A 144,179-nucleotide genomic window follows, 5' to 3' on the forward strand; every position below is an offset into this window, starting at 1 on the left:
CGAATTATGGTCGTGAACCGAGGTTCCACTGTATCTCTTAAATAAGCAGGCAGATTGTCTCACAGCTTTGGAGCCCTGTAACTAAGAGATCAACCTCCAGCTCTTTGTTTTATTAATCCTTGTAATCTTTGATAGGCCAGCATCATGAGATCTTATGTCTGCTCTGATTTGTAATTGATAAGATCAGATGAGTACAGTGCCAGTGGAAGGTAATCACCCCTTGAAGCTTCACCTTTTATTGTTATGCAATATTGAATCACAGTGGAATTCCTTTGGCTTATTGGTGCTGATGAACAGTATGATGGTCATTTAAGGCTTTATATGTAAGAAATGTCATTCAGATGCTTGGTAAGTTACTATACTGTACAGACATTGGCCATATAAACACCCAAGTAAGTTCCTGGTCTTTTTCAGTTTTGCCGTTTTTGGGGATTGCGCTTACCTTTTTCCTTATCGTGTGTTTTTAAATCATTTTAGGACAGAGAGTTTCTTTTGTTCTAAAACCGTGCCTCAGTATCACCAGGTATATACTAAGTGAGCTTCTGTATTTGTGAAAATGTAATTAACTTCAGCAGTAGGAAACGAAAAATGCAGGATAACTACCATGGCATTATGTGAATATTATTTCCTCTGGAGTGTGTTGCCAGAAAGTTTTCTTTTCTTTTTTTCCTGCAGGTATTGATTCCATTTTAAGTATCAAAGACATGCTGGATTCTCCTGATGTTGACACTTTAGCAGCTTCTCACAGCCTTGAAGCCTTTGTTGCTTACATACAACTTTATGAAATGTGGTGGAAAGGAAGTGGTACAGAATTACAGTTTGAGATGGACGTTCAAAGAGGCAGCATTGATGCTGGTGAAATTGAGCTCGTTTATGATGAAAGTGGGGATCACATTATAGAAAATTCAACAAATGGCAATGGTACCACCAGTGATGAGTGTTCTCCGAAAAAGGAACTGTGCCACTCAAAGCAGGAAAGCAGTTTGTCATTCTGTAGAAATTTACTTTCTGAAACTCATGCTGCACTTCAAACAACACAGCATTTAATAAAGGAGATACAGGAGAAGTTATCCAGCATGGTCCACTTCCACATGAGGGCAGCAGAAAGTAAGAAAAATGGCGAACTCTGTAGAGAAAACCCTGAAACTGACCTAACGGGACCTACAGAAGCCCCAGTGGCACAAAGGTACACTTTTTGTGATTTAAAAAAAAAAAAAAAAATGTCGACAGTGATAAAGCTAAATGTTTATTGTATGTCTTATATTTTGTATTGTCAGGTAATGACGGGAGCAATAATAGCAGCAATAATAATGTTTGCAGCTCTGATTATGAGCTTAATTGCCTATTCAGTCATCTAGCTCACTCTCCGTCCATCTCTCTGTCCTCTAAATCAATAACATTCGACCTGAATTGAGAAAAGTAATCAATTTCTAATTACCCATAAAAACATAAGGGGATAGTGAGTTTATTGTCGTCATGAAGAAAATCTTTATAAAAATGTCGTCAAGCATTCCTTTGCTTCATTTTCACTTGATGTTTTACAAGCCCCGAAGACAACTATTGCCCCTTTTTCTTTTTCCCGCTTCTGAACCTTTCTGGTTTTTTCAGCTTCGACATTTCTTCAAGTTTATTTTGTCCCCCTCCAGTGAGCCACTTTTACTTACATTTTCAGTAAAAAGGTCATCAGTTGCCCCAAAAGCCTCAAGCTTCCATATGTGACCTCATTGTGACTGGACAGTCCTTATTGGAGGATCAATCATCTATCCCTTTTTAAAGACCCTCATAAAGTTGCTTTTCATTTCCACTGAAGGTCAATTCAATAGGTTTGTAGGACTAATACTGGTACCAAAAATGTATAATCTGTCTAGTAGTGTTGGATTGGTACTAAAATTTTGACTTCAGTATTGACACCAACTTTTGGACCTCAGTACCGGAACCAATAACGGTTCAGAAGCAAATAATGAATACAGTGCATCCGGAAAGTATTCACAGCACTTCACTTTTTCCACATTTTGTTATGTTACAGCCTTATTCCAAAATGGATTAAATTCATTTTTTTCCTCAGAATTCTACACACAACACCCCATAATGACAATGTGAAAAAAGTTTACTTGAGGGTTTTGCAAATTTATTAAAAATAAAAAAACTGAGAAATCACATGTACATAAGTATTCACAGCCTTTGTTCAATACTTTGTCAATGCACCTTTGGCAGCAATTACAGCCTCAAGTCTTTTTGAATATGATGCCACAAGCTTGGCACACCTGTCCTTGGCCAGTTTCACCAGTTCCTCTTTGCAGCACCTCTCAAGCTCCATCAGGTTGGATGGGAAGCGTCGGTGCACAGCCATTTTAAGATCTCTCCAGAGATGTTCAATCGGATTCAAGTCTGGGCTCTGGCTGGGCCACTCAAGGACATTCACAGAGTTGTCCTGAAGCCACTCCTTTGATATCTTGGCTGTGTGTTTAGGGTCGCTGTCCTGCTGAAATATGAACCGTCGCGCCAGTCTGAGGTCAAGAGCGCTCTGGTGCAGGTTTTTATCCAGGATGTCTCTGTACATTGCTGCAGTCATCTTTCCCTTTATCCTGACTAGTCTCCCAGTTCCTGCCACTGAAAAACATCCCCACAGCATGATGCTGCCACCACCATGCTTCACTGTAGGGATGGTATTGGCCTGGTGATGAGCGGTGCCTGGTTTTCTCCAAACGTGACGCCTGGCATTCACACCAAAGAGTTCAATCTTTGTCTCATCAGACCAGAGAATTTTCCTTGTCATGGTCTGAGAGTCCTTCAGGTGCCTTTTGGCAAACTCCAGGTGGGCTGCCATGTGCCTTTTACTAAGGAGTGGCTTCCGTCTGGCCACTCTACAATACAAGCCTGATTGGTGGATTGCTGCAGAGATGGTTGTCCTTCTGAAAGGTTCTCCTCTCTCCACAGAGGACCTCTGGAGCTCTGACAGAGTGACCATCAAGTTCTTGGTCACCTCCCTGACTAAGGCCCTTCTCCCCCGATCACTCAGTTTAGATGGCCGGCCAGCTCTAGGAAGAGTCCTAGTGGTTTTGAACTTCTTCCACTTACGGATGATGGAGGCCACTGTGCTCATTGGGACCTTCAAAGCAGCAGAAATTTTTCTGTAACCTTCCCCAGATTTGTGCCTCGAGACAATCCTGTCTCGGAGGTCTACAGACATTTCCTTTGACTTCATGCTTGGTTTGTGCTCTGACATGAACTGTCAACTGTGGGACCTTATATAGACAGGTGTGTGCCTTTCCAAATCATGTCCACTCAACTGAATTTACCACAGATGGACTCCAATTAAGCTGCAGAAACATCTCAAGGATGATCAGGGGAAACAGGATGTACCTGAGCTCAATTTCGAGCTTCATGGCAAAGAAAGGCTGTGAATACTTATATACATGTGCTTTCTCAATTTTTTTATTTTTAATAAATTTGCAAAAATCTCAAACTCAAACGTTGTCATTATGGGGTGTTGTGTGTAGAATTCTGAGGAAAAAAATGAATTTAATCCATTTTGGAATAAGGCTGTAACATAACAAAATGTGGAAAAAGTGATGTGCTGTGAATACTTTCCGGATGCACTGTATTTGACTTTTCTTGAAATGCACCTTGGGGCTGTCACAAAAAGTAATTTTGTTGTTTTACACAATGACAATAAAGTGCTTGAACTTGAAAAGAAAATGTTGACGGCTAAGATCTACTCGCTTACTTGAAGTTATTTTTTGATGATGACATAATCAAAAGAATTGTTCTTGAGCCGAACCGCTATGCTGAACAGTGTCAGGTAAATGACCGTACGCCTAAGCAGTTTGTCTGTTCAACAATATGTGGTATATTCGGCATTGGCATCATTATTGTTATTGTTCATTTCATATTATTATTATTCATTATTATTGGTATCATAATTATACTTTTTATAATTCTGACTTTCTACTTTTAGCGATTTGTAGCGTTTTTACAGTAGAAAGATGAGATTTAATAGAAGTGTTTGTTTTTTTCAAGCAAAAAAATACTTTTTTACATTTTTTTTGTAATAAAATGTAATACTAAGGAGGTTAAATAAATAAATACATAAATAGGTAGATAAGTAAATAAATAAATATACACGCATACTTTGGTCTGGACACACACAAGAGCTTTTTACAGAAGCTGCGTATTTCTCACTGTTTTTGTTCTTTTCTTTCTGAACGTATTTACTGCTTCATTTACATCCTTGATTTGATAGATTTGTTTAAAACAGTAAGTCAAAGGTGTCTGTTCCTGTTCAAATGAAAAATGTAATTATTCAAATATCGTATTTTTCTATCTAGTATTGAAGAACCTGAATCTCTGCCATCATTGATAGCTTTGCTGTCCGAGTACAATAAGACCCTGACTCACATTCCCGACCATATAAAGGTGAGATCTGCTGCTGAATTCTCCTCGAGGTTTAAAGGCAATAATAATTATTGATGAAATTAACGCTCTCTCTTGTTTATTCCAGCGCAATTCTTTCCCAGATGTCCTTGAGTGCTGCCTTATCCTTCTCTATATGGAGAGGTCTGTACCTTCATCAGTTCCGGAGGACCTCGCCGAACAGGCGCGCTCCTTAATCCGGAAATACGGAACTACGGTCACTTATAAGAAAGCTTGTCGTAGTTTCTTTAATTAAAGACCTATTTCTTTATAAAATTTCAAAGGAGGTTTCTGTTTTGCTTTTCCTTTTGTGAAAAACGCATTCACCTCACCAGTCAACAAGCTGCTTTCCCTTTTTTGTAAATGTTGGTTCGTTTATTAAAATTAAGCTTCCTTCCAAAAACTCTTCACCATTTGTTAAGGATGGATGAAGTCCGACACATACTGTAAGTGACCGAGTGGAATGGGATTAAATCTGACAGTTCCATTCCATGACTGCAGGGAGTCTGAATTCATCCTAGCACAATAAAATGGAATTAACGCTGCCCTAAAAAGGCATCTAAATGACTGCATCTGCTGGCTTCTTTACACCCGTTAAGAAACGTTACTGGTCAGCGCCGGGCCCCCACCATGTTCCTCTTGAGTTTTACATATTTTTAAGGATTTATTCAGTCCTTTTTGTTTTATAAATTAAAGCCTACTGAACTTTTAAATGTAAATAATAATGTAGAAATCCTACAGTCCTAGGCCATGCAGGTGAGGGGAAATGGCGCACTGTGTGTCTGTGGATGGGCATAAACAATAGATAAAATCGCAACTTAGACTGGAAATATTTCATAGAAGTCCAAATCTGAACCGGCAGATGTGGACAAATTTGTCGGTACCCTTTACCGCTCAATTACGAAGTACTGCAAGCCTTCTGAAAAGTGACGAAATGAAAAGCAGTTGTCTGTCCCTTGTGTACCTGCACGCCTTTGATGCGTCATCGAGGAAAGAAAAACAAAGCAAATGAATTGCTTATTCTACAAAACCTAAAGGGCTTTGAGAAGCCACTTGTGTGATTTTGGGCTGTACCAGAAATAAATTGTTATTGTTTGACTGGTTGTGCAGGAAAAATTGACATCTTGATTGAAACGCTTGGAGAGTAGATTTCAGTCCTAGACTTTACTATGAAGTGATGTGTGTACGTCACTTTCGTTTGACGCACACTCTACATAAGGAACTGCAAATGAATACTTGCAATCAGGGGTGGGCAGCGTCAGTCCTGGAGGGCTGCACTGGCCACAGGTTTTTGTTCCAACCCAGTTTCTTACTGAAAGGTCAGTTATTGCTGATGAAGAAGCACCTACTGCTCAAGTGCCATTTTAGTGGTCTCGCTTGTTAAGGTTCTCCACCCTCTAACTTGTTTCCATTTACACCTCTGTGTGTTAATCATGCACTGTTTAGTTTAATAAAACACTTAAGAGAAGAATGAGGCAGACTGAAAATGATCCGTTTTAGGGTTCACATCATTTGGGGTGATCTCTTTGGAAAGGAAAAAAATCTTAACATTGCAGACTAACAAGCCATAAACTTAAGTACAGTCTGAGATTGGCAAGGATTGGTTTCTAATTAAGAAATTGGGTTGGAATGAAAACCTGCAGCCACCGTGGCCCTCCAGGACTGGCGTTGCCCACCCCTGCTTTTAAATGGACACGGGGTACAAGTGCAATTTTTCTTTTTTCTTTCTTGCTGCCCACAATGCTCCTCTCCACAGAAGGCAGCATCTAAGTCTGCCCCCCTGATGATTTAACTCCGCCTTTCAGACAGATCTTCTCACTCAGATGGCCCGGGCACATTTGTTGGTATCACTAGGTAAGATCCTAAAGAACTGGATTTGAGTGATTTTTTTCAGTTTTCTTGAATTTGTATCGCACACGTCTCCCAATTGTGTAATCAGTCATTTGGCCAATTTAAGTGGAGAAAAGTCATCACTCTGCTGTTTGCTGTAATCACTTGTCCCACAGTGAACATGGATGAGAGAAAACATAGGAGTGAGTTGTCTGAAGAGATGAGAAGAAAAATTATAGACCAACATGAAAGATCGATAAGACCACCTCCGAACAGCTTGATGTTCCTGTGAGAACATTTGCAAATGTAATTGTGAGTTATAAGGTCCGGTCAGGAGGTAAGTAAGGTAACCATGACCAGTAAGGAGGTGAGGGTTTGTGCCCAGGGTCCTACCTGCATGGAGTTGGCATGGTCTCCCTGTGTCTGTGTGGGTTTCCTCCAACTGTTCAAAGATACCCAGATTAGGTGAACTAGTGATGCTAAATTGTCCACCGTGTGTGTGTCTTCACCTTGTGACCTTCCTGCTTTGTGCCCTATGCTAGCTGAGATAGGCTCCAGCAGCCCCCTCAACCCCCACAAATCTGGATTAAGCAGGGTGGAAAATGACAAGACTTGACGAAATCTGAACTGTGTGAGCAAACTGCGAAGAAAGAGCCAGCGCTTGAGCTGTGACACTCAACCTTTAGGAACTGTAGCTTCTCGAACGAACTGTAAAACTCAAATCTGCTAGGCAGTTATTTATACTTTATAAATCTCTTTCAGACATTAGTGCACAAGCCTTAATTTGACCTGATGAAATCTTTGGTGTCTGTTAACTGATAGAAGTGCAAACTCCTAGATGATGACTTGAACTTTGAATCTTTTTTTCTTTTATCTGAATCTTTTGGTTCATTTGTTTGGAACGAAGAAAACTAACTTTATTTAAAGGAGTGGGCAACAATTCTGTTGAAATCAGAAGGAGCTCTGCACCCAGACTAGAGAAATCTTCTCTTAAATGATGTTGTTATACAGAAGTATTTTTAATAAATAATAATTTTCAAATAATTTACTTTTGATGCCATCGGTTTTAATGTTTTTTTTTTTTTAATTCATTTTGCTCTGTATTGATTTTATACTGCGTGATTGGGTCAAGGTGTATTGTTTAAGAGCACCTCGTGTTGATGATTGCCGCATGGGTGAAGAGACGCCTTCAACAGAGAGTGGCAAGCAGGCACCTGCTTTAGTGATTGGCACAGGTGTGGGTCTTTGATAGGCTGTAACAAAATATAATATAAAAAAAAAGCTAATAAGGAGGCAGACAAGCAAAAAACAGGTGGAGGTCCATGCGGTCCAGACCTAACCCCTGCAGAAGAGTTGGCTCTCCAGCAAAATGCCCATCGCCCTGTTTCTGAGGACATTCCAGGGGGAAGCTCCTCCTCAGAACCAGTGGCAGGATGCAGTGGTCACTTCATTTCAGGTAAAGGATGGTCATTGCATATATTTGTCCTCCATGTGTGCCATAGGTATGTTCCATATAGCCCTCTTTTTTGTTGGGTCAGTTGCAGGGAATGTCATATCACTTGAACCTGTGTCTGACCAACGAGATATTGACGAAGGTCAAATATTTGATGAAGACACTGTGTCTGATTATTCATCAGGAGGAGAGGTACATTTTCCAAATAATGTTTGATCATACTCCACTCTGATCAGTCCCATGTGCCCCAATCACATTTGGAAATCCCGGTAATGAGAATGTTAGGCTGATTGTGAGATTCTTCATGTAACTGTTGGTGTTTTAGCCTGTGTGTTGCGTACCTGCAATGGCATGAAACACCTCTTTTATTGTCTGCACACGCAGGTGTCCAGGAAACAAAATGAAAACCCGAAGGAAATATTTCAGAGCCAAACAGATTTTACAAATTGCCTGGCAAACTGCACTTTGTTAGATTTTCTGCATCGCCTGCAGTATATAAAAAAGGGCCACTTGTAAAAAACCACAAAGCAATGCCTACTGTCTGTGTGCTTGTGAGAGCTCAACTTCGCCGAGTTTGACTTCGAATATAAGGTCCTAATAAATCTTTGAGGTACAATATTCTCCCTCGGTTAAAGCGGTATTTTTCGAAAAGTATTTCCTCCGGGAGCAATAAAGGATATTGCCAATCATGCAACACACTCTCTATATGAAATTCTCTTCTTATAATTTGCGAACCGATATCAATTGGTCGCTCATTCATGAACGGCGAAGCCATGACTGGATGACTTCCACGCACCGTCACTGATCACGTGTGTAAACTAATCCTTGTTTACGTAGAACACACCTGCTCCGAGCAGGTTTGAGGATTAGGATGTGTTGCTATGACAACACTTCCAGCAAGAGTTTCGAAAAACCGACAGATGCAGGATCAGGCCAAATCGTCAACAATTACATCCGGCTAAACGACTAATCCACGTACGAAAAATACCCCCCTGGTGTGAGTGATGGCCATGTTGTCACGGGTTAGCAGCTGAGGGGGGGGGGATACCTCCAACAGAAAGCAGCACAGTGAGTGGGCACCTGGTTTGCTGATTGGCACAGGTGTAGCTCAGGTCTGGAGACATCGGCTTGTGCCAAGCCTGTAAGTGTCTTAAATGCAGCTGCCCACATGCTGATAAAGCTGTACATGTGAAGCGCTATAAAGCAGATATAGCCAAAACTCATACATACAAAGTTAACAGTAGCTCTAGTCTAGGTGAACCCAACTAACAAACATAGGAACATCCATGATGATGTACTCAAGGTATGGTGAGAAGAAAACCTGCTGTGGGCTGACTGCCACATTCCTACCGGAGTTAGAAGTTGGGGAGAGACGTCTCCAATAGAAAGTAGCACAGAGTGTGGGCACCTGCTATGGTGATTGGCACAGGTGTGGGTCAAGTCTGAAGACAACCATTTGGTCTGCTTGTGCAAACCTGGCAAGTCTCTTCGATGCAGAAGTTCCCGTGCGGTGCCTTAAAGCAAACATAGTGTGGGTGAACCCAAATAATGAGCATTAGGAACCTCCATGATAATACATGCCAGGTATAGCGATCAGAGCTGAGTGATGGTGGCCATATTGTCACAGGTGTTGGCAGTTGGTGGGGGGGGTGCCTCCAAAAGAAAGCAGCACAGTGAATGGGCACCTGCTTTGCTGATTGGCACAGGTGTAGCTCAGGTCTGGAGACATCGGCTTGTGCCAAGCCTGTAAGTGTCTTAAACGCAGCTGCCCACACGCTGATAAAGCTGTACATGTGAGGCGCTATAAAGCAGATATACCCAACACTCATACATACAAACAATAAAGTTAACAGTGGCTCTAGTGTAGGTGAGCCCAAATAACAAACATGGGAATCTCCATGATAATCTACTCCAGGTAAAGTGATAAGGCTACCTGCTGTGGGCGACTGCCATATTACCAGGGGGGGTTAGCAGCCGAGAACAGACGCCTTCAGTAGAAAGTAGCACGGTGTATGGGCACCTGCTTTGAGGATTAGCTCAGGTCTTACGACAACTGTTTGGCCTGCTTGTGCCAAACTACTAACTCTCTGTGCTTGGGGCAGCTGTACACGCCAGGCGCTATAAAGTAGCGATGATAAAGCAAAGCACAGAAACATTTCTACAGCCATAGAGACTGTCTGTGAGTGTGTTCACTCTGCAGTGGACTGGCACCCAAAACCTGCTGGGATAGGCGCCAACCTCCGTGCAACCCTGCTCAGGATAAGCAGGTTCAAAAATGGATGGATGGAGGAGGAGGAGGGTGGGGAGGAGGAGACATGCTCTGATCACAGGGCTTTGCCGTACTCACCACATGGCAAACCACCCGGATTGAGATCCAAGTGCAGCGGGTGACACCTCAGCACCACACTGAACAGTGTGTATATTTAAAAAAAAAAAAAAAAAGAAAAAAAACATACAGTGGCTGGGGTGCCAATCCTGCCACCAACCCTCCCAAGATTTCCCTGCAAGTTGGAGGACCTGCCTGCAGGTTAAGGGCCTTGATCAGGGGCCCAATTAGAGTAGATGGATGGATAATGGAGGACAACCACAGATATGAAGAGTTTAAAAACCTTGGGATCTGACCAGTAAGACCAAGAAAAGGCCAACATGTTAGTCTTCACAACATATTTACTCACATCGTTAGTTATTTACAAATAATGTTAAAAACAGATAAAGGATTGAAAATATGTTCCACTTTCAGAGAAAATTTTAAAAGACATTATTACATTGTATGTTCCAAATTGATAAACGCGAAGCTTTATTTTTTTGTCTCTCTGCTTATGCCCTTCCATTAAATTATGTACGAAGCAGGCACTTGGCACTGGCATGTCTGGTAACCAAGTAGGGCTGAGGTCGAGTAATGGAAATTCAGGTAAATGAAGGACATAAAAATCAGCAAAGTCACAATATCACAAAAAATTTGTCACCAAGAGTATCAACTGTAAAAGGAAAAAAAGAGTCACCAGCATATCGTAGTCAATGAAGTCCAGGTCATGATGTTCCTGCCAATGCTGAACGTTGGTGTCCTGGCCTCCTGAACCCTCTCAGATATCCACCATGGAAGGAAGGGTGCTGGTTGGCGTAGTGGTGCGGCCCCCCCCACCATCTGGGCCTTCAGGTTCCCGGTGTCCTTCTCATGTAGAGTTGTGTCACAGCGGTCACTAAAGTTCACCCTTTCCCCCCCCAGAGTGTCTTGCACCCTTGTAAATTAGAAAAAGGGAGGGGGGTTGAAGGGGCAGTTGGGGAAATGGCTGAATGAATGTTTGGTTACATTTTAAAATGTCCAAGCAATGTTGCAAAACATTTTAAGTGCAATTTATACAAAACACTTTAATAAAGAGTTGTTCATAACAATTGGCAATTTAAAAACAACATAATTCACAAACATTGATGCAAGTACAAGAATTCTGAGAACACATTAAAAGCAAAATATACATTTAAACTTCAGTAGATTTTTTCTTTTTGTACATTACTTTGATTTGCATCTGTCAATTTCTTACCTTTGAATAGAAATGTGCGAGAGTTCATAATGAGGTCTATGCTTATTATCACATTTACAAAACTTTGTGCTGGATGAGAGAGTGCATAGACAGATGACACCATAAAAGTGTATTAAAATGAGAATTAAATGTAACAAGTACTGTACAGTATATGGGGACTGGTCCCAAGGATAAAAACAAATGCAAAACTCACCGAACAATTTATTAAAATTACCTTTTCAAAGTGTATTGCTACTGAAGTCCCCACTAGCTGCTTGCGTGGCTAAGCCGGAGTTAAGACTCGTCAGAAAGGAAACACAAACAAAAAATCAGGACTGCTGAAGTTTAACGGGGATGGAGCTAAGACCCAATAAAATGCAATATGCAGAATAAAAAAACGTCCAATTCACAGCCGATCCAGAATGTCCAGGGCTTTTTTTTTTTTTTCCCCTTATGTATTTTATCAAATATAGTCGATAGTTTTAGATAAAAAAAAAAAAAAATGAAATCCGTGGTTCGATTTTCCTCCGCAGTTCTGGTCAGTGTTTGCTGTGGGCCTCTTCTTGAGAGGAGTTTGCAATTCCATTCTGATTTTGGTTTGAGCCCGATCCCAAGCCATACAGGCGCCCACAGTATTTGGCATCGTCAATGTTATCTTCAAAGAATAACTAAAAAATAGTAAGACAAAACACATAGAATTTTCAAAATACCCACTATATTTCTATACAAAAAAACAAAACAAAATGGGTTTTCCAGAAATATTTGGCTGACTAACAAATAAAGTGAGTCCTCATTGCCAACTTTTGCCCGGTATGAAGACTAACATCAAACCCCAATCAGAATGAAGCTCGCCTGTTGAACACCTGCTGTTACGAGTGAACGCTTTCACAATCAGTTACTGTGCACGAGACTCCAACACCAGGCTTGATCTCAACAGCTTTCTTGATACAGTAGTGTGTGAGAATCGGTGTCCCTTCTCACCCGTGTTTGAGAAATGGGCGGAACAGGATGGTGAGAAAAGCAGGAGTAAATCTCTCACTGTTCGTTATGGAGAAACTGGGCCTTCAAGGAATTCTCCACCCAAGGAGGATTTACTTGTATACAGTCGGGTCCGTAAGGATCTGCACAGTGACACAATTATCACATTTGTGGCTCTCGGCACGTCCAGCATGGATTGGAAACAAAGCAATGAAGATGTGATTGAAGTGTAGACTTTCAGCTTTAATTCAAGGAGTTTAACAAAAATATTGTATGGGCTGTTTAGAAAAAGACAAGACATTTTGATACATGGGCCCCCCTATTTTCAGGGGCTCAAATTATTTGGACAAACTGATATACTCAATACTTGGCTGAGAATCCTTTTATAGTCAATGACAGCCATTAATCCCAGACTTCAGGCAATCTCCAAGTGCTGGTTTTCCACCCTGGTGATGCTTTGCCAGGCCTTTACTGCAGCTGTCTTCAATTGCTGCTTGTTCAATGGACTTTCTGCCATCACTTGTGTCTTCAGTAAGTGAAATGCATGTCCAATTGGGCTGAGGTCAGTTGATTGACTTGGCCATTGAAGAATCTTCCTCTTCTTTGCCTTGAAAAGCACTTTGGTTGCCTTCACAGTATGTTTTGGCTCGTTGTCTGTCCGAACAGTTTTACAGCATTGTGAGCCGATACTATAGCCCTGTACGTTTCAGAATTCATCTTGCCACTTTTGGCAGCAGTCTTCTCATCAATAAACATTAGAGACTCCCATTTGCAGGAATGGTCAACTGCCTCCACCCTGTTTCACATATGATGTGGTTTTCATCAGATCATGAGACTTTTTTTCTCCATATTCTTCTCCTTCCAGCATTCTGGTATATATCGATCTTAGTTTCCTTTGTCCAAAGAAAATTGTTCCAGAACGGGACAGGCTTTTAAAAGCGTTTTCTGGCAAAGTCTAATCTCTCCATCCTATGCTTGAGGATTACCAGTGGTTTGCGCTTTGTGTTAAACCCTCTGCCTTTACTTTTATGAAGTTTTCTCTTGATTGTAGACATTGGCCATCATAGGTCTATCTTCTGAAGAGTGTTCTTGGTTTAGCTAATGTTGTAAGGGAGTTCTTCTTCACCAAGGACATAATTCTGCAATCACCTTGAACAGCTGTCTTCTGTGGTTTCCCAGGCTTTTCTATCAAATGGTTGATTTGACCACTCCTTGGGCCTCATGTATAAACGGTGCATACACACAAAATTGTACACAAGCTCACTTCGAGATGTATAAAAACTAAACTTGCAGCAAAGCCATGCATATTTTTACAGCAGCCTCACACTGCATATGCAAGTTTCTTCTCCGTTTTGCAAAGTGGCGGCACCCAGCGTCAATGCAGTGCTACTGTTTCTGTGCGGTGTCTCTTTCTTTTGTAGATTTGCATCAATGGCATGGGATTTATCAAATACACCGACATTAGTGGCCTATCGTTTAATTCACCTGATTGTAATCATTCTGTAACAATATAACGGTGCACAGAATGGCCAAACTCTTCCAACTACCATAGCAACTTTAGCGTTCTAAGATGACATTGCAAATGGAAGAATAAAAAGAGAGTGCATGTTTATATGTGATGATGACTGGCTTCTAAGTCAATTTTGATTTTTAAGAGCTATCCTCTTGAAGCTGTGTGCTGAACTGACACCAGCTTTACAAAGGCAGACTTTGAGGAATTGTGTTCTACCTGCTCCTTTGCAATTTCTGTCCACTCTTGGGTTTTTAGCCACAGGAGCTTTTCAATGTGAACTTGCTGAACAATTGGGTATTTCACAATTGTCGCTGAGTCACGCCATGCCAGCTGTATAGGATGGTATTATCCACTTGTCATCCAGATATATAAAATTTCCTTACAATGTGGTTGAACTGGAAAACATTAAAAGTGCAATTCGCAGCAACATCCGTTTTTTCCAAATGTTGTTAAGAGGTTGAGCTCTGAATCATGAGCCTGCCTTTTCCTATGAAGCGTCTCACTTGGACACCTGGCATGTTCTTGATCTATTCTAGTAATTTCATTCATTAGCTCGGATACCTTCTTGGTTTCCAATTTATTTTTGTGGGAAAGATATGACATAATCTGTCCTCTTAAGAAGGCCTTCAGGGTTTCCCAGTGTGTTCCTGCAGAAACCTCTGAGAGTGTATTTATCTCTAAAAAAAGAAATTGATTTGCTTGGATATAAATTCTGTACATTAAAAGTGCAATTCGCAGCAACGTCCGGTTTTCCAAAAGTAATCTGAGCAGTCGACTGCACACACATATTGCTACTGCAATGGCACTGGACAAGTCACATCAACCAGGGATGAATCACCAAAAGAATGAGCTGTACATAAGTGTTCACAGCCTTTGCCATGAAGCTCAAAATTGAGCTCAGGTGCATCCTGTTTCCCCTGATCATCCTTGAGATGTTTCTGCAGCTTAATTGGAGTCCACCTGTGGTAAATTCAGTTGATTGGACATGATATGGAAAGGCACACACCTGTCTATATAAGGTCCCACAGTTGACAGTTAATGTCAGAGCAGAAACCAAGCATGAAGTCAAAGGAATTGTCTTTAGACCTCTGAGACAGGATTGTCTCGAGGCACAAATCTGGAGAAGGTTACAGAAACATTTCTGCTGCTTTGAAGGTCCCAATGAGCACAGTGGCCTGCATCATCCGTAAGTGGAAGAAGTTCAAAACCACCAGGACTCTTCCTAGAGCTGGCCGGCCATCTAAACTGAGCGATCGGGGGAGAAGGGCCTTAGTCAGGGAGGTGACCAAGAACCCGATGGTCACTCTGACAGAGCTCCAGAGGTCCGCTGTGGAGAGAGGAGAACCTTCTAGAAGAACAACCATCTCTGCAGCAATCCACCAATCAGGCCTGTATGGTAGAGTGGCCAGACAGAAGCCACTCCTTAGTAAAAGGCACATGGCAGCCCGCCTGGAGTTAGCCAAAAGGCACCTGAAGGACTCTCAGACCATGAGAAAGAAAATTCTCTGGTCTGATGAGACAAAGACTGAACTCTTTGGTGTGAATGCCAGGCGTCACGTTTGGAGGAAACCAGGCACCGCTCATCACCAGGCCAATACCATCCCTACAGTGAAGCATGGTGGTGGGTAGCATCATTCTGTGGGGATGTCAGGATAAAGGGAAATATGACTGCAGCAATGTACAGTGACATCCTAGATGAAAACCTGCTCCAGAGCGCTCTTGACCTCAGACTGGGGCGACGGTTCATCTTTCAGGAGGACAATGACCCTAAGCACACAGCCAAGATATCAAAGGAGTGGCTTCAGGACAACTCTGTGAATGTCCTTGAGTGGGCCAGCCAGAGCCCAGACATGAATCCGATTGAACATCTCTGGAGAGATCTTAAAATGGCTGTGCACCGACGCTTCCCATCCAATCTTATGGAGCTTGAGAGGTGCTGCAAAGAGAAATGGGCGAAACTGGCCAAGGATAGGTGTGCCAAGCTTGTGGCATCATATTCAAAAAGACTTGAGGCTGTAATTGCTGCCAAAGGTGCATCGACAAAGTATTGGCAAAGGCTGTGAATACTTATGTACATGTGATTTCTCAGTTTTTTTTTATTTTTAATAAATTTGCAAAAACCTCAAGTAAACTTTTTTCATGTTGTCATTATGGGGTGTTGTGTGTAGAATTCTGAGGAAAAAAATGAATTTAATCCATTTTGGAATAAGGCTGTAACATAACAAAATGTGGAAAAAGTGATGTGCTGTGAATACTTTCCGGATGCACTGTAATTAGCAGAATGTAAAAACAGGCAATCCGATGCAGCATTTATTTTTAAGCAATTCATGTAATTTGTGGTTAATATCACATAGTACAGCCCTTATATTCCTTAGTTCATTGGCCACATCTCTTACAATATCCACTATTACATTTTGTGACTCCAGGACAGCGCCTGTCAGCACATAGCCAGATGGTCGCCCAGCAGTTTCCAAGGCAGAGGTGTGTGTGCAGCCAGTGCCCAAATATGTGCTTGGTACAGCAGCACCATCACTGCCTGGAGTTGTGTCCTTGGCCCAGGGGTCAGCTTTTGTAATATTGTCCGAAACAGATGGTGGGCTGTGATTTGCCTTTTCATGTCGACTTTGATTACTGGTCACTGTGTGACTTTTTGAAATTGAACTTTTGAGTGTCTCTGCCAATGCTGTATCACTCCAACTTCCTTTTGTTGCTTACACCAATGCTTAAGCCAACAAACAGCACATTTTTCCTTGCCTCCACTTCACATTCACTGAAATTCTTTCTTTTCCTCCCACGTGCTTTTGTCTTTATCTTTTCACAAAACACTGAATAGAAGGGGCTATTTATTTTGATTTGTATATTCAAATATGCAAAAGTCTGGGAGGAGTCGGGGTGGGGCTGTAGGCACATGCATGTGCAATAAAATTCATGTTGATTTTGTTTTATAAAGGGAAAGTGCATAGAACTTTGCTTACACACAGTTTTATGCATCTGGATTTTTATACATATGCACATCTCCAGTTTTGTCCTTATGCCAGGTTTTAGTATGAATTCTACGCATGATGTTACACAGGAGGCCCCTTGTGTTTCTGAGATCTTTCTAAAGGATTTGTTTTGTTTTCTCGGTGTAATGGCCTGTTTTTACTTGCACAGACGGTTCTTTGGAGAGCTCACAGTGACAGTTTCCAGACGCAAAACACTTGGAATCAATTCCAGACTTTTTACCTGCTTAATAGTTAATGAAATAATGAAGGAACTGCTCCGACCTGGCTGTGAAACAGCCTGTCAGTCAAATGTCCAAATACCTTTGAGCCCCTGGAAACAGGAGGGGTGGGGGGTTTAAGATAATGCAGAAAAATGGCTGTCATTTCTAAATGGCCCATACGGTATTTTTGGTAACCCTTTAAATTAAACCTGAAATCACAATGATTGTTGCGTTTCTAATCCATTGTGGTGGTATATAGAGCCAAAAATATGAAAATTGTGTCACTCTGCAAATACCTATGGACCCGACTGTATGGTACTTACTCCATGTAGTATGTAGTGATGGCTGAAAAAAATTATTAATGTCATGTTTTCATGCAGAACAGAGACAAAGTTTCTAAGAAAGTCTATGGTGACCAATGATGGACAACAGCAAACCATATCAAAAGTCCATGATAAAATCTTGTTACTTGTGTCGTCATGTGAAGTCGTCCAGTCAACACCCCAAACTTGATTTTAATAAAATAATGTTAAATAAATCACTTCCACCAAACAATTCACAAACAAAAATGAAACTCACTTAGATATGAAGGAACATTTGAACTGACACAGCTCACCTCTTGTCATTACATTTATATTCACATTCAAAACTGAAGCACCTCTGGTTTATTTAGTGGTGGAACTGCATGGGTGAAGTGACCTATGTGACCTCCCGATTATTAAAGCCTCTCGTATATGCACAGGTTAAGGCAGAATCTCTTCTTAATGATGTTTTCACTCACTTTTCTTTAACTTTAATCAACAGTTGCTTACATCTCGAAGTAAAACTTTGCACTGTTGATATCACTTGAAGTGCAATGAATAAGCGGATACTGGGATGGACTTGTGACCAATTGGTTGGCGGGGAGGGTAGGTCTTTAACTGAAATGCTCATTCATGTCTGGGTGCACTCCATTGCTGTTCAGGAGAACTTTTTTTCTGGAAGGGATTTACTTGACAATATTAAAAAAAAAAAAAAAACGTGTTTGGGAGTGTACAACTGGATGACTTCACATACGGATTTACGCAACACGCACAACGTGATTTTTTTTGATGGACACTCATATTTTTTGCTGTTGTTCAACACTGCTCACTATACAGTGATGATCCATCAGAAAATAATTTATCTGCATGAAAATGTAAGATTTTTTTTTTCTTGCCGATCAATATACACGACTTCAAGAAAATCATGTCAAGTCATCTTCTAACCTGCTTAATCTAGACCAGGGTAACTGGGGAGCAGGAGCCTAACCCAACCTAACCCATAGGGCACAAGGCAGGAACAAACCCTGGACAGGGCACCGGTCCATTGCATGGCGAACACACACACCCACACACTAGGGCCACTTTAGCATCACCAATTCACCTAACCTGTATGTCTTTGCACCGTGGCAGGAAATCAATGCAGACAAGTGATGGAACATGTAAACTTCACATAGAGAGGACCTGGGGCACAAACTCCGGTCTCCTTAGTGAGAGGCAGGATTGCTACCACTGCGCCACCATGCTGCCACTTCAAGTAGGCAACATATCAAAATTATTATTTTTGGGTGGCGTTGTCCTTCAATGTTTTTGTTCCTAATGTTTTTAAACTTAGTCTTATATGATTTTCAGTTAAAACAACTCAACTTAACCTTCTGGGCATTTAAAACTTTCCTTTGAATAATAAGATTAAGTCTGTTTAAATAAAAGCTACATAAAGATTTCTTTTTTTGTAAACAAGAAAGACATCATCCATACTGGACTAGCCTTCCACTAATATTCAGTCATATTTCAAAGGCCTATTTTCTGGTTGAAAATATCACAATCTTGTTTTTTGCAGAGCCAGCAGAACTTGGATGACAGGTTAACAATGTGACATGCTACTGCCCTACATTACCTCTTTCATTCTGAAGAAAGCCATCCCCGTGAGTAACGAGTCAGAGCCTGCCTGGTGCTGTCGTCCAATTCGCTTTAGCTCTAGCTGGTCTGCTACCTCCTGAAGACCACCCTGAAAAATAATAAAAAGCCATATACACAATACTGCTGAAAATTTAATGAAAAATGGTGTTTGGGAGAAAATGTAGCTTGGTGTAAAGTTTATTTACAGCTGGCTCAAAAAATACATTTATCAGATAGAAGAAATACAAGATCATCCTAAAGTAATCAGTATTCATAAACTGTGTAAACAACAAAAGGGTAAGAAAATCAACTATACAATTTACTATTTCAAAATAATCTTGCTTCAAGATTGTACTACATACAACCAGGATTATTTGGATTCACACAGACAAAGCAGGACTGTAGCAACAATTTTCCCTAAATTCTTATGTCTGAACTACAATCAGGGCTGTGGAGTTGGAAGCAAAATTGTAATATATAATGTATTAAAATTGCCAATTCCACATATACTAATTCAATTACTACTTTTTCATCTTGTCCCTTAATAAAAATATAGCCTTGTTAATTTTTCAGGTTCTTATGTTTAATGCTACTCAGTGTTTGTAACTTCTTAAATAAATTATATGATAAAGCCAAAATGGCATCACTACAGCCTTTACACCAAAAGTATAAGAGGCTAAGGCACTAAAAAACATCCAATTATTCACGTTGGCCATAATGAAATGTCTTGTGTGCTTTCAATCAACATAGTAAATGTATCTGTCTAATTACATCGAGTCGATGGTACTGTAAAATGAGGAGTCAGAACAGAAAGTTGTGTGTGCCGACTCTATAGCCCTGGTTACAGCGCCAATCTGTTACTGATGATAATTTTCCAAAATATTAATAAAAAAAATTATGTAATACTGAATAGTTTATGTATATTAAGTTGAAGCAGTACCAAAGACACAATTTTCATTGAACTTGCTATTATAGTATTGTACATGCAGTCTATTTAAGCAACTCTCAGTAACTTCAACATAGCACAAAACAGAACCATAGACACTACAATTTTCAGTTACGTACACTATTACAGCAGGAAAAACATTTGTCCGATCTCCATTTTTTTTTTTTACATATTAATCTAGTAAAATCAAAATTAAATAAACACAATTCCGAGCTGTGGAAATTAATGTTAATATGAACCCTTATAAATACTGTTTTTATTTTTAAACTTGAAATATTTATACCTTTAGATTCTTACAGCTCTTCATTAGATATTTAACATCATATATTGCAGGAAAAAACAGGTTCAGTATCTGGAAAAATTCATGCTCCTCCTCTGGCAGTCGTGAGTCAGTCAAAAGTTTGACTAAGTAACCAAAGTCATAGCCACTGAAATGAAACAAAAATATTATATGTAATGTTAATGAAATTGAATATATAAAAGTTTGTTCTATCTACCTAATCTATTTGACTCAAAAGGAAATTTATCTTTTACAGAAGCTTAATAAACACAAAAATATTACAACGAACAACAATGGTCTTCAGTTATGGATAACTCATGGTGATGATCAATGCTGGACTCATGACCGACCATTTCAGTTGAAGTGATAATAGTTGTTGATGTAGTAGGGATGGTATGGTGGGAGTGATCATTGGAAAAAGGTGACAAAGGGAAGGAAAATCTGTGTAAAAAAAAAAAATTGGTTCAGGGTGTTCGCCGAGTCCACATCCACTTCTAGCACCTGAGCCATGGATTGTTTGAGTCCAGTAATTATACCCAGTCCATTCCAGACATCTTTCATATTCTGAGTAGGTCTGTTTTCTGTTTTAGCTTTAGTACTAGGGTGTTGTACCGTGTTAGCCATTACGGATGTAGTGAGAAGTCAAGCAGAATGACACCTTTTATTGGCTAACTAAAAAGATTACAATATGCAAGCTTTTGAGGCAACTCAGCCCCCTTCTTCAGGCAAGATGTAATCAGTGTTTTAGCTTTGTAAACTTATGCTTCCTTTCCTTCACTCAGCTTTTATTTTTCCAGTGTTCGCCATGCGTCCTTCAAAGCGTCTTTGTCAACAGATTTGATTGCTTTTTAATTTTTTTTTTTTTTTAATTATTATTTAATAGACATTTTAGCTCCTTAGTAATCCAGGGCTACTTGTTTGGAAAGCAACGTCGGCACAAAAAAGTAATATAGTCAGTGATGCAGTGGGCTGTGTCCCTCACTATCATCCTCATGTGATTCACATTTCCCAGTCTGTCATTTGGAATCAGTCATTCATAGCCATTTCAACCTCCAGGTTCCACTTGCTCAGCTACCAGGTGGAAACTGGTTGACGTCTAAGAATATGCTTATAGCCACAAGTAAGATGGATCATCTTGTGGTCATATCTTCCCAAAGGTGCCAGGTGTTCACACTTAAAGGCATTTTTAACATTTGAAAAGAACAAGTCCAGCTTGTTATTTCCTAAAGTGGAACATGACACAAACTGAGAGAAGTTTGTCATTGTTCATTCCAAAGTTACATGATTGAAGTCATCGCATATTATAACTGCAGAGCCAGAATGACTCACCATTAGTGTGTTAGTAACATTACCTATAAATGTAATGAATTATTATTATTATTATTACCTAGTCCCTTTTGCAGAGGGAGGAATATAAACATTAGTAACAATGATATAACTTCTCTCCCAGGACAAATAAAGTAAATGAATTCTGACAGCCAGAAATTCAATGTCCTAATTACAAATTATTGTTTTATCCGAAATATGCTCCCTTTAACACTAAGGAACAGGGTCTCTGACAGCCTGAATAAGATGAAATTTATCCAGCATTAAAACAGTGTCAGGAATATCAGGTTTAAGTCAGCACTCTATAATACATAAAATACCAAGATACTTGTAAACACCGCAACCCTCTAGGAGTGAGGACATCTTATCTAACTGCATTCAAATATTGCCCATAATAATAGATGGCAGGCAAGTTCTAAATCCTTTCTGCCATGTTTTAGTTCTTGAACCAGCTTTCTGATCACTCTGACTTCGGACAAACAACTCTTGCGGTACTGTGAAACTGAGCTACTTAGGCACTCATGAATGCAGTGCTAGTACTGGATTACGGGAGTATTTAGTACACCCCACTTTTATGTTCTTGGTATCTCTTACGATTCAATGTGTTTCAGATGTACAGTAAAAGGACCTTTCCGGTCCTCTTCACAACCTTCCTCAAGTTCACAGCTCATTCAAAAGGCATCTGAGATAAGCCAGCGCTTAGGTTTGCGTTGTCTGCAGCAGATCATCAGTAAATTTAAAATTCATCCAATTTCTAGTGGCTACTGTTAGTGACATGCCAGACACCAAATAATATCCAATTGTAATCAAAACTAGCAGCTAGTAAAACAACTTCACAAACAAAAAGAAAACACACAGCTTTAGTGTTTTTTTTTTTTTTTAAACTTTTGCAGATGCATACACAAAGCCCTTCACAACCTCCAATGTATACAAAAAAATGCACTGAAAGTTTTTCATTTACAACAATTATTTATGTTTAGGTACATACCTGTGAAATGAGAGCCATTTAACATTTTCACACAACACCAAGCCGGAGGTCATTAGGAGCTCTGCAAAGTAAAGTGTATCAATGCCTTCTTCTTCATGCTTTTTAAACTGAAGCCCGGAGTTCTGAAGTAGATCTATGGAATCTTGGGAATACATGTCTTCCCTAAACAAACAAAAATAAATAAATAAAAAATAAACACCAAAATTAAACTGTAACCCTTCAGAAGGCATAGTATTAAAACATACAGTTACAAAGAAAAACCTAGACATAAAATGCTGCAAATTAGCTTTAGTATCATTCTTGCTCAAGTAGTATGCAGCTCTTATTCCATGCACAACTACAGGGTAGTTAAACAAAAATGGACATTGAGGTACACCATAATTTTATGTAGTACATAACTGGCATAAAATGTATTTATATTTTAAGCCTATCCATTAATTATTGAATTCACCTTATCTATACAGGGTTATAGAGACAGGATCATACCCGTAAAGTATTGAGTGCAACGCTGTAACCAATCCTGGGTGGGGTGGAAGTCCATTACAGGACACACTCATAAACAAGCCCACACAGAACTACCGGTCAATGCAAAATCTTTTGGATATACGAGTAAAAGCTGAAGAAAAATTGACACTTTGTATGGTGTTTGCACATTCTCCGACAGCACTGGGGCCAGTCTAAACTTTAACCAGATAATTAAAAGGACACATTTTGTTATGTCACAACTTTTCACTCATTAGTGATATCAAAATAAGAGCCCAGAAGCTATAAAGATAGAAAAGTAGATTGATGACAAACATTTTTAATCAGACAGAAAGTTAACTTTGCAGATGAACCAAACTACGTGGAATGGCAAATAACGTACAATCCACTGAATTATTAGAGAGGGACTTGGACAGAACACAGGTTTGGGCAGATGAAATTTAATGCAAGTAAATATAAAGTGTTAAATGTAGGAAGTAAAAATGTTAAATCTGAATACACAACAAGAGGTCTAAAACTTGAAAACACACCTTATGATTCGGACCTGGGAGTCACAGTGGACTCATCAACGTCCAAATAATGTATAGAAGCCACCAAGAAGGTTAACAGAATGTTAGGTTATTTAGCACAATGTGAAGTCGACAAGCCAAAGGAGTCTATGCTTAAGCTTTTTAATGCACTGGCGAGGCCTCATTTGGAGTCCCGAGTGCAGTTTCGGTCTCTGTCTACAAAAAAGACTTAGCATTGCTAGAAAAAAGTCTTGAGAAGAGCCATTAGCTCTTACTTCTCAGTCCCAGAATCCACCTATGAGAAAAGATAAAAATGGGTTTGCTTTTCAGTTTAAGAAAACAGGAAATTAAAAAGGTGACATGACTGAAGTTTTTGAAAATAATGACAGAAATTAGTACAGTGTATGCCAGCTGTTAATTTAAAGCAAGTTAAAAAAGAATACACACACATGGACACAGATGGAAATCCAAGGGCAGGAATCACACACATACTATAAAATTTCTCTTCACACAGAGAGCTACTGACACATTGAATAAATTACCAAATAGTATGGTAGAGAGTAAGACTTTAGGAACCTGCAAAACTCGAGTTGATGGTATTTTGTAGGAATTACACAGACACAGGCTTTGTTAGGTGGAATGGCCGGTTTTCATCAAACTTTTTCTAACGTTAAGTCTTTCGCAGATTACCCAGTCTTTTTACTTTCTCGTATGCGAAGTATCAGGAAAGTATTGTAATCTTCCAAAAATTCGATGTCAAGATTTTGATTAATCTAAACGTTTTAGGCCTCTCTGACTTTCTCGTATACAAAGTGTAGGGAAAGTACTGGAATCCTCAAAAATTTCATATTGAGACTTTGATGAATTGAGACGTTTTAGACCTCCCCGAGTCCGAAAATACCACTGTTGTTATTATGTCTGTGCGTGTGTGTATGTAAACATGATAACTTGAAAACACTTTCACTTGGGTGAACCAAATTTTGCAAACAAGTATTTGGTACAAACATAGATTTCTATCAACTTTTGGGCTATTTCCAAAAACTGGAAGTGGTACTTCACCTTTTATTCATGCAGCTGCTGAGTCCGATTTATTCAACTTTACTTTTATAACAATTGTTCAGTATATTATTAATATGATATGTTGTCGATGGTTCTTTAATGTATATAATATAAAAATACACACATTGTCTTGTGGTTTACTCCTCAATATCCATCCCCATATCTGAGTATACGAGAAAGTCGAGGGGACAACACTTCCGATTTTTTAACTGCTTTAATAAGATGTCGGCACTTGCTTTTGTCATGTCATTTAATGTCTCACTGTTTGTCAGATACAGTATATCTCCTAGTATACATTTTACTTCTTTAAGAACAATCAACATCATTTTTGTAAAAAAGGCATCCATTGATCTTTTGTCACCCTTCTCTCTAAAAATTGTATTCTGTAAGTTTCATCATTACACAGTTGCAAATGGTATCAAATGACCCTATCCACTATTGGCTACCATGTTATTTACACCTCGCTGTAACCAAGCAGTCAAGCTACAATGAAGTAAAAAGCCCTTCACAAAAAGTCATGACAGCGAAAAGCATACTTTGTGAAGTGTCACTCAGTTTTGTAAAACTTTCACTATTAGTAATTTATGAGACTGCATTCAGAAACTTGAGGCACACACCTAACTAAATGGCAAGTTCCCTACACAAGTCAAAATGACATCTAATTGACCTCCTTGGCATTAGACCCGAGCATCACTTGGGCTGTAAAAACAGTGCTAAGAGCATTAGTCCCAAGTATCACTCTGGCAACTGTACAGACGCGTCTAATGTAAAACCCGAGGTTTACTCGGCCTGTAAAAGTGTCAACAACGTTAAGTGCTGAGCGTTACTCGAGCAACGGTGTAGGCGTGTCTTGTGTAAGTGGCAGACCCGAGCGTTACCTGGGGAACAGCGTAGACATGTCTTCTCCAAACCTCATGATGGCATCTTGTAAGAAACGCCTCTCATCAGCAGTGATGACAAAGTGAATCTGACATCAGGCAGTTAAATTAAAATGGTCAGTCAAACTGAAAGTGATTCTGGGAATCCAAAAGTGACACTCGCATCACTTGCACGTGTTCAGTGTGCTGTTCATGTTATTATTATAATTATTTGTACAATTATTATACTTTCTACACTTTTGACTTTGTATTTTTAGTGTTTTGCTTATTTTACAGTAGAAAGATGGGATTTAATAAAAATGTCAGTAACGCTAAGGTTAGTTAAAACAAACATGTAGCATTATAAGGTCTCAAGCATCAATCTCAGTTAAAATTAACACCACCTACGTTAAATTGAATTTAAAGTTAAATTGCCAAGTTGTTGTTCCAGGGGGATAGTCTCCATCCTCATTCATAAAAGTCAGCCCAAGTTGGATAATTTTCAGTAAGTCTACATTGCACCGCAGTAGCTGATACTGGTAATCCACAGTACTCCTAAATTCCCCAATTGGTCTGACAACTACTCCAGGAAATTCTGTGTCCTGCAGTTAAAAACAAACAAACAGGAGTTTTTGTACAATGAAAATTAACCTTAAACAGACCATTTTTCTAATAGAAAGGAAACCAATATTAGAGGGATACAAATCTCCCACAACATCAGTCAAAATATGCAGTCATGAAAAATAACATCTACTACTCTAATTTAGTAATAGCTCAGAGCCAGCATCACGATACTTGGCATACTTAACTTGGCGTACTTAAGGACATAATGACATAGAAGTGTGTGTTGTCTTACCATAGCAATGTAATTGTAATTCTGAATAATCTGTCGAATTTTCCTCATTTCTTCTTCTACGTTGCTCGCCCAAACTTCGCAGATAATCTGGCTGGTATCTGCAAGTGCGGCTGGCATTTTGCAGTGAGGGCAGAAAAAGTGAACGCTCTTTTGCTTTTACAATATGATGGACTGATTGCTCTTCAGACCTTGTGATAAAACAAGAAAATGACAGTGTATTTATGATCAGCCCGTACAGACGTTTAACTATATTTCATTGAATAGTAATCAACCTAAACTATACCTTTTTTTTTTTAAACAAGTATTACAATAAACAATAATATACTGTAAACCAACAGCTTCAAAAACGAGGTAAAACTTCACATTTAAAAAGTAAAAGAAAACACAATGTAGATTATTAGACAGTTATTTGCTTTTTAAAGTTTTTAAAATTCCATATAGCTGCCACTACCAAAAAACATTAAAACTTAATAAAAGTTGGTGCAAGTGACACAAACTGTTTTCTATTGTACCTTGTGAGCTCAGAGTGACAACATACCACATTTCCAGCACATTCGTGCAGCAGAGAATATTTACATGATGCATACAGGAATAGGAAATCATACTTAATCAATAACTTCTATCTGGGAGTAAATCTATTTTCACACTAGAATGCTATGATAAAGGGATATGCTTTGTGTCTGACCATTTAAATAAGGAATGTGTTTTATACACTTACTAAGAATTTACAAACCAGCATAATATTGTAGTGAAGCTTAAAAACTTCTTTAAGGTTATTTATGCAATTCCCAGGATTTTTAAAATTATTTATAAAAGTGCATTACTTATATTCTCAGAATGATGAAAAGGTTCCAACTCTTTCAATAAACATTGTTGTATTTTCAGACTGCAGATGTAACAGCTTTCACATCAGGAATGCCTTCCTTGTAACACATAACTCCACTTGCAATGGCCACAATAAGATTGGAGTTCCACAATAGGGTGGTCAGTGCCATATAAACTTTAACTGTCAAACAAGGTTAAAGAAGTCCACTTCAAAATCAAAAATAATTTTTACCCAACTGATGGATTAATTCGTAAGTATAACATTAATATGTCCTCAAAGTGTAGTTTCAGTGCAAAAGAAGGTAAAACTCTTTCACTTTTCTTTATTATTGTACCTACTACAAAATAGTTTTGATACTTTCTAGAATGACCAAAAAATCTATACCAGTCTATTTAAATGTTCCTTTTTCAATTAACACATCTTTAAATAAAGTGATATAGAAAATATACTTGGATAATATCATACACATATTATAAGTGTACATTTCAGAATGTTAGCTCATCTACTGCACTTTTCTGCATGGACATTGAAACGTTAGATACAGCATTAAGAAAAACTTACAAAACACAAAGGCACGAAAAATGAGAGCTTCTTCGCACTTTTCTTGACAGAATCCCTCCTTTACTTAATGGTTTATCTGTTGTGACTCTTGTATATAAATTGTTCTTTATTTTTAATGTTTGTGTACTACGTTGATAGATAAATTGAATCACTGCTTAATTTTAATACTACTACAATGAAAACTGTGATTATTAATAATAATAAAATCATACTTGGTACGTTTCTAATGCAGAAATTGAAACACACTGAGGCGCCGCGTTGACGGAATAGACTTGAAAATCCCCCAAGAATCTCTGCATCAAGTGCCGGGAAAATAATTACGTAACTTCGTATCTGACATAAATATGAAACGGGACAGCAGTCTACCTCACATCAACGTATTCCTCGAACATTAAATGTTACGTCGACGTTAACTTCCGTTAAATGTCATAAAACAGCGCATCTTCCAACTCGATAAAAAAACCGTTTTGAAACACATCACTAATTAAAACGGTAACCTTCTTCCTTATCTGAATAAGCAGCAGATATATACATATTTTATCATAATAATGATAATGTGCAAACAGACCAAAACGTACATTTAGACGTGTCTAAAATGTTAGAAAAAAGCAAAATACATTGCTTAGTTTGATTCACTTAAACGGAAAAGCAAAATAAGGTTTCTGAATTCCCATTCCAGGATTTTGTTAAAACAAACCAAATACTGTTTTTAAACAGACTTCGAAAAACGCAAGCAAAAAAAAAATACCTGAATTAGTCCTGCGTCTGTTTAATTAGTTTATATCAAAGCTTCCACTTAAGTGCTATCTGTATTTATGTGGAAGAGTGAATTTTCCAAGACGCATGCGCATTCGTTTAGCCCGTAACCTATGGCCTCACTTCCGTGTCTGTATATCGCCGAGTACACGCGCCTCCTAAATGTTTGACATTTACCGTAATTTCAATACATTTCTCGGTTATTTTACACAAAGTAATAACTTCGAAGAAAAATAGTTAATTGAAAATGTACATGTGCAACTCACAAGAACAATTCCAATAATACAAAATGATTACTTAAGTAGTTTGCTGGAGAGTAGGATTTTTAGGGACCCTCAAATCTTGATTTGATGTCATTTTAGCCCAGTGCTTCTCAAACTATTTTGTTCCAAGGTCTCCTGCCACTCCCCATAAATTAAACTTAGAGAACCAAATTATAATAAAAATTCATTAGTCTTGGGTACTAATCCCGTCTAAATGGGGATTTAAACAACATTGATTCACTTCTCTGCTGAGACTAAGATGTGCTTTTAGCAAACTGAAAGACTAAAGGGCACTTTCCTCCACAAAAAAAGTAACGAAACTACAGTGTAGCACAGAGGCAACACTAATATGAAAAGGAGAGTAAAGGGAAGCTTTGGTATTTTTCTTGTATCGTGACGCAAATCGTATTTTTGTGACGCAAGACGGAAAATTTACGATTAGGCACCTAATAGGAATTTTATGATTAGGCACCCAAAGGGGACTTTAACATTAGGGACCCATAGGTAACTGTGCTCCACCCCCACTAACTTTAAGGTTAGCATTTGTTGCTGGGGAAAGCCAGTCTTTGTGTCACGATAATAGAAAAGCGTCAAGATAATAGAAAAGTACCAAAGCTTTTTCTAACCTTCTGAGAACTTGAGGTCCTCGTATCCCTCCAGACTATAAGGTCCTAGAATTTTCAAATCAAATAACTTATTCCATGGCCCTCCTTGCTGAGGTCACAGTTTGAGATTAACTGTTTAAGACAGTCTAGGCGAACAGGATGGATAAGCTTGAGCTTCTCGTCACCATTGTTCAAATATTCTGAAAAGCAACACAACGCTAGTAGGGGCCAGGTGCCCGTTATTCAAAATATGCACAGATCATAGATGGAGGGCTTTTTCTGCAGCATATAAATCTGGGAATTTGGGATTAGTTTACAAAAGTGAAAGACAGCTCTCCTCTTTTTTACATATTGACTTTTATATTCACAATTATTTTGTAGTTTAGGTCTTTTCCATGCAATACAAAAGTAAGCAAGTACACATTTCTTTCTATGTTCATATAGCTAAAATTGTACAAATCTTACCAAGATATGAAGGTAAAAATGAATTTTTTTTCAAAGGAATCATTCATCCATTTTTTCCAAAATAAATAAATGTTATTTTTCATTTCTGTAGCTGAAGCATAACCCCATCTCTGAATGGGGAACTATCCCGTATTGCAAAAATAATGTTAGGTTTAAATTTCTTCAAAAGGCAGAATGGAAAAAGCAGGAGGGCGTCTGGAGATGCATGCAAATAAGCAATGGTAAAAGGGAGCACATTACTATTTAAACTAAGTGTGTGTGATTCAGACATTGAACTGTGGACTGAATTCATCCACGTTACTGGCAAAGGAGATATGTCAGACTCAGCAACAGAAATGATCCACTCTGTATCAATGTCTTAATGATGAATCGTTCCTTTACGCAAGGAAGCAAACATCTACCACCATGTTCCATTCGTGGACACTACCAGCTGAGCCTGCTCTATTCAGATGTTTATGCCTTTATTCATCGGAATTGTGTCAAGAAACGCTATGGTGGATCCTTTACTAACAGCATGTATAATAGCTCACTGGGACTGTAACTAGTAAAGACAGAAGTTGGTAACACTTTACATTGTGTCCATAATTACACAGTAACTACTATGTAATTACCAGTATAAGTACAGTGTAACTATGAGTTATTACTCCATACTTACTGTGTAATACAAAGTAACGTTATAGTTAATTACTCAGTTGTCATTCTTATTCCACAGTTAATTACAATGTAACAATTTATCACTGATCCAAAACAAGTGTACTTAAATAGTTACATTTTGAAAATACAGAAACATACAATGTAATAAAAACATTAGGGTAACTACAACTATGTAACAGCTGTTCCATGGTCTGGGCAATTGTAATGGAGAATTGCAGTGATAACTGCATAGGTTTTCAATGATATTTCAAGATCTTTTTTAAATGGTGAAAACACCTTTGCAAAATGGTTAACGCTTTTTCCGAAAATCTAGAGGGGCACCTCCTTGACATGTTTTGCTTAAACAAGCATTTCTCACATTCTTGTAGTTGTGCTACACTATTTATTGTTAAATTATTTGGGCTATTATTATACCCATCCCTAACATAATACTGCCAAACTTGCATCATTCAATCAAGGTACACAGGGCCACAGAGCCATTCCAAGCATCACCAGGCACAAGGCAGGAAATAGCCCAGGATAGGGAGCCATCCCATTGCAAGACCCACTGACAAAACATACCAGCAGTCACACTCTAACACATATGGCCACGTAACCCAACCTACATGTCCCTGGGATGTGGCAGTAAAACCCATGAAGAAGAAATTGAGAGACATGGGTAGAATGTACAAATTTTACACACATCTCCAGACAGAATTCCATCTCAGGATAATGTATCTGTGAGGCAAAAGTGTTAACCGTTTTGCAATGGTGTTTTCACCATTTAAAACAGATCTTGAAATATCATCGAAAACCTATGCAGTTATCACTGCAATTCTCCATTACAATTGCCAGACCATGGAACAGCTGTTACAGAGTTGTAGTTACATACCCTGATGTTTTATTACATTTTGAAAATACAGATACAATGTAACTATGTAAGTACACTTGTTTTTGGATCAGTGATAAATTGTTACATTGTAATTATATAAACTGTGGAATAACAATGACAACTAAGTAATTAACTATAGTGTTACTTTGTATTACACAGTAAGTACGGAGTAATAACACGTAGTTACACTGTACTCATACAGGTAATTACATAGTAGTTACAGTGTAATTATGGATACAATGCAAAGTGTTACCGTTTTCTTTCTTTTTAGTTATTCTGGTGTATATCTGAGAAAGGTTTTGTTGTTGGTTATAATATAGTATTTATTTATTTTGCTTCTGTAAAGGTCTAAATTTCCATTGGGGAAAAATAAAGTTTTATTTACCTACCTGTGGTACAATCCGAGCACCTACAATCCTGTTAACAGCAGCAGCTCTCTATTATCAAAGCCAAAATTTGTTTGGTGTGTTGGGTGGGGGGTTATGGGTATATTATATTATATATATATATATATATATATATATATATATATATATATATATATATATATATATGAGCTTCTGTACAGATTTAATTAACCACAGGGGACAAATAAAAGCATCTACCAATCATAAACATACACATTGACCACATTTAAGAATGGCTGACTTGACCTCATTTTTCTTTTTTAAAAATAAACAATTAAAAAATAATTGTAAATACAAAACTGTTTAAGAAATGTTCTCAACCCAAATGGCTTCCTCTTAGTCATGGCCAGTGTCACAACCTACAGGTCCAAGTACAGGTCTGGTCCAATCCATTAATCTTGTTAATAAAATTATAAACAATGCCTTTGGTCTCCTAATGTAATAGAACATCCATGCTGCTAGCACTGCCTAAATAAACTATTCATGTCGGTTACAATGAAATGCATTTTTTCTTCTCATTTGTGTGCTTTTTTTCTCTGAGGGGTCAAGCAGGCCATTAATCATACATTTTTTTGATATATTTAAATTAATTTTTAAAAGGAATACAGCATATAAAAGGGATTTATTTTAGATAATTCATTGGAAAAAATGTTCCTTATATAACAGGTTTACAAAGAAATAGAACTTTCAAAATTAGGTTTACCTGAAGGTTTATGTTGCTAATTTAAAAAAAGAAAACAGAACATTAACAACAACAACAAAAAGCTGCAGATGGCATGAGATTGCAATTCCACGATTTAAATGTATAATCATTCCAAATGATATTTGCAGTTTGGTAAGTAAAATAGCGTGGATTTTTATTAGAAAAAAATTAAAATTTGATTCACCAGTTTGTTTTTTTTAAAGAATTTCCCAGGAAAACTACCTTGCAATAGTTTCTAAATCAACAGAAAAGTTTACATAAAAAATTACAATACTGTACATGTTATGCAAAACTACATTTATTTTCATTTCATGAAAACAGCACAGATGTAATATACTGTACAATGTAACAAAGTATATACATATATATATATATATATACACACACACACACACACACACACACACACACACACACACACACACATCCAGACACACAGACAATGCAACATGAACAATAGACATCAGATCAAGCATATCACTTCATGTGTTGGCTGATACTATTTTGTATTAAACTCAAAATTACTCAAATATATTTCATTTTAATTAAAAAATGTAAAGTAGTGTCGTTTGTCACTTGATATGCAATAAAAAACAAATAATTAACATATATATATATATATTAAAAAAAAAACATATAAAAATCATTTCAAAACACACCATTTCTGCAGCCTTACAAAATAATTGTCTGAACACTAAAGTTAGCATCCAAACCATGTGGATTTCCCTTTAAACAATACAAATCCTCTATATATGAAATAAAAAAATTAAGTGTTCCATTACAAAATGTACAACGAATAGATTGCTAAATACAATACACTTCAAAATTAAAAGTGCTTCAAATAGTTCTTCACTCTACATTATTAAAAAAAAGGAAGTAAATAATTAGACCAAATTAAATTTACCAGCAGAATCCCTACTTTTCATACTGCTGCTACTACTACCACCAGCAGGATGTTTTGACACGACTTTCCCAGTTGTGCAGCCCAACCTTGTATTTTTACTGTTATGCAGTTCTCATATATGACTGGATATAAGAGATTTCTAATACTGGCAACAGAAGTTGGAATGCATCCTGGATATACGACGCACTGTTTGAGGCCTGAAAAGGAAAGAATTTGCAACATTTAGATTTTTGTTTTGCATTGTATTTACTAACATTTTTTAAATTACTTGAAGACTTAATAAAAAGTCTTGCCTTATTTCAAATAGTATAAAGTACAACAAAAATAAATATGGCTTCATATTTTCTTATTTAGTTACTATACCATTTACTGTGAAATACGGTTACACCAAAATATGTAGTATTACTGGGAAGCCACTATTCTTGCATACAAATTTAATAAGAAACACAAGTATGAATGTAGTTATCAGCTGAGATAACAATGAAAACAGTTGTCAGCAAACTGATTGGTGCTTACTGAAATAGATGTCTTAAAAACTAATTTCATCTAGCAAATTCCAATAGATACTTGTCATTTTTATTTAAAGTACATTTATGGTAGTTCCAAAATAATTAAATTTTTTTTAGCTGATCATTACTTTTTAAATCTAAAAATAGACACTAAGAGAAGTAACAATTTAAACACCACAAAAGCACCAACCTCTAAAAAAATGCCAGTAATCAGTGGATTAAGAACATCTCCTTTTTCATGTGTCTGAAAAATTAAGGGAAAAATGGTTAGGTATCAAAAACAAAAAAAGCAGCACATTATTGAAACTATTTTTACGAAAACAAATAACAAATGGAATGAGGTTAAATTATAAAAATTGGAATACAGAAGTAGTGATACCAAGCCTGGATTTGTATTGGGATTTTTGGCACTTCTTTTGTAAAATCGGGTCCTCATAGTGTCTTGCTTTGGGTGTGTTCATTCATAATTTTTCAATATTGTATTGCAGTCCCATAAAGCAACATGTGCTGGTGCATGTGGTTAATAGTTCCTAATGACAAAGGTCATGATTCCAAAAAGCAGCCTTCAAGTTAGCCTAAAAGTTGGATCCAATGTGGGAAAAGTGACATGACACCCAGAAACATTTTGATATTTATTTGCATTATGAGTAATTTGTGTTATTCCTCCAAAAAAACTTCTGCTTGCTTTAACATACAATGCAACATAGTTGTAACTGATCTAACAGTTAACTGGATGTCAAGATTACATATCCCAAAACATATATTATATATAAAGAGAAATGCAAAAACCTTTTGTAGACAATGAAAAATAACTTGGTATGTGCCACAACTCACTTAGTTGATGGTGCCATATGCCAAACATTATACAATTCTGCATCAATTACTGCACACTACTACCTTTCAACAACATAAAAAGAAAATACACAATAGGAAGGCCAACATCTTCAGATGAATGTCTATGGTTTACTAATAATAAATAATCACTTTTCTAAATATTAACAAAATTACAACATGCTAACTAAGCAATTCTTTTAAATAATTTGTTAAACCCTTTTAATTATAATGACTTCAAGGAAGGACACTACATTTACTTCATATAGGACATTTACATTCTAGTCATTTTTGTTAACTTCTGTCCACAATGAACCATAACTTTGGTGCATATGTGCAGTTGAATAATGTTTTGCTTATTAGAAGAATGTCCTCTTATGTGGAATATTGTCTGTCCACCTTAACTGGTGGACAGACTGAGCTTTAACATAAAACATATAGTAAGCAGGATGTTTAATAAACACCACCAAAATAAACAGCAAAATAATTTTAAATCTGACCATCAAAACACACTGAAGAATTTTTGAAGTCTCTTTTACAAAGCAGAACTACATAGTGGTAAGCTGGATTGTACTTTTGCTTTGCAGCTAGCTCCTTGATCAGAGTTTGATCCCCTGTTAGTAACACTGTGTAATATTTGACTGTTCTTATCACACCCCAGTAGAGCACTCCAGTTTTCTCCAACATCCCGAAGTTATCTGTACTAGACTCTAAAGATGCCTTGACCGAGTCTTCCAAACCTTCTCTCATAAAAACTGTACACCTATTGGGTGTTTCAGGCGTGAAATGTTGCAGCTCTAACCTGTGGTTTACAGACATTCTCTTTGTATTTGCTACAAGGTAAGAGTTTCACAAGTACACAATTTTTTTTCTGCTTCAACCATATAAACTCCCTGCTTAGTATTCCTTATTAAATTAGGTGCCAAAAATGTAATGTGTTAGATGTGCAGTTTTTAGTATCACCAAAATATGACACACAGAATTGAGCAGTAAATGGAACTTTATGCCTGAATTAAGGCTGAAAATAAAAGTACTGTTAGAACTTCTAAAAAATGTTCACCTTAAGAAGCAGCAGTGTTACTTTAAGCAAGACTAAAAAAAAATGCTTGTTTCTAACTATTTATAAAGGGAAAATATTATAAATTAAAAGGAGTACATAAGTTAGCATTTTTTTTATTATGTTGTACTACATCTACTTACCCCTACTACAGTTAAAGAGGATGTAAACTTCTTTGACAGCACTGAGACTTCCTTGCATAAAATTATAGTCATTCTGAAAAAAAGAAGCATGAAGTGAAGATTATTACATATATAATGCCATTATTAAAAATTAAAGTTTATTGGCATTAGAAAGTAAACATTTCATTAAGTACAATACAAATGTGAAAATATGCATTTCTTTAATTAAAAAAGTATACCCATAGTACAGGTGCCAACAATAACTGTGTTGCAGCAAAAAAAAAAAAAAATACAAAAATTACCCATAACTGATTAATTAATATGGAACTGCCTGAAGAGTGTAAACAATCATAGATCCAAGTTTAGAAAATATAATAGTGTCAAATTAATTTTATGACAATTGTGTATAAATTGAATTTAATATGAACTCATTCAAATTTTGGTTAAATTTTCTTGCATTTCAAATGAAAGATAGAAATATGTAGCATAAATGCACATATAAAAGTTCAATGTGATACTTAATGATCAAACATAATACTTCATTATGTAGGATGGAAATAAAAATATTACAAATGTCATACATTAAGATATTAATCCACTTTATCAAGTGTTGGATGAACATACTGTGCTGCAGAATTATACTTTTAAATAAATTAATCTATTAATAACTCTTACTTCTAAAAATCTAACACACGAAACGTTTACTATTGTATACAGTATGTTGGCAACATTTCTTACTGTGAGAGAATCTTGGCCTGCTGCAACACTGTGTCCTTCTCCTCTTGACTATGAAGGACGAGTTCTGCTATTTTGTGGAACTGCTCTATTGCTCTGGCTGTTAATTCTGCCAAGCTTCTAATTGCAGACGCATGAATTTCCTGTAATTAATGATTAGCAACAGGTATGAAAAGAAAAATATGGAATTTATTTCTAAATAACATATTAGCAACACACTTCTGACAATGATACAAATTGCACTAGCATTAAAAATGTACAACTTGTTAAATTTGTGACATTTTCAGGAATGTTACTTTCAAATCTTCAAATACAGAAAAATATGTTAATTTCAAACAAAATAAACTATTGAAATATACTGCACAGTCTAACCACAAAGGCAATGTAAAATACTTATAACTGGAACATACATTTAGACTGTCCTAGCTCACCATGCAACAGTTATCATACAAACAAATTGAGCATAACTAAAAATTAAGGATATGTTCAACTAAAAAATAAATATAATTCAAAACTAGTGTAAGAGGGTAGCACAGTGGTGCAGTAGGTTTGCGTTCAAGGTCCTCCCTGCGTGGAGTTTGCATGTTCTCCCCATATCTGTGTGGATTTCCTCCAAGTGCTCTAGTTTCTTCCCACAGTCCAAAGACATGCAGGTTAGGTGAACTGGCGATCTTCAATTGGCCTTAGTGTGTGGTTAGGGTGTGTGTGTTTGCCCTGTGATGGACTGGCGCCCTGCCCAGGCTTTGTTCCTGCCTTGCGCCCTAATGCTAGCTGGTATAGACTCTAGCAGACCCACGTGACCCTGTTCAGGACAAAGCGGGTTACAAAATGTGACTATTGCAAGAAATATTTTCCAACATGATCATTCCACAAGGCAGTATTCAAACCGATTCACCTACACTTGGAATACAGCATAATATTTTCCTACATCAATTTAAACAAAAGGAATAATGTGTTTGTGGCATATTTGTTACTGACTAAGCTAAACACAGTTGTGTTCTTACATGAAACGTTATAAGACAAAATTGTCTTAAAACTGTATAATGATGAGAAAGAGAGAGGTTACCTTATATTACATAACAGGAAAACAATATTAACAGGTATACACAATAATAAAAAAAGTCAAATAATAACTATAAAAATTTCCCAATATATATTTTACTCTCCATTATTCTGTTTTATAATAGTATTTAGATTGTTGCTACTACCAGGGAACAAAAGTTACCCAACACCTTGTTAATTATCATATTGCTAATTTATTACTCTTAAATTTCTGCTCTTATTTTTAAATGTTCATTTCAACTATCTTTAATTTGTTAACTGGTGAGTTTACCTCAGTAATGCATCTTGCTTTCTCTTCCTCTTCTCTTTGTGTATTAATGTCAGACATCCAATCTTCTACTCTTTTTCTTGCCTGCAGAGTGTAAGTCATGAATGTTTTGATTATACTAACAAAATAATTTGCAATATACATAATACCACTACACAAACACAAATTACTAAGATTCTAACATATTTAATTTTCTTAAAATTAACAAAACATTTTTTTCTTCATTCTACAAAACATTACTTTGGTAAGCAGGTAAGAAATATTTACGGTTCACATATTTTATTTAAAGTTATAGCCTTCAGTTTAAAGAACTCTACTTGATGAATTCTTCTTTAATATTAACAATTTTTGTATTTGGATAATGCAAATTTCATTCAAAACATTTCATTTAAATGATAAACTAGGAAGCCTTAAAACAAAGTTTTATAAAAAGGTATGAAGATTTTGTATCAATTAAAGTTATTCAAAAATTAAAACAGGTGGTGCCTTTTAAGCTGAAAATTGAATGACTTTTGGAAATGTGCTGGTTCTCATCTGCCTTCAGTATAAAGTAAATGATAATGAAAAAATTCGGACGCGAGCATCAGTATGCTTTGCACCTTAGGAACCAAGTTACTATTCTATAACATTTCAGTAACTATTCACAGCTCTGATGCTGATCTTTCTGATCATAAAATAGGTCATTACAATAGCAACTGATGAGAAGAATTTATTGCAGAATTATGGTATTATGGTATTTGAGGGTTCCTCTTGAGTGACACTCTCTTCCTGCTGTTTTAGTTCTAGACCATCCTCAAGAAACTGTGGCACAAAGACAACTATCAAGATATCAATGGTTTTTGTTTAAAGGGGATCCTAAAATGTTGAGATCCGTCGAAAACCGGCAATCAAAGTTTTTGACGAATCTAAAGCTTTCGTTGCTCCCCCATAGAGTATAGGATTATTGGGGGGGTGGGGGATGGGGTGAGCCAAAGCAAAAAATGCAAAAAGATATCTGTTTTAATATCAACTTTTTAATGGATTCTGTAATGTTATTTAACAATATTCCATTTTTTAAAGAATAAGTTGCACGTTATGAAAAGAAATTTTCTTTAAAATGTGTATAGTAGGGAATCCATTCCTAGATGGGTTTATCCATTCCCGGGAATTCGGGAATCCGCATTTCATTCCCGGGAATCCCGGGCTCCCGGGGATGACACAGTACACGGGCATCTCACATGTGAACGGTTTTAGAACAACCAACACTTATTTTTAATAAAACTACTGCAATATGTTGACACAAATAAAAGACTAACCTTATCTACAAGCAGTTCATGCTGTCATAGAAGTACATGTATCTTTAGTTGCGGTAATAAGAGCATAGAAAGCACAGCATCCTCACAGGTGGCGCAGTGATAGTGCTGCTGCTTAGCAGTAAGGAGACTGTGGAAGATTGTGGGTTCGCTTCCCGGTTCCTCCTTTTGTGGATAGTGCTTTGAGTACTGAGAAAAGTGCTATATAAATGTAATAAATTATTATTATTAACGTGTCCAGCGTGTGGTCGTCCATGCGAGAGCGCACCTTTGTGCAGAAGTACGCCAGCCACTGAGAAAGCACATTCTGCCTCCACTGAAGTAGGCGGCAAAATCATCAGATACTGATAAACTTGTTCTAAACAATGCCCGCGCTTGCCGTTGCTCTGAAACACCGCCATTTCAGCTTTTACTGATGCATCCAGTTTCTTGTCATCATTCTGTGATGGCAAGTTTCGCGGCACAGATAATGCGGATGCAACAGACTGACGCATTGCAATTTCAAGTTGCTGTTCAAAGCTGTTGTCTGATGAAGTGCAAGATGCAGCAATGGCGCCACCTTAATTATTTTCAACTATAACTCTGTTATTTCTTGATCGATTTTTACACGCTATATATGCGAGCTTGGCCGTTCCAGTTTTCCCTAGTGTATATGTGCTCTTTTGAGCTTTTATTATAATAAAACATAACTGAAGACAAAATAAAAAAATTCATTATCTATACATAACTGAAATTATAGTCATGATTTTTAGTAATTCATGACATAAGAGAAGCCAGCTGTGGTGTGCAAATGCATGGAGCAGACCATGCCCAGGGTCCATCTGAGCAGAAGTGCAATTTAGGACAAATAAAATCAATATTCTAGGTGTTGGATATTTTGAAAGATGCAAAATGATGATACTGTTAGAGCATCCTGAAAAGGTCACTCCACCAACAAGTTGCATCAGGACCTACAGGACATGAACTTTTTATTGCCTTGGTTTAGATGGGTGGTGGAAAAACTGATAAGACATTGTAAAATGTGGTATACAGCTTTTCTATCTGTTTATACAAATTTATAAATTTATCTTTTAACTTGGCCGATTTATCCTGTCAAAAGAGGTTTTGTCATCTTTGTAGATGGTGTGCTGTGAAAGTAAGCCAGTTAACTTTAAAAGTGTCGCCAAACAACTATGTTATCTTCCAGTTTAAATGTGAAATACCCTCCAAATCATTGACACTTTGTCACTTTTTGTTCTGGGACCCTTAAACATACTTCCTTTGCCTTACCACCATATTTCAGATTACTCAAGGAGATACATTTTAATTACATGTTTTTATTTATTTACTAAATTGGCTTAGTCAAGGAACTAAATTTTTTGACAGCTTTAACAGGTCTATTTTGATAAGACCAGGGACCTCATTTATAAAACTTGTTTTAATTAGACTGTGAAAATATGCTCATGGCAAAAAAAAAAAAAAAAAAAAAAATCACATTTATATCACCTTGCATTAACGCATTCCTATGTAATTTCCTCCTTATAAATCATAATCCACTTGTGTATACGTAAACATGCCTGCAATGATGCCCTGAAATGTCCATATATGGAGCATGCCAATCAACCTCATGCGCAGGTAATCACAATGCTGCAGAACTTCATTGGATGGTACAGCGACTTCCCCTCTGATGCACAGAGGCTCTGCCATCCTGCATTCAAAAGAATTTGGCTGTGCTCTGCAACCAAGAGCAGAAGAACAAACACAGCCTAATAGCGGCTCTCCTCTGTATTCTGTGGGGCAGGGAAAGGCACCAGCATTTGAGTGGGTAGCCGCCATTACATGGCACACATAACGAAACGATTCCCATAACAATGAATAATACAGGCCATATGAAAAACTGATGGCTCAGCAGATTTGCTTACCAATAAGCCACCACAATCAGTACCATCACATCTGCCAAATCTACCTTTCCTCAAAATAAACCAATTACGGGTTAACCCAAACCACAGCCTTTGTCGTCAGTCTCTTTCTGCTACTTGTGCATTAATGAAATGTCACTGCTCATGCTCAACAAAAACACCTTCGTTCTTGATTTTGCCTTTTATGTTGGCAAAAAACAAGCTATGTTGTATGAATGTGCACCCACACCATATGAAAACTGGATTTAGAACCTCGCTGGTCAGTTAATTGCTCCCAGAACAGCAGACATGATGGAGTGAAGTTTGGCCGAGATACTCCTGACCTGTAGGCCAGTTACTTGAGAAGTGATAACAGGAAACGATAGAAATTGATGACAAATAACTAAAAATGTTCTTCACTTCAAAAACACAACATTGGCCATCTTAAAAGGGAACTAAAATACAGTCTGTGCATTATATTACACCTCAAAAGTGATGAATATGTCTGTCATGTCAGTGCACATTACAACAGCTTGGTGACACGTATAACTATGCATGTTGAGTTGTCATTTAGTTGGTTTGATCAAGGGTATCTTCATTTCCTAGTTTCTCTGAAGTGTTGTGTACACATGAGTAAGAGTTGCCATTAATATACATGTTTACCCGCTAAGTTTTCTTTTATGAATCCTGACTTTTTGCATGGGAAGTTTCAAGTATTTTGAGCCTCTTTTTGGGCTTACACAAGCTTTATAACTGAGGTTCCAGAAATCAGTAATACATATCTGTCCTGCGAGTCTGTATTCTTGTTTTTAATGTTTCTGCAGCAATATGCATTTAAAATTCTCCATGGGATTAATCAACTTTATCCAATCTAATATATTAAAACAGAAAAAAATAAAAACCCTTAATTTCAAAGATATGTAGATAAATTTGCAATTTGACTATAGCTGTAACTTAATTAAATTAAAAACAAAAATAACACTTTTTTTTGCAAAAAGGGGAATCGTGAAAAATTTATTTACATAAATTTCACTTAAAAGTAAAAAAATAAAAATAAAAACACATACCTGAACAAGTTTGTCTGCAGTTACCATTATTTTCATTTCTGCCATGGCAGCTGTCACTTCTTTTACAAACTCTTCACCGTCATCATCTTTAAACAAAAAAATGCAATTCTTAAAATTTCAAGTTTATTTTTTTCTGCAAAGTTTAAGAAGAATTTTCACTTAATTACAAGGATGTTTCATGTAAAATCTGGTCAAATGTTCACAACATTCTGTTCAAACACCACTTTCACATTCTGAATTTGGGTACACATTTTCTTATTTTCATGTCAATGTTTCTTGGCAGCAAAGAGAATATTAACTACTTTAGCATCATATTTTGAAAACGTTAACCCTTAACATCATTTAAGTAACTTTTTTTTTTCCCAAAGCTTCCATCTTTAAAAGTCATCATTACATCCTGCCCAGTATTGTGTATGTAGTATGCTTATGTGCCAATGATGCTTCAGGGCAGTGTTAGAGAAACTGTGTTACTGTCGTATTTGAAGCTTCCAGCTTTACACTCACCCATGCCCTTACTGGGGTGTGGCAGGGATAGGTTGGGATTAGAGCAACTGGTCATAACCCCACAGCCGATTCAAATTTCCTAACAAACTGATTACCAATTATATGTATTCTAATAATTGTTTTCCCCTCCACTTTAAATTTACAGTGATCTATCATGTTTTAATATATATATATATATATTATATATATATATACACACACACATACGCTGCTCAAAAAAAATTCAAGTCCGTGAAAGTTCTGGGATATTGATCTGGTCAGTTAAGTAGCAGAGGGGGTTGTTAATCAGTTTTAGCTGCTTTGTTGCAATAGAGGGGCTACAATGAGATGACCCCCAAAACAGGAATGGTTTAACAGGTGGAGGCCACTGACATTTTTCCCTCCTCGTCTTTCCTGATTTTTTTTTCAATAGTTTTGCATTTGGCTATAGTTAGTGTCACTACTGGTAGCATGAGGCGACACCTGGACCCTACAGAGGTTGCAAAGATAGTCCAACTTCTCTAGGATGGCACATCAATACATACCATTGCCAGAAGGTTTGCTGTGTCTCCCAGCACAGTGTCAAGGGCATGAAGGAGATTCCAGGAGAGAGGCAGTTACTCTAGGAGAGCTGGACAGGGCCGTAGAAGGTCCTTAACCCATCAGCAGGACCAGTATCTGCTCCTTTGGGCAAAGGTGGAACAGGATGAGCACTGCTACAGCCCTACAAAATGACCTCCAGCAGGCCACTGGTGTGAATGTCTCTGACCAAACAATCAGAAACAGATTTCATGAGGGTGGCCTGAGAGCCTGACGTCCTGTAGTGGGCCCTGTGCTCACTGCCCGCCCAGCACCGTGGATCACGATTGGCATTTGTTTTAGAATACCAGAATTGGCAGGTCCACCACTGGTTAATTATTTATTTGAAAGAATGGCATAATGGCTAAAGCACTGGACTTTAAACTTGAAGTTTGCCAGTTCAGTTTTCGCCAATAAACTGCGAATGGTTGAAACATATGCTAATCTTTTATATCCCCGGGGGAATTGTTACTTTTTTGCATTAAGAACCTTCTTTTTCTAAGTATACAGAAGAGTCTAAGAGTCCTATACATTTACTTACCAATGCACTCCTCCTCTTCCTCATCAAATTCAATCAATGAAAAGGATTTTTTGACCAATTCCAACTCTTCTTTTAACTTGGCCAGTTCATCTCCAGACAATGTTGTAAACACAGATTTCACCTGAAAAAACAAATTCTCTGAATGTATAGTGCAATTCTGTCCTGTTTACTACTAATCGTAAAAGTAAACTTTAAAAATCATACAACCCATTTGTTTTTAACTGTAAAAATGTAAGAACAAAGAAATGCAGTCTTAATATTTGGGCTTAATGACTTTTGGTTGTATTTTCTACTATATAAACAAACTATGAGAATATATAATAGTCCTATGAAAAAGTTTGGGAACCCCTCTCAGCCTGCATAATAATTTACTTTCAACAAAAAAAGATAACAGTGGTAGGTCTTTCATTTCCTAGAAACATCGGAGTACTGGGGTGTTTTCCAAACAAAGATTTTTAGTGAAACAGTATTTAGTTGTATGAAATTAAATCAAATGTGAAAAACTGGCTGTGCAAAAATTTGGGTCCCCTTGTAAATTTTGCTGATTTGAATGCATGTCACTGCTCAATACTGATTACTTGCAACACCAAATTGTTTGGATTAGCGCATTAAGCCTTGAACTTCATAGACAGGTCTGTCCAATCATGAGAAAAGGTATTTAAGGTGGTCAGTTGCAAGTTGTGCTTCCCTTTGACTCTCCTCTGAAGAGTGACAGCATGGGATCCTCAAAGCAACTCTTAAAAGATCTGAAAACAAAGATTGTTCAGTATAATGGTTTAGGGGAAGGCTACAAAAAGCTATCTCAGAGGTTTAAACTGTCAGTTTCAACTGTAAGGAATGTAATCAGGAAATGGAAGGCCACTGGCGCAGTTGCTGTTAAACCCTGCAGGTCTGGCAGGCCAAGAAAAATACAGGAGCGGCATATGTGTAGGATTGTGAGAATGGTTACAGACAACCCACAGATCACTTCCCAAGACCTGCAAGAACATCTTGCTGCAGATGGTATATCTGTACATCGTTCTACAATTCAGCGCAATTTGCACAAAGAACATTTGTATGGCAGGGTGATGAGAAAGATGCCCTTTCTGCACTCACGCCACAAACAGAGTCGCTTGTTGTATGCAAATGCTCCTTTAGACAAGCCAGATTCATTTTGGAACAAAGGGCTTTGGACTGATGAGACAAAAATGGAGTTATTTGGTCATAACAAAAAGCGCTTTGCATGGCGGAAGAAGAACACCGCATTCCAAGAAAAATACCTGCTACCTACTGTCAAATTTGGTGGAGGTTTCATCATGCTGTGGGGCTGTATGGCTAGTTCAGAGACTGGGGCCCTTGTTAAAGTCGAGGATCGCATGAATTCAACCTAATATCAACAAATTCTTCAGGATAATGTTCAAGCATCAGTCACAAAGTTGAAGTTACGCAGGGGTTGGATATTCCAACAAGACAATGACCCAAAACACAGTTGGAAATCTACAAAGGCATTCATGCAGAGGGAGAAGTACAATGATCTGGAATGGCCGTCACAGTCCCCTGACTTGAATATCATCGAAAATCTATGGGATGATTTGAAGCAGGCTGTCCATGTTCGGCAGCCATCAAATTTAACTGAACTGGAGAGATTTTGTATGGAAGAATGGTCAAAAATACCTCCATCCAGAATCCAGACACTCATCGAAGGCTATAGGAGGCGTCTAGAGGCTGTTATATTTGCAAAAGGAGGCTCAACTAAGCATTGATGTAATATCTCTGTTGGGGTGCCCAAATTTATGCACCTGTCTAATTTTGTTATGATGCATTTTGCATATTTTCTGTTAATCCAATAAAAACTTAACGTCACTGCTGAAATACTACTGTTTCTATAAGGTATGTCATATATTAAAAGGAAGTTGCTACTTTGAATGCTCAGCTAATGATAAACAAAAATCCAAAGAATTAAGAGGGGTTCCCAAACTTTTTCATATGACTGTATGTCTAAAAATGAAATGGGTGAGTTTTGGAACTGAGCTTTGAAGTGTTACATTAAAAACGATGAGATGAAATAAGAGGTACTGTATATTTTGCAACTAAAAATATTCTGTGAAACAATAGTATAATGCTATTTGAAAGTTATTAGGAAAGCATCTGTGTAAATTATCACACAGTATTTATAAAGTCTAAAGTTACACAGTATTGAATTTGGCACTTTGTTTATTAAAAAGGCCAACATAGTAGCACAGAGTTAGCACTGCTGCCTTACAGAAGACTAGGTATGCACATTCACGTGTCTTCATTTACCTGGATCCTTCTAGCAAAGCCCCATTCTCACTTTGTCAATGTGTCCAATTATTTGCACATATCTCAAAAGGTGTGAAGATAATGGTACCTACTCTAAATTTACCTAGTGTGAATAACTGAGAATATGTGCATAAGCATGCCCTATAATAGGCCAGTACCCAGGCCGTAAGTGTCCTGTTTTATGAAGAGAGAATGAAACTGAACAATATATATAGTATCAGAATAAACTGTTATTTAACCAGTGTGTCATGCAGGACTCCACAGATTCAAATAATATAGTTCAAAAAAATTAAGTTTATTACACTTAAAAAAAATTTTAAAAAAAAAGATAATTGATTTAGATGCACAAAAATGAGATCGCTTATAGAACATAAATATACAATTAGCAAAGTAAAAATAAATACTAAAAACAGGAGGGCCTGGTAGGTCAATATACAGAACATACCATATCACAATCTGTAATCAAACTACATATATTAATTGTTTTGTACCTAAGTCCAAAGATAGTCCTCAAATGAAAAATCACAAAAACCAGAAGAACACATAAACTGTAGAAATGAATAAATGTAAATGGTTTGTCTTCTATACACAAAATAGAAAAAAAAGTAATTCAATAGTTAGACCCTAAAATATAAAGAAACACAAAGCTACACATATACCAAAAATAATATGCAAAAATTATCAGTAAATGATTACCTTTGCTGCACTTTCACTAGAAAGAATTTCCAGAGCTTCAAGGTGAGAAAGCCCCTGCAACTCATCAAATAGCATCCCATAGTGTGCCTTCCTAGTAGTATCAGTATCAACCAGATGTGATGTTTGTTGCTCTTCTCTCTCTTTAGCTTCTCTTAAAACCTACATAAAATTTTAAAATATTTCAACAAGCATATAAAAATGTTAACTATAAACCAGTAATTCTGGAAATGCTTTAGAATTTATTTCTGTTTCACTCATATAGTCATGTACCTCAGACAAAGTAGATGTTCTAAGCATTAGTCCTTTGGTTTTCTTAAATCCTGGATCGCCTTCTGCAATGACATCCATTGTTTTTTTCCCAATAAACTCCAATGCATCAAGACCACCACTTAGAACTGTTTTTCCCTGGAACAATGTAAAAATTACATGTACGATGAATGTTATTCTAAACTTTTCCAAATATCTATATTCCAAATATATAAATTTGTGATAGATAGATAGATAGATAGATAGATAGATAGATAGATAGATAGATAGATAGATAGATAGATAGATAGATAGATAGATAGATAGATAGATAGATAGATAGATAGATAGATAGATAGATAGATACTTTATTAATCCCAATGGGAAATTCACATTCTTCAGCAGCAGCATACTGATACAATAAATAATATTAAATTAAAGAATGATAATAATACAGGTGAAAAAAACAGACAATAACTATGTATAATGTTAAATATTAACGTTTACCCCCCCCCGGTGGAATTAAAGAGTCGCATAGTTTGGGGGAGGAACGATCTCCTCAATCTGTCTGTGGAGCAGGACAGTGACAGCAGTCTGTCGCTGAAGCTGCTCTTCTGTCTGGAGATGACATTATTTAATGGATGCAGTGGATTCTCCATAATTGATAGGAGCCTGCTGAGCGCCCTTCGCTCTGCCACAGATGTTAAACTGTCCAGCTCCATGCCAACAATAGAGCCTGCCTTCCTCACCAGTTTGTCCAGGCGTGAGGCGTCTTTCCTCTTAATGCTGCCTCCCCAGCACACCACTGCGTAGAAGAGGGCACTCGCCACAACTGTTTGATAGAACATCTGCAGCATCTTATTGCAGATGTTGAAGGAAGCCAGCCTTCTAAGGAAGTATAACCGGCTTTGTCCTTTCTTGCACAGCGCATCAGTATTGGCAGTCCAGTCTAATTTATCATCCAGCTGCACTCCCAGATATTTATAGGTCTGCACCATCTGCACACAGTCACCTTTGATGATCACTGGGTCTATGAGGGGTCTGGTTAATTATGTAACAATATACCACAATTAAATTGGTATACAGGTTCTGTATCCCTAATCCAAAACTGTAAAATCCAAAAATGCTACAAAATCAGAAATGGAAGTCCCTGTGAAGCTTACAGCAAAAATAAGCAGCTACACATGATCAACAATCTGAGGATTTGGAGGGTGGGTGAGTGGGTGGTACCCCCGAAGCATCCACCACCACCAGGAAAGGACACAATTAATGATGCAAGGTGGAGTACCCCCTGAAGCAACAAATGCCACTAAGCAATGAAACACAGTCAATGAGATTTGTCCACAGTGAAGTGACATGATAACACCTGCATTCAAAAGTGCTGCATGACACTATTAAAATTGCAGATGTTTTGTTTGCTAATGGAATGTCACTGCTTACAGTTAACAAAAGCAGCTACATTCTCACTAGGTGCTTTTATTGCAATACAAGTGCAGTAAAGTGCTCTAATTTACATTAGGAAAACAGGACACTGCTGCAAATTGCCCTTTAATGCATGCAAAAACAAGTCACATTTTATGTATGTAAACCCAGGCCATACGAAAACTTAATGTAGTGACTCACTGGTTGATCAATGAATTCCAGCACTGTGGACATGATGAAGTGAAGTTTGGTGTATATATTCTGACCCATTAGCCAGTTCCTTGAGATATTATAGCACGTAGCCAATAAAAATGGGAAAAAAAAAAAAAAAAGTTCTTTGGTGCAAATATGCAGCACTGACCCTCTTAAAAGGGAACTAAAAATACAATCTTTATAATTATATTCATTCCTTTTGAAGTTTAATCTGCTTGGAACATCAACAAATATTATAATAACAGGCTTGGTGACAAACTATTATATGTTTGAGTTGTCATTTGGCTGTTTCAGCTGCATTTCTGTACTTGATCAAGGATGTCCTGAAGATATCTCATTATGTACAGTATATGCCAATATTCCAAAATCTGAAAATATCTGAAATCCAAAACGCTTGTGGTTCCAGGCATTTCAGAAACTAATACTCAAAGCGTATGAAAGATACCACACTGTAACAAGGGGAACAGTCCCATTCTTCCATGTCTTTTAATTGTGAAAAGTATTCTTTAACATTGAAGCTTTTCAAAAAATCATGTGAAATGATACAGCAATTTTTTTTTTTTATATAAATTGCCACATTGAGATTGGTGGAAGAACTCAAAACTACAAGAATGAATATAGCAGTTATAGGACGGGGCTGGCTGTGCATGGCTTATGCTCAGTCCACCATTCTGACAGTTGGGATTTGACTTCTTCTACCAGCTCAATACTAGATTGTATGTCTAAATTGATCTCCATGTTCTATCAGTCTCTCATTTAGCAAACACAGTGGTATAGCACTGAATGCAAAAGTAAAAATTATAAAGAATATAGATGACTAGAGTTCAAAATTACTTTCATTTGTCCTATGACATTGGATTGGATGTAAAAAGTGATGTAATTTTAAAAAGTATTTAAATACAATCTGCCTGAAACATTTTTTGTACTGATGCAAGAGATTAAAAAAAACATTACTTTTTTTGTAATAAATATACAAACTGCCTGTGAATGTAATTACAAGTGATATTCTTTATGCTTGGGGAAAAAAATTAATGTTGTGTCTTTTACTTCAATATCTCCATTGCTAATAAATTTGCACTCTGACTGAAGTGACTGAATTTTACAATATTTAGTTTTATTTACTAAATCAGAAACAAAAGCTAATTTTGAACTTCAGCATCATTATAAAAAGAAAACATCACAAAAATAACAATGCCTTCTAAAGATTCATAAATATGAAAAGGAAAAAAAAAAAACATTTTGAACTGATAACGCATTGCAAAGAAAATTAACATAACGAGGTCTCTGAATTTTCTCTTTCTAGTAAAATGAATTTTGGCAAAAAAGTTGAACGATTTAACTCACTGTGCTTTGAACCACATTTGTCAGTGAGGAAAACATTCCAATGGCACCACCAATATGAGAGGTGTTACTAGATGACTTATCATTGGCTGCATCACCTGCTGTGGAAAGAACTGAAGGAAAAATAAATAAATAAGACTTTAATGAAAGTAACTTTCCTGCTTTAAGAAATGTACATAATTTAGATCAACATTTAGTTATTCTATGCACAAAGTAGGGACATTGGTCATTTTTTAACTTTTAGCAGCATCTCACCATCCACGGTTTCTTCTTTCTTCAATTCGCCTGACATATCTGTTGGAGAAGGTATCCCAAGGGATGATTCTGCCTTCTCTATGACATGAGAGATTCCCTGACCTTTATGGGAATAAAAATATTTAATTAAATCTTAGGTACTTACTACAGATACATTAAAGGCAGCATACGAGCCACAGATACAGCTATACTATAACTGTAAATAGCTTGTGACAAAATGTATCTTTCACTGTACCTTTAAGCCAAGCAAAATGATACCTTTAATTGGCTAACTAGAAAGATTACAATATGCAAGCTTTCGAGGCAACTCAGGCCCCTTCTTCAGGCAAGATGATTACATCTTGCCTGAAGAAGGGGCCTGAGTTGCCTCGAAAGCTTGCATATTGTAATCTTTCTAGTTAGCCAATAAAAGGTGTCATTTTGCTTGGCTTTTCTCTACATTCATAATGGCTAACACGGTACAACACCCTAGTACTACTGTACCTTTAAAAAAAAACAAAAAAAAGCCCCACAAATTTTAGAATACTTGCATTTAAATTGCTGTTGTAAAAAGTTATTATGTAAATAATTTTTGTATATGTCAACAGGAAACTAAAAAAGTTATACATCACTTTGTACCTGTAATTTATTCAACGGTAAAATAAAAACAAAAAATTAAAAGTTGAACAGAACTTACCAACAGTAGCTACAGTTGCTGTAGCAGATGTTATCAGAGACTTGCCCCAGTTACCCCAGTATCCCCAGCCACCTTGATAATTTTCGGAAGGTCTGTCTTTCTAAAAATGAATTGATTAAATAATAAAGTCAAAAAATATTTCTCCAAATATCCTCTCTTTATGAAAACATGAAATTAAAAACTCTCAGCCACTACTAGAAAATACATGGGACAAGTAACATACAAAAAAGAAAAATATGGGGGTATTTCTTTAACTTTCGGCAACCTTTTCGTGGAATACAAGGCTGTTGAGAACAGCAGCCCATCCCGGAAGCAATGAGCACAAAGCAGGAACCATCTTAAACTTGCCCATTTTTAAGAAATGCTTAACATTACAAACCTATAAAATAATATTGAGAATTTTGTGAGTATAGTTCATTTATTTACCTCACAATTGTAAATAAAAATAATATTGTTAAATATACCCTGAATTACTTCTGCTGACTTTAATATCATAATATTTCCTCAAAAACATTAATAGAAAAGGATTTTGTGATGCAGACTTTGAAAAGACATTTTAACTTGTGATTTTGTGATCATGGGATTTCAAAATAAACTATTGGGGGATATAACATTTTCACTTCAATTTGGGGAAAAAAACAGCAAAGGCGGTACCACCCCCTCAGAATTAACAGCACTCTGAGGAAGAGGTTGGGCAGTTTTAGATACCTTGGTGTCCACATCACAGAGGACCTGACCTGGTCCAAGCACACAGACACCTTGATGAAGAAGGCCCAACAATGTTTATCATCACCACATACAGCTCAGGGATTTTAGGCTGCCGTCCCTGATACTAATGAACTTCTACTTATCTACCATCAAAAAAGTATCCTGACAGGAATTATCACTGACTGATTGGATATAACATACAGCAGGACCACAAAACTCTACAGAGGGGAGGAGTCAGCTAAATGCATTCCTTGGTGCACACTCTCTAACTTTAATGACCTCTGTAACAAGCAATGTTGGACCAGGGCAAAGAAAATTATCAAAGACTGCAGCCATTCTGATTGTGGAGCTTCTTTCCACAATCCAGTTACATCTTAAATGAGTAAAGTGTTGAGAACTACATGAAGTTAATTGTCTTATGTTATTATTTATTACATATTATTATTATTTTAATACATTGCACACTACGGCTGACTTTTAACATAATGTTTTTTCTGAAATTTATAATGAATGTTTTATTGTTTATTGTTCTTTTATATTCTACTTAAAGCAAGTCTCTAGAGTTTAGCAACTAAGCATTTCACAGCATACTATACTGTGTGCATAATTATAGGTGGCAAATAACACTTGTTTTGAATTTCCAGTTAGTTTATATCACAAATGCTGGAAATGCCTAAAATCTAATCAGCTCTACATTTAAGCATCATTCGCAACAGCTTTGCCAAAAGAAATTTGTGCTAGACTGGATCAACTGTTATCGAGCATGCAGCCATCCTAAGAGATACATCCTGACAAACAAGACATAAATTTTTCTTTCCGAAACATGATTAGTAAGTCCCAAAAAATAAAAGAAAAAAAATTGGGTGCAATTTTCAACAGTGACTCATGATTTTTTGAAGTAGCTTAGGGCGAAGTGAAGACTCTGAGGCTAAGGATGTCCATCTTTATCAGGAAGGTTGCCAGTTCTAATCCACATTACTGCCAAAGGGGATCCTACTCTGCTGGGCCCTTGAGTAAGGCCCTTAAACCTGCAATTGCTCCAAGGGTGCTGTACAATGGCTGGCCCTGCGCTCAGACCCCAAAAGGTATGTGAAAACTAACAAATTCCTAATACAAGAAATTGTATAAGGTGAAATAAAGAGCAAAAAAAAAACAAGTCCTACAATAAAAAAAAACAAAAAAACTTTAATGGATGGAGTAGGAACGAGTACATTAGAGAGTCAGCTCAGGTTGGGCGGTTTGGAGACAAAGTCAGAGAGGCGAGATTGCTTTGGTTTGGATATGTGCAGAGGAGAGATGCTGGGTATATTAGGAAAAAGGTGCTAAAGATAGAGCTGCCAGGCAAGAGGAACATAAGAAGGTTTATGGATGTGGTGAGAGAGGTGATAGGAGTAAAAGAGCAAGATGCAGAGGACAAGATGATATGGAAAAAGATGATCTGCTGTGGCAACCCCTAACAGGAGCAGCTGAAAGAAGATTAAAAAAAAAACTGTAACGTATTAAGAAACAACTATTACTGTATAGTTATGAGGCAATTTAGATATTGAATGAAAAAAATTTATTTAGTTTCAGATCTGCAAATATATTACAATTTCTTTACATATACCGTCATTCATTTCAGAAATGTTGCTCCTAATAAACCACATATTCGTACATGATACTGAAATAAAACCCATCATTTTAACGTTAGTACCTGTCCAGCATCTGTGTCCTTGTCCTTTCCTTGGGATGATTCTTCCGACTCCGTGGATGACTTACTTTCAGGCCTTTTCCTCGTCATTGTAACTGAAGTCGTTTCACCCTTGTCAGAGGCATCACATTTGAATTCCTCACGGGCATCACTAACTGTATCGGTGAACGGCGACTCCTTAAAGTCATCATCAGTTTCTAGAAAGTCTCGTTGATTCTCAGTGTCGGACATCCTAGCGCATTTTACTGTTAAGTCTTTATGAAAAATGAAACATTAGAAAAATACTACTGTATTATTATTATTATTATTCAGAATCTATACAACTACAGCGCTGGTTTAACTTTAGGAAAAGGTGATGCTAGTTTATTATATTATTAATTATATTGGAAAGCCAAACGTAGTTCTGTCACATGGCAATATACAATTGTACGTACTATTTATAGCCAACACTGAAAGCTGTTAGCTGCATATGATTTAATTTAACAATAATTTTCAGTCCACGTCACAACATGTCAACTAATATCATTAAAAAAAATCAACGTAAAATTTCTAAACATTCCTTACCTGCAGAATTCACTAAATTGCTATTACTCTAGATGCTTTTCCTGTCTTCTGTAAATGTACAGTTTGACAAGAAAACCAAATAGATTAAGACTGACCCTTGCCTTGTATGCCAGGCAGTCCTTGTTTATATTCTCGTTCCCAGCTGCTCGTAAACCTTGACTCCACCAGCCACGTCACTTCTGCCCCTCTCACTTTTGAAATATGTTGACGCTTGCTTTGCCTGCCTGTCCGTCATGCCATCCGGAAGTATACTTTGATTCCGGTTCCGGTCAGAAGAGGAAGTGTGTGTGTGTGTGTAAAGAATTAAGAAAAAAGGTACTTTTGGTTATGTTTATGTGTGTTTATTCAGGAGGCGTGTGAGATAATGTCGGTTTTGTTTGCATGACTGGAGATTAACAGCTGTAAAAATAAATTATTTCAAGTAAGAGCATGTATGTTGTACCCTAGGCAGAACAGAGCGAGTTTGTGTATTTTGTAAATTACTAATACAGTACAGTACTTAAAGCAGAGACACCGTACTTCAGTAGAGAAGAAAAGCTGACTAATTACCATCGTGGTTTGTATGAATAATTTATAATGAGAGAGATTTCCACATCTCTACAAGTTTAATACAGATAGTAATTTTCGACAGAATACGTGTTACCTTCCATGGCACGCGATGTGTTGCAAACTTCGACTGGTAATCATTTGTAGTGGCGCTTTATGAACGAGCTGTTAGTTAAAAACGCTGGTTTGTGCTGACTGAATAACCCTAATCTAAAAGCGATCATTCGTTTTGCAGTACATGTTTTATTCTCGATTAAATCGATACCCTCCTGACAGTTAATAATCTTTGCCACTAACAGCATGATCTAAATACGTTTTACTTTCTCAAATTGATCATTTTTAGATAAAACATGTGAAGTGTCGTTAAGTTAACCAGCTTTCTTGGTTCTCCACGCCATTCTTTTGTTGGCTAAATAAAGGTATGCAGGTCCGTCATAACAGCATTATAGGCCCCTGGGCAAAGCAGTGCACTGGGGCCCCTACATACACAATCACTCACTGGAATAAAAATGTAAATGGTCGATAAAATTAAACTTATATTTATTGTATTGGTGCTTCCAACAAAATTAGTGTTTAAACGTTAAATAAACATGCTGTACATCCATCCATCCATTTTCCAACCCGCTGAATCCGAACACAGGGTCACGGGAGTCTGCTGGAGCCAATCCCAGCCAACACAGGGCACAAGGCAGGAACCAATCCTGGGCAGGGTGCCCACCTACTGCAGGACACACACAAACACACCCACACACTAGGGCCAATTTAGAATCACCAATCCACCTAACCTGCATGTCTTTGGACTGTGGGAGGAAACCCACGCAGACACGGGGAGAACATGCAAACTCCACGCAGGGAGGACCCGGGAAGCGAACCCGGGTCTCCTAACTGCGAGGCTGCAGCGCTACCACTGCACCACCGTGCCACCCATACATGCTGTACAGCAAAGATTAATCAACAAGTCACAACATACATAGATTAGCATGGGGCCCCGATGCTTGGGCAACTGTCCAGCGTGCCCTTGCGTTAAGATGGCCCCGAAGGTATATGTACTGCCATTTTTCTAAAGGCAAATTATAGCAAAGAACATAGATCTGGCAAAGTACACTGCAAAAAAAAAAAAGAGGGGATCTCAGCAAGTTTAAAGTATTTATATCAAACCATATCTTGTTTTTCTTATTGTAAGATTTATTGACTTATCAAGAAATTTGTATTTAACTTTTAATTCCAGGTAACACAATTCATAGGATTATACACTGGTGTTATATAAATGTGCAACAAGGTACAGTACACAGAATTATGTTACACAATTATAAACAGTAAACACTTAAATATAAATCAGTATAGCAAAGTGGAATTGCAACCCCACCCATTATATTAGATAAGTCCTGTGTAAAATAATCATACTTTATACTGAATGATTTAGAGATCGACAAGACAGTGATGAATCAGAGACTTTGTTTAATCAGATTGATTACAGTAGGAAATAAACTGTACCATGTCAAGTAGTTCTTGCCTTTATAGATTGGTAATGTTTTGTTGACAGTAATAACTGAAAGAGATGGTTGTCTGGGTGAATGTCGTCTGTACTCATAATTCTGGCACATTTCCTGACGTTTGAAGTACACAGGACCTTAGTGGAATCCAGTTTCAGGCCTGTAATCTTTTCTGTTGTCCTGATTAACAAACTGCAGTTTGTTTTGAGTGAGCAGATATATTGTCATGCCACACTTGGAGAAAGTGAGAATGCTTGCAATGGCAGAACTATTATTTAGGTTATTTTAAGAAATCTTGTCAAGTAAATTTTGCTTATCGTTTGACTGTTTTTATTTTGCCAAGTAAAAACAAACTGATTCCCGTTTCAGTTTTTTTTGTTAATTATATAACGTTTGTATATGTATTTTGTTTTGAAGTGTAAAACATGTGATCTGCTCTCCACCACTGATTGCAGCTGTGCACATTCTGTTCATTAAAATGAACTGATTTGTAGACATTCTTTTGGAGTTTTTAAGGAAGATTTCAATACCCTAACTTTGGGACCATGGGAAAATAAAATGTGCTCTGATAAGTTATAAGAAATAAGAAACTAGAATTCCGAAACCCTGCGTTTCATTTGAAATCCGCATGGTATATTGACCAGTGGCAAAGCACATGAACTGACTTTATCAGTTTTCCCCTTTAACAGGACAAGCAAGGTGACTAGACTTTTCTGTACTCCTGAATGACTGTTTTGTTTTGTTTTGTTTCACACTGCAGTGCTCTGTTTGTTTTTGTCAGAAGTATTTTTTTTTTTTTTGCATCTAAATAAGTTTTCTGTGTTGTAAGTAGAAGTGAAGTGTATATGTTTTTTGTGAGATTCTTTCCAAACATTTATTGTAATACTTTTATTTTTAGTTTGCTTATTTTAGGATCTTGAGGAGACAGCTATCTGGTAATAACAAACCTAAATCCTGCTCAGTCCTTCTCAGTGTTCACATCTATCTGTCTTATCTATTTACTCATTTAAAGTAATTTTGATGTCATCAATCTTAGAATGTTTGGGAGTGTTGAGTGAAAACATTGTCAACTTACAAATTTAACATAAGCATGAAGACAATATATGAGGCGCCTCTATCCAGCAGGGGGCAGTAGCTCCCTGGTTGGAATAGGTTCTTTTTTAATAGCAGCATGTTGCATAACCCAAAACTGTATAGATATAATATTAAAAGGCGATGCCCCTCCCTTAGTGATAAGGTGGTAAGAAATGACATAGGAGAAATAACTTAGCTTTCTTTAATGACGATTTACGCGGCATAACAGATGAGGAAGCCATGACAAGACTGTCACTGAAGTAGGAGTACGGTGTATAGAGTCTGCCATTTTTGTCGCTGCATTGGAAGGATTTTCTGGATCGGATGACGTTATCTCCCATCCATCTGTCGGCTTCAAAGGTGTGCCGGGCAATGTTCCAAGGCTTTATACTCTTTCTCCATGTGCAGGCCCCCACTTAGGTGAATAATACAATTCCAAACAAGGCAAAGAGAGGATACAAATTCATGCTGACTCTAACACACAGAAATAGTGCACGTTGCCCATTTGCAGTTGTTCTTAACTCTAAAGGCTAGGCCCCTGTTCTAAATCTGGCTTTGTGTTGGCTGTACATGTGAGAAGAAAAGAAAAGCAGATTTAAAATATTTGCACAGTGACATATTAAACTTATATTCTGATTATAGTGCCCCAGAATGAATTGAACCAGTGTGCACATGTTGTCAATACCCTTTTAATGTGTTTTCATGCAACAAGCATGTTGTAAAAGGAAATGCAGTTTGTATTACGTACTATAAATGTGTGATGCAGCATTTTTTTAATGCATTAATAAAACTAATCACAGGTTTTGAGTCTATGGTACTAAATATGTTTTTGTTTGAGTAGTATTCAAATATGATCCACACATTAAACTTAGATGTATTTAAATGTAAAGTTCCATAATTCACAAATAAATGAAAAAAAAAAATAACTTGGTAGTTCTCATTTGTTTAAGTAGACACTGTTGGGGTAATAATTGTCAGATTTGCTAAATATAATTACAGTGCAATTGACAGGCCTTTGTAATACCCCAACTGTTATGTAGAGAAAATGTGTTTATGAGGTCAAATTTTTCACTTTAAGTTTTCAATGGCTTTGTATATTTTAGGCATCTCTGAACACACTCTGTGAGTCTTTGGGAGTGGAGTGACTACTCTTTATAAAATGTAAAATGTGAGGAAATACCACTCCAGAAGATTTTGTTTTCAATTCTAAAACCTCTAATCTTTGTGACAGGGTCAGAATGTTGAGTTTCTGATAAATTTCAATATTTTAGGCATCCCAGACCACAGTCTTTCTGAGTGATACATGCATGCAGACACTCATATCTAATCCCAAAATCCAAACAAAAGTTTGCACAGATACAAGCATTGCAGAATTCTTAAGTCTATTGACTTTGAACAAAATCACATCAGCAGATATGTTAAATGTTTTGCTCACATTAGTTTTTTTAGCAAGATATGATTCTTCCATTTCATTCAAATAAATACTGGATTACAATATTTTATTGTTAAAATATCATCAGTTTTATATAAGTAAGTTTATGTGTTGGATACATCAGAGTTTTACTTGTGAAACACAACATACAAGGAGCATTTCACCAAAGTAGAGGGTTGTGGAGTAATAGAAAGCAATAGGCCATTAATGCCTGCAGAATATGGTTATATAAGTATTTACTTATGTCTTTTTCTTTTTTTTTAGGATTGTTGAATTGACTGCACCATAATTAGGCAATTTTGGTAAACATTTTTGTTTCACCAGCATTTCTGAAAAGATTGCATTATGACACTAAAGCAAAAAAATGGGGCAATGTTTTGGATTTTCTGCGTTTGTACCTTTGTATCTTTTGCCCTGGAATGTGAAGCTTTTAACGACACACATAATTTAGATGGGGAATTTATGCAACATAAATGGAGTATTCCAGTTCATCTGCTTGCCGGTCTGCAAGCACACCGTGACATCATTGCGAAGGAAGGTTCAAGTGCTTTAATAGAATGTAATCTTACTGGAAACCATTATGATGACATTCTGTGGTACAATTCCAAAGGTCATATCCTGGATGAAGAGAGAGGAGGTAAGCCCTTAATGTTTGGAGTCCCAAAGTGCATCTTTTTTTATTTAGAATGTGTTAAGTGTTATACAATATTGTATATTATGGTCAGTTAAAATATTTTAAGCATATGTACTTTTCTGTAAGATTATTTGTATACTGTGAATGTGTTCTGCAGTAGTAGCCCCTATTGAATAGAGACGTGCTGCCGATGCACATCTTGCATCCGATATTTGAGTTGAGAACAGAATGTTTATATTCTGATGCTACTGCTGAATATACAAATGTTAACTTCATTGACAAAATACAATATATCGTACATTTTTTGTGAAGAATTTAGCAGAATAATCAAAGGCTAATCATTAACCACGCCCTAATTAGCTTCAGTTAATTTGCTTCTTTTTTGAAATCTGCCATTATATTTAAGGTCACTATTAATGTTGACTTTAAGTAAACATACTTGGCCTTTAGATGCTTCAGTATTACTGTGATAGTCTTCATATTGGATTATTCAATTTCATTGCACTACAGATGAATTTAGAATGGCATTGAGGTTGAATTTGATATAAATATCATATGATATCTTATATGACTAATTGTTCTTTATCTTATTTGCTATAATGTTGTTTTACAAAGCTAATTTAAATAAAAATCAGGCATATTTTTAATTTGTCCTTGTTCAATTTAAAGCAGCAAAATACATTAGAATCAGCTTTTAGCTTATTATATTCTAGTATAAGCTTAAATATCTCTCTGAATGTGCAAGTATTCTGTATGACTACATTGTGTTATACCTGTTGTCTCCGCCATGCAGCGGACAAGTGAGCTCGTCTGCTTGCATATACTTGATACTAAAGTAAGAAAAAGTACCTACAAGCCGGATTCCGTTTAGTGGGCAGAATTAATAAAAGTTACATTTTCATTCATATTTTTGTCTTTGCCAAACCTGTGTGTTTGGAAAGAGGCATTCAGCATTTTTGGCTGAAAAATTAGCCTTGTTTTTGATTCATGGCCAAATGTGATTAAAGTGTTTTAACAAGGAGATGCTGAAAATAATTTAACATTCACTTCAGTTCTCAATTTAAGTATGAAAATGCCTAAAAATGTTATGTCTTACCGAAATCTTCAGATTACTTTCTTTATTCCATTTTCCTATTTAATTGGCTCATCTCCATCTAATTGTGGTGCTAGTAACTTCAACTGCTGAGCCAAATGTCATTCTGTGTATTGATCTCTCCATTTTTATATTTGTAAAAACCTACTTAGTAGATAGCTGAAGTCATGTAACTTAAAAGTAATTGTTCAAAGTGCAATTAAAGGTATGAGCAGACTCTTCATATTTAAACACTTTGCATTAGCACCAGCAACAAACAGTTTTTGAGATGCTATTTCTCATCTGTCATTGACATTTTGCCACAAGTTTTGACTTGCTCATATATGAAAAATTGAAAGTAAATTAATCTCAGTAAATTTGGCGTTTTTGATTATAATAAATACAAAAAAAATGCTTGCTTGATGTTAATATAATCTTTTCTTTATATTTTTAGGAGGAAAATGGTTGATTTTGGACAATGGTGTTCTGAATATCACTACGGTGACTTTTGAAGATCGAGGCAGATATACTTGCATAGCATCCAGCTCTTCTACCTACTTTAACTACACCATCACCCTACGTGTAGCCTACACACATGGTGGTATGGGTTTGTACTTTGTTATTGTATGCCTTGTAGCTTTCACTATTACGATGATCCTTAACATTACTCGTCTTTGCATGATCAGCAGTCATTTGCGTAAAACTGAAAAAGCTATTAATGAGTTCTTTAGGACAGAAGGGGCAGAGAAGCTTCAGAAGGCCTTTGAGATTGCCAAACGTATCCCAATAATCACTTCGGCCAAAACTCTTGAACTGGCAAAAGTCACACAGTTCAAGACTATGGAATTTGCCAGACACATCGAAGATCTTGCAAGAAGCATTCCACTACCGCCGCTTATCTTAAACTGCAGAGCATTTGTGGAGGAGATCTTTGAGGCAGTCCGTCTGGAGGATCCAGATCAACCCCGAGAATCTGAAGAAGAAAAAGTTGCTATCAAAACTGCCCCCCAGGGAATATACACAATTGAATCTGAAATGCACAGTAACTTCTCTCCAAGAGCTGATTTAGAAAGTGATGTCTTCAACAAAGAGGTTCAGGAAATTGCAGTCGAAGTGTCAGTTCATTCTTCTTCTTCTTCTAGAAACAAGGGCTTAGACACTGTTTCGAATAGCAGTTCAGAAAATGAATGTAGCAGTTCTAATCAGGTAGATAGCATTATTTATGAAAGTCACATATAGAATAGACAGGTCATAGTCGAGTTAAAGCATGAATCACACGTGTGTCCTTTACCTTTTTAAAGTGTATATATTTTTTTTGCACACACTTTTTATTTTGTAAGGGTCCACTCATGGATATAATGCTTTTCTCGGATTATTATTTGTTGTGACTTTCCTTGATGGATGCCTTAAACATCCTGGTTTACAAAGATTTTTGTGTTTTTTTTCAATACATAATACAAACTAGGATAGTCCAGGAATAATTTTATAACTTTTTATAAAATTAAGTTAATTGCCTAAGAATAGAAAGTCAGATTTTGTAAATGTTGAGCAACATAGGTGTCTTTTTGTTTTTGTATTGTTATTTGGTTAGTTTTGTGATGCAAATGTATGAAAGGCTTAAAGTTCATTCTAATTGATTTTGGATATGTCTTACATTCCCGCTATTGTAATGGCACCGAATATATCTTTTGACTTTTTCTTACTTGAAATATGCTGCAGTTGTTACAGCAGTTTGAATTAAATTTTGTGTTGGTTTATCATCTGTATTAAGATTATAATATTATATTATCTGCTGCATACTCAAAGCAGGCACAACCATGTAGTTCACAGATGCATTCTAAACTAGCTCACGAAATTAATATCCATTGCGGACAACAAGTATGGCGAAACAGTATCTTCAAGTCGCTTGTGTGTTATTGTTTCTAATGGCTTACAAGTCTGTATGTTCGTTTTGTATTTGCAGATGCAAAACATTACAATAAACAGAACATTATTTAATAGGAATGGGAATTGCCTGGGAGATTAACACTGTTTTATCTGTTACAGTAGAATGATGTCATGTTGTATCTTAAGTATTGCCATTAGGTTCCGTAATATATTGAAATCTATTATTTAATTTTGATAGAAATTAAAATTGTGATCATATCTCTTATAAAAATATCAAAACTATTACACTTGAGATTTTTCAAGTAAGGAATGTAGAAGTTTTGACGTAAGGTAGTGTACTTACTAATAATGGTGCCAGGGAGAAACGATGAGTTGCATGTTGAATAGCACATGCAAGCAAAGATTTCACTGTACTCTGTTTACATGACTAATAATACCCTATAAATTGTTCTTCATTATGTGTTTAAAATGTACAAGGACCCTGGGCTCCTGACATTTTCTAGAACATTAAAATACAGAGTTAAATTCCTACATTTAAACTGGCAACGTTCTTATGAGTGTATTATGTATGTTATGGGAAACTGGACAGAATAGGAATGCCACAGAAATGTGCCAGCTCCCATTAATGTAAGTAACTTGTAATAAGTTTCACCGCAAAAAAATTTCAACGCAGTGTTAAGCGTTCTATCTCTCATACATACAGTGGTTAGATGTGGCAGCTGTATGTCATTTTTATTTTTTTGGCCTGTGTGTTAGTTGCTGACACGTAACAAAGACATGGCATGAAACTCTGCCGCCTCACGCTCTACAAGTCCTAGTTTCACATATGCACCCAGGCACTACCTGTGTTAAATTTGCATGTTTTCTTCATGTCTGCATGAGTTTTCTCCTGGCATTCTTCCTGTTTTTGGAGGGCATGCATGTTAGGATGATTATAACCTTTAATAGCCCCAATTAGAGCATGCATGGGTTTTCCCTACCAATAGCTGGCTTGAGTCTTGCACTTTATGTTGCAAGAATAAGCTCTGGCCTCCCGTGACCTGGTACTATAGTAAGCATGTTTGAAAGGTGAATAAATAAGTGTGTCGTCATCATACGTACTTGTCACAATTTATTATTGTTAAAGAGTGAAGTTTAAAGCTTATGCAAGTAGCGATGCCTTTAAAGTCCTCTGCAGTTTAGACTTGAAGTAGCAGTAGTTATGTGCAGTATATTTATTAATATGTTTTTAAAAATCACCTACTTAAAATGTACTGTGTTGATGCCACTTCATGATATTTGCGCTACAGACAACTTAAATGTCCCTTCAGTTGGGCAAACAGCAGCAGCACTAAGGAACAACTGACCTCTAGTTCACTAAGCTCGGAGTCAGGAAAGATTTGAAAATAATGTTACTAGAGGGAGTCGCACACATTACAAACGGATCCATACAGCTGATAAGAGTAAGCCATTCAGATCATCCTACTGTATCTCATTCTTTCCTATTTTCTTAAATGATTTCAAAGAGAGTATATTCAAGGTGTCCCTTTTTAAGAGCATTATTTGTTACATAACTTATTCCATCTATCAGTATGAACAGATTTTTCTTACTCTTTTTTTCCAAAATAACCATTAACCAACTTCTATTTGTGCTCCAGTCACCATATTTTAAAACTATTTATAAAAACTGGAGGTAACTTCACCCAATATAGTCTTTGCGTGCTGTATCTGTACACAATTGTATCATAACACCCTGGGTCATACCCTACTAAGTCTTTATTGAAAATTGTATAATGTTGTTATTTATTCAATTTAATATGGAGATCATACTGCACATCATTTTCTGAACATGACATAAGTGAGCGGAGAACTTTAACTTTGTTAGATTTAATTTGTCATAAAGTATATTATCATTTTGTCTAAGTACGACTGTTTTGTAAATTCATTTAATCTCAATATAGGTTATCAGAGATTGACATACTATACATTTCTGAGAGATCAATGGTCTAGGTGAGGGGTCCCACTGTGGCTACAGGTTTTTGTTCCAGCCATCTTCTGTTTTTAATTGAACTGCTGTTTCTCAGATTCTGTCTTTTGGGAGCAAAATAGAAATTAGAAAACTAAGTTTGGTTAAAAAAAATATATTAAAACGTACTAAGCAGTTATATGGGAATAATGTTGTTTTTTTTTCAATATTTCACCTTGATTTTCAATCTACTTTTTCCAGGTGTTTTAATTGTTTCATTCATTATTTGCTAATTTGTGGGTCTGTCGCTAAAGTAGTTGCAGCATTTCACAATTCAGTGTTGTTTCCCTGGGTTTCTGCTCTGCAATTAAGGGAGCAAACTGCACAGAGAAAGGGCAAAATATAATAAAATCAACAAAAAAAGAGTTCTACATTTAAACCTATACCAAAAATAGAAATATTTCTAAATGTCTTTTATATGTAAAAATCAAGCTATAATTAAATTAGATCAGTGTTTTCAGTTGTTGTCAATGATTATGAATCTGGCTGAAACAAAAACCTGTAGCCACAGTGGGCCCCCAGGACCGAATTTGAAAACCTCTGGTCTAGGTCTGCCAGAACTTCTATCTTTGTTACTGCAGAGGGCACTGTTGTACATAGTTTACATCCGATCTCCAGTGTCAAGCGTTTTGGCAGTTTTTATTGGCTACAAATAAAAAAAAAAAAAAAAAAAAAGTCTTACTTTTAATTAAGATTTTCAGGGTAATTGAAATACTTTTCCCAGAACAATAAATCCTTTAGTATGTTTCCAAAGATGATTCCATTTGACTTGGCCCAATTTTGATTTGTCTTTACATGCATAATATAATTTGTAATGATGATCTCCAACATGAATGTTTTTATGGGTTTTTCAGATGCCTTGTTCCACTTTACTCTGTTAAAAACATTCTCTTAATCCTTAAAGTATGCTCTGTGAGCAGGTCTTCTTTGAACTCCTATTTCCAGCACAAAATCTTCTATTATAGCTATTCTTTCACTTGTTCAGCAGTTCTTTTATCCAAATAACTTTCTATCTCTTAAACAGTTTGTCTTCCTTTATTTTTTTGCAGCAACTTAAACATTTGAAGAATGTAAAATAAAACAGATCATTCTGATTGTGTAATGTGTTATAGTAAATCATTGTTGTAATATAGTTTATGTTTATCTTCAGTTTTATGTATTCATATGTAAATGTTGTATATTGTGTCTTGTAAACGCTTTTTCTATTCTTGATTTTTGACATTTCTTTGTTACTTTACATTGAAAATTTAAAATATATTATCAAGATCAGTAATATGAACTCCAGTTGTAATGTATTGTGTGTGTTTATATTATAAGGTTGTTAGAAATGTACAAGAGTGTTAAGACGTTTGGAAGGTATTGTGTGTGTGTGTGTGTGTATATATAATATATATAATCATTCCAATCTTTCTATGTATTTGTTTGTTCTTATGCACATGTCATGTAAATTGACATAGAGATATGTTTCTAATTTTGTATTAAAGAATGTTTGTTTTAAAATGCATTTAATACATTTCCATGACAACTTTATCTCCCCTTAATCTGTAAAGAAACAGATCCTCTCTCAATACTAACAAGTACAAGATAAAAGCTTTCACAAAGCAGGATTTGTATTCTTCTCCATGTCATGTGCACTGTGCTAAGGTGACTTTTACTAGCAAAATGTTTTTTAAAATTAAGCACAGAAAAGGATTATATCTTTGATAAACAATTTGGTTATAGCAAGTGCAAAGAAGAATACTTCTATTTACTGGTACATTCATGAACTAGTATTATATATTTGTTGGTTTCTGTCCATTTGAAGAAGGTGTACATCTTGAAGTGATTCTGTAGGTGTATACTGTGAAAATTGAATATTTATGGTGCCATTATTGTGTTACAAATTGCATCAAAAACCAAGTACTTTAAATTATTCCTTTTACTTCGTATAGACAATTGCAACAATCTGTGTGTTGCTGTGTTTACAGAACTTATTTGCATGATGTGCTGTCCTAAGAAGATAATGTTTAATATAATGAAGTCTCCATGTTTCTAATGATGTTTCATAATTCTGCTTTTTTCCCCCCACAGTCTTTTGCAAGGCATTGTAGCACCATGCAAAATGAAACTGTTAAAGATTTGGATTTCACTGATTTCTGAAAAGGCATGTTATATTTTGCACATTTTGTCCCTTTTCTAAATTTGTAATTTATACTAGAGTATTCCTACTCTTTGTGTGTATATTAAATAACTTTGCTTCATGCCATTATAAAACATATATTTTTTGCCTCCATTAAAAACCTTAACCAGTCAAGTTTGCATGGTATTGCTAGCAAATTGTGCACAATCTGGCAGGACATGCTCAATAAGTGATATGTTAAGATCTGCATGAATCTCAAGTCTTTGTTAAATTATTTAAAATCACATATTAGAGTAGATCCTTGTGACTTAATATTTCAAATATTTGCTTAAAATTTATGCAAACATTAGAATGTTGTCAAGTGCTATGTTGGTTTATAATCGGTTTGTACAAATATTTATAATTAAATGGTTTCTATTGGAGTAATACATAACATCAAATTTGTTAACTTCCAAGGTAATGTGTGAATTCTGTTATTCTGATATGGTAGAGATTCATGATGATTTAATACTTGGATTTTATCTCGTTAAGTCCTATTTTATTTCAAATTGAGGGCTGTCCTATTTGGGGAAAAAAAATTAAAAGTTCTGGGTCTAAGTATACAGTATGTTATTGTAACTGAATTCATTTCTACCATAAATGGCACAAGTAGATGTAACACTTGAAGACTTGCTTTTGTAAATTCATATCAGTATGTTTGTCATGAAATCCAGTATGCAGTTTTTACTCTTGCTAATTTTAATCAGAATGCCAATTTTGTATTAAGTGTTGTTTTTTCTCAAATCAAATAGGTTTAGTTTATTCAATTAATAACCAAAAATATTTGCATAAGATGAACCTAATGCATCAAAATTGATGTTCCATTTGTAAAGATAATGGAAGGTAAAAGTGATTTTAATAAGGAGCAGTTGCAGTGAATGCCAATTGAATAGTAGCTCAGATTATAAAAAATGAGTTTAAGAGCTCAGAAATTAATATAGATTACATAGCTAATAAGTGACATCCTGAGCTTCAGTCTTTTCTGTTTTCTTACCATAGAGATGTATCACTGTTCTGATGCTTTATTTTAACAGCGCTAAGCTGGTCTGTAGTAATTATTCGATAATACAGATATTTAAGATATAATAGCATACAGTATGGTGCCATTTATTCTGTTTAGTACTGAGTCACATTTTTGTATAGACAGAACATTAATTGTCTTTGTACCTCTGTAGCATTGTGCTCATTTTGTCTGGGTATTTTTAGTGGATTAATCACACATTTGTGATAGTTTTTTTTTTCTTTTAAAAATGGGACCATGTACTGATGTTTAACAGTAAATATTTGCTTGTGAAATGGGCGAATTGATTGTGTACTGCTTTTTTTCAAAATTTCACACATTTGACAGAAGCTGAGAATTGCAAGAAAAGATTAATAACTTCCTGTGGTGGGTTGGCACCCTGCCTGGGATTGGTTCCCTGCCTTGTGCCCTGTGTTGGCTGGGATTGGCTCCAGCGGAACCCCGTGACCCTGTTTGGATTCAGCGGGTTGGAGAATGGATGGATGGATGGATTAATAACTTCAAAATTCTTCACCTTTAACAAATAGTAATAATCTAAAAGTAATTGATTACCCCACTGTGAGCTTTTTATCAAAGATACTGATACAGCCCTTCACAACAAAGATGATTCCAGAGTAAATGACTGAATGTCAATATTAAGAAAAAAAGATCATCATAACTTCAAAAATACCATTAAGACAGGAGAGTCTTCTGGGGAGTTAGGTGCCATGCTTAAGATTTTGGAGTCCAATTGAATTTTATTGAAAAAGAGTCTCCAGATTCCATTCATGTTGCATTTGATTTATGCTTCTGCTTTTTAATACATTCAAGTTGTATTTATTTGTTTTTACTGGTGTAGGAGCATACCTTAATTTTACAACACACTATATTTTCTGATCAACTGCCTTTTATTTATTGGAAAGTAAAAAAAAAAAAAAAAAGTGGTTGAGACTGATCCACCATTTTAGTACACAAGAAGAGTGTAATTCACAAAGCTGAAGGCATATTGAGATTGCCAGTCCACTCTGATATTTTTAATACAGTATTCAACTTGTAGAGTGTGGTATGCTTCATGTACTGAGTATCCCTCATTTATTTATGAATATATGAAAATGAAATAAAGGATGAAGCTGATGGAATGGGACAAATTTGCTTTTCATGTGTACTAAAAGAAGTGTGTAGACAGCAAGCTGTAATTGTTGATCAACTCCTATAAGAGAACATGGTAGGATGATTCCATACTTACAGTAAGGAGGGTGCGTACATTAAGCAGGATGTTAATTGATAGGTTTGTGTAATGTTAGTGAACTTGTAATCATATTCCTTTTCACTGGTTTGTTTTATTTTGTTGGATTACCAGTCATTGCTGTGTGCTGTGAGGTTATTCAGTCTGGTTTCTATTCATTTTTAAGAAAATGTAAAGAAATTATGATTTACATCATGAAAATGAATCTGTTTCCTGCATAAACGGATAAAAAGCAAGCTTCTGTCCCTTCCACTTAAGGGAGCCCACGCTGGTTTCAGGTGCATAACCTGGAAAAACCATTCCTAGAGCAGCTGACAGTACATTTAAGGGGACACTTTCTCCCTTATGAGGCCTTTTAACTGTAATGTGACCGTGCAGGTCGGCTCCCTCTTCTATAAGTGGATGAGCATGGCTGATGAGGACAAAACACATCTGAAGCAAGGGGATTGTGTAAACGTGTTCAGTGCTTTTATTAAAAATAAAAAAAAAGTGTTCAAAAAGTGCAGTGCTTGGAAAATAGTTCAATAAATAAATAATCCATAAAAAGGTATATCAGTGGAGGTTAAAATCAGAATAAATAAATCCATTAAAATGAAGTTAAAATCAACTGGCAGGAAACTGTCGTTACTAAAAACCTGGTTCCTTTTTCCTCACTGGCAGGTCCTCTTCTCATCCCATTTGGGCCTTGCACCAGAGGAGACGCCCTACTGACAAACGCAGCTGCCCTGCCACAGGTCCGGGTCCCTACTGTTCCATGGCTATAGCCTGGCTTCCTCTCCAGACTTAGGCTTGGGACTCCAATGGCCATGGCAATCACGTTGGAGCTCTCCTCGACCCCTGCTGCCTTCCTGGTCTTCCATGGCGAGTCGCTCCTTTAGCCCCCTCGGGTGTCAGCCTCTTGTGCTGCTCAAGGGGCTCTCCTTCTCAGCTGCCTGCCTTCTCTCCCTCGAGCCTGCTCACTCGCAACGGCTCCTTCCTCCTCCTGCCCTCTCTCTTTCTTAACTTCCGTCTTTTTCTCAATTCCACATTCTCCCCTCTCACACTTGTACTTGTCTTTTGCTGGAGGAAAAAGGGACCAACCCAGTCCTGTATTGGATGATACAGGAACGATATATTTGCACTAATCGGAGACTGTGGACTGAGGGGAGGAGGAATCATGACGTCAGGAGTAGGGAGCCAAGCAGGGCCCTCCTTACTGTCCTGTTTAACGTCTACTTGGGCGGAGCCACGGGGGACGGTTAGTTAATTAGAAAAGCACATACCAGATATGTTTAAGTCTCTACATGGCTACATGCTGCTTACAAAGTCAGAGCTGCACTTGCTCTTTCAGTGTAGCTGGTAGCTTATAGTCAAAGCAAAACCTGAATCTTACCAAAGCAGCCCCATAAACTGTGCATTTACACGTTTAATTTAGGTTCCTGAAATGCACGGGTGAATTGAAATCTAAGAATTACTTGTACTCATTGACCCATGATTCTCACAGTAAAGGTAATAAACACTGACTTAGCAAATTCTTAGGACCACTGTACTAATACTGGGTAGGGCCTCCTTTTGCTTTTAAAACAGCCTCAGTCCTTCATGGGATGGATTGCACAAAATGTTGGAAATGTTCCTTTGAGATTCTGGTCCATTTTGAAATGCTTGCATGATGCAACTTCTGCTAATCTGCCAGCTCTGAATCTCCTTTTCTGCCACATCCTTAAGGTGTTCTGTCGGATTCAGATCTGGTGCCTGAGAAACCCACGAGAGAACACTGAACTCATTGTCATGTTTATGAATCCAGTTTAAGATGACTTTGCTTTGTGTCATGGTGCATTATCATGCTGGAAGTAACCATTAGAAGATGGGTAAATTCTGGCCAATGAAGGTTAACAACAATACTCAAATAGGCCATTGCATTCAAGTGATGATTAATTGATATTAACACGTCTAAAGTGTGCCAAAAGAACATACCCTACACCAGTGGTCTCAAACTCCAGTCCTGGAAGGCGACAGTGGCTGCAGGTTTTCATTCTAACCCTATTCTTAATTGATGAGCAGTTTTTGCTGCTAATTAACTCCTTTTATTTTAATTGACTTGTTTTTTAAAATGTGTTCCCCTGATCGTTCCTCTAAATTGCATCATTTCTTTCCTTAAATGGCACTCAAACAGAAATGAAATGTGATGCGAGTGAGCCAACAGAAGACCAACTAAGTCAGGGCCTTCAACTCCAACCATTTGCCTAATTAGGTGCTGATTCTTGTTGTTAATTAAACCCGTTCTTTATTACCATGGCTTGTTGCTGCCCTCATTGTGCAATAGCAGATATTTCCCAAATTATTGATTTTCTCGTTTCTAAGAGCACTGTTAAAATGTTTTAGGGACCTGAGCAGGTCAGCATTCCTGAGACCTTCACCTTTTTTATTTTTAGATAGTGTATGATGGGCACAGTTTGCTGGTCATGTTTTGGTTCATTTTTGTTTATTATTGTTTGGCTGCTAATTAAGGAAAAAGAAACAAAGGGACAGAGTCTTCAAGATGAAGTCAATTAAAATTAATTTTATTAAGTTAATTAGCAGCAGAAAAGGTCACTAGTTAAGAAAAGGATTAGAATGAAAACCTGCAACCACTGTGGCCCTCCAGGACTGGAGTTTGAGACCACTGCCCTACACCATCATACCATCACCACCAGCATGGACTATTGGCACAAGGTCAGTTGGGTGCATGGATTCATTCGGTTGTCAAATTCTGACACTACCATTTGTGCCCCTCGAGATTTGTCTGACCAGACTATGTTTTTCCAGTCTTCAGCTGTCCAGTTTTTGGTGAGCCTGTGCTCTCTGCAGCCTCAGCTCTGACAGCAGTGGAATCCGATGAGGTCTTCTTCTGTTGTAGCCCATTTGCCTCCAGGTTCAATGTGTTGTGCATTCTGAGATGCTTTTCTGTTTATTTACTTGTATATTCTTTGTATGTTTCTCTTCAGTTTGATAAAAGCTTTTCATCTCTCCTGCTGAGATGCATCTCCATGCAATGTTGCAGTCATCAGTCTGCTTGACTATAAGACTGCTATTAAATAAAAGATAAGCCTTGTTAGATGTCTGCCAATACTAGAAGTTTATCTCATCTGACCATGAGAGCTTTTTGTCATCTTTTACTGGGGTCATTAATGTACAGTGTTGTAATCTGGAGTTGGATTTTGAGATTGCTTTTTTTAATGAACACTTCCTTTTTTTTTACATCTTGGCATAGAGAACAAATGTTCAGAATGGTTGTCTGAGTTACTGTAGCTTTTCTGTCAACTTGAACCTGTCTGGCTATTCTTCTGTGACGTCCTCCACCATTAAGGCGTTTCCGTCTACAGTACTGCCACTCACTTGATGTTTGTTGTCTGGTATCAAAAATCGTGCCATTTATCAAAATCACTGAGATCACATTTTTCCCCAACCTGGTGTTTGATGTGAACTGTAACTGAAGCTCCTGACCTGCGTCTGCATGATTTAATGCATTTTTCTGCTGCCACGTGATTGGATGAATAGATAATTGCGTAAATAACGAGAGAGAGAGAGGTTAGGAGCAGGCGCTGATACAGCGCATTGCCGCACCCACCACATGACAAACCAACTCGGTATCCCAGATTAGGACCTGGGTGCAGCCATGCAATGGGTGACACCTCAGCACCACACTAGTTCACTTGGAGAGGAACAGTGTGAGGTTTTTAATGGTGGCTGGAGTGCCAATTCTGCCACCAACTCCCAGGTTTTTCCCTGCAGGATGGAGGGCCTACATGCATGGCTGGATGCAGATTAACATCATACCCAGGACAGAGCAATCGCAGGTTAAGGGCCTTGCTCAAGTAGAGTTACTTTTGGTGTTTACGGGATTCGAACCGGCAACCTCTCGATTGCCAGTGCAGATCCCTAGCCTCAGAGCCACCACTCCACCCCATAAATAAAACAAATAAAATAATATATAATTAATACATACATACATACGTACAGAAATAAGTAAGTAAATAACAAGACATTCCAAATCATTTGGTCAGTGAGTGTTTTTCTGACTGACCAGAAGCCTAACGGTACAAATAAATCTCTCTATAGCACTCAGAAATTAACTATTTATATGACAACTGTATTATTATTATCAATGTTATATGTCGGGCGGCATGGTGGAGCAGTGGGTAGCGCTGCTGCCTCACAGTTGGGAGACCTGGGGACCTGGGTTTGCTTCCCGGGTCCTCCCTGCGCGGAGTTTGCATGTTCTCCCCGTGTCTGCATGGGTTTCCTCTGGGCACTCTGATTTCCTCCCACAGTCCAAAGACATGCAGGTTAGGTGGATTGGTGATTCTAAATTGGCCCTAGTGTGTGCTTGGTGTGTTTGTGTGTGTCCTGCGGTGGGTTGGCACCCTGCCTTGTGCACTGTGTTGGCTGGGATTGGCTCCAGCAGACCCCCGTGACCCTGTGTTCGGATTCAGCGGGTTGGAAAATGGATGGATGTTAAATACAAAAGTTATTTCTGTATGTATGTGTTTCGGCCAAAACCCAAAGTTCGGCAATTTCCCAAACTGGCCGGCCATTTCGCATTTTGGCCAAGAGGTGTGGCCAAAATCTGAATTACTAGAAATGACCAGTGCATATGCTACTTTGGCCAGCCATTTTGCGAAGTGGCGAGAACTCCCTAGCCAAAATTCGATGTGCTGATGTAACACTGTTCGCTCAAGGTGCAAGTCAAGTCAAGTCAAGTTGGGGAGCATTTCCTGGTACAGTGTGTTGCCGCACCCACTACACAACGAAACAACTCGGGATCCCGATTTGCAACCCCCCAGGCAGACACGCAGTCCAGTCCCACCCACCGGAAATGACCCTCTATCTGCCGCAGCCAGTTGTTACGTGGGAGGCCCCTTGGTCTGGTCCAGCCACTCGGGTCCCCAACAATGAGGATCTTACGAGCTGGATCACCCTCGGGGAAACGTGCCTCATGGCCGTAGCGCAGTAACTGATGCTCCCTCACAATGCAGGTAATGTGCCTCATTCGGGACTCCATGAGCAACTGCTCATTCGACACTAAGCCAAACCAATGGTACCCAATGATTTTCCGGAGAGACACAGTGCAAAGGAGTCAAGTCTTTGTCTCAGGTCACTGATTAGCATCTATGTCTCACAACCATATAGCAAGACAGGAAGCACCAGGACTCTAAAGACTTGGACCTTTGTCCTTTTGCATAGATATCGGGAGTGCCACACACCCCTTTCCAGCGACCTCATGACCCCCCCATGCTCTCCCAATCCGTCTACTGACATCATAGGAAGAGTCACCAGAGACATGAATGTCACTGCCAAGGTAAGTAAACCTCTCAACGAGGTCAACACTCTCTCCGCAAACAGACACGCTGCTGATGGCTGTGCCCAAGAGGTCATTAAAGGCCTGGATCTTGGTTTTTATCCAGGACACTCGCAATCCCAGACACTCAGACTCTTCGCTCAAGGTGCAACGATGCTTAAAAATTTCAGATGCAGATTCAGAAATGAGTTTTCCGTTTTGCATGAGAAACTGCTCAAGGTGGGTCTTGTTCTGAAAGAGGACGCCACTTGAGATGGCCTTCCCCTCGCCCAAACATTAACCTTAAAGTCAATAAAATAGGTCCCTGATGTTAAGTCACTATTTTAGGGCTAAAATGGTAACAGAAATGTGAAACCTGCTTATATACCTAATCTTAATTATTGTGAAACAACCAAGCGGCGTCCGCTTTCTGAACAAGAGCCACCAAGGCTACACTCGATGCAATTGCACAACAAATTGCTGCTCATGCCTTTTTTCTTCCGACTTTGACCGATCGCCCCATGCTATTTCACAAACTGGCTGGCCAAATCCAGAAATCAAGGAAAAGATCGGACATTGGCTGGTCAATTTACAGCGACATTGGCCGTTTCCCGATTTGGCCGGACACTTCCCGACGATTTCGGATTTTGGCCGTAACATATATATGCAGTGCCCTCCATAATGTTTGGGACAAAGACACATTTTTTCCTTCTTTTACCCCTATGCCCTGCTGTTTCAAATTACAAATCAAAATATTCAGATGTGATTAAAGGGCACATTGCAGACTTATTAATTTAAAAGTATCTACATACATTTCGGTCACACCATGTAGAAATGACAACACTTTTTACTCACAGTCCCCCCGATTTCAGGGCAGCATAATGTTTGGGACACAGCAATGGCAGGTCTGTTAAAGCCGTTGTATTTAGGACTTTTTTGTGTACCCTTTCCCCACAATGACAGCTTGAAGTCTGAGATTTACAGTTATCAGCAGGTGCTGAGGATCTTCTCTGGTGATGCTCTGCCAGCTCTTCAGCTCCAGCTTGTGTCAGTAGTTTGTCCCCTTAGGTTTTCTCTTCAGCATACCAAAGGCCTGCTCAATTGTTTTTAAATGAGTGACTAGCTTAGGCATTCAAGAGTTTTCTATTTTTTAGTTTTGATAAACTCCTGTGTGGCCTCAGCAGTATGTTTTGCTCTAGTTGTAAAATGAAGCGCCGTCCAATGAGTTTGGAGGAATTTACTTGAACTGGAGTGGATAAGATGCTTCTCTACACCACAGAATTCACTGTGCGACTGCTGTCAACAGCTCCATTATCAATGAGGAGAAGTGTGCCAGGACCTGTAGCAGCCCAAGCCATAACACCCCCAGCACTATGTTAAACAGATGAGGTGGTAAGTTTTGGATCTTGGGCAGTTCCTTTTCATCTCCACACTCTACTCTTGCCATTACAGGTTCATCTTTGTCCCATGCATCCTCATGATCTTTTTCCAGAATACTGCAGGCTCTTTGAAGTCCTTTTTCACAAACTGTAATCTTGCCATCCTGTTTTTGTGGCTAAGGAGTGGTTGACATCTTGTAGTGTGGTCTCTGTATTTCTGTTCATGAAGTCTTCTGCTGATAGTCGTCTCTGACACACACACACACATCGACCCCCTGAAGACTGTCACTGATCTGTCAGACAGACGTTTGGGGCTTTTTCTTTACCATAGTGAAGATTCTTCTGTCATCAGCAGTGGAGGTTCTCCTTTGCTTACCAGTCCCTTTGCGATTATTGAGCTCACTAGTGCGTACTTTCTTCTTAATAATATTCCAGACAGTTGATTAGATTAGATTAGAAGCCTTTATTGTCATTATACCATGTGTAATGAAATTACAGAGCAGCTACACCTTCAAGTGTGGTGAAAAAGAATGAAAACAATCAATCATTTTTACAGTAACTATAAGGTACTACATATAAAACTGCTTAATAAAAAGCATACATGGAAAAGAAACTAATTAATAGGTAATTATGTGGTATTTCTAAGCAACAAATGTGGTTTTACTAAACAAGAAATATTACTGATCATGCAGGTATGGCACAATGAATTACCCATCATCTGAATATTACATAAAAAATAATGTAAAATATTGCACATGGAACAAAAACAGTAATATTGCACTAGACTGATTACTGCACATCCAAACCTGGCATCGGTTTGGGAGAGAAGGAGAGAGAAAAGAGAGAAGGATAGAGGCAGACGCACAGAGAGAGATGCTCATTGCATGCTGAGATTCAATGTAGCTATGGCTTCGGGAAAGAAACTGCCCCTGAATCTGTCTGTCCTTGACCTGAGGGCAACAAGTCAAACATGTGAAAACCAGGATGTGAGGGGTCCTTGAAAATGTTTCTTGCCCTACCAAGGCAGTGGGATGTATACAAGTCTTGTAGGAGTGGGCAGAGAGCATCCAGCAGTCTTCTCAGCTGCATTGATGACATTCTGAAGCCCCGTCCTGTCTGCTGCAATGCAGTTTCTGTACCAAACTGTGTTGCAGTATGTCAGCACGCTTTCTAGGAAGGAGCGGTAAAAGTTCACCAGCAGCTTTTGATCCAGATTATTCTTCTTAAGTAGTCACAGGAAGTAAAGTCGCTGCTGTGCCTTTTTAATGACCACTTTGGTGTTTGCAGGCCAATGCAGGTCAACATAAATTAAGGTACCCAAGAGTTTGATGTAAAGAGGGGCCAGGTCTGCAAAGGTGATTTCCTTTGTTTTCATGGTTTTATTTACTGAGGTCCAAGCTGATGATTTCAGGATCTCTCCTCACTGTAGGCAGACTCCTTCCCCTCTGAGATGAGTCTAACTATCGTAGTGTCATCGGCAGATGATTCTTGGTGAGGACAATCCAGCCACCTAGAGGAAAAAGGCACTGAGAAGGATTGCAAGTTGTGGCACTCTAGAGGCTGGTTCGCCCCACTGAACAACAGTGTGGAATGGGGCGAGTATGGTAGATGACCACCACAGGGATCTGAGGTATGACTGCGGGTGCATGAAGCATGATGGGAGGAGTGCTGACCTTGGGTGGTCTGGCTACGCTGTGAGGAGGCAGCCAAGACGGGGGTCGAGGGATGAAGGTCGTGGCTACTGAGTCTCCGCCGGGTGTGTGAGTTATGGGGGAGACGATGAAGGAGGTGGACAGGGTTCTGGAGGAGCCAGTGACTGCATTTTTAACTTCTGCTTTTAATGCATTTACGTATTGTGTTTTAATCCCCCACTATTCACTTGTTTTTATGGATTATTTATTTATGGATTTGTTGAGCACTGCACTGTGGACACTGTTTTTGGTTTTCCTTTGATTCTTTTTAATAAAAGCACAGAACACTTTTTACACCATCCCTTTGCTCCATGTGTGATTTGTCCCCATCTGTCAGCTCATTTGGTCATAACTATCACCAGTGTTGGGTTTGAGAGGCTCCTAAAATGTGAGGAGGGAGACTGGAGTGGACCTGCATAATCACATTAATAACAATCGATAGCGATCCCGGTGGTCCCACTTGCTCAGCGGAAATGTTGTGAGAGCGATGAAAATAGTCTGTAATGGGTTTTAGCCAAAAACCAGTATTCAGTAAATCTTGAAAAGCTATAGCAGCAATTTCCACAACTGTACACAAACATACTAAACCAACATACTGCCCAAAACAAAAAAGAAAAAATCTGAAAGAGAGCTGCAAGCCGCTGCGTCCGTACACGCCGTCATGCTGATTTGGTAAACCTCAACGTTTTACCGATGTCTCGAATGGTTTAATTCTTGTGTTTCAGCCTCATAATGGCTTCTTTGACTCTCATTGGCACAGCTCTTGTCATGTTGAACAATGGCAACTACAGACTCCAAATGGTAGAAGCAAGCCGAAGTATCTCATGAAGCAATGAAACCCACCCGAGGAATCACAAACACCAATCGTCCCAAACATTATGGTACCCTGAACTGGGGGGGAACGGGACCATATTGAAAATGTGTTGTCATTTCTACATGGTGTGACCAAAATATATGCAAATCCCCTTAAATGAAAGTCCGCAATGTGCCTTTTAATCACATCTGAACTGTTTAATTTGTAATTTTAAACTGTGGAGCAGAGGGGTAAATCTAGGAAAAATATTCCTTTGTCCCAAACGCTGTATATGATATGTGCAATTTTAACCTTGCAAGGTGAATATTTTCTTCCACTGTTTCCTTTACACTTGTAGTTAGAATAGAGCACCTTATTATTATTCACCATGCTGGCTCAGATTTAAGCAAGTCAAACATAACCATCCTGCACCCGTCCATGAGCCACCAATACAGTATTTACTTTGGGATTCACAATTTTCGAATAAAATACACTTCATTACTGAGGTCTGTTTAAAGCATTTAGAAAATGCATAAGCCTTTTAATATTTAATCTGTAGAGAATTGCCTAATCAAATAGGCAGTAAAAAAGTGTGCATTCACTTTGTCATAAACTTTAAATGACTTTCCCTGTGTGAGATAAAGACATTCATCCATCTCTAGTTTATTACATAAAAAAATTAACAACTAAATGTGAAAACATAATCTATCCTGGTTGTTAACTTTTGTGTCAGTGAGAGATTTTATAGGAAATTAAAGTTATTGAAACACATCCATGAAAAATTTTTCAGTGTCACCATCTAATATACAGTATATATTATTTTTTAATTTTTATTTTTATAGTGTATTGAGGATTTGTTCTGTTCTGTGTATTGTATTGTATTGCCCCCCTTCTTTTTGACACCCACTGCACGTCCAAACTACCTGGAAAGGGGTCTCTCTTTGAACTGCCTTTCCCAAAGTTTCTTCCATTTTTTCCCTACTAGGTTTTTTTTTGGGAGTTTTTCCTTGTCTTCTTAGAGAGTCAAGGCTGGGGAGCTGTCAAGAGGCAGGGCCTGTTAAAGCCCATTGTGGCACTTCTTGTGTGATTTTTGGGCTATACAAAAATAAATTGTATTGTATTTTATTGTATCTAGTCTGTACATATTCAGGGTTCTCCTAGTAGACTTGAGGCACATTTTCTCTGTTAATGTTCATTTTACATTACTGAGAAGACCTCTTTATTCGAAGTGACTTACAAAAGAGGTCAACATAGTTGAGTTTTGAAGGAGGTGCTACAGGACAAGGTTACAAAATTGACCCTCACAAGTGAAGAAGAGCTCCAAATCAAACAGAACCTCACTCTTTTTTTTGTTACCAAGATCCTAGCATCAAAATCATTACCAGTTAGACAGATATTCACCAAACATGAGGGTCTTCAAGCAGTTCTTAAACACAGTGAGGACATCAGCCATTCAGACAACAGTGGGCAGCTCCTTCTGTCAGGGAGGAGCTTCAGATGAAAAAGTCTGGACTGAGGTTTGATGCCACGTAGAGGTGGGATCTCCAGACGCCATTCATTAGCAGACTTGATTGGGTGAAAAGGAGCTTAGCGCCTCATGAGTACTTCCATATACAGGGTGAGTCAAAATTAGGTTAACATTTGAATGGTGGAAACAATTTATTCACAAAACCTACTTCATATGTATGTGCAAGATGATTTACAGGAATGTCTCATCATGTTCAACACATGTACCATATGTGGCACACATATTGTCCACAAAAATTTTATATAAGTATATACAGTATATAGTAGTACCATTAGTGTTAACATAATTTTGACTTAACCTGTACATAGGTGCTGATCCTTTAACTACTCTGTAGCCAAACATCAAGGATCTGAACTTATATGCAGCGGCCATAGGAAGCCAGTGAAATAAGTAGCTTTGTTGAACAATTGAATTTAATTTATGTTACTGTTGTCTATTGTAAGCAGTAAATGCAATATTAATTTTATATTGGTGTGTGTATGTGAGCGACTCCAGTATTTAACAATTTAAAGAATAGAAGGGTATGACAAAGAAGAATTTTAAGGTGCCAACCAAGACCTTCCCATTTGCTCTTAGTCTTTTTCAACAAAACAGATGGCGTAAAGAACAAAACAAAACAGCTGCCATGTGGGGTGAGTAGCTATCACTAATCCAGCTCTGATGTTGGGTCTGTCAATACGGCGCTCCATCGCTCAGTTTGTCTCCCTATCAAGTGACGCCTCCTTCTGGGCAGTTGTCCTTTTGAAGTCCAGGGACCAGAAATGGCAGAGTCAGTTAACCTCACTCAGTGGTTTCTGTGAAGGATGAAAATGACAAGACATTCAGAAACAGTGCCCCCTCTTGGCCCAGGGTGGTATCACATACCTCAGAAGAGCTTGGATGATGATCTTCAGGTGTACATTTGTGAAAACTGATAAATACAATAGATTTTCTAACTGTTATTTGATAATCAATAAGTTTTTTGTTTTTATTTTTTTTTCCTTTCTCTTATTTTGTTTTTTTCAACAAGAACTTGGGAACTTATATTTGGTTTAGTGTTATCCAAATGACTTATTGTGAAGCAGCAGGCGCTTAAGGTATTTATCTTTTTTTTTTTTTTACCGAATTTTGATAGTGTGTAGTCTCACCGAAGCCAAACGTATAATATATACTTCTGGAGACAACCATTAGTGAATTGTGCTTAAAACTGGATGGGAAGAATTAGACGTCTCGCTGAATGTCACATTTCTAAACCAATCCAATGCTTCAGGAAGGTGGTGGTCAATGTAGGGGCGGGGATTTTGAACTGCAAAGATCAGAGGTGCTCTTGTTAACCCTGGTCCAACAGAGCGCAAGCTCCTGTTTAAGATGAACCATTTAAAATTGAAAAGTCTCCTTAAAAATATATATATATACTAGGGGGCTTACCCCCTGCTCACTTCGCTCGCCAACCCCTCCAGCCGGCCACTTCGCGTCCCTACCACTCATGTTTTTTTTTCCTGTCCGCCCTGGCCATCGGACCTTACTCCTTTTCTATGTTAACTAATGTTGTCTTATTTTACTTTCTTATTTTGTCTTTTATTTTTCTTTTCTTCATTATGTAAAGCGCTTTGAGCTACTTTTTGTATGAAAATGTGCTATATAAATAAATGTTGTTGTTGTTGTTGTGATGAGGGGGTCTGAACGCACCCCAAGGAGACGCCATCACTCCTCCGAAACCCCCTCATAAACGGTGATACAATGGGATACAAATAGTTTTTTTTTACCTCCTCTTTGCCCAATCAGCTGCTGCTGCTTCCGTGCCACATGATCTGCATCTCATGCAGCGCTTTGAACATTTAAAAGCCTGTACAGCAGCTGTCCTACAAATTGCCTTTTATTTCCGGCCCCGGGTGTGGTTAAATCTGTTGGCACAAAGTGTCGTCTCGCTGGACCTGAGTTCTTAATATTTTTTAGTTTATAATTTAAAAACGGAACAAGAATCTGAAAATCTAACAGCATCACATTAAAGTTCGATACATTCTGAAAGAATGATACCAAACATATATGTAGGTTTTAAAATAAGCCTGATTTAAAGCATGACAAAAAAGATGACATAAAAACATCACGTAAAATCAGATTATACATTTGCATTTGATGGCATCAATGGACAAATGGTAAATGTGAACAATATGTTGTCGCAGGCACATACCATGTAAAAAAAATGTGTTGTCATTTCTACATGGTGTGACCAAAATGTATGCAAGTCCTCTTAAACGAAAGTCTGCAACATGCACTTTAATCATGTCTGAATTGTTTGATTTGTCTGTGGTGCAGAGGGGTAAATTAAGGAAAAATGTGTCTTTGATCCAAACATTATGGAGGGCACTGTATGTTTTTGCTGATGTATGCATCTAAATTTCCCCTAGGAATTAATAAAGTGTGACAAATCTAATTAATATTTAAAATTGTAATAAATCATAATCAAAGTACAACCCACAATTCCTACCCAATAGTTTAGAGCAGCATATGAGTAAAAGCCCTGTATGAGATAGTTCCTCATTTATTTAAAAAATCAAAAGAAAAAAGAAACAGGTGAGGCAGAGGCATGGCAAACTATTTGAAAAGAGAATTTGTTAACATTTTGACAGCTTTTGAAAGTTAATTTGTTTTCAGTTAAAAAAAGTTAAGACGTTACTTTTTTATTGATGTTAGAATTTTTCCAGTTAGGCACGGTAAGTTGATACAACAGCAGTGTAGTATAGGGAGATCACAGTAGATTCCTTGTTGCAAAATCTTATCCAATCTGATATGACTCCCGATAATGCTATTAGGGAATTAGGAGTGATAGCAAACCAAAATATCTGACAAATAAGTGAATATTTTCCTAGTGAGGCCGTGGTGGTGACCATTCTTTACAATTAGGGTCCTGTCCCTGATAGACTTCACATAAAAAATAATTTTAAAAGACTGAAGAAGAGTGTATAGATGGTTAAAATACATCCGAAAAATTAATTGTGAGGTTCTTTTCCCAACGTTGTCACTGTGAGATCAATTGATAGAACCCAGAAATGCTACCGATAATTTTGTCATTACCACCTATTGGGATATTGAAGAAGATTCCTCTTGACAAAGTTAATAGTATATAAAAAAATAGCAAGTTACTAGAAGTGTATATTTGAAATACAGATGGTCAAATAATGTATTCTTATTGTCAATGCAGAGGGCTGTAAAAGTTTGAATGCTTAATGACTTCTATTGTTTTAGTACTGTGTAGGTTAAAGCTGAAATATGAGATTCTTTTGTACTGCAGGAGTACAGAACAGCTTCAGTTACTGAAAGTATTTAGTCATGTTGTTTCCATGTTTCAACAAATTAAAATATTTCTACTAAACTGGTGTTATGTTTTGTTCAGGGTTCCTTCCCTGACTTATGTTTTTGTCTTTTTAGATCATTTTTCAGTTTGAATTATTTAATATGATTATTTCTTTTAATATCGACTTGTGTCATTTGTCATTTAGTTGATCCTTTTAATGTATTATTGTTTTGTTATGTTTAAAAATATTTCTTTACTGTTTCTTTAAAATTCTTTTTCATTCCTGTGTTTTGTGGGTGGTGCCCCAGGAGGCAGGGCCACCTGTCAGTTTCCACTGAGGGACTCCTCCCAGCCATGTAAAGGCTGATGGGTAATGCAGTCCTTCTTCGGTACACTGCATGCACTCCTGGTGGTAGTATTGGTGGTGGTGACGAGGCCTCCTCTTTTGTTTAATTGTTGCTCTTTGGAATTTTTGGCTTTTTAAAATTTTTGCTCTGATTTAGGAGTTTCATTTAAAGTTAATGTGGAGTGCCATTTTAGGCAATTCTTTTGAGCTTTTGTCTGAATTTCCCCATTTTTTGTAATAAATCTTTTACCAATAAAGACTTTTTGTTTGTTTGTCATTCCCAGAGTAGGTTTATGGTTATCCTAATTGTGGTGGGGTTAGGAATTTATTTTGTGAGCGTTACTTATATTTTTTAATTTTCAAAGCCAAAACCAATTTGGTTTGGTGTAGGCCGAAGCCAGGCATTGGAGTAGGCAGTAAGGCTGCCTTGGAGAGAGCCTTATCTGGCAGGGTAATGGGGAGTCTGGCCTGCTCTTTGGCTCTGTTTTAGAGGACTCACACATTTTTGTCATTTTTATGTGTTTGAATCACAACAATTGGGGATCGATATTGATGACCTGTGCTGGGTTGGCACCCTGCCCGGGATTGGTTCCTGCCTTGTGCCCTGTGTTGGCTGGGATTGTTCCAGCAGACCCCCGTGACCCTGTGTTCGGATTCAGCGGGTTGGAAAATGGATGGATGGATGGATATTGATGACAGAAGAACAAAGCAGTGCGTATACAGTGGTGTTTGGATAAGATTTCTTTTCCAAAGTTAACCAAACTAGTAAAAGCGCTATATAAATGTAATGAATTATTATTATTAATAGATAATTCCTTCCACAGTCTCAAAGTGCAAATATTCAAAATATGTCAGTAACCCTGGAAATTTGGAATTGAAATTCAATTATCTGCATAAGATCTTTGCAGAGTCTTTTATTAATATGTGGTATGTTTGCTTTCCAGTTGAATAAACTTATAATTTAGGATTTAGTTTTGTTAAGTTTGACTTGTTTATATGTGTAGTACTAGGGTGTTGTACCGTGTTAGCCATTATGAATGTAGAGAAAAGCCAAACAAAATGACCCCTTTTATTGGCTAACTAAAAAGATTACAATATGCAAGCTTTCGAGGCAACTCAGGCCCCTTCTTCAGGCAAGATGTAATCATGCAATCTTTTTAGTTAGCCAATAAAAGGTGTTATTTTGATTGGCTTTTCTCTACATTCATAATGGCTAACACGGTACAACACCCTAGTACTACAGATATACAAGACACCAAAATGTACCGCTACTACATGGAACTGAAGACCCGGTGGAAGAAACTGGCACACATGAACAGCGACATCTTCTTCTTAACGAAATGCAAAAAGGAAAATCTTATCCCGAAAGGCATCATGATAAGGAATCCAATCATTCACACTTATAATACTCGGTTTGCAGAGCAACTTTGTTTTAGGACATCTGCAAGGATAAGAAACCACTTAATCCAAATTTTCTACAACATCAAGAAGAACACGCAAAGAGAGATCCAAGACCTCATCCTGCTCCTTGGAAATGACAGGCAGGAGATTGTAAAGGAGCTCCATCGCTATTACAAAAGACTCCAGAAACTCCTTATTGTCAACAAAAAGAAAAAGCTGCATAGACTACGAGAGAAAGCTGGACACTTAATAGCAAAAAACAAAGAGCAATGATTACATCTTGCCTGAAGAAGGGGCCTGAGTTGCCTCGAAAGCTTGCATATTGTAATCTTTTTAGTTAGCCAATAAAAGGTGTCATTTTTCTTGGCTTTTCTCTACTTGTTTATATGGAAAGTTACTTACTTTTCATAAATTCAATAAATAAAGGATTTGCTACTATTACAGTGACCAGACGTCCCGGTTTGACCAGGACAGTCCCGTTTACAGACTATGTATCCTGATTAAGCAGACCAGACATCTTGTTCAAACAGTCCAGTTTTTATGCATCACATACCCTTTTATGTCTAGCATCCTGGAATTGAACAAAGTGTCTCATTTGGTCCCATTTTTAGGTGACCAAAAAGCAAAGCCTTTGTACATTTTTTACAAGGTGCATGAAGTTCCATGGGGGATTCCCCCACCTCTCCTCCCCAAAGTCTCTAATTCTATTTGTGTCCACTCACTGGAGTAGAGTTGAGTCCTGTTTTTTATAACCATGACCATCTGGTCAGCCTGTACTCTTCCTTCACTCTTCCTTCATTCTGTTTGGTTTAGGACTCTTCACTTGTGATCATCAGTTTCATAACCTTGTCCTGTAACACTTGTTTCTCAAAAAGTTCCCTTAATGGATGTTTAACAGCAAGAATAGCTAGGCTACCCCTTTAAATTGTGGGAGTTGAGTAATGCACAGACAGGAATTGAAGGTTTAGCCTTTTTGCATGCACAGAAATCAATTGTAACTACAGCCAAATAGGCCAACTTAAGGTAGTGCAATAGGCTCCTTTGCTGGGGCTTATAGAATGAGCTGCCATCTGGTGATCGCTCTTTTTCACCACGCTTAGGATGGAAGAGGCAGAGCCATCGTAAGGCTGAAGGTGGGCCCTAGGCATCCTGCTGGAGCTGTCTGTCAGAACTGTGGGTGACAAAGAAGACAGTGTTAGCAACCCTTCTCATTACAGGTTGGCACTGCTTACCTTGACAGAACTAGGAGGATGACCCTCAGGTGCACATGCATGAATATATATATATATATATACTCTATTTATATATAAACTCCTAATCCTAAAAGTGCAACAGTGACGTTGTTAACGTCATGTTTTTTTGTTAAATCTGGCTTATTTTAAAACCTACATAAATATGTTTGGTATCATTCTTTTCAGAATTTATCGAACTTTAATGTGATGTTGTTAGATTTTCAGATTCTTATTCCATTTTTAAATTATAAACTAAAAAATATCAACATCTTGTGAGACGGGACTTTGTGCCAAAAGATTTAACCACGCCCGGGGACGGAAATAAAACACAAAAAGTAGATGACAAAGACAGCAGCTGTACAGGCTTTTAAAAGTTCGAAGTACCGCACGAGATGCAGATCACGAGGCACAGCAGCAGCAGCATCACCATTTAAGAGGGGCTTTCGGAGGAGTGACCAAGTCTCCTTGGGGTGCATTCAGCCCCCCCCCTTCAAAACACGAGACAGCAGAGACGTGAAGTGGTTGACGAGCGAAGCAAGCAGGGGGAACCCCCTAGTATTTATATAATGTACGTACTCTGTAGTTACAGTATGTAAGAAAGCACTGGTTATATAATTAAAGTATTCAAAATTAAGTACATTCTACTGAGTTAACTTTATTTATTCAATCAATTAGCAGTAGCAATATGTTTTGCTATTCAGACAAATTAATTAAAGGAAATGTCTAAATATATTTCATGCAATTTCTCAGATGTAAATCTAGGTCTTACTTGTCACTGGCTCTGCATTCCCCAGGCGTTTTTAAACCTTCAGCTAGCAATTCCGTCTGTTGTTCTTATATCAACTTCTGACACCCATCACTGTGCCAAGATCTCCGTATACGGTGTGTCTTTGCATTTATTATGGCCTTCTCCTGTCTTCATTTTAGCTTCTTGCTTTCCTGGTTTCTTATTCTTTCCTGCTCAGAGCAAACAAACACTGAGGTTTTACCATTAATTAACCCTAACCATTTGCCGAAAGCAAGCTTATGTAATTTTTCAGATTTAGTTAACCTTCTCTATTTCAGAGCCAAAGAGAATCTTCACTTTAGCTTTTATGTTATGTTGTTTGTTCAGCTCATGTTTTTAGAGTATTCTAGATGCACAAACTCAAGAGTTTTAACAAATCTTTGCTGGAGTCTCCTCTTTTTGGCCTTTCATCATTATCATCCTTTCTACAGCTTTTGATCAGAGTTACACGACTAAATTGCAGCTTAGCTGTTACCTTAGGAAAATTGGGTAGTGGTGTTGGTGGGAGTGTTTGAGAAGGCAGACCTTTGTTTTGTAAATATAAGAAAAATTTTAAGTCATAATAATGAGTTTATATCTCAAAGATGACATGCAATGTTAAAAAGTGAATGGAAAAAAATGACCAGATGGCAAAGCCTTAAAAGCCAGTAATACAATATACAGAATAAGAAAAAGGGGCAAAGCAAAGACAACGTAGTCAGCAGTTAGAGTGTCAGTCATTCATGCTCTAGACATCAGTGTCAAAAAGTGTACAAAACTCAGTAGTCTAATCTTATTATTGCTGACAACAAAAATATTGCAAAGTAATTACGAAAATGAATGAGTACGTACACTTTATATGTATGCAATATTTTCCCAAATTTGCATTCTACCCATTTTTATTTCTTATTTACAGATGGTTGGCACAGTTGGTTAGAAAAAGAAAAATATAAAATATATGAAAAAATGAGAAAAACTTTGTACACTCTGAAATCTTTTGAAAACATGGAAGGTTTGTTTACCAGCAGATGGTACCTCAGTAGTGGGCAGCTCAGAGTTGGCATTCAGCACTTAAACTGAAAGACCTGACAGACTGGTTACTGAAGCAGACAAAGTGGTAAAAAAAAGTTCAAAAGAAAAGAAGTAGAATTGAATGGAAAGATTATAAATTATAATGAGGTAAGTGAAAACAGTTATACGTTCAAGGAAGTATTTGGTATACAAACTAAAATATTATTAAGCTAAACAGCTATTCTTGTTGGTAAAGCTCATGCATAAGTACAAACAGTAAAGAGTCACTCAAAGAGGAGTGAAATGCAAATGTGGCATGTGTCAAGGACAAGAATTGTTCTAAAACATAAACATATCTATTTATATATTGTGGCGGACTACCGAGGCCCTTACCCTGCCAGAATGCCTCAATCACTATCTCCCCCAGAACGCTAGGGGGCAGCCCACCTGGCTTACAGTGGGGCCATGGGTTTGGAGTATGGAAGTTCAATGCTGCTGGGGCCTGTGGACACACCCAGAAGTGCTGCCGGAAGAAGCTCATTGGACACTTGGGGACTCATGCATAACGCCATGCGTAGAAGTCACACTAACACATAGCGTATGGACAAAAGTGGAAATGTGCGTACACACACGAAAAAATTCAGATGTACAAAACCGTCCATACGCCAACTTCCACACACTTCTGCTACATAAATCCTGGTCAATGTGAAGAGTAACGCTTGTGCACATGCCTGCCACCCCACCCCGACTCCTCCCAGAATTTTGCATATTTTAATATGCAAATCAATATAAATAGCCCCTTAAGTTTAGCATTCTGTGAAAATACAATGGCAAAAGCACAGGGAAAACAGAAGAATTTTCAGTGAATACCAAGTGGAGGCACGGAAAAAAATACTATTTGTTGGTTTAAGCAGTGGTATAAAAAACAAATGAAAGTTAATCGAGTGACAGAGTGGTAGAGAAACTTGAATGTTCAAGTTCAGAAAGTTGCACACTGCCCGAAATAAAAGAGAAGTGGTCAGATATCAAAGTCGCCATAAAAAGGAGAGTTGTTGCTCACCGTCTGAGTGTGATACAGAAGCATATTAGGGTACAGAGAAAAGAAAAAAATAGGGACACAGTTAAAAAAAAGTCAAAATGTTCACCAGTCTTTACAAAGGCATTCTGGTCTTTATATAGTGTATACTATGAGTTAAAGTACTGTGACTATATGCTGGTATGGCATGTCTGCCTTTTACAATTAGACAGTAATTATAACTTACTTTAATTATTTGTGTGGACTGTGCAGCCCTATGTGTGGTCTGTGGTAATGCTGGAGTGTCATTCAGCGCATTAACTCTTTTTAGTGTATAGTGTACTGAAATCTGCTTGTCATGTGGCTCTTCATTATCAACAGCAGAAAGGCCTCACTTAATATAAACTCTTTTCACCACCTATTTGATGGCACACTGTTTAGTAAGAATAGATACTGTACAGTTATTTTTTTTACAAATGTACTGACCAATTCTTTGCACCTCCCATTGATTCTGACTTTACCTTTGTAACTGAACGACATTGACCACATACAGCCAGCGGAAGTGCATCGTTCACTTTTACTTTAAAGTCCAGTGATGTGCTGGAATACCAAATTTGGTTTCACAGAACAGGTACCTCATAACAGGTTATGTTTATTTTTAACACATGTAAGGTGTTCACTCTGAGGACTTACTACAACGTGTATCATACAGACCAATCTCACTCCTGAATAATGACATTAAGATACTCTCCAAAGTTCTAGTTAGAAGGATTGAGAAAGTTTTAATATCACAAGACCAAACCAGATTTATTAAAGATAGACCCTTAGCTTCTAATCTTTGATGCTTGTTTAATATAGTATACTAGCTGATTACCCAGTGGCTTCGCTCACTGAGTGCAAGGGGAAAAAAATAAAATGTAGTATTTATAAAAAAAGTTTGTTAATTGCCAATTTTTTTTTCAACAAATAAAGAGCACTTACAATAACCTAGAAATCAATATAAACAACATTATTAACATCATTATCATATGAGAATATGAAGTAATATATAAGAAGCACATTGCATATAAATATAAATTATAGGCTGTTCGTTTGTCTGTCCAGGATTTTAAATCACCTGTAGCTCGCAAACCGTTTCACCTATTGACTTGAAATTTGGAATACATATACTACGTGACGTCTACTATCCGCTTTCAGGGTGATGATTATATGACTCTTTTTATCTTTATTTTATTTTATTGTAGAATCAACTCTCGGCAGCGTGCAGCAGCGCGTTCTCATTCCCTACCACCTTTGCTAATCATTCTTGAGGCAGATTGAAGACTTAAGTGCCAGATTAAGTGAAAGGTTAAAGAAAACATACTAAGTAATTGCAACACAAAAACTAACTTAATCATTTTTAACACGAAAAGATGAGCTGCTCAGGAAGCAGCAAGCGCATCAACCTCTGAGAAAACGAATGCTAAACATACAGAGAAAGATGATGAATACTATGAATGCACAAGTCAAGTGTATTCACTGCACGTGCTTTTCCACAGCAGCCTGCAGAGTATCCAGGGTCAGTCCAGTGATGAAGCTGACATTTCTATTTGTTCAGGCGTTTTGCATCATCTGAACTTATGTTGCTTCCCCAGAAGACCACCTGGGTCCATTTAGGACGTCTCACACCATTTTTATTATGTGTGTGACTCCTAATCATAACATATTATATACATACATGAACCCAAATGATGACTTATATTATTTATTTTATCACTGTTTAATGTATGGAAATTTTTTATTATAATTTTGAAGCAAGAATTTGACCATAAATGCAATAATAATTATATTTAAAAGTAAGAGTATCAAGTTAGCAACACTCTAGACATTTAAAACACAAGCTACTTTTACTTTGTAATTTATCTAAAAAAAAAAAAAATTGGGGTTCATTTTCTTGATGTCTCATTGCTTTTTATCTTCTGTCTTTTCTGAGTATTAGGCATTTGGTCTCAGCAGCCTCCTGCACAAATAGTGTTGGGCTACAGATAAAAAGAATCACTGAAGAATGATGATCCCAATTGGGATGGCAATGCATTTAATTAATGAATAAAATGAACATTAGATCATCTTATTCTAGTAGCACTCTGCCGCAGACAGATAGAAAGAAGGCCAGTGGATCACAATTACTAGGTTAGACTGGCAATCCCAAGATTCCCATGGCAACATCATTATATGAAGTAGACAATTTAATTTTGAGGCCGCCTTGCATGAATCACAGTAAACAAAAAAAAAAAAGACAAAAAAGACAAAACCTTACCAGTGTTTAATTTCCTGCAATTAAAAATAGACTATTTATTTTGTAATTGCTGGTTACTTTGAATATTTGTTTTTCCAGGCCACTATTGACAAACCAGATGTGGATTTGTACACATTATTTTTTAAAATAGAAAGTCATCTGGTTTGATTTTAAGTTAAATATGTTTGTTTGTTCATAGGATTCGTATGCATATTCCAGAGCTGTCATTCTCACTCAGAAGACACTCGGGTTCTCAAAAGGAGTAAGCATGCTCAGTGTATTTCATGTAACTTACTAAAATTTAAATAAAATGTAACTGCATGTAGAATCAGATTGTAAAATTAAATATGTACAGGATTTTTTGATTGACCTGGTTGTCAACATGAGTTTCAAATTTTAAAATGTAGTGAAGTCCTGATTTACTAATACCTTATACAGAATATGATGACTGCATATTGGGTAACACTGAACAATAAAGATTTTGTTTCCTGAACACTTTTGGGTGTATCTTAGGACTTTGGCCTGCTGATCGCAAAATTCATCTTTATATTTTCCTATCATGTACGGCACTTGCCTGTTTTTGTGATATCCTTGTACATTCAAAGTGTACATTTTGTAACCAAAAGGTGGCGCAACTGAGCCCCAAAACACAGACAAATTGTCGCCCAACATATCTCTGGGTTCAAATAAAGGACTTTCATTTGGTACCAACACGTTTCCAATCAAGCACCAGTCAACACAAAGAATATAACAACCAATTTCTTTTCTCCTTCCGTCCTCCAAGTGAGTGTCACCCACTGCCTCCTGACATGAGGCTGCAGACTTCTTTTCAAGTGGACCCAGGACTGCTTCCAGTGTCACAGCATCGGCAGTTCGAAGCACTTCTAGGTCATGTGGAAAAGAGGGCAGCCCTCCCTCGGCGACGTACTCTGGTGGCACCCAAGGACGCAGAGAGGGCTGTGTTTCTGGTCCAAAAGTAGTACCACGTACTTTTGGGATAGCCATGATAAAGGGTCTCTTTATATTAAAAAAGAACTGTCCACTCTCCTCCTGTGCTTGAGTAGAATGTGAGGCCACCTGTTTGAAAGCTGACGTTGTACTGTAAATGGACCTTTCAACATGATAATGATCAGAAATACACTAACAAATCCATCAAGGAATAACTCAAAAAGAAGACATGGAGGGTGTTGGACTGGCTTAGTCCAAGCCCTGATTTGAATCCCATTGAAATGTTGTGAGGGTGTTTGAAGCGGGAAGTACATGAATCTGAAGGAAGTTTGCATGCAGTTGTGGTCAAAAATTTCATGGAGTTAATGTTGGTACAGTACCATCTTCTGAGGCCAAGGCTGGGCTTACTTAGACTATTAAATGTGTTGATATTTCTGTTATGGGCGGCACGGTGGCGCAGTGGGTAGCGCTGCTGCCTCGCAGTTGGGAGATCTGGGGACCTGGGTTCGCTTCCCGGGTCCGCCCTGCGTGGAGTTTGCATGTTCTCCCCGTGTCTGCGTGGGTTTCCTCCGGGTGCTCCGGTTTCCTCCCACAGTCCAAAGACATGCAGGTTAGGTGGATTGGCGATTCTAAATTGGCCCTAGTGTGTGCTTGGTGTGTGGGTGTGTTTGTGTGTGTCCTGCGGTGGGTTGGCACCCTGCCCAGGATTGGTTCCCTGCCTTGTGCCCTGTGTTGGCTGGGATTGGCTCCAGCAGACCCCCGTGACCCTGTGTTCGGATTCAGCGGGTTGGAAAATGGATGGATGGATGGATATTTCTGTTGAACACGACGCCTACAACTGCTGCTTGCTTATTGAATTGCTTTCATAAGTATGACCATATTTCACCAATACTGACCATGCTCCATTGGCTTCTGGTCCACTTCAGAATCAATTTTTACAATTCTTTTACGTGTTTTCAAATGTTTGAATGGAACAGCCCCATATTACTTCTCTGAACTTCTTCACCAGTATGTGGACTGTAACACCCGGGGAAATAAGACTATTGATTTACTGTATGCAAACGTTAAAGACGCATACAGCGCCACCCTGCTGCCTGCGCTTGGGAAAGCAGATCATAACCTGGTTCTGCTTCAGCCTCACTATAAACCAAAAGTGAGAGTCCTACCTGTAACCACACGATCATTCAGGAAGTGGACCCCGGAGGCTGAGAATACTCTGAGAGAATGTTTTGGAACTACAGACTGGGATATCCTGCAGGGATCTCATAGTGAGAACATTGAGGAAGTTGTTGACTGCACTACTGACTACATCAACTTCTGTATGGACATTGTAGTTCCAGTAAAAACTGTACGCTGCTATGCTAACAACAAACCATGGATTACAAGTGACATAAGGGCCTTTTGAACCAGAAGAAAAGGTCTTTTAAAGACGGTGATCAGCATGAGCTCAAGCGCGTGCAGAAGGAACTCCGAGTCCAGCTCAGGGCAGCGAAGGAGCAGTACAGGAGAAAGCTGGAGCAGAAGTTGCAGAATAACAGCATGAAGGAAGTGTGGGATGGGATGAAGATCATTACTGGCTGCAGCTCAAAGCGGGGTACCACCATCGAGAGAGACGTGAAGAGAGCAAACCAAATGAACAACTTCTTCAACAGGTTTGACCACCCTAACCCACTCTCACTCTCACCTCGGAGTACTGCACCCTCCACACATCCTCAGCATAGCAGAGACATTCCCACCCATAATTACAACAGCGCAGGTGAGCAGAGAGCTGAGGAGACTTCGTGCCAGCAAAGCAGCGGGTCCAGATGGAGTATCGCCACGATTGCTGAAGGTCTGTGCATCGGAGCTGGGGGGTCCTCTACAGCGCATCTTCAACTTGAGCCTGGAACAGGGGAGAGTCCTAGAGACTTTGGAAAATATCTTGTATCACCCCAGTCCCAAAGGTATCACGTCCTAGTGAGCTGAATGACATTCGGCCTGTTGCTCTGACATCACATGTGATGAAGACCATGGAGAGGCTGCTGCTTCACCACCTTAGGCCACAGGTTCAACACGCCCTTGACCCTCTGCAGTTTGCATATCAGGAGAAGGTGGGAGCAGAGGATGCCATCATCTATATGCTACACCGATCCCTCTCTCACTTGGACAGAGGTAGTGGTGCTGTAAGAATTATGTTTCTAGACTTCTCTAGCGCCTTCAACACAATCCAACCTCTGCTCCTTAGGGACAAGCTGACAGAGATGGGATTAGATTCATACCTAGTGGCATGGATCGTGGACTATCTTAAAGACAGACCTCAGTATGTGCGTCTTGGGAACTGCACGTCTGACATTGTGGTCAGCAACACAGGAGCGCCACAAGGGACTGTACTTTCTCCGGTCCTGTTCAGCCTATATACATTGGACTTCCAATACAACTCGGAGTCCTGCCATGTGCAAAAGTTCGCTGATGACACTGCTATCATGGGCTGCATCAGGAATGGGCTAGAGGAGGAGTATAAGGACCTAATCAATGACTTTGTTAAATGGTGTGACTCAAACCACCTACAAGTGAACACCAGCAAAACCAAGGAGCTGGTGGTGGATTTTAGGAGGCCCAGACCCCTCATAGACCCCGTGATCATCAAAGGTGACTGTGTGCAGATGGTGCAGACCTATGAATATCTGGGAGTGCAGCTGGATGATAAATTAGACTGGACTGCCAATACTGATGCGCTGTGCAAGAAAGGACAGAGCCGACTATACTTCCTTAGAAGGCTCGCGTCCTTCAACATCTGCAATAAGATGCTGCAGATGTTCTATCAAACAGTTGTGGCGAGTGCCCTCTTCTACGCGGTGGTGTGCTGGGGAGGCAGCATTAAGAGGAAAGACGCCTCACACCTGGACAAACTGGTGAGGAAGGCAGGCTCTATTGTTGGCATGGAGCTGGACAGTTTAACATCTGTGGCAGAGCGAAGGGCGCTCAGCAGGCTCCTATCAATTATGGAGAATCCACTGCATCCACTTAATAGTATCATCTCCAGACAGAAGACCAGCTTCAGTGACAGACTGCTGTCACTGTCCTGCTCCACTGACAGATTGAGGAGATCATTCCTCCCCCAAACTATGCGACTCTTCAACTCCGCCCCGGGGGTAAACGTTAACATTATTCAAAGTTATTGTCTGTTTTTCACCTGCATTATTATCATTCTTTAATTTAATATTATTTATTGTATCAGTATGCTGCTGCTGGAGAATGTGAATTTCCCATTGGGATTAATAAAGTATCTATCTATCTATCTATCTATCTATCTATCTATCTATCTATCTATCTATCTATCTATCTATCTATCTATCTATCTATCTATCTATCTATCTATCTATCTATCTATCTGGATGTGCTGAGAACTGTGGTCTAGTAGCCACATGCTCTTAGTTGTGCCGAGGTTGATGTTGAGGCAAAGGGGGGGGATCTGGCTTTTTTGTGTTAGCTGCTCGTCTTGTCTGGAATCACTTTCCTTATTTTACTGTATTAGGTCTGTCCCAATATTAGCCATTTTAAGTGTTATCTCTTCTCACTGGCATTTGACCTGGCAAGAGGTTCACATTATGTTTGTTAATGTTGGCTCGTGTACATTCATGGTTATGAATATTGTGACGCATCAATTGCTGTCTTGCACCCCAAAAATGAGGCGGAGTCTCGATACTTTAGCAAAACCAGCTTTATTCTACTTGAAACAGGAACAGCACAGTCATTTATTGCAGCAGGATCTACCACTCTCCCACACACAGACACAGCAAGCGAGCAGGGTCGGGGCCAGGTCAGTATACTGTTCCCTGCATTTATAATGTTTCTTGCATCACCCATTGGCGAAAGGCGCTTATGGCACACCAGCGATCGGCTCGTATTTGTTTCTGTGGTACTATGCTGCTGCGCTGCGAACCTGTGGTTGCCTCGGCGATGGATAAGCAACCCTCTAAAGACGCAGCAGTCGTGCTTTGGCGTGTCGTCCCGTTGCTGGGGGTCCCAAAAGAGTTTAGAAACCTCTCAATATGTATGCATGGGTGTGGATGTCTTATATTTTACGTGATGGTTGGTTATGTTTGCAGCTTTGTTATGTGTATATACAGTATATTTTTTAATTGCTTCTTTTACCCTTTCAGTTTTGGCTGTTGTAAATGTACTTTATACGTAAAGTTTGACTTGACTTGACTTCAATGAAAAGGCAATTTTTTCCTTGTGTTTTCATTCAAGTATATCACCTTTACCGGTAGGCACTGTTTGCCTGTTCAAATATATTCTAAAAGTCACCAATTTCTATGGGATGTACTTAGTTTTTCACATGACTGTATATTTAAAAATGCTACAACATGTCTGGGGGTACAAAATATTTTCCTCTAGGGTGGGTTTAAACTTCCAAAACAGTAAAATAATGTTATTTTTAGTGTGAGTGATCATTACATTGTTAATGGATTGAGCGCTTGTATTATTTATATGTTCTAACACTCTGTGTCTGACATTCCATAATGTTTCTCCATAATAATAAACATATTGTAACATATGGTCAGAAAAATATTGGAAATAGCAACATTATCACCCACAAGTGTGTTAGAGGAACAGCTGCCATGGTAGCAGGCAAAAGCATGTAATTGCTAATGTTACAATTTGGTTAATGTCATATTATTCTGTAATAGTCTGAAGCCCCCTGGTGATGCCTGTGATGTGCAACAGATTGTAATATCTGTTTATCCATCAATCTGTCCATCCATTGTAGTACAAATCTCGATTCTCTTTCTACGTGAGTAGTGTAATAAGTCATTTATTTTCTCTGGCCGTCTCTCTGCAATGATATCTGGCCCTGCTTTTTTCACATGTCCTCGGACTACACACTGGGATTATGGGGACTTCTTTTATTGATGCTTGTGTGGACAGAGATTGGAGAAATGGCTGCTTCCCACAGTTTCAGGAATTCAGTTATTGCAGAGAGAGCAGGCAGATGTAATACCCATCTGGTTTGGAGCTCTGGCTCATTCTGTTTCATCTTGAAATATTTCCCCATACATTTAGTCCATTATTCACACATTAAACCAGAGGGTTTTAATGTTTTTAATCTGTGGACCGAAATAAGAAAATAGATACAATTATGGGACCCATAAAGAAGATTATTACAGCAGGGACATACATTGACAAATAAGAATGGCCATATCATGAAAAAACAGCAAAGGTTTATTTCAAGCATATTTCTCACATGAACTTATTAGAAATTTGAAAAACTATTTTTCCTTTACTATGTGCTGGGACCTTTACATTTCTGCCCTGTCACTGTGTCTGGAGATGGCACATTCTCCACACAGGTTTTCACTGATTACGGTTGGTCTCTAATCCCAATTAGATTGACTGCTGATTGTAAATTCACCTGGTATGATGGAGTGTGGGTGTGCACACAGGTGTGTTATGTGTTGGACTTGTGTCAAATCCAGCTCCCTTATCACTTATTAATAGAGAACATTCATCCACCTTCATGAAGTGTGTCTGTATATCAGTATGTCTATCCGGTTGCTGTGTCTCTGTCATATGCCATTTGGCATGGGATTCATAAAAGCAGTGCTGATGTTTGTAGTGTGCCATCTGTTGGAATAAAAAAAGCAATGAATTTTGTTACTACATGTATTGTCATTATATGCTTGGAGGACAACTTAAGAACTCATTAAAACAATAATTCCTCCCTGAGTTGTGGGTTGGGGCTGTTGCCTAATGCTTCTCCTCCTTTATCCTCAACAGATCCAGACGACTGGCAATGATGTCACTTCTGCCACTGAGCTCACCTCTTCCTACCTGGCTTCCTCTTAATGGGTTAAACCTCCATCTTGGAGCAGTCTGATTTATGACTTTCATCTGGAAAGATGGTTTTTTTTTTTGCTATCAATTATTTTTTTTCATCAAATATATGGGGTTCGCCTTATGGTGCCGGAACACTTTATGATCTATGTTTTGTTTTCTTTCCACAATTTTTAAATACATTCCAATGGATGGTGTATTGCAAATGTTAATGCTGAATATGTCCAACAGAAAGTAACTGCAGGATGGACATAAATCATTTTATCCACCTTAATAAAAGTCACATTTTCCTAGCAAAACATTTTGACTATCAGAGTGGTCAGTTCAACTAGGAATGCCAAGATGAGGCAGCGAATACAGACGGCTCTATTGGAAGAGGAAATACGCTGCCGTGAGGGAAAGGGATTGGGCACATATTGTTATATCAGACTGAATGGACAACCCATGTATCAAATAAAAAACATGAAGTCTATGTTGATTACTTATATTTCAATTCATCTTAGTTTTTAATAAATCTTCACTGTCATTATGGGTTATTGAATGTAGAATATGAGAAAATATGCCAATTGTATCCATATAAAATAAAATTTATAACATCATAAAATATGAATAAAATGAAGCGGTCTGAATCCTTTCTGAATCCTCTGTATGAGCTTTACAATTAAAAAGGCACAAGTTTGCATACTTTGTGAAAGTAAGGTTATAAAAGTAAGTCATTTGTCTCTTTTTACATTTTAAAGCAGAATTTCACCTTTCACATTCCAGGGTGTCAGCTCCGTATTTTGCTAAACTTCATCCATCCATCCATTATCCAGCCAGCTATATCCTAACTACAGGGTCACGGGGGTCTGCTGGAACCAATCCCAGCCAACACAAGGCAGGAAACAAACTCCGGGCAGGGTGACAGCCCACCACAGGGCACACACACACACACACCAAGCACACACTAGGGACAATTTAGAATCACCAATGCACCTAACCTGCATGTCTTTGGACTGTGGGAGGAAACTGGAGCACCCGGAGGAAACCCACGCAGACACGGGGAGAACATGCAAACTCCACGCAGGGAGGACCCGGGAAGTGAACCCAGGTCTCCTAACTGCAAGGCAGCAGCGCTACCCACTGCGTCACCGTGCCGCCCCTTTTGCTAAACTGTATCCCTTAATGCATAAAGGCTGCTCCAGTAATGAGTCTGTGCTGAACCTCCAAGACACTTTTATGAAGCGTGTCAAGAGTAACCTATCAAGCCAGATAATATACACCCTACCGTGCTTTTACGATATACAACAGATGACTTAGCATTTAAATCAGTCTGGTTTGTTCTGCCCCAGCTGCTAGCAGCTGTACTTGTGGGAAACCCTAAATCAAAATGTACTCCTTTACAGCTTTACTTGAATGATAGGATAGCTGAGTGAAGCACAAATCCACATTCTTGGGTAGCTAAAGTAATTGAACAAGTTAAAGACCTCTTTGCCATTTTCTGTAGATCTGGAATAAAATCAGTCAACCTTTGATCTGCTGGTGTACAAATTCCTGTCTTTCCTGAACTAATGTAACTGAATCCCAAGAAGCGCGGCCCTCTCCTTAAAAATGACATGCCTATCCATGTAAACTCTTTGAAGTGATAAATCACAAAAGAGGACTGCAGTTTTGCTTCCCTGAATGTGATTTAAGATTGCATGTCTTCTCTGTCAAGTGTTGTACTCTATACTGTGGATTTAGTCGTCCCATGACCAGAATGTACATGCTTCAGGAATCATTAAATCTTAGTTATGTCGGGGTGGACAAAGCGTCACTGCTTTTTAGCTTTGTGAATTTACTAAACACATATTTGCAAGGTCTGCATGCTTCTAAGCTGGTCAATGAATAAAACTAAGAAGGCTGTGGTGCCCGGCGGGTGTCCATGCCTGGCCGGGACGCCTAGGAGGAAGGGAGGAGGGCTTGTGCCTCCTCCAGGACACGAGGGGGCGTCCTCCCTGGTGGCTTTGGGGACCACGGGTACGGAGCTTAGAAGCTCAACCCTGTAGGGGCCCGTGGTCACCGCCAGGGGGCTCCCCGATGCCTTGGGAACATTGTCCCTCAGTACTTCCGCCACACCGGGAAGTGCTGGGGGGAAGAGACTTGACGGCACCCGGTGGACTTCCGGCTTCTCCTTGGGAGCTTCCGCCACACAGGGGTGTGGCTACGGAAGTCCTGAGGATGCACCTGGAGCCCATCTGGGGCACATAAAAGGGGCCGCCTCCCTCCAATCAAGAGCAAGAGTCGGGAGGAAGAAGACGAAGCGTGGTGGAGAGGAGTGGAGGCGGACAAAAGACTTGAAAGGCATTGTGTTGTGGCCAGGACATTTGAAGGGGTGATTGGTGCTTTGTGCACTGGGTTGTGCATCTTTATTGAATTATTATGAATAATAAACGTGTGGTGGACTATAATATGGCGTCCGTCTGTGTGTGTCTGGGCTGCGTATCACAAGGCCAAAGTTATGAAAAAAGGATGGAATATTTGTATTAATAAATCACATAAATAGAAGCAATGAACAGGAGTGAAACAGTAAAAATAACACAGAAAACAATTAAATACAGTTTAGTTTGTTTCTCTTTCTGTCTCGATGTTAAACCAAACACCCCCAACTCTCACTCTTTCTCTTTCTCTTTCTCTTCTAGTGACACTTTCCTTTATGCCTTATTCTAATACATTTAGGTCCAAATTGTCCTGTGGAACTCCTGGGACTGTCCACTGCACATAGCAGAGGTGTTGGAGCCATGCATAGCATGACAGATGTGCCTTCTGCCACCAAATAAATTGGGAATCTTCTGTCCCACTGCATGATGAAGCCCACTGCCTTTCCTTTGTATCCTAGATCTGTGCCATTCTCTTTAGTCTTTAGTTTTACTGAACCCTGGTGGTCACCCTTTCACTCTCTCAGAACAGTGTTGTGCACCATTTTGTTTATACTCATCAACTCACTGATTGATTAACACTTGCCAACTGACTTACACAGCTGTCTTCACTACAGATCCTTCCATTCCCGGCACACTTAAAACTCTCTGCCTGTTTCACAGTTCCTTAGACTCCACCGTCTATGCAGCGATGAGGTTGACATCTGTTGTGAAGAACAAACAATGAGGAGTTTCTTCATTGACACAGGACACCCTTTTCATACTGTGTAAAGGGCCCTCAATCAAGCCAGAAATTGACCTTGTAACATCCACTTCACCCCTAATGATGAAACTCACATCCTGCTGGCCCTCCCATTCTACCCTAACACTCCAACAGGTCATCAAACTAAATTTCCTTATTTTGCTGACTAAGTCTTCCACAGAAGTCTTTTTCCTAATCCTTACTTGATTTCCTTTAGTCAACCACCTAACCTACATGTACTTCTCTTCCGCAGCTCACTTCACAGAGGAGAGCTACACTCCCCACCAGACACTCTGAGCTGTAACAGGAGCCGCTGTGTCACTTGCAAATATGTTACCAACAATAACCTTGTGTCTGGTCCCTCTAGTAAATTCAGTATTAAACAACAAGTTGCATGGCAGTCTAAAAGTCTTATTTACTGCATTTCTTATAGGAAATGTCCAGCCATTTACATTGGTGAAATATGGAGATGACTAGCAGACTGTATTCAGAGACCACATTGAAGTCATTCAAATTAAAGACTTTACAAAGCCTGTTGTAGAACACTTCACATCCCCTGATCATAGCCACAGTGATCTCTCGGTTTCTGTTCTTCCACAGGGCTTCAAAGACACTTTTCAAAGAAAAGCAGAAGAAGATGAGCGCAGTCCCAGCCGATTCACATATTTCTCCAAATCTTAATGAATTACTAACTTTTTAATCTTTCTCTGCATCTTTCCTCATGACCGCATCTTCACACCTACTCTCACCTTTCTCTTTTTGATCTGTTCTGGCTTTGTTCCTTGTTTCTCTCCTATATACATCATCTGTTTTTTTCCCTTCAGTTGCACATCTAACGAAGGTGATAAAGCCGAAACTTTGTGTTTCTTATCTTTCTTTCCTTTTCAGCATTTTTTTCTGTTGTAATTATACTTGAGTTTCATTTGAGCATCAGTTATTAAATCTGTGTCTTTGTTATTTGGCACGTCATTTTTCCTGCATGTCTAGTCCATCCCAACTCACCTAAACAAGAAACAGGGTAAAGAGACTATCATGGTGGCCCCCTCAGGCAAGAATGTTGTCAATGAGGACAAAATCTACAAAAATAGTACATTTGTTCACAAATAAAGAGCACAAAGTATCAAAGTAAACATCATAAACTCTGTCTTTCAGTAGGATGGCTTCACTTACTGTTTCAGTAACATCAAACACTCCTGCCTTCCCCTTCATCTTTCTTTCTTTCATACATTTTGACCTGGCCTCTGTTCCTCCTTCCAGTAAGCCCTTACCCAACTCACCTCCCACTATTGACTGGTCATAATGTGGCTTTAAGTCCCCTCTTGGGTCACTTCCAGCTGGACTTGGAATTACATTTGAAATCAGGATGAGTCTCAGGGCCACCAAGCCTCAGCTCCATCTGGAAGCCCACAAGACCACTGCTCTTGTGATTAATTTAATTTTTCTAAGAAACCAGAAAATAATCAAAAATGGTTTAGTAGGGTTTGAGAGTGAAGTTGAGGCAAAGCAAAATTAGTCAAGACATGCAGGTTTGTTAACAAAGCTAAACATTTCTGCTGAATCAAAACATTAAAAAGGGTTTGTAGTAACTTTAAATAGGTAGATAGATAGATAATATATTATTTCAAGGCGCCTTTCTAAACACCCAAGGACACCGTACAGATAATAAAATCCTAAAACCAACAAAAACACAAATGTACTCATATACATGTACATACTATATACCTATATCTATGGAACTGAAAATACAGCAATAAGAATACAAGAATATAAGGTGTAAGCTAATACGAAATTGGTTAAGTCATTAGACGAGATTTGAAAATAGGTAGAGAATCTGTGTTTTGTGGTATTGAGTTCCAGAGACGAGGAGCACTACGACTAAATGCCCTGGAACCCATGGTGATCAGGCATGTGAGGTTGATGAGAAGACCAGAATTATTGGACCTTAGAATGCAGTTCGGTGCATACACATTTATTAGGTCAGAGAGGTATAATGGAGCAAGGTTATGAAGTGCTTTGAAAGTAAGTAGAAGAATTTTAAAATCAATGCAAAACTTTACAGGAAGCAAATGACGCTGTTTAAGAGATGGGATAATGTGATGAGGTCTGAGTTATAATACGGGCAGCTGAATTATGAACAAGCTGGAGTTTATGGAGGAGCTTACGTTGGAGACCAAAGAGAACAGAATTACAATAATTAATGTGCGAAGTGACCTATGCATGAGTAAGGATGGTGGTGCTATTTAGTGTGAGGGAGGGTTGCAGGCATGCAGTGCTACGGAGATGAAAAAAAGATGACTGTGTAACATTATTGATATAAGATTCAAAAGACAGAATACTATCAAAGATAACCCCCAAACTCTTAACCTGAGGGGAGGGATATACTGAGGTAACATTAATATTAAGTGAAAAATTATTAGATTTTGATACAGCAGACTTGGAGCCATTGCGGAGAGCCTCTGTCTTATGGCTATTGAGTTGGAGGAAATTAGAAGAAAACCAAGATTTTACCTGAAATGGATAGAAAGATAGATGTGAAAGGTGCTATACAATAGATACATAGATGTGAAAGGTGCTATATACAGTAATAGATAGATAGATAGATAGATAGATAGATAGATAGATAGATAGATAGATAGATAGATAGATAGATAGATAGATAGATAGATAGAAGTTTATTTGTCCCTAGGAGAAAAGCTGTCTTTTTTACAGAAGTTCTTTAAATAAATAAATGCATAAAAAGATAGATAAATAAATATATATATACACACAATATGGTCTGATCCCACATCAGAATGACTGAAAGGGAAGAAAATTAAAAAGAAAGGAAACTTCAACAAAAATATATTTTGTGACACATTTAATAAATGTAAACACGTTTAATGTGTTTGTGACATTAATTAACATTTAATAAATAAAGTGACAATGTTTGCTTTGATTAACCATTTCAATTCTTCTTATGGGCTATATACCTTCCTATATTTTTTTAGCATCACAGTAGAGAAGAAGTGTGAGATGACAGGTACTGCTTTGAATGGTGGGAGCCACAGCCCCCATGTTTAAATAACATTTAGTAAAGTTTAGCAGGAGTGAGATATTTTCTTTTTGTCATCTACCTACTGCCTTTGTTATTCTTTCTGTTGTGTGTGTTTTTTAAATAATTAATTTGGGGTTATGTTCAACATTTTTGTGCCTGGTTATGTTACTCTACAGTTTCAAAGTCGGAGTGTTTCTTTTCTTGTTTATTCTTTTGGGACGTATTTAAGTAAATGAAACCAGAACGACTGGCTGTTATAATTGTTTCCACAAAGAGTTGGAAAAAGCCTGTAAAAAAACTTTCAAGCTCAAAGAAAAGTCTAATTTATTTAAAGAAATAATTAAACAGAAAAGAAAATCCAAATAATTAATTAATTCAATCAAACAAAAACAATTAACTAAATTACAATACTTAAACAGAAAAACTTCTTTAATTAAATGCACCAGGTAGAAGTAAACAACAAAATGATCAATAATACAATCTTAATTAAATCAAAAACACTTCTGCAAGGCAAAATTAAGGAGAAAACTAAAAAAAAACAACTAAGAATGAAATGAAGAATTGACAATAAGCAAAATGCTGACTTCTGAACAAGATAATCTAAGATACAACAGAAAAATGAGGGAAATCATAATAGAAAATGTCTCCAAAGGGACTGACACAAATTACCTTTACAAAGTATCCCACTACAGAGACAGAAACCGCGAACATAAAGGAACAAATTATGAGCTACAATCGAAAAATGTCTCAAAAGACACAAACACAAAGGACAATACAAAAGGGTCCCAGAGGGACAAGCGCAAAATCCAAACGTAAATGTCACTAAGAAAAGGAGCCAAAAGCACAACAGCTAAACTTGACAATGGGGGTCTTTTATGGTCCTCTCAGGTGACTGCAGCTCCTGAGAGCCCTGATTGTGCTTGACGCCCCAATCCCGAATATATTTAACATATAAAAGGAAAAGGGTCAGAAAAAAAAAAACAAAAGCACAAAGAATTACAAAGCAGTGATGACACAGTACTGACATCAGCCCAGTTCAGTAGGAAGCATTTATTTGTTTAAGGGACAGTTATAAACTACTTTTTGACTCAAAGTGCCAGGTCTTTTGTGAGCCTGCACACTTTGCTCAACCTACTTTATTGCCTGTAAATCTCTGACAAGCATATCAAAGGATTAGAAATGGAATAAAAATGTATGTAGTCACCCATATGAACAAATGGCAGAGTGTTAACTCTGAGGCTAAGGGTATGTGCTTGTATTTGGAAGGTTACCACTTCAAATCCCATTATAGCCAGAAGGGATCCTACTCTGATGGGCCCTTGACCAAGGCCCTTAACCTAAAAATTGCTCCAGGGGTGCAGTAAAATGGCTGACCCTGCACTCTGACCTCCAAAGATCAGGTGAAAAGACAAAGTATATCAAAAACAAATAAATAGAATACAGTTTCCCATCATTGGACAGTATGCAAAAAAACATTCTTCTTCTTCTCTCTCTCTCTTTTTTCTAATATAAAGTTATAATTTATTATACTGTAAAATATTAAGATAATTTAATGTGGCATTATTTTATGCTGTTACTTGGTAGGTAATTCTTAATTGAGCAGTCCTGATTTTGTTTTAATAATTTTTTGGAGTTATTACTATTGTTATTTGGATTGCTAATAATTTTAGTTATCATCGTAACATCGTTTTGTTTCAAGTGTTCTCAGTAGGCATTGCCATTGGGTGGGCTATTTTCAACGGCCCCGCCTTGTTTTTGCTGGTTGCAGTGCATCCTGGTAACCAAGAGCACCAGTGAGATATGACACATGACATCATCACATTGTGCTATGAAAGATGGCCACGTGTACAGATCCAGATCCGAACTCCTGGATCGACAAGAAAATGAACCGTGATCACTAAAACAGCTCAAAGAAAACACTGATTATGTTTTCACGTTGATGACTAGAAAAAAAAATGAAACAATTGAAGGTTACAACTGTAAAGGACTCTGATTTTTGACTAATATTTGATTTTCATAAAAGATTCAGTAAAGTTACTCATATCAGACCTCTTCCTGTTTAACAACTACCTGTAACATTCAACATGTTTTCTCTGTATTTTCTTTTGTATGATTTTGGGATTTATTACTCCTTTTAATGTATTTTGAAGAATTTTTTTTTTGTTTTATTCTCAATTTTTTTTGTAAGACACTGAGCAAAGTCCCATGTCTGCTTAATGTGACCGCTCTGACATCACAGAGTATTATGCTACACACGCTAATCGTTAGTAGATGCAATTGTTGAACCTCAAATCTATTAACAACATGTCAGTTTTTATACCAAGTAGACTGGGAGTCCCCATCTCCAGTCCAGGAGGGCTACAATGGCTGCAGTTTTTCATTCTAACCCTTTTCTTCATTAGTGACCTGTTTTTGCTGCTAATTAAGTTCTTTTCAATTAATTTTAATTTACTTACTCGTAAAGGCCCCTTAAATTGGGTCTTTTTCCTTAATTAACAGCCAAACAATAATGAGATACAAAATGAGTCAAAACATGACCAGAAAACTGTGTCCATCATACAATATCTGAAAATGAAGAGAGGTGAAGGTCTCGGGAAAATTGACCTGCTCAGGTCCTCAAAACATTTTAATAGCGCTCTTAGAAAAGAGAAAAATCAATAATTTTGGAAATGTCTGCTATTGCACAATGAGAGCAGCAACAAGCCGTGGAATTAAAGAGCAGGTTTAATTAACAAGACTCTGCGACTAATAAATGGTTGAAGTTTGAGGGCCTGACTTAGTTGGTCTTCTGTTGGCTCACTCACTTCACATTTCATTTCTGTTTGGGTGCCATTTAAAGAGAGAAATGAAGCAATTCAGAGGAAAAATGAAAAAATTCAGGTGAACCAATCTTTAAAAACAAGTCAATTAAAATTAAAGGAAAAGGAGTTAATTAGCAGCAAAAATGGATCACTAATTAAGAAGAGGATTAGAATGAAAACTTGCAGCCACTGGGGCCCTTCAGAAGTAGAGTTGGGGACCTCTGAAGTAGACCCTAGTGTTAGATTTGGAAGCAATATTCCATTTTATTTCTATTTCAACTGTGCGGATGTGCTGATAACATATGCACTGCAATACATTAACACTTAATGGATGAGCAACAACAACATTTATTTCTACAGCACATTTTCATACCACAATGAAGCTCAAACTGCTTTACAAGATAACAAAGATAAAGTTACACGAAAAGAAAAACAATTAAGATTAGGCAATAATATTAAAGATTAAGTAAAGACAAAACAAGGAAAGGTCAGAAGACTAGGACAGAAAAAAACAAAAAGAAAACTCGTTAGGCTATTAGAAAAAAAAAAAAAAAATCTGCAGGGGTTCCAAGGCCAAAAAGACCACCCAGCCCCCCTACCTAACATCAAAGTCTCGAAATCAGTCCTCTTTGTTTTCCTGCTTCACACGATGAGGTTGGTCTTATGGACAGCTGAGACACCTGCCTTCACGTCATCATCACAGGTGGCTGCATGGTGCTTTGATCAGGTGGTGGTGGCACAGATCACCATCACAGAAGAACCGGAAAGACAGCAGAGAATAGTGCAGATTAGTACAGATGCGGATCCGTGAAGAATATGATACTTCTATACCCATAGAGTCTATAATGAATATAATTGAAATGTAGCTACGGAAATGCTAGATTAAAATAATGGGTTTTTAGTAGTTTTTTAAAAATGGTCCACAGTATTGGCAGGGTGAGGGGAGGAACCCAACATGGAGTTTCGAGCATCATAAGACTCTTAGAGCGAATGTCCTTGTTGTAGGTCTCCAGAGAGTTTTGAGCAGTGTGGGAACTGTTTTCAACATTAAAATGTACAGCTTGACATTGATCACATGGCTGATGTAAGTTTGCTAAGTAGTGGCCTGCAAAGAACCAACGATGTAAGAATGTAATAGCAATTTGATGATCATCTCCATTGTCGCAGTGGACATCTGTCTCTGGGGCAGTCTTGCATTCTGGACTTTGTCTTGCATGCCTAGGAGCCATCATGTTTGTCTGCTGCTCAGTTGTTTCATATTCAGGATTACTTCTTGCTTATCAATGTGGTTTAGTGCCTTGTCTTCTTATTCTTTCGCATTCTTTGTCACTTAATCACCTTTTGACATTCCGCTATTAACAGATGTCGCTGTTCATCTTTTTCTTTCTGCCATTTTGGTGGTTATCACTCGGTTTTGTGATGACTTTGCTGTAAACACATGACCACAGGTCTTTTTTATACCTTTATTTATATTTAATAAAGTTCAGTGGTCAATGATCAGTATCAATAAATACAATACTTACACTTGATTATGAATTCGGAACATGTATGTACCATGTCCTGAAGAATTATCAATAAATGGGATTGTGGGTACTGTGCTTTTACCTCAGTGGCCCTTTCTGGCCACCACTAAAGAGCCCACCAGGTGGCTGTGACCTAAACTTTTTTGCATTTCCAGAACTTATCAGACTATATTTAGGATTATTTCTCACTTGTCTTTGTGTGTCAGTGTCTTGTCTTCTTATTCTTTCTTGGTCTTTGTCTCTTAATTGCCTTTTGCGATGTGCTTGATGCTTAGAACATGTCGCTGCTCTCCTTTTTCTTTCTGCCATTGTGGTGGCTACCACTTGATTTCTCAGTCACTTTGCTGTAAATACACAACCACAGGTCCTGACCACCAGGTCGCCACTACCTACATCTTTTTCCTACTTTCAAGAACATATCAGGTCATAAGCTATTGGTTAAGAACAAGATCAAGGTTCTCACCCCAGAAGTCTGTGAGTAATCGTTTGAAAGATGGACAGACCTTTGCATTTCATATAAACAGATTCACTTTTTCTCAGCAGGTAAGAAATCCTCCTCTTCAGTGTTGTAATTCTAAAGTGCTTAGGCCGACAGTTACATTTGTTTCCATCAAGTACAGAACAAATACAGAACAATTTGATTTAAAACTACTGACTTAAAACAGCAAGTGCCATATGCTATGTATGTTAAAGAAAATCCCACGGGGTAAAGAAAAAGTCTGGTTTGCCACTGGTACAGATGTTCCAAGAGGCTGAGGGATATTAAATGTTTAAATAACGCAGGGAGTAAACGTGGGGGGCGCCTGTGTGGGCTGAGGTTTCCATTTAACTAATTATGATACCCCACACCTGACTGTGCAGCTCCCAGCTAACAAAGCAAAATATTTAAATCAAAGAAGTCCACATGCCATGCATGAACAGCATACCTAGAAAGAGCAAATAATCATTCAGCCCCAAATGGCGAATGTTCAAGGTGAATCCTTTATGTATTTCTGTTAAAAAAAAAGCCACTTGCAGTGGTGCTACTCATAAATGTGGCAACACAAAGTGTCACTGGAGTACAAGGAATGAAATGCATGGTCCGTTGGGCAGGAAGGCTGCAAATTAGTGTGAATGTAATTAGAGGAGGGAAAAAAAGTCACTGCTAGAAAATCTGAATGAAAAGATTGTTATCAGGTATTGTTTGGGGCTGTGCTCTGGCCCCTCCCTTTATCTACTGCATGCTTCGAACTCTGTCCACATCATAGGTTGCTGGGCAACACTAATCATCATGCAGTCACATGGTAGAGGAGTGAGGAAGATAAAAGGAGATGATTTTATTGCTTAACAGTCATTAAAAGTGTTTGGAATTTTGGTTTATGAAAAAGTTTTTTAATTTATTTTGCCCATAGCTACTTCCACACTACTACATTTTCTATTCTATTTTTATGTATTCCTGCACATTTTTCACCCTTGAAAACTGAGACTTTTGAAAACATTCTCCAATACCTTATACTTTTGAAGATGGTAGCTTGGCGTTGGAGTGTGGATGGTTGAACCAACACCATCATTAAGTTCACGGATGACACAACTGTCATTGGACTCATTTCAGGAGGAGACGAGACAGCTAATAGGGATGAGATCCAAAGACTGACTGCATGGTGCACTGAGAACAACCTTGCCCTGAACTCTACTAAAACAAAATAACTTATAATAGACTTCCACAGGCACAACACAAACCACAACCCAATATACATCAATGGCGATTGTGTGAAAAGAGTTCCTGCCTTCAAGTTTCTGGGTATACACATTGCAGAAGATCTCTCCTGGTCCATAAACACCACAGTGGCAGTCAAGAAGGCTCAATGGAGACTCTACTTCCTGAGGATCCTCGGAAAATAAACAACCTAAAGGAGGAGTTGGTGGTGTCCTTTTACCGCGGCTCCATTGAGAGTGTTCTGCCATACTGCATTTCTATGTGGTATTTTAGCAGCTCATTGGCGGACAGGCGAACCCTTCAGAATATTATAACCACTGCCAAGAAGATAATTGGCTGTACACTGTCCTCTTTGGAGGAGCTTTTCAGCTCTCGCTGCCTCAACAGAGCGGCCAGCATCATGAAAGACCATTCCCACCCTGGACATCACCTGTTTCAGTTGCTGCCCTTTGCTGGGTGGTTCAGGTCCATCCTATCACGGACAAACGGATTTAAGAACAGTGTCTATCCTAGAGCCATATGAGAACTGAATACTATTAAACATTTACAATGATTGACATTGGCCAATATAACAACAGTCACTATTGCACTACAAGTACATGTTTACATTCTTTGCAAGTTATGCTATTTAACTATTTCTATTATTGCACTCAATTCATATGTGCATCATACCTAAGTGCAATATTTAGTTTTTCTATTGTATTGTTGAGAGGTTTACTTACCTCAACAGTGACATTCATGTCTCTGGTGACTCTTCCTATGAAGTCAGTAGACGGATTGGGAGAGCGTGCGGGGTCATGAGGTCTCTGGAAAGGGGTGTGTGTTGCTCTCAATATCTCTGAAAAAGAACGAAGGTCCAATTCTTTAGAGTCCTGGTGCTTCCTGTCTTGCTCTATGGTTTTAAGACATGTGACTTGAGATGAAGACTGGACTCCTTCGGTACTGTGTCACTTTGGAGAATCCTGGGCTATCGCTGGTTTGACTTTGTGTTGCTTATGGAGACCCAATTGAGGCACATTACCTGCATTGTGAGGGAGTGTCAGTTACGGCACTATGGCCATGTGGCACAATTCCCCAAGGTTGAACCGGCTCGCAGGATCCTCATTGTTGAGGACCTGAGTGGTTGGACCAGGCCAAGGGGGATACCCACGTAATACCTGGCTGTGGTGAATAGAGGGTCATTTCCGGAGGGTGGGACTGGAATGCGTGTCTGCCCGAGGGGTTGCCAGTCAGGATCCTGAGCTGTTTCGTCGTGTGATGGGTGCGGCAACATGTTGTACCAGTACATGCTCCCCAACCTGACCTGACCTGACCTGTTGTATTGTATTATATTGTACTGCATTATAATTTACTAGTCCATTATATGTAAATGCACCTTTAGGATTACTGAAATTTCAAGTACTAAGTGCAATGACAGTAAAGTAAAAAGAATCTGAATCAGTACCATTGTGGTATAAGAGAGAGTGCTGATTTTAAATACTGCAGTTCTGACGAGTTGTCCTAGTATGGTGGCTAGCCCCACCCACAATGCCTGAAGAAGTCTCCACCCCTTCTGCCCGTGACACCATAAAAAATTATCAGTCCCTGGAAGGTGTTCTTCTGGAACCAGGACCTCATCAGAAACAGAGCTGATGCTGAAGTGCCATAAATAGTCTGGGTAAAGCCTCCCTAATCAAGAGCTAAGGACACAGATCCTTTTTATTTTTTTCTCTGTTTATTGAACAGGTTTGCCCGGTTGGCACACCAGCTTTTCTTCTTGCTTCTCAGTTTGTTTATTCGATCACAGTAGCTCTTCTCTGATTTGATCCTGCTCAGTACAAGGTCTAATTTTATAATTGGTCACCCTTGATGGAAGACAACAATATTTCAACCTAGCATCCATAGAAAAGTTGTCTTGCATGGTGCTTGTGGTGTTGTTTACATATATGAATTTAAATTGCGTTTTGTACAGATGTGCAGAAGGCAAATATTTTACCAGTCACTACGGTTTTGCAATAAATCCTGTGGCCGATGGTATTGCCCACCCTTCAAGGATTTCACTGCAGATGCAAACATGCCTAGTGTAGGCGAAGGTTAATGTTGTATGCTTTTTCTGTCCTTTTAATGCGAGTGGAGATAGTTTCATAAGCAATGTGAAAGCGTTAGTTTGGGTGTAGGTTGTTTTTGTTTAAAAATGCTATGTTTTAAATAAAAATGTAGTAGTGTGGACGTAGCTCATGTATTGGTGTCTGCCAGTGTTTTGACTTTGTGTTTGTTTTTTGGATTACTATTCTGGATAATGGAAAATTGGCAATAGTACTATAGAGCAGGAGTTGGTTGCTGCAGTCTCGTGGATCCAGCATGCTGGGTTTGAGTGGCATGTTGTTGTTCATGTGGCATTTACACGTTTTTCCTATATCTCCATGGATTTTCTATTGAATACTCTGTTTTTTACCCACATTCCCAACAAATGAATTGGTGACTCTAAACTGTTCTTGATTGACTGTCCAGTACAGTTTCTTGCCTTTTGTCTCCTGTCTTCTGAGATCTTCAATTCAGCGGGTATAAGAATGTTATGTTAAAATCAACCATTAACTTAACTCTTTGTCACTTACTTGGTTGTCTTGTTTTCTACTGCTGTCACTGTGGATCCTTGACCCAGATAGCCCATATGAATGCATTCTTTGCACAAAACTTGTCATCATCTATTTGTGACAAGGCATCATCCATGCTTTACCATTGAAGTGCAGGTTTGGTCGACTTCTGTTAGGCCCACCCTGACCACTACAGCCAAAAAGTCTCCTAATTTTAACATGTAAATGTGTTGCTTGTGCAGAGAGCACATTGTACATGTTAGAAATAAACACAACCTGTTGCAAAGGATAAACTTTTCTGTAAAATCAGATTATAGTTTGGCATACAGACACGTTAGTGGACTAGTGTCTAAAATGAACTATAAGTTGTCGCAGGTGCTGTGTGTGCTCCCTGTTGTTCTCAGTTACGATGACAGTGTCAGAGTCAATGTAAGGTTGAAACAAAATTTGAATTGCAAAATATGCTAGGTGTTACACCCTGTCTGAAGGCCTGTCATTAAGAGAGCTGATAATGAAGAGCAACAGGAGATGCAGATTACGGTACTCAAAGTGCCCAAATCAGTAAATTTGATTAACAGCAACAGCCAATGTTTCACTGCACGTCTAAATAGATAACTAAAGTAAGTTAACCTTTACTATCTAATTGGAAATGCCAACATGCCATACCTGAATATGGTCGCAGCATTTTGACACCTTGAATATTCGTAGACCACAATGCTTATCTAAACTCTATGTGTCGTCGTTATTCCATATTGTGATGTAATAGTCTGTGATCACAAGGGAGAGCCACTGAGCCCCAAACCCAAGACACAGTAATACAACGCATGTTTTTAGAATAAAATAAAAGATAGCTATTCTTACAAAGCACCTCTTCACAATCCTCTCCAGCAATCAGCCACATTGACCAGACTCCTTTTAAGTCAGACCCAGGAATGCTTCAAGCCTTGCCTCCTAGGAAGCACTTCTGGGCCATAGAAAAGTAGGGAGGTGCTCCACGGGCAACGCCCTCGATACCCAGGGCTTCTAACAGGGCTACCATACGAGGACCACTGCCACCTAACATATGGAGGATGGAACAACTCCTGATCCTCGGCTTTTATCAGTCTACCCATTAAACCATCTTGGCCAGGTACAAATTTATTTCCTTGCCCCGCCAACCAATTTGCTTGCGTCATTGTAATGGCCTCCTGTCTGGATAATGAATCATCCTCCATTCCATCCGGGATGCCCATTCTGCTCCTACCTAGTCAAAATGACAGAAAGATATCACAGCAGGTAGAAACGCTTGTCAAATATGTGGGGCCAAGTAATTGTAGTAGTCTACTCCAGTGTCTGTGTGTCTGCCTCTTCTGTTAATCCTCTCATTACAATATACAAATTAGTCATTAAGCTTCATTTACCTTGTGCTATTGAGTTCCTGAACTGTTAACAGCAATTTTACATTTCTGTTTTCTTGCAGTGTTTGCTCTGAGGGTGTTAATGGAGAAGTATAGAGAAGGACAGTAGGAGTTGCATTGTGTCTTTGTGGACTTAGAGAAAGCCTATGACAGGGTGCCTTGAGAGGAGTAGTATTGTATGAGGAAGTCGGGAGTGGCAGAGAAGTACGTAAGAGTGGTACAGGATATGTACGAGGGAAGTGAGGCAGTGGTGAGGTCTACGGTAGGAGCGACAGATGCATTTGGGATTACATTGGGGATCCACTCTGAGCACTTTCTTATTTGCAATGGTGATGGACAGGTTGACAGACGAGATTAGACAGGAATCACAGTGGACTATGATATTTGCTGATGACATTATGATCTGAAACAAGAGAAAGGAACAGGTTGAGGAGACCCTGGAGATGTGGAGATATACTCTAGAGTGGAGAGGAATGAAGGTCAGTAGGAACAAGACAGAATACATGTGTGTGAATGAGATGAGGTCAGAGGAATGGTGAAGATGCAGGGAGTAGAGCTGGTGAAGGTGGATGAGTTTAAATATTTGGTATCAACAGTACAGAGTAATGGGGAGTGTGGAAGAGAGGTGAAAAAGAGAGTGCAGGCAGGGTGGAATGGGTGGAGAAGAGTGTCAAGAGTGATTTGTGACAGATATGTACCAGAAAGAGTGAAAGGGAAGGCCTACAAAACAAGGATGGACAGGAATAGAAATGAGTACCTTACAGAGACAGCTCAGGTTGGATGGTTTGGAGACAGAGTCAGAGTGGCGAGATTGCATTGGTTTGGACATGTGCAAAGGAGAAATGCTGAGAATATTGGGAAGAGAATGCTAAGCATAGAATTGCCAGGCAAAAAGAAAAGAGGAAGGCCTATGGATGTGGTGAGAGAGGACATACAGGTGGTGGGTGTAACGGAACAAGGTGCAGAGGACAGGAAGATATGGAATCAGATGATCTGCTGTGGCGACCATCTGCTGGAGCAGCTGAAAAAAGAGGAACTTCTGTTGTTTGCTTAGTTATTTTATGTACTTGTCTAATATATGTGTATAAATGGAACACTGCCATCCTGAACGTCTAAAGCGCATGGACTGGAGGATATTAATGGCGAGTTTTTGGGAAGAAACCCTGTGGGTGGATTCTATTCAATATCAGATTGTGCCACAATTTGCTACAAACGTTTTACTGAGTGTCCCCAGACCTGTGTCTGGTACCACAAGATTAGCATTTGAAGGCAATGTAAGGGTTAAGAAAAAAACATGCAACTCGCCCATATTGATGGCAATTCTGTTTTAAGTGGGATACAACAACAACAACAACATTTATTTATAAAGCACATTTTCATACAAAAAGTAGCTCAAAGTGCTTTACATAGTGAAGAAAAGAAAAATAAAAGATAAAATAAGAAATTAAAATAAGACAACATTAGTTAACATAGAAAAAGAGTAAGGTCCGATGGCCAGGGGGGGACAGAGAAAACAAAAAAAACCTCCAGACGGCTGGAGAAAAAAATAAAATCTGCAGGGGTTCCAGGCGACAAGACCGCCCAGTCCCCTCTGGGCATTCTACCTAACATAAATGAAATAGTCCTCTTTGTAATTAGGGTTCTCACGGAAGGACTTGATGATGATGGTCATGCAGACTTCTGACTTTTAATCCATCACTGTTGGAACATCACAGTGCTTTGAGTAGATGGTGGTGGCACAAATCACCACCAAAATGACACCGGAAAAGGAAACAGAAGAGAGAGTAGGGGTTAGTACAGATTTTAGAGCCACCATGAATAGTTATTATAATGAAGTGGATATACAGAGTATCAGGATTTAAATTACAGTGAAGTTATGAAAAGGCCATGTTAAAATAATGTGTTTTCAGCAGTTTTTTAAAGTGCTCCACTGGGATAGAATGAAGCAATCTTATCCGTTTTCAGACTATTTCTTCCTGATTTAGTTTTGTGGATAATCTGAGCATAGCCTGAGCAGTAGGTACAAGTCTGGGGACAGACATGTTTGAGATGGCAACTCATTACATAACGGGGTGCCATGCATACGCCCATACCAGCCCACACCAATCAGTGTGCCTCTTAAATGTGGAGGAATCCTTGAGGAGAGTCAGCTGATTGTTTCTGTGCAAGTGTCATTACTGTACTTTTTTAGCATCAAGTAAGACACCAAAGGTCTTAACCTGTCTGCCTGCACCGCTTATCTAGTCACCCACACAAACTGAATAATGCATGATTATATTTTTTTAGTAAGGTGTTTGCAGCTGATAAATCAGCAGGGACTGTAACACCTAAAAGTCACACTAATCTACCCTTGACCCAGAACATAATTCTCTATTGTTAAAGTAAATCAAGGGCAGCGCATGATTAATCACCCATTTGCCAAGTGAACCCCGAAGCTGATTACATGTGAATCTAAGCAAGGCGATCTCATGCATATGTTTTAAAATGTAATGCACAGTGCCTAGGCAGACTCACTATAAATCATGGATGAGCTTTTCTCCATTTGCATAAAATCAAGATTATTTTCTTTCATAGACCTTAGACTAAAAAAGATTGCAGAGAAGTAGATAATGGGCGGTGTACCATATAAGAAAAAAAGATGTCTTGTGATTTGGCATAATTGAAGGATTAACCTAATTTTACCTTGGGTTAGTAATTTATATTTTCCAATTATACATTGTGGCAATAAAGGAAAATTGAAAGCAATGATACAAAGTTGTGTATCTGCCTTTCAAACTAGAATAAAGTAGAAGCACAACAAAAATGGATGATATCCAATTACCTGAGACAAAGACTGGACTCCTTCGGCACTGTGTCTCTTTGGAGAATCCTTGGGTACCACTGGCTTGACTTTGTGTTGCTCATGGGGTCCCGAATGAGGCACATTACTTGCATTGGGAGGAAGCGTCAGTTACAGCACAACAGTCATGTGGTGTGATTCCCCGAGAGCTTTGCGGATCGCAGGAGCCGTATTGTTGAGGCCCCAAGTGGCTGGACCAGGCCAAGGGGACGCCCACGTAACACCTGGCTGCGGCAGATAGAGGGTCATTTCTGGAGGAGTGGGACTGGCCCGCGTGTCTGCCTGGGGGATTGCCATCTGGGATCGCGAGCTGTTTCCTTATGTGGTGGGTGCGGTAATACTCTGTACCAGTGCATGCTCCCCAAGCTGACATGACCTGACAACAAAAACTCAGCCATTAAGTTATTCAATGCTATTTTAACCCAACTGCTCATTATGAGAGTGATGACCTCACTATTAAATCAGCAATGGAGTCTTCAGACTAGGATCACTCTACTACTAAATACTTTGCAATTAGTTCAGGTTAGAATTCATATCTAATCAATTTTTAAAACAATTACAAGCCTATGCTTAGTAACTTTTGTGTTTCAGATATTGCTGACATAATAAGTGAGATATGTGTGATTAGCTCTTTGCTAATGGTGCTTTCACTTTTCGGCAATTTTCATTTTTCATAAGCTCCATTTATCTTTTAGGAAAAAGATAGGTGAAAAATGTCTGGATGACATATAGTGATGAATACTTTAACATAGACAATCGTGACATTTTCTGAGACTGCTTTTCCAGTTTGAGGTTTCTATCAGGCCATGTGTGAGGACAGGATCTTAGATCAGGGGTCTGCAAAGTCAGATCTGGAGGGCACTAATGACTGCAGGTTTATGTGCCAACTTAATTTAATGAGAAACCGATCCTTGCCAATAATGGACCTTATTTAATTTGCTTATGGCTTGTTGGTATTTCCATTCTGCCATGTCAGGTCATTCTTATTTTGTAGGTTTTTCTTCATCTCCAAGGATATCCACCAAATGTTTTGTAGCCTGAAGCAAATTAGTAATTCTCACTCCTTCACTTTTTCTTTTCAGTTTCCTTCCATATATTAATTGCAGCAAATCATTCATGAATGAACAACTGTATAATGTGTGAAGGCTGAAGTCCAAATATCAAATAAACACTTTCACAAAAGGTACAAGTATAACATGACAGCTTCCACGGTGCAGCAATAAGCACTGCTGACTTGTAATCAAGAGGCCGCCAGTTCGATACTGTCTACATTTTGTCATTTATTACTAAAACATGAAAAACATTTCTGTTTTAACAATATATTTAGATTGTTGTAGAGATGGAACACACATGAAAGGTATTGTATTCCAAATAACAATATATTATTTACCCTCTACAACTCTGGGTACCTCACTCCCAGATAATCAAGGCTTGAACTGGTAGAACGTTTTGCCCTTTCTGCTGCGGTGGGGGGATGGTATAGCAGGCTGCTTGCTGCTTGTGTTGGTTGACACATTTACAACACAAAAGATGCTGACGGAGAGGTGCGAAGGGATTTAAGGTGGGCAAAGATTACGAGTTTTTTCGTAGGCTTTGGTAATTCTAGTGTTAAAGTATTCGTCCGCCCAGTCATTCATTTTGTGAGCTTTCCTGATGTATGTGCTGGTTTGCTGGTCCATTACAAGCTACGCTTACAAGGCCAGTTTAAAGATACTGAACACTGAAGATCCCTGAGAGATGTTCAGACTGTTTGCAGACGGACTTGTATTTGAACTGAGGTATTTTGACTTGCAGATTTACCTAAATGTTACCAGGCAGACAGTGTAGCCGAGTACCTATGGTGTGAACTGAGAACTGTCTGTTTGTTACTACCACTGAGCATTGACTTAACACACAGCTATACAGTTATAATTTTGAAAATGGTTTAGAGAAAAATGGCAGCTAAATAAATAAATGTCAGTAGACTTCTCTTTTTATTTTCAATTGCCACAAGCTTTTTGAAATGAATGGTGTTTCAAGGAAGAGCGATTACAGTTAATGTTGTAGATGGCACAAACATCATGGTGCGTTCCTTTTCTCTCCAAAATGGACAGTGAAGAGTAATCCCAGTTAACTGCTGAAGCATTATGTTATTCGGTAATGCATCAGAAGATGGAGAGTTGTCAAAGTGCATGGCGGTGCAATTAGATGAGTAAAAGGAGTCATCTTGGACTTGCCAGGGTGAAGCAGTGCTTAGATGGATGGGAGGCACTCTGCTGTCAACAGCCTTTTCCCAGTTTACTGACAGATTTACAGAAGCATTTGCAGTGCTTTTTGGTAAACGGAAATACAACAGGTATGCAGTGTCAGATATTATATTTTTTATCGTCGTAACACAATGCCCTTCATTAGGAATGTGCGAGATAGGCACATTTCGATTTGCATAAAGTTTTGTGGAACTGACACTAAATTCGTTTCGTAGATCATTTTGTAATCGCAAAACACATAACTCATTAAAAAGTTTTTTGGATTTATGGTTTTTTTTGTAGTGGAAAACAAGGAATAGAGCATCCTAAAACCTCATTCACACTTCTGTGTTTACCGGCATTCTTTTGACCAGCTCTATAAAGCTTGTAATCCGTACCACACTGGCATAATCAATTCTGGTTTATGCCTCTCATTCACATCATTGAGGGGGAGTACCCTAAGGTTTTTTTATTAAATATGACCCACTGCATATTTCCAACATAAAGGCACACTAAAACACACCATCTTATACATTACAGTGGAACCTCAGGTCACGAACGTCTCTGAACACGTATAAATCGGGTTACGACCAAAAAGTTTGCCAAACTTTTGGATCTGTTCACGACCACACACTCGGGTGACAAACAAGCCAGTTTCCCTTCCGGTTCATACGCGCCGATGATTTCCGCACGTGTTCAGTCTCTCCCTGTGCATTCGCTGTGAACTCTTTGTGCTCTATTTTGTTTCACTTCTGGTTCGTACGCACTGGTGATTTATGCATGTGTTCAGTCTCTCCCTGTACAGTACATTGTTCTCGGTCAGACGTGCATCGCGCAGAGGGACTTTGTGGTATAGCGGGTCCACAGCTCACGTCAAGAGGCCAGTTTTAAATAAATAATCATCGCGCTTGCAGCTTAGCTTATGGGGCGTGGTGGTTGAGTGGCTGAAGCAGTTCCAGGGGAATTCGTGGTGTGGGCATTTCTCACCTAAGTGCACAGGTGGGAAACCATCCACATCTGTAATTGGTCCCGGGGCTGCTGGTTGCTATAGCTGCCACATCCTCTTCATAAATAGAAGCGCGAGGCGGCTAAAAGGAGGAAAAAGAAAAGACGGAGGTTGTGGAGTGTGGAAGTAAGCAGGAAGCAGTGTGGAAAGAACCGGCAGGCAGGCAGCTGGACAGTGAGCCCAAGCAGGGGTGTTTGGCCGACACTCAGTGGGGCAGAAAGAAGTGGTCACTCCAGCTGAGCGATCAAGGAGCTGGAGTGACCAGAAGAAGGACTGCTGGCCGCGTAAGGCTGGGAAGGCAGTGGGAGTCGTGAGGCTTGGGCGGTGAATTCCCTGACGTGGGCGTCCTGGTCGCCAGGGAAGCCAAGTCTCGGTCTGGAGAGTGCACAACTGAAGCCAGGGATCGGGAGGCCAAAAGACCAGAAGGAAGAAGGAAAGACAGCTGCAGGTACAGTTGCTCCCCGTTGCGAAGCCTGGATAGGGAGAAGCAGGGTGGTCACCAGTTAAAGAATGCACCAGGCTTGTTATTAAAGAGACTGCTTCCAGCATTGTTTTAACCTCGTCGTATTTAATGAAGACTTTTTTTCTATTGGATTTTAACCTCCACTTCACTTCTGTTTTTATGGGATTATTTATTGCAGGATTCTAAAAGCACTGCACTTTATTTAATTTGAATTTGTTTTTGATTGTTGTTTTGTTGATTTTCATAAAAGAACTTGGCACTTTTTGCACAATCCCCTTGCTCCATTGTAGTGCCTCACTGTCGTGCTCATCGGTAACATTACCGACGGTGACGGGTTTAAGGGCTCCCGGAAGCGAGATGGGAGCATGCAGTGAACCCGCATCATCACAGACTTTACCTCAAAACTGCAATCTCCTCTCCACCCAGTTCTTCCTCACTTCCTTCATGCCAGAACTCGACTCATGCAAGGTTAGTTTTCTTGGTTGTTTATGGTTAGTTTTTGTATAAATGGATTTTTCAAATGTCCTTTTTTTGCCTGTGCTTAAAACTCATTAAAAAAAGTGTTTACAGCAAGTGGTTTGTAAGGCTGTAGCGTGAACTCTTAATGTTAGTTTTCTGTTCAAGGTTTTCTCAGTGTTATTCAATGTTTTTACATTTAGTTTACTATTATACTGTGCATTCTATGGTATAATCAACTATTTTTGTGCTTAAAAATCTTTAAAAAAAACATATTTACATACAGTTATTACGGTCTGGAACAGATTAATTGTATTTACATACAATCCTATGGGGGAAATTACTTCGGGTCATGACCAAATCGGGTTGCGATCAGAGTTATGGAACGAATTATGGTCGTGACCCGAGGTTACACTTTAAAGTGTTTTCTACACAGTAAAACTCAGTACATGGAAAGTCACCGCAATTCGTTTCACAACAAAAAATGCAGCATTTTACTGCAAATTCAATTTTGCACGTTTTTCCCTTACCTCCCATTTGCAGTTGCCTGACAACTGAAATTACTTTACAGTCAACTGAGGCCATCATTCTTGGTTACTGGCATATTGAAGGAGACTCTTGACTCTTGACATCCAAATGTTGTTGACTCTTGACATCCAAACGTTGTTCGTTCACTGAGTCATTTCAAGCTCATAATTAATTCTATTTTTTCATTTCAGAATTCTTGTGTTTTTTTGGATTTTTTTTTTCTGTTTTATGACAATGTTTGTTAATATTTTTGCTTTTATTTTTATAAGTTTTTTCATGGTAATGTTAGGAGTGTTTGAAGCTAGTAAATACGAATTTAACGTCTATTTCTGGAAATTCCAATCGCTTGAAGAGCTATCAAATTTTTTTTTGGTCCATTTTATCTGCCATTTTGTATATTTCACGATCACCATTACGTTTGGCTCCCACCATTAGGATCACTTCACACATCGGTAGAGGTATGTCCTAGGAGTTCATGACCTTTGGGTACAATGCAGTGGGATTAAAGGTCATCCAAGACTTCACTTCATTGTCTGAGCTGCAGATCCAAATCATTTTTTTCAAATGGCTCTTTTAAAAGTTTCTCAGTCCTAACATTTCCTGGTTCTGACTTTTGCTTTGAATTTTTGACCATGATTCTTGTCTCTCATTTGGCTTTAATGCTCAAGTTTTTGATTTCCTAGTTTTGACCCTTTTTCTTTTAACTTGTCTGTTCTCTAGTCAGTTTACTTTCTAAGTGATTTCACTTCCCTTTTACTTGTTTTGTTCTTCAGTAATTGTCTTTATATTTTTGTACTGTCTGTCCATCTCTTAGCACATGTCAAATCCGGTTATTATCAGGCAACGTTACTTCTTGCTTGATTGATTGTTTACAAATGGCTGCCACCCAAAATGGCTGACATCTGAAGAGGGGCTGACATTTGTTCTGTCTGGACTGAGCGCGCCATAGTAGACCCTTTCAGCCACGCAACTCATCATAGTTATATGCTAATAAAATGCCAGGTTGACAGCAAGTATGAACCAAGCTGGAGTCAAGTGTCTTTCTAAACTCACTCTAACAAGTTCCCAGGTCACAACCTTGCACAATACCTAACTTTTTGTAAGGTCTTTCTTGTCTGTGAAAAAAGGCACAAAACAGTCCAGCTAGGCAAACAAAACTGAACAAAGGCTTCACTTAAGATGTATGGAACTAATTGTGGCCTGTTAACAGTCTATCACTAGCTCAAACTTTTGTTTGTTTAGCTATATGGAAGTGTGTGGATCCTGAAATATGAGAACTCCTCTCCAGCCAAGCCAAACAGTAAATTGTTGAGCTCTGTTATCACCAAATGCAGCTGCTGTTTTCCACAGCTGAAGGGAGCCATGCACTCAGACGGCAGTGAAGCAGCAATGAAACAGGCAGCGTGAAGTGCTTTTCTAGTGGAAAATGAGTTTTGTGCAACTTTCAGGAGCATTAGAAGAATTCTTAATTCATCTGAAGAACTTCTTTGCTAACAGTCTTACAATTTCTTCTTTTTGGAAATAAGAGCAAACAGCATTTCCTCTCATTCACTTTCTTCATCTTCATCATTTTGTCCATTCTGATCCTTGAGTCCCCTTTCTTCCATTGTTATCTTCTTTCTCTTTAAGTCATCCTTCTCTCATGGGAAGCAAGCATTCTCCTTTGTACTACCAGTGCAAAAAATATACAGAACCAGGGAATGAATCAAAATTAAACTGGAAAAAAAAGCCACAACCAAGAAGCCTAAAAAAGCATCTCTCACCAAAAAAGAACTGGAAAAGTTTTCGTAACCAGAATGGCAAAGATACTGTATATGTGCACAAAGGTTTTCTTTTGTTTATCCAAATCACATATGCTGTGTTAGTAGTTAAGCCATCCTGTGGGTGGTGTCAGATGCCAGGCACATGGCAGCTAGGAGCCAACAAAATAGCAGTGCCCATGAATCAAGAAAATGGTGTTGTGGTAATAATAAATGGATTAAACATAAAAAAACAACATAATTCCACAAACCAAAATAACACAAACAGAGCTAGAAATGTTCCTAGAAACATGAAACAAAGATTCCATGTATAGATTTCACAGAAAGCAGCAATATTTAAATTAATTAATTTTTAAAAATAGCAAATTCACAAAATTCCTGACCTCAAAGGAGTGGTGAACTCAGCTAACATAGTGGATCTTATCCAGGTTTTTCTGCCACATATAAATTAACAACTCCCAATAAATCTGAGGGATGGTGAAACTGGTTATTTTCCAGTCTCAGGATCTTCAGCAGGTTAAAACTAATTCTTAGGACCTCTACACTCATACAAGGTAAGACCTCCTTTGGCCCTCAAAACAGATTTAGTTCTTTGTGACATGGATGCTACAAGATTATGGGAGCGTTCCTTTGAGATTCTGGTCCATGTTGACATGATTGCATAACGCAACTTCTTCAAGTTCATCAGCTGCACATTCATGCTGTGAATCTCCTGTTCTACCACATCTGAAAGGGGTTCTATTGGATTCAGGTTCAGAAAATGGGAAGGCCATTTGGACCTCATTGTGATATTACTTTTATTTTGTGACAGAGTGCATTATCATGCTGAAAGTAGTCATTAAAAGATGGGTAAATTATGGCACATGGTCAACAACAATACTCAAATAGGCTGTGGCATTCAAGCAATGACTGATTGGTATTAACTGGACCAAAGTATACGAAGAAAACATTCCTCAGACCAATACACCACAACCACCATCAGACTGGGCTGTTGACACAAGGCAGTTTGGATGTATGGATTCATGCTGTTGGTGCCAAATCCTCACCCTATCATATGTGTGCCTCAACAGAAATCGAGATTCATCAGACTAGGCTGCATTTTTCCAGTCTTCAGCTGTCCAGTTTTGGTGAGCCAGTGCCCACTGCAGCCTTAGCTCTCTGTTCTTGGCTGACAGGAGTAAAACCCGACATGGTCTTCTGCTGTGGTAGCCCATCATGTTTCGATGTGTTATGCATGCTGAGATGATTTCTGCTCACCACAGTTGAGTAGCTATCTGAGTTACCGTAGCTTTTCTGTTACCGTGAATCAATCGGGCCATGCTCCTCTGATCTCACTCATCCACAGAACTGCTTCTCACTGCATGCTTTTTTGTTTGTCGCACCATTCTCAGTGAGCTATAGAGACTTCTATGCATGAAAATTCCTGCAGTTACAGAAATACTCAAACCAGCCCATCTGGGACCATCCATCAAGCCACAGTCCAAATCACTAAGATCACATTTTTACCTCATTTTGGTGTTTAATGTGGACATTAACTGAAGCTCCTGTCCTGTATCTGCATGATTTTATAAATCGTGCTACTGCCACATGATTGGCTAATTAGATAATTGCATGGATAAGCAGGTGTACAGATGTTCCTAAGAATGTGCTCAGTGAATGTATATTTTGGTGCTATTTTAGGATTTGTTCTATATTTTTTAGTGAATATTATTCATTTTGTTCTTTTGTTGTCGACATCTTGATTGTCATTCTGTATTTTAAAATTTCATTTCATTATCTAAGGATGCTTTCTTATTGTAGGGTGTCACTGCATCAGCCGGTGACAAACTAGACCTGGCCTATTTAAGCAGCAGTACAGATTTTACCAATATTTTGCCTAAAGGTTAAAAGATAGACTTACTTCAAACAGAATAAGATATATTTTGTTTAAGAATTACAACTATTGAAATGTGAGTGTTGTAGATAAAGATTCCAGGTTGGTCCTGTTTAGCAAATGTTTACTTGATCATTTGGCCAGTGGCTATTCAGACTCCAATTTCTGCTTAGCAATTTTTAAATCTTTTCACACTGCTTTATCGTGTTATTATGTTATTGTGTGGGCAGAGTGGTGGCTCTGAGGCTAGGGATTTGAACTGGTAATCAGAAGGTTGCCGGTTCGAATCCCGTAAACGCCAAAAGTGACTCTACTCGTTGGGCCCTTGATCAAGGTCCTTAATCTGCAATTGCTCCATTCTGGGTATGGCGTTAATCTGCATCCAGCCTTGCATGTAGGCCCTCCAACCTGTAGGGAAAAACATGGGCGTTGGTCGCAGAATTGGCACTCCAGCCACCATTAAAAACCTCACACTGCTTTCAATCCATCTGAACCAGTGTGGTCCTGAGGTGCCACCTAATGCATGGCTGCACTCGGGTCCTAATCTGGGATCCTGAGTTGGTTTCTCATGTGGTGGGTACTTCAATACGCTGTATCAGTGCGTGCTCCTAACCTCTCTCACTCTATTGTGTAAGGTCCTATGGTGACCCTGTTTTCCTCTTTTATACTTCTCTATTGTGTAGAACGTAATAAAATATCTTAAATCCCATACATTTGCCAGTATGTGATCTGATACTTTAGGACTTCCTCCCCACCCCTTCCCTTCTGCATCTGTAACTTCAGGTAATTAGACACAGTAAAGATACAGACAGGAGTTAAATGACACAATTAATTATGTATTATTGATAAAATGCCCACAGACATTAAGGAAGCAGAATACCAAGTGAATATTGGCAAACCATACCATTACAGCTTAAGTAGCAGTGCATCTTGCGTCCACAGGTGGCTCTCAGCTTATCTTCAGTCCAGCTTGCTTTGCTACCACATGGCGTTTGAACGGAGTATTGGAACAGGCCACATGCCTGTCTCAATATGGCTGCCGACATAGAGTTGGCTTCATTGTGGTAAGAGAGTGAGAGGTAAAGGCAAGGTGACCAACCTTATACCCATCTTACCACAAATCACAAACCAATGGGGCAACATGAAATAGAATGGCCTCTGATTCAAAACCAGTCATAAACTACCATACTTCAGACCAATAGTATTAGTCTACCTGTCCGTTCCTGTTTCCAGTGAAAGCACTCAATTACAACTCGTCCCCCAGTTGCTTTGTTTAGTCAGCTTATGACCTTCCTGCGGTGGATGACTTATAGGCTCTAAGTCCAAACCCTTGCCAAGATGGTCTGATGCTTCCTCATCTTAAATTCTTCATCCTGAGTCAGTCCTAAAGACTGGGGGTTGGTTAGATAACCATCAAAGCACCGCTGTTCTCATCTATGAAGTTAAACTCATATAAATCTCATATAACATTTGGTTTGTCTAGCTTACAGGTAAAGACATACAAAATATTTTTTTTTTGGTAAAAGAAAGTTTTATTTACACATTACAAAATACAATCCACCGCAAATCCATTACAAAATATTTATCAGCTTATATGCTAGAAACCAATCCACCACAGACACCTCTCTGAAATTTGCTCTTTAAACTTGTTGGTTGTGTGTGTCAACAGGCAGCATAATCAGGGTGGACATTTCCTTCTGAAGTATATTAAAATGGATTAGGAGTAAATCTGGGTTCATCACATTGAGCACATTGGAATTCTTGAGTTGTACTTGATTATGTTTATGCTGCCATTTGTGTCTCCCATGATGCTGTGAACTGTGTATGCAAATGGAAGCCCGTTACCAATTAGCATTCTCTCATGTTTAGCTGGGGCTAATGGGAAACCTCAGTGTTGTTTTATTAATTTGTTTTGTTTCATTCATTGTACTTCCAGTTATCCTAATGTTTTTTTTTCCACAATAAAAACCTATAATTTTGCATGTTCTAATGCCACTCTGTTTTAGGTCTAAGTGCCCCCATGTAGAATGCAATCATTTGAAACACACTACTCTAAAGATACATTAAGAAAGGAAAACAACTCATGTACTGAGTTTGGAGCCCAAAATATTTCTTGCTACTTCTCCTAAAGTGCAATTGGGATTTGAAGCACCGTTAGTATTCCTTGATGAAAAGTCACTCAGAAGGCTTTGTTAAATAAAAATCAAAAAGTGTTACATTAAAGCAAGCACAATTTGGGTTTTTGTCTTTGCCCGCAGGGGCCAAGAATATTAAGCTTAAACACTTGCTGTCTGAACTGATTGAAACACTATAAAGTCCAATACTTAATGAGACTTCAATAGCTGCTGGGCTGAAATTCGCTTCACTTATCTTGGCACACTATAATTTTGATGGTGTCATGCTTGGGTGTTGAAGTTTGATTAGTTATTGAGTGGTGGAAACATGTCTGAAACAGAAAAAGGCAGATCCCTTACAATTAGAAACAAAGCAAATCTTATATTCCAAAAGTGTTTCAAGATAAATTCATTAATAATGGCATCTACAGATATGTATACAGTATTGTTGACTCAGGGAACACACACGTCCATTAAAGGAATGTTGGGGCACAAACATAAACAGGCACGAATAACAAGAACAAAACAAGCAATAGAAACAGGGAGGACCAAGAGTTTCTTCAAGGCTCTGTAGAGTGGTCACTTTATCAAGCAGGAGCTCCATCCTGTGTTGTGCTCTTCATGAAATGAGATGACCCCTGCCAGGAACACCACAGCCTTAAAGTTGGTGGACTGGAAGGGGTGGATCAGTTGTCCTCATTGAGCAGTTTCTCTGGGCTGTGGTTGAAAGGAGTGATAATCCTGTCAGTGACAGTGCCCCCTTGTGTTCTCTGCGTGATAGTGCTTACCTCTGATGAGCCAGGAAGGTGGCCCTCAGACACACATGCATTACAACAGAAAAACCTCCCCCCTAAAACACAAGAGATCCACTTGAGATTAAATAAAGATATAGAATACTCTAAACCCTCTAAACTCTAGTTCCCCACCAATGTTCCCTCTAAGCTGAGCGTGTGAGCAATTGCTCACACGAATTCAGAGCGTTGCTCATACTTCCCGCACGATCGCTCATTCCGACGGCGTCGCTCGTACTTATCACACGATCGCTCACTCCGACCGTCGGAGTTGGTGCTCATAAATTTTTGGCTTAAACAAAATGTCGCTCATAAACAATGTTTTTTGCTCACTATATGCTACTCCTTAGAGGGAACATTGTTCCCCACCCATAGTTGATTCAAGCCTTGTGCCCGATGCTGCCAGAACAGACTCCTGCCCCTCATTGGAGATTCAGAAATAGATTATGTCTTTACTCGGTGCAGGATCCTTGGTTTGAAGTCTTGCTCAATCACTGTCTCTTTGGAATCGGCACATTCTCCCCTCAGGTTTTCACAGATTACAGCAGGCTCATCTTCAATCCCATTAGACTGACTGCTGAAACTATTTCACCCCGTATGCGAGAGTGTGGGTGTGCACATAAGTGTGGTCTGTGTTGGACTTGTAGTCACGCTCAGCTCCCTTATGGAGAAAGTGTATTCAGAAAAAGGAGATGCATGCAAAACTATAAGAGCCAAAAAAAATTTGAAAAACGAGTGGAGACTATTCTGTCCACAGATGAGTGTTTGTAATGAAACACGCTGCGAATTTTCCTCACCGAGGCTCACTAACATGCACCATTGTGCACATTACAGTTGCTGCTGCCAAACCCAGTTCCCTTCTTGCTGTTACCTAGCGATTGCCTTATCCTAGTTGACGACATGCATGTGATGTTCGCACCAAGTTCATTAAGGATGATGGATGCTGCTGGGCTGCCTTGGTTGACAGCCTTTTCAACATTGCATGGAGGTCAGGGTGTGGTAATACATGAACTTGTGCATTACCAATTTAGGTTAAAGTAACGCTAAGCTGAACATTATTGCTTGTGTTACAAGAATGACACAAAGTCATCAGAAAGTTTGGGGCAGCCACCCGTATATTGGTCCTTGGCTGCAAAATTGGTTAAATTTGAACAGAGATGTTCACACGTATAAGTCCAAAACAGAACTGATGGTATGGAGGCAAGATGGCAGCTGTAGAGGAAGCGACAACATCAAGGCTTGAACCGGAAGTGATGCCATACGGACCAGAAGTGACATCTTCAGGACTGGAAGTGACGTCATCAGTGGCACCGGAACCGGAAGTGATATCATTAGTGGCGCCGGAACTCTGCTGGATTTCCCATGGGTGGTCTGAGAGAGACAGTCAGTGCACCCCACCATCCCCTGGTCTGGCGTGGAATTACTATCATTTAGGCCCTTCAGCTGTCTCCCAATCGCACATATGTGACACTTGTAAGAGTAAAAGTACGTCAGCGTAAAAGAAGGGCACTTACTGTTTTTGTGTTAAAGGTACTGCTTTGGGAACGCGGGGCCATCTCAGCAGGTACACACTGTGAGGTGTGGCGGGTCTGAGCACACATGGAGCCAGTATGTACTCCCTGGCAAGTGCACAGTTTCACACACTGGTGTCCTCACAGCCTGCCCATTACGGGCAGTTTGAGGTGAACCGTGCCTGGAAGAAAATGATGCCACCATTTGCATTTGTAAGAAAGATGGAGCAAGAGAAGGGGATCCAGTATTTTAAGTAAATAAGGTTTACTTAATGAAGCAAAGGCAATCGGCGCGCTTGAGCTCAGCATAGCCGTTGACTGTCCATGGGACTTACAAGTGTGTGACTGGAAGGGGTTCCATTTTAAACATGGTACACAGCGTGAACATGCCAGCATCTATCTGGATAGGTGCATAGAGTAGACAGGGGGCAAATTTGCTGAATAATCTTGCCCAGTATGTTTGAGGAGATACCTATCAACAGAGGTCATCAGTGGACCTAAAGGTGAGGTAGGGTTAAGCACTACTCAGCTATAGAGGGAGCAGTTGTCTTTTCTGACGGCTTGGTGGAGGTATATACTGTATACCAGGCATGTCAAACACGCGGCCCGCAACAGAAATCTGTGCGGCCCGCATGACAGATCCTAGTTAGCACTGAACTTGTACAAAATGATTGATTCAATCACAAACGATAGTATTCTGCATGTTCAGTGTTACTTATTGACTTTTCTTACTTCTGCCTTCTGACAAAAGCGCGTTTTCCCATGGCATTACGGTACCGGATACGTCATCTGCTAGTATAGCCACGAACCTTGACAAGTTAATGAGCCGCAGCGTCACAACTGAAGTGCTAGGCTACAGCAGGGGTGGCCTTAGGCATGTGCAAACTGTGCACCTGCACAGTGCCACCAAATCCCAGGGGCCGCCACGCCAATACATATTGAATATAAAACAGAAAGAGAAAATAACGACACAGCTGACGGCAATGTGGCCGAAAAACATTCTGTTTCTTGTTAATTAGTACACTGTATTTACAAATGTCGCTAGAGTCGGAGCAGTAAGCTACAGTATATGTAGTATTATAATGTTTTGCCGTAATGAGAATATCATGGGCAGCCACTTGGTTTTCAAGTTATGGACACGCATATATAGAAGCGTGTCATGAGCACGAGGTGGCTATGCAGTGTCCGCAACGGATGTGGCCATCCGCCGTGCATAAGATACCGTATTGACATTGCCAGGCAAAGGGGCCACCGATTCTTTCTCTGCCCAGGGCCGCCACGAGCCTAGAGCCGCCCCTGCTAAGGCTACACTACTGATTGGGTTGCTGAGACTGGCCACTGGGCAGAATTGACCATCACGAGTAGTAATAGCCCGCATATTTTCACGTTTTTTTTGCTCTAGTTTCATGTAATTTTGTGCTAGTATTGTAACGAACAGTTAGTGCAGACTACAGCTGAAGATCTGAAGTGGACGCGGGAAGTTAGTGAGTTGTTTATTAACATTTTTGTGATTTTGAGTTTGTAAAATTATTGCAGGTCAGGTGGCTTTTTGCATATCGGCTTATTTTACAATATAAACTTTGAAGTAAACTTAGTAAAGTAAAATTTGATTTTTGGAGGATTTGTTTTCCAACTTGAATTTCTGAGCAATGAATTCAGTGAGCGTTTTCGTGATTTCAGTTCACACAAACAGGGCATTGCGCTGTTCTCTTACAACGTTGAGAATGCGCCTGAGAATATCCAAATGGAATTGATTGAAGTGCAGTCAGATTCTATTCTGAAGGCAAAATACAACGAAGTTGGTGTGCCAGGCTTGTATGCTTACCTGCCATCCTCGTATGCAGGGCCGGTCTTAGGCCACTGCAACCTATGCGGCTGCAGTGGGCCCCGCACTTTCATAGGCCCCGCGCTAATTCTAGGTGTAAATTATTAAATTAAACCATTATAACTTATAATCATGTATAGGTCAGCGTGTTTATTCTGTTTTTGTTTTTACAGTGTTTTTTATCTATTACGTCGTTGTTTCAAGTGATTACGACAAGTAAATAAAATTGAAAAAAAATTGTAGCTGCTCGGGTGCTTTATCTCTAAACTCGTCATTTAGGGGAACTTGGGGTAAGATGAAACAGACACCGTTCTTAACCTTATGATGGCTCAGCTCAGTGAAACCAATCAAATAGGAGGAGCTATTTATGGAGATGATGTTATCGATTTTTTGGATGAATAGTTTGAAATTTACCGGCAGTGGTTTAAATTTTCTCTTTTCTGCCAGACGAAGATTTTTTCACCGGTGAGTAAAGCTTGTTCCTCAGAAACAAGCCTTGTATAAAATTCGAAGATCCTGTACATTGATAACCCACCCTATGTTAACAGTCAGCCATAGAATCATCGGCACGTCAACTTGTATCTTTATACAATTTGTTTTATGAATAGTCTCTCATTTCAAATGTTTAAGATAGTTTTACAAAATAAAATAATGTGATTCGTCTACCCAAACGATTGTTTCATCTTACCCGTAGTAGGGGTAAGATAAAAAAAATTTTTTTCACAAACACTTGCTCAAAACGTACCGATTCATCCCTAAGCGACAAGCGCATGCATATGCAAATCATTAACAATAATTTGACTGAAAATTACTGGTAAAAAGCAAAAAATGTGGATTTGACAAGGAATTTTAAAAAGTGGTTCATCTTACCTCAAGTTCCCCTAAATTGGTAGACTTAAGGTATTTTTTTAAATTTTATTTACTCGTAATCAAATGCAAACGTGACATAATCAAATGCAAATTGTCGTTCAAACGTTAAATCACATAATCAAATGCAATAACGACGTAATAAATCAGTAAATACTTTATTTTGTTCATTTTTCATTTTTTTTAACTGTGGCATCTGGTGAAAGAAGCTTCTCGCGCCTCAAAGTAATCAAGAATTACTTGAGGTCAACAATTCACAAAGATAGATTGAACAATTTGGCAATTCTTGCTATTGAGCGTGATCTATGTAGGAAACAAAATTTTGATGATATACTGTATGACTTCGCTACACGCAAGGCTCGTAAAGTAAAGTTAATTTGATCGTGATTTTGTACTTAGTAAAGAATGAATAAAATGCAAAGACGAATTTATTTTCTAATACAAAATCTTAATTTTCACTTATTATCCTTATCCCTACCCCGACTGGGCCCCGCGCAATCCGTTTCGCATAGGGCCCCGCAATTGTTAGGGCCGGCCCTGCTCGTATGTGCAGATCCACAAGTTGGCATCGAGAGTACTGTCTATTTTCGGAAGCACTTTCCTTCGTGAGCAATTGTTTTTGTTAATGAAAGCTACCAAAACCCCACATCGCTCAAGACTTACCGTCGAGCACCTTTCATCCCTCATAAAAGTTGCAGCTGCACAGGATTTCAAGCCTGATATTGACGAACTGGTTACTAACAAGAGATGCCAAGTGTCGGGACAAAAGAAATAAATCTCACACTGTAAGGCTGCTATATAAGCAATGAATATAATATAATGAATATCAATCATCAAGACACTATATAAAAGCGGTCGGGATTGTCCTTCCGTCCCGTGAGTGCAAAGCGTAGCGGTATTCCGCTTATCACAGATTTACGACTTGCGGCTTGCGGTACGAAGCGACGCAATGTGAGCAGAGTTCTGGTGCTCCCATCGTCCCCTTGCTTTTGTGCGCGATGCGCTGGAAAAATAGACAAAATTATGTCTCTGGAAATAATTAATGTTGATGGGGAGATGGTGCTTGCTTATTCTCCTCTATAGCTTATTTAGTGCATGAAACTCCGGCTTTAGCGGTACAGATTCGGGCTGGCATTGTACGACATGTTTTAAGTAATTGGTCAAGGTTTCAGCCATTTACAATGATGCCGTCAGGAATCTCTTATACAAATGAGCTTCAGTATCTCACTGAAATGTCAAAGTCTCAAACTTATGGTACCGTTTCTGAGCTAATGGCAGCGGGAGAGTTGTTCCCCTATGAGTTTCAAGTATATTATTATGGAGTCCTACACTCTGGACAGGCACTCGAGGGGATAAAAAAACTTAGGTTTTCGGGAGATGTTATGAATGGGCACTTTGATGTTCTCATTCCCTACACTTACATGCCTGATGTACACATGGAGCGCACACAAATTGAGGATAAAAGTCGGTTGCCTTAAAAGGAGGGCGAGCCTAGTAATATAATAAGGCCCTAGCTAAGAGGTTAAGACTCTAATTTTACACTGTTGTATGGAGACTGCATGGAAATAAATTGTTTTTCTTTAAACTTTAAGTGTTACATTTTTTAAAGTTCTCAGTATTGGAAAGAAAGCTACAGTAACTTTGTATAATAGTATTTGTTACAGTATGGCCTGCTGACGCATGTATGGCAGTCGAAGCGGCCCACCAATGGTAGTGAGTTTGACATGCCTGCTGTATACATATTTTGTTTTGGGATTGGTGCAATTGGTTTTGTGTATATACACTCTTGATTTTTCTTGTACATATTTTTTCTCTATTTTTCCCCTTTCGAGAAGCTTCCTGAGCCATGGATAAAGAAGGAAAACGTCCTTTATTTTGTTTTCTGTGTATGTGTGTTTATTGTTTTTGTAATTTTTGTATAGAGAATTGTAGGAGTGCACTGTACTTATGGTAAATACACAAATTGTTTTCTGTTTTTTTTTTTCCTTTTTCTTTCTATTTTCTTTTTAATGGAGTGTCAGCACTGAAGGACTTTGACACAAAGCCCTCCTGACACTGCTGTGTTTTTGTTGTATGGCACTCTTGTAAATGAACGTACACCTTTCACCCTTCAATTTTGGTCTGTGTTTCTTCTCTCCTCTGATCTTGTTCGGCTCATGAACTACCAGATGTGCAGAGAGTAGGTTGGGACCACTCTCCCACTACCCGGGATATCATACTGGGACAGTACCTCAGGATTGGCAGACCTGGGAGGTGATGAAAGGAGGCCGAAGGGTATGTTTCAGCTTTAGGGGGATCACACTCCTCGGCCTCCCTGGCAAGGCCTATGCCAGGTTGCTGGCAAGGAGGATTCGGTTGTTGGTCGAGTGTAAGATTCAGGAGGATTAATATGGTTTTGTCATGGGTGTGGAACACTGGAGCAGCTTTTTACCCCCACAAAGATTCTGGAGAGTTTATGGGAGTACCCCCAACCAGTCTATATGTGCATACGACCATGTCCTTCATGGAGTCCTTAAAGGAGTGCTTAAGGAGTATGGGGTATCAGGCCAGCTGTTACGGACTATTCAGTCCCTGGACAACCAGACCAAAAGCTTGGTTCACATTGGGTTAGGGTAAATCAGATTCATTCCCAGTAGGTGTGGGATTCTGCCAGGGTTGACCTTTGTCACCGATTCTATTCATAATTTTTATGGATAGAAATTTTATGTGTGGCCAAAGAGTGGAGGGGGTCCAGTTTGGGGGCATCATAATTGCATCTTCACTTTTTGTGGATGATGTGACCCTTTTGGCTTCACTGGGCTGTAACCTTAGATATGTACTGGGGCAGTTTACAGCTGAGTTAGAAGCCGGGATGAGGATCAGCACCTCCAAATCTGAGGTCATGATTCTTAGCCAGAAAAGGGCGGAGTGCCCCCTCTGGGTTGGGAATAGGATGCTGCCTCAAGCGGAGGAATTTAAGTATCTCCGAGTCTTTTTCACAAGTAAGGGACAAAGGGAACAGGAGATCGACAGGATGATCAGAGCAGGGGCAAAAAGAGAGTGCAGGCAGGGTGGAATGGGTGGAGAAGAGTGTCAGGAGTAACTTGTGACAGACGAGTATCACCAAGAGTGAAAGGACAGTACAGGACAGTAGTGAGACCAGCCATGTTATATGGGTTGGAGACGGTGGCACTAGAAAGCAGGAGACAGCTGGAGGTGGCAGAGTTAGAGATGATAAGATTTGCATTGGGTGTGATGAGGATGGACAGGATTAGAAATGAGTACATTAGAGGGTCAGCTCAAGTTGGACGGTTGGGAGACAGTCAGAGAGGCGAGATTTCGTTGGTTTGGACATGTGCAGAGGAGAGATGCTGAGTATATTGGGAAAAGGATGTTAAGGATAGAGCTGCCAGGTAAGAGGAAAAGAGGAAGGCCTAAGGGGAGGTTTATGGATGTGGTGAGAGAGGACATGCAGGTGATGGGTGTTAAAGAACAAGATGCAGAGGACAGAAAGATATGGAAGAAGATGATCCACTGTGGCGACCCCTAATGGGAACAGCCGAAAGAAGAAGAAGAGGTCACATGACATGATGTAAATTTTTAAGTAGGCCTACTTGTGCCAATGTGATGTGGTGAATACAGCAGCATCATGAGCACTACCGGGTGATCGAACACAAATGTCTCTGATCATTAATCTGTCGTCAACGACCTCATGAAGAACAATAGACGTCTGGCTTTTCCTTTTAACATAATCCCGTCACTTGGTGCAAGAATAGGTGAGCTGTTGATTGCACAATACACCTGAGGTATTTTGTGTGCCTTGTAATTGGGCTTCAAAATCTGCCATGCCTCTTTCACATCAGGTAAATTGATGTATTGCCTCATTAGTTTGGAGCATATGGCCTGACACACCTGCGAATGGTGGTTTTGCTCACACCAAAAGTCTTGGCAACAACCCCATACTCCGCACAGGTATCCAGTTCATAAATCCCGATGGCTATGTGCTTCTCGGCCGGGACTGGATCCCTCGTGTATGCTACGGCAGGGGACACAATAGGGCGTATTGCGCAACATAATTCCATGAATGTTGAGCTGCTCATCCTAAAATGTTGTACCCACAGTTCCTCAGTAAAATCACTGCGGCCTCTGCCAAGCATGGGGAGTACCCCTTCCCTTTATTATATTCACTCGCTCTTGTCACCTCTGATTAAAAATAAACATGGCGAATGTAGACGCAATTGAAATAACAGAACCAACACCCATCATATTGTCATATCATTGCCATTTTTAATTTCAGGTGATTAAACAAACTTGATTCGCATAAAATCACTCAGTAGTGATGTGTTGTGTTGTGTTGACTTTTCAGAAGTGTTGCTTCTGTTTTGTGCATCGCTGCAATGGAAACGCAGCTAGTATCTCTCTGGAGGAGTTGGAGAAGGTGGAGGAGAAAAGAAATGTGTGGGCACCATTGTTTGGACTGCTGTCCCCACCACCTGGACCTGGATAAGCTGCAGAAAATAGATGAATGAATGGATGGACAAGCATACTTTCATTTTTACTAGAGATCTTTACTTAAATAATACAGGACACACATGAGGAGTTAGTGCGTGAAAAAGCTTGCAGACTTGAATCAACGTAGCTCTCTTCTTGTGTGAATGGCTTGCATTTCCCCGGAATTAAAGCACATTTTATTTTGGCAATTTTTTTGCAAAGTGAAACATTGAGTTTCATTGCAGATTCAAATTCATGTGAATCATTTTGCTCATCACTAGTGATAGGATCATTGCTGATTCTAAATTTCTCCTTCAAGACTGACAGATTGTCATGTTGTCCAGAGTTGGTTTCCGCCTTGTGTTCGATGCTGTGGCTCTTACCTTGCACCTGAATTGTGTTATGTTTTATTTGTTATCTTCAGTGCACTGAAGTGTATATCTAATGCAGTAGCTTGATTTTGAACACCACTCTAAAAGTTCAACCTCTTACATAATGTTAGCGTTTCCCAAATCTCCTTAATAAAAAACATTGATCTATTTTTTGTCATCTATCCATAATCTGAACACACTTTCTCCTCTATGGGGGCCACAGGGAACAGAAACAGAAAAGCAAGACACACAAATAAAACAAATGCCAGTTTACTACATGGTACATTCACGTTATTCCTGTCTTCTTATTTACTGTATAATGGAGTGAGTTACAGTATTTTATTATATAAACTCTGATTTGTTTTGAGAAATGTTGTCTCACAGTGAAGCAATGAAAAGCGCAGAGATCAAAAGAAGACTCTGATTCCAAGTGTGAGACTACGTCCCATTTGATCTAAATCTTTGGAAAATAACAGAAGTCTAAAAGTAGGGCAGACACTTTAACTTGACGGCTATGAATATTTACAAATGGAATTTGAATTGAAAAGTGAAAGTGGGGGAGGAAATAACATTAAAAAGGGGAAAAAACACAATTTTAACCCTTTGATGTTTTGAAAATAGCTGGCAGAAGCACACAAGGCTGCTGGTAAATAGGAAATGAAATAATCCTGGATCACATGAAACAAGGCTCTTAAATAATGAGGGTAGAGAAAGTGTCATTTCCCCAATGGGAGGGGGGGGGGGTAGGTTGTGGGGAGGAAAAAAAACTGAAGAAATGACTCATTGACTCGATATGAACACTCAGGAGTCCCTTGAAATGCTGATAAGAGTTCCGAAATCGGCGTCAAAAACTTTGATACTTTTTCTGTCACATTTGGGTGTATGCAAAAGTATATTGTGCAGCACGGCCTCACTGTGGTTCGGTAGAGAAGTAGATGTAGAAGTAGACGAGCTGTAACAGAAGTCACTACAAAGCAATGGAAGGATGGAAATGGTGAAACCAAACCACACATCTATCCATTGTAGCGTACGGCTGGCACTTAGAGCATGTCTCCTGGCTGCTAGAGTCCATCTGCCTGGTTGTGTGGTCACCAGAGAGTCTCACAGGGCTGGTGGACAGTGGGCATACTAGTTCCCTCTGAGACAGAGGTGGGGGAGGACAAAGGGATGAAGCAGTTGGAAGATGTTCCCAAACTGCTCACTAAGAGCCATGTCTGCGAACGCCGATCTCAGAGCTGTTTTTTTATTGGCTTCTCCGTTAGCCCCGTCCTTTGGACAGTTGAGCGTGTGCATGAGGTAAAACGTGCTTGTGGTTAGTAGAATAGTGCTGTGCCCTGGGATATTTATGGTTACAAAAAGTGTCCCGCCCCAGAAAAAGAGTTGGGAAACACCGCTATGTGTGGAGGATGGCCGGGGTCCTTGCCTGGCTGGGACGCCTCTGTGCTGTAAGGACCAGAGGATCAAGCATGAACAGAGCGTTACCTACTCTGGGACACTAGATGGCAACCCCCCTGGGTTGTAGTGGTGCCTCAGACTCCCGCAGAGCTTCATGGGAGTTGGATTGTGGTGCAACCCTTTCGGGATCCGCAGGCGCCGCCAGGGGGTGCAGCAGCAGGAGCAGTTCTTCTGCCACACCCAGAAGTGCTGCTGGAAATGACTAATCAAGCACCTGGATCACTTCCAGGTGCCTTATAAAAGGAGCCAGCAGCCACTACTCAGGGGAGCCAGAGTCAGGAGGAGGAAGACTAAGCTTGACCTGAGGAGTGGAGGAGAAGGTAAAGAAAGAGGAAGACTTATTGTTTGTGCATTGTGCTGTGCTTGGACTGTGTTGATGTGCTTGTGGGAGACGGGGAAGACATTTCCCACAAGGGAAAAGAAAAAAAAAATCAGTGTGTGCCTTGCACTTGTGCCCCACACTTGTCTGTGTCAGGTTCAGGTGGCGGTGCCAGCCTGCTGGACCACACCATCCATCTTAACCACATTCCATTCTGAAAGCTAATGCCATTGCATATCACCCATGCCCAGCTGAAATCTCATCTATGAATATTGTAAAGTCACTGAACAAATGATGTTGTTTTAGAAGAGCGTGGTGTTATTTTAAAAGATCTTGATGCTATTTTAGAAGAATTAAGTGGATAGGACTGGCGAGCTTTGTTGGGCTGAATGGCCTGTTCCCGACTAGACTGTTCTGATGTTCTAAAATTATTAGGAACACCAGTACACCTGTTTATCCATGAGCTTAACGAATCACGTGGCAGCAGCGCAATACATAAAATGATGCAGATACAGGTCAGGAACTTGATTTAATGTTCACATCAAGCACCAGAATGAGGGAAAAAGGTGATCTTGGTGATTTCAACCTTGGCATAATTGTTGGTGCCAGAGAGGCAGATTTGAGTATTTCTGTATCTGCTGATCTCTCTGGATTTTCACACACCATGATGTCTATGTCCCATGACAGAATGGAAAAAAGAAGAAATGGAAAAGAGATTGCAGCCAAACTCACCGTACCTGTAAACCCTTTAAATGGGCATCAGCTCCATTATACGTACAAACTTTGACACAATTGTTGGTGTCAGTTTGAGTATTTCTGTATCTGCTGATCTCTTTGGATTTTCACACACCATGATGTCTATGTCCCATCACAGAATGGAAAAAAGGAAGAAATGCAGAAGAGATTGCAACTGAACTCCATGTACATGTAAACCCTTTGATTGGACATTGGCTCTGTCAGACAGTACGTAATTGGCTGTCATAACAAAGGGACATGCTTGTGATACTTTGGAAATGTGAAGCTGTGCTAAAAAATTGTTTCAATCACACATACACTCTTAAAAAAGTGCCAGAGCGGTTCTTCAGCAAGATGCCATAGTGGAACGATTTTTGGTTCTCAAAAGACCCTTCCACATGAAGCTTCCAGAAAGAACCTTTATTTATTTAGATTCGTAGCAGGCTCCATACAGTAAGTAACCATGAATAAATGGTAACAGATTTGTGTAATACCAGTTAGTCATGATTTTAAAAGGACACAGGAACACAGGCTATGTCCAAGTTTTCTTACTCTACCCTGCTAGGTAGCCTACCGTACATTAAAAATTTAATTTTTTTCTTCATATTAGGAATTTTTTTCAAAGCACAAAGACCCAACTTCATATGGAAAGAACCCTTCCCAGACTTAAATGGTGCTTGGTCAAGCACAAAACCTGGTGAAGAACAGTAAAGTGCCATTAAAAAACCATTGTACCCTGCAATTTTTAGTCACGTGGTATGACATTCTTGGGTTATGAGATCAGCCAAAGCAGTGGTCTAGTTTGACATCTACACCAGCTTTAGATCTCTCGTAAATAATAAGAAAAATATTTAGAAAGGACTCTTCCCCTACATTCTTTTCTTCACTTGTCTGACAAAGCTCTTATTACAACGGTACAGGAGAGCGCACACTTGATTTTGTATTTGTTAAATTTATACTTTTGTTAGTTACACCCTCATGGTTTTAAAGTAATCAACACACCATTTTTATAATCTGGACCTCCTTGATATTATTCTGGATGTGCCGCAGTACCATGAATGCACCGTCATCACTTGTTCCCTTTGACTAGAGAGTTTGCTAACACTGCCTTCATGCCATTGATTTTTTTGATACCCACTCTGTACAAAAACCAAAAAAAAAAAAAAAATGTAGCTCATAAAATCTGTGACCCGGAACAAGATGGATGGATGGATGGATAGATGATATTTGAACGTAAAGAAAATATTTATTCACATAAACTATTCCAATCATCAAGCTGATATAGGTGTTTAAAAACAATTGTCTAGAATTGGCACATGTCTAGAATGTCAATATTCAAAAGGTACCATCTTTGTTGGCAGAATTTTCGTAAAATTTGTTCCCAAGTCAATAGTAATGTAGGCCCACACACAGATTCTAAAATGATTTAAATGCTTGGTAGCAATCATTTGTGCACTAATTCTATAATAATGACATAATAATAGCTGATAATGTTAGGCGGCTCCCATCCAAGGGAGTTGCAAATTTCTTTAATTGTAAATATTGAAGCTATTAAGTTTAAAGGGACATTCTTAGAAAGTGTGAATGCCACTTGGGTTGGAGAAGTAGATGGTTCGTTACCCAGACGGGAGGCTCCAAACAGGCAGATGGGCATCCCAACCAAGAGAAAGGAAGATGCCAGACCTGGAAGTGATGGCCAGAAGAGATGGATGGACAGCCCACCAGAAGTGGAAGATATCGCTGGGGACTTTTTATTATCTCAGGACAGGATAAGGCAGCAGCCCACCATATTGGTACCCATTTGGGAACTGTTATGGAATGCTGGGAGATGTAGTCCAGTAATACAGCCCTGCTGGGGAACACAAGGGGGTGCTGTCGGGAGATGTGCTCCCTAAAATGGGACTTCCATATGACCTAGAAGTACTTCCATCAGACAGTGGCCCTGGCATCAGAAGTACTCCCGGGTACTTAATAAAAGGGTCCGCACTCCCTTGTCCAGATGAGTCGGAGCTGGGAGGACGTAGAGTAACACTCGACTGGAGGAGGGCAGTGCGGTGGTGAGAGATATTATGAGGAGATGTTTGTGGAGAGAGACAACCTGTCTTTGTGCTTTTGTTACTTTGTGGAGGTGAATTTAGTAAACTTTCCATTATTTGAACCCGGGACTCACTGTGTGTTCGTGTTCAGGGATTTTGGGGCTCGCTGACTCCCCAGTTTCCTTCACAAAAGATTTTAAAAAAACAAGCTCAGTGGAAACATACAAGCATGAGTCAAGCAGACCACTGGGGATTTTAAAGTGGATGAAGTTGGAGGGCAGCCACAATCCCCCAGTTTAAAGTGTGATCAGTTTTAACAGCCCAACACTCCCATCACTACAATGTAATTAAAAGAAAAAGGCAAATGGAGGCGACATGCTTTTTGGCAAAAACAAGTGTAGAAGTTAAACCTGTGACAGTCTGAATCAAATTAACAAGTGGATCACATTAACTATCTCGGCATTGATCATTAATTACAAACTGCGTGAAGACGCTTGGATGCAGATTAATAAAATCAGTGCTGAGATATCCAAGAATATTCATTCTGTTATTTTCAAATTTAATGAAAAAGATCCATGTGCAGCTATCTCATTTAAATTTGAGTTAAAAATAAATATGACAGCCAGATTCATTTGGATCAGGGGGTTGCGCAGTGTGGCAGTTGTAAGCATTGCTGCCTTTCAGGTTCGAGGTTTCCTGCCTTGTGCCCTGTGTTGGCTGGGACTGACTCCAGCAGACCCCCGTGACCCTGTAGTTAGGATATAGCGGGTTGGATAATGGATGGATGGATGGATGGATGGATCTGGGTTCAGTTCTTGTAAATATCTGTGTGGGTATTCTCATTTTAATGACAGTGGCAGAGTCCTTTCAAGATAACCACCAATTTGCTTGACTGTGCAAATAGAAGTGTGGAAGATGCTCTGGTGGTTGTCTTACATCAAATCTACATATTAATTAATAAGCCTGTTTGCACAATTTGGACCACAACGTAAGATCTTACCCAAAATAGACACATTGAAAATAAAAATGATTGCATATAAATTAGATAACATTACATTTACATGATTGTGATGGAATGGTGTGTGATTCCTTATCTGGCTGGGAGGTTGCCATACTGAATGGCCATGAAGAAGAAATGCAGGCTTTTCTCTGCCCTTGTTAGGAGGTTAGCAGAAGGTGCCAACCTCAGAGTCAATATGCTGAGTGTCCCGGCAGAGATGGAGTAAAGATCTTCACCTGACAGGGAATGACTATCGATTTGGACCAGTGACAGTAGAGGGACTGCTGGGCATATCTCACCCCTGTCTCCATTCAGTCCTTTTGCAATTTTCATTTCATTCTATTAAGAGTTGGGCAGAGTGGTAGCTCTGAGGCTAGGGATTTGCGCTGGCAATCTGAAGGTTGCTGGTTTGAATCCCGCAAACGGCAGAAGTGATTCTACTCCGGTGGGCCCTTGAGCAAGGCCCTTAACCTGCAAATTGCTTCATCCTGCGTATGGCATTGATCTGCATCCAGCCCTGCAGCAGGTCCTCCAACTTGCAGGGAAAACTTGGGGGTTAATGGCAGGATTGGCACTCCATCCACCATAAAATAAAATGCACACTGTTCCAGTGTGGTGCTGAGGTGTCACCCGCTGTACTCAGGTCCCAATCCGGGTGGTTCATCGTGTGGTGGGTGCGTCAACGCCCTATCAGTGCATGCTCCCAACCTCTATCAAGAGTCAAGGGTGATGTATAAAATACATATTTTTCTGTCTACTTATTATGGAAGCTGATTAATCCAGGCAAATGTCATTGAGGTTGTAGGGTCAATCCAGGCAGAACTGGGCACAAGGGAGGAATCAGCTCTGGATGTGGTGCCAGTTCATTGCAGGCACATTCACACTAGCCCAGTTCTTTGGAATTTTGGGAGAAAACTGGAGTAACCAGAGGCAGTTGTGTACAGATTTTGGGACAAACTGCGAGCTCCACATGGACGGAGGTCAGAACCGAATTTGAATGTAAGATTCTGGAGCTAAGCAGTGCTAACCAGTATGGCACCTCTTAGTGATGTGTATGATTTTCAGTTTAGACGAATTGGTGAGTTTTATTGCATAGCCACATCCTTCATGAATACCTCTACTACAGCAAGTGCATTTTCTTTCAGCTTTCAAATTTGGAATGCATAAATTATTTTTCCGTTTTCCATTAAAGCCTTATTTTTATATGGCTGCATCAATTTGTAAAATTAAAAAATATATACATACATACACTTTTTTTAGCTTTAGTATTAACAGTTATAATTTGTGGGTTGGAGAAATACAGCCATCTTTAGCACAAAGTGGAGACCAACCTGTAGGTCAGGACTGGTCAATTTGGAAAGAGCTAGCTGGTCACTAAGCACAGAAAAGAAGAAAATCACAGTGGCAGAGCTTTAAAATGTAACTAATATTCAATTCATATCAGTCACCATGGAGACCAGAGGAACATCTGCTAATTGAAAGGCAGTCATCACAAAAGCAGCAAAAAGAGGTTTGTGCAAATTACTGTTACTTTTGGTCTCATTTAAAAGCAGGTCACTGACCCTCACATACACACACTCTCAGAAATCACAATAGGTACAGACACAGTAATAATAAAATTAATGAGACCATTCTTAGTGGACTAATCAAAAATTGATGTATCTTTGGTTAGGGATTTTACTTTGACAATGGAGATGAGGAGGAGCATAGAGAGACAGGGAAGGAAGAGCCTCCTGTAACTGAAAACTACCAGGACTTTTTGGGAGAGAAAATATAAATGCTTTGGACTAGGTGGACAACACAGACCAGCTAAACAAATAACCAGAGCTCCTTTATGAGGTGGCACGGGTCCTTCATTGTCTGTGATGAACTGCTAGGGATGTACCACCAGTCTGTAGTGGCCAGCATACTGGTCTGTGCTCAGGTCTGCTGGCTCAAGGTATGCCAGGTGCTTGAATGTGTAGGAAGGCCAGCTGCATTACAGGGAGACTGACCTTGGATTTGAGGTAGTACCATAAAAGATGAAAATTAAAACATTAGAAGCCAATATGGCTAATCACGCTGTGTTATGGGGACTTTTTAAACCTGCAGCCATTATGCTGTAAAATGCATCCCCCTATCGTGCTCCTCTTCACTGTAGCCACTTCAACATGCATACAGTATTCTCATTGGGGCAATATGTTATTTAAATTATTATATCCTTTCATTTTATATCGTATGTGCAGTGTTAGGTCATACACTCATGTAGCAGCTTGGACTATTTATGTATCTGTCTATCTATTGTAACAATAAAGACAGAGAGAGCATAAAGATTTTGGGGCAACCGTAAGCAAACCTTATATAATTGATAAAAAAAATAATAAAATGATTAATGTTTGTTAGCAGAAACAAC

General features: G+C 38.8%; 4 protein-coding genes across 7 annotated transcripts in view; 2 read left to right on the forward strand and 2 right to left on the reverse strand.

Annotated features, from left to right (window-relative positions):
• Positions 1 to 4,690, forward strand: part of gemin5 (gem (nuclear organelle) associated protein 5) — a 47,237-nt gene extending 42,547 nt beyond the window's left edge. For all 3 annotated transcript variants that reach the window (XM_051933983.1, XM_051933984.1, XM_051933985.1), the window contains exons 26-28: positions 676 to 1,186; positions 4,329 to 4,416; positions 4,502 to 4,690. In XM_051933983.1, the coding sequence (XP_051789943.1) occupies positions 676 to 1,186; positions 4,329 to 4,416; positions 4,502 to 4,669 (767 nt within the window). In that variant the 3' untranslated portion in view covers positions 4,670 to 4,690. The remainder of the gene's footprint in view (positions 1 to 675; positions 1,187 to 4,328; positions 4,417 to 4,501) is intronic.
• Positions 4,691 to 10,345: 5,655 nt separating this feature from the next.
• Positions 10,346 to 28,402, reverse strand: cnot8 (CCR4-NOT transcription complex, subunit 8). The gene is made up of 7 exons (XM_028812937.2): positions 28,269 to 28,402; positions 26,134 to 26,321; positions 25,686 to 25,879; positions 22,370 to 22,531; positions 20,059 to 20,203; positions 18,828 to 18,938; positions 10,346 to 11,882 (listed from the first exon to the last, which is right to left on the reverse strand). The coding sequence occupies exons 2-7, from the start codon at positions 26,248 to 26,250 to the stop codon at positions 11,754 to 11,756; spliced, it is 858 nt and encodes a 285-aa protein (XP_028668770.1). The 5' UTR covers positions 26,251 to 26,321; positions 28,269 to 28,402; the 3' UTR covers positions 10,346 to 11,753.
• Positions 28,403 to 33,178: 4,776 nt separating this feature from the next.
• Positions 33,179 to 53,846, reverse strand: fam114a2 (family with sequence similarity 114 member A2). 2 transcript variants are annotated; one of them, XM_028812935.2, is made up of 14 exons: positions 53,758 to 53,846; positions 53,102 to 53,352; positions 50,701 to 50,800; positions 50,025 to 50,126; positions 49,773 to 49,882; positions 46,818 to 46,952; positions 46,548 to 46,706; positions 43,572 to 43,692; positions 41,969 to 42,054; positions 37,736 to 37,816; positions 36,406 to 36,545; positions 35,689 to 35,761; positions 33,848 to 33,901; positions 33,179 to 33,345 (listed from the first exon to the last, which is right to left on the reverse strand). In XM_028812935.2, the coding sequence occupies exons 2-14, from the start codon at positions 53,327 to 53,329 to the stop codon at positions 33,250 to 33,252; spliced, it is 1,485 nt and encodes a 494-aa protein (XP_028668768.2). In that variant the 5' UTR covers positions 53,330 to 53,352; positions 53,758 to 53,846; the 3' UTR covers positions 33,179 to 33,249. The 2 variants fall into 2 exon arrangements, with proteins under 2 accessions (XP_028668768.2, XP_028668766.2); XM_028812933.2 differs by having other exon boundaries at positions 53,663 to 53,842.
• Positions 53,847 to 53,907: 61 nt separating this feature from the next.
• LOC114660317 (microfibril-associated glycoprotein 3-like) lies at positions 53,908 to 67,263 on the forward strand. Its single transcript, XM_028812936.2, has 3 exons — positions 53,908 to 53,977; positions 58,472 to 58,844; positions 60,368 to 67,263. The coding sequence occupies exons 2-3, from the start codon at positions 58,553 to 58,555 to the stop codon at positions 61,150 to 61,152; spliced, it is 1,077 nt and encodes a 358-aa protein (XP_028668769.2). The 5' UTR covers positions 53,908 to 53,977; positions 58,472 to 58,552; the 3' UTR covers positions 61,153 to 67,263.
• Positions 67,264 to 144,179: the final 76,916 nt, after the last annotated feature.

The sequence above is a fragment of the Erpetoichthys calabaricus genome, chromosome 11, assembly GCF_900747795.2.
Source record: "Erpetoichthys calabaricus chromosome 11, fErpCal1.3, whole genome shotgun sequence".
Taxonomy (NCBI): domain Eukaryota; kingdom Metazoa; phylum Chordata; class Cladistia; order Polypteriformes; family Polypteridae; genus Erpetoichthys; species Erpetoichthys calabaricus.

Bases quoted from the DNA above. Each gene is read 5' to 3' on its own strand.
- cnot8 (XM_028812937.2), bottom strand. From the start codon at position 26,250: ATGCCAGCCGCACTTGCAGATACCAGCCAGATTATCTGCGAAGTTTGG. The intron at 25,880-26,133 runs GTAAGACAACAC...TTTTAACTGCAG, and splicing joins ATTACAATTACATTGCTATG to GACACAGAATTTCCTGGAGT. The intron at 20,204-22,369 runs GTATGTACCTAA...GTTTCATTTCAG, and splicing joins AAATGGCTCTCATTTCACAG to TGGCTATGACTTTGGTTACT.
- LOC114660317 (XM_028812936.2), top strand. From the start codon at position 58,553: ATGACACTAAAGCAAAAAAATGGGGCAATGTTTTGGATTTTCTGCGTT. The intron at 58,845-60,367 runs GTAAGCCCTTAA...TTATATTTTTAG, and splicing joins CCTGGATGAAGAGAGAGGAG to GAGGAAAATGGTTGATTTTG.
- fam114a2 (XM_028812935.2), bottom strand. From the start codon at position 53,329: ATGTCCGACACTGAGAATCAACGAGACTTTCTAGAAACTGATGATGAC. The intron at 49,883-50,024 runs GTGAGATGCTGC...TTTTTCCTTCAG, and splicing joins GAAAGAAGAAACCGTGGATG to TTCTTTCCACAGCAGGTGAT. The intron at 42,055-43,571 runs GTAAGTAAATGT...TTTTGTTTAAAG, and splicing joins GGAAGAGGAGGAGTGCATTG to ATGATGACGGTGAAGAGTTT.